Raw genomic sequence first — 144,179 nt, 5'->3', positions numbered from 1 at the left:
GGAATTGCAGAGGGACATGCATCTCGTGCCGGATGGGATGTAAGTTATTTTCTTTGTCTTTTTGATAGTGTTTAATTAACAAATCTTGCTCAATAGTTTAATTATTTTTCTATTTCTTTTTAGGCTTTTCTTCGATTGGCAAGAATGAGTGCAGCAGCAAGTTGGATTGCTAAACAGGCACACATGGTCACGTACTGTGATTTAGTTTATGATTGCTGGATAGAAATCATTGAAAATCTAGAAGAGGAGAATAAGAAACCCCCAACAACTGTATTTAGATACCTTTGTGGCCTTGAGGAATCAGAGGTAAAGACTATTCAAGAAGAGATTAGAGATGAGAAGATTTTACTGTCAAAGAGTGCAAAGGATGGTGATGCAACTGACATGTATGATCGAATCAAGCAGTTGAAGCAAAACAAATTGATTCAAGATGCACTTCTTGAAGGCTTCAACAATTTGAATGAGTCTTCACCATGTAAAGACTGGGAGGAGGTGGTCAAAATGTATAACATCAATGATGTTGTTTATAAAACAATTTTAATGTTATGCGAGGAATGGATCAGATCTAGTTTGACGCGTGGAACAAAGAAAATGGCTTTTCCAGATGGAGCAATAAAATACATGCAATGGGCAATTCACCTTCAAAAGGAGAAAACTGAGCCTAGAGATTTGCCATGGTCAATCTATGTGGTGAGCCTACAAATGGAAGGCAATCTCTACTTGATGCGCCACTTCAATAATAAAGTGCCTATTGGCTTATGTGTTTTAGATATGACAAAAAACGTTGGAGGCAATTTGAAGTGGAGTGAGGAGACATTTAACAATGCTTTGGATGGGATCTTGGCTATTGCTGGAGGGTCAACAGATCCTGGATTTGTCTTTCTTGCATTTGTGGATTTCACTAACTTCACAAAATTGCAATGTGCCTTTCACGCCATGGGAGATAATCTGAGCTACCATTGTTGTGGTGCATTGCATCACTTTCCATCAGCTCCTTGCAAAGGAGCAATTCAATTCCTAACAGTTATTGCCTTCTTGGGACAAGGCAATGCATTTGAAGACCTGAGAAGAAGATCAGAGGAACATCCCATGCCAATTGATTGTTCTCTTCTTCAAGTAGCAGATAACGATATGTCAGATTTGCAATATTTGGAGGCCAAAAAAAGAGCTTTGGTCAAGCACTACATTCGTACATATTGTTTTGAAGACCGCAAGCTTGTTGATGTTTTTGGTGATGGCTCCTTGGTTGCACAAGAAGGAATACAACAGAAAAAAGAAGTTATCTGCTTAATTGATAGTGTGGAGGAGGCAAAAAGCATGGAGACCATGCTGCTAGACTTTGTTAAGTCTCATGAAGATATAGAAAAATGGGCTGGACTTCAACAATCCACTTCGCAATCAGGCGACATTGTGCCTGTTACAGAGGAGTGCTCTCCACAAAGAGAAGAAGAACAACAACAACACCATCCTCTGTCAATGGAGGACTTTTTGGAAATGGAGACACGTATGTTTTGAGTTTCTTGTGCATGTTAGTGTTTCTTGTTACTGATTTGATACTCTTAATGTTAGATTTTGCTTTATATAGTATTGATTGAGCTTGTATTTTTTATCTCAAGCATTCAAGGTTTGAATGTAAATAGTAAATTACTTGAGTTTTTGAATGGTGGATCTGTAGACTAAAACTATAACATTTAATACTCACAAAGACTTAATTACTTAAGAGCTTGAACTCAATAAGTTTTGGACCTTTTATCAATACCCCCTTGATATGATACATTAGATCGTAGCATGGTTAAATGGTGATGCTTCATAAATTGAACCTAGCTTAGACAGGTGCTGGAGCCTAAATTTAAACTAACCTTGCTAGAAGGGAGCTTATGTTTGGACTTTGAGAACTAGCATAAGTAATCAATTAGAGCATAGATTAGACATGTGGTGGTGGCCGGCCTTAGAGACCAAAATCTTAATGAGCTTGGAAAGGTATTTAAGTACTGCAATTTACTTAGTTTTAGTACTCATTAAATGCATAGCTTGACAAAAGGTGGACCTTACATGGATCCTAATTTCAAGAGGTGTGGTAGACCTTCAAAACAAGCTCATATAGCTTGGACATGTGGTAGACCTTGCATGAAGACTAGTTTAGACAAGTGTGGTACACCTTGTAACCAACACCCATTTGTTATATTAGCTTGGACAAGTGGTGGACCTTGCTTTTATGTTTCAATGGAGCATATTTTGGACAGGTGGTAGACCTTGTTTCTCTCCATGCTTCAATGGAGAGAAACTTTAGCTTGGACAAGTGGTGGACCTTGTTTTTATGTTTTAAAGGAGCATATTTCGGACAAGTGGTAGACATAGTTTCTCTCCATGGTTCAATGGAACCCACCTTAGACAAGTGAAGTACCTTGAAACCAAACCCCCATAATACAACCTACTAAATAGGTTGGAAAATTGGTGGGATATGAAACCATCCATGATAGAGCATAGTATAGGTGAAAACGTAGTGGTCCTTATATCAATTACCCATGCATAGCTTGGACAAGTGGTGGACCTTGATTCTCTCTATGTTTCAATGGATCCTATCTTGGACTAGAGATATATCTTACTTAGTTCCATGCTTCAATGGATTGTAGCTTGGATAAGGAGTGGAACTTCAAACAAAACTCCACAGCATAGCATATATTAACAATTCATGGGTTTTATAGAGATTGTCTTGCCTATTTTGGAGAGTTGGTACACCTTTATTCTCCATTCTTCAATGGATCTGAGGTTGGACAAGCGGAGCTGGAGAAGTGGTCAACCTTAAAATGAAACCTCCCATGCTACAACCCATCATAGATCGTATATGTAGTGGACCTTGAAACTCTTTTATGTCCCTAGCTTAGAGAAGCATTGCACTCTTGATTATCTCCATACATGAAGGCAAGGTTGGACAAGTGGTGGACCTTCAAACCAGAATCTCTATGCAATAATAGGCAAGTGGTGGAGCTTGTTTTCTCCATGTTCCAATGGAGCCTAGCTTAGACAAACAATGGAGCTTGCTTCTCTCCATGTTTCAATGGATCCTAGCTTAGAAAAGTGGTGGAGCTTTGCTTCTCTCCATGTTCCAATGGACCATAGCTTAGACAAGTGGTAGACCTTGAAAAACACCCCCCGTATACAACATATTATGGGGTTTTCATGTTTCAATGGCTCCTAGCTTGGACAAATGGTAGAGCTTGCTTCTCTTTATGTTTCAATGGATCCAATCTTAGCCAAGGGGTGGACCTTGAAACAAGAATCCCCCCCCCCCCCCATGTACAACGTATTATGGGTTTTGAAAGCACTGGGAGAAAATAATAGCTTTGATAAGTGGTGGACCTTGCTTCTCTCCATGCTTCAATGGAGCCGAGGTTGGACACATGTTGGAGAGAAGATGGTTGCCCATGAAATAAGACCATGCATGCTATAATCAATCATATGTTGTACACATGGTGGACCTTGCAATTGTTTTATATGCCTAACTTGGACAAGTGGAGGACCCTTGATTACCTCCAGATATCAACAACAAGCCAAGTTTGGACAAGTGTAGTACCACCAAACCAGAATCTATATGCTACAATAGAGTATAGGTAGGACACGCGATGAACCTTGATATCAAACCATCCATGCTACTAGAGATGATAGGTTTCACATGTGGTGGAACCTTGTATCAATGTTCTATGTGTAGTTTTTGACTAGTGATAGACCTTGAAACTAATCCCTCTAGGCTACAAGAAAAAAGAGATGGATGAGGAGGCTAGACTACTTTTGTTGCATCAATGCATCCCATGTTACCACATATACTATAGGGTTCTTGGATAAGTGTTGGATCTTGTGTCAATGCTCCATGTCTAGCTTGGACAAGTGGTGGACCTTGGTTCTCTCTATGCTTCAAATGGGCAATAGATTGGAGACACAGTGGCCTTTTTTTTCCAATGATTTTATTTTTTGGAAACCTTGGAGGCACCATGTAAGAGGCACTCTAAGTCTTCCATACAATGGACCTATTGGACTATAAAATAATGATATCTTTCTTTGATATTGTCATTATTTTATGCATAATATTTTCTTCTTTTTGCAGACACAAAGGAGTTAAGTGATATAAAAACTAGATGTATTTCACACTATGATTGGCATGAAGATCCTTTTGGGACACCAACTTTTCCTATTCCCAAAGATGTAATTTTCCATATTAACGGTGTGGATTTTGAAGTGCGACTTTCATGTATTGAAGGAGCTGGTTATGGGCTATTTGTGCATACTACCCTGGAAAGTGGTTTGACTATTCTAAACTATGGAGGGCATAAGTATAGATTTCAAGACTGGAAAAAGATATGCAAAATATTTCCAAGAGCTTATAAATATTCTCTTCTAGAGGATCCAAACATAGAAGAAGAGGAAGATCAATCATACATTATTGGTTGTGTAGAAGAAGGAAACGTGTCGGGCTATATAAATAGTTCTCACAGTACAAATGTCTGTCCCAACGTACGCTATACATTTGATCCAAATTTGCCACCTTGGCATAAATGCACCTCTTCACACATCAAGTCAGAAGAATATGGCCATGTATGCATTGAGACTATTTGTCAAGTTGAAGCAGGAGAAGAGTTGTTTGCTGACTATAACTTTACTTGACATTGTAAAGTATTGTACATGGATGGAAATCTCAAGTACATGCATCATTTTCATTTTTCATGGATGAAATCTCAAGTGAATATAACATTTGATTATTGTTTAGTTTATGCTCAACGAGAATCTAGAGTGCTCTTATGCTTTGTGTGTTGTCTAACATATTTGACTACCTTGGCCATAGAATCTTGATTCTACTCTAGATTTGTGATAAATCTTACCAAAATTTAATCAATGTCTAGGTTGGACAAGTGGTGGGGCTTCAAACATTACTGTCTTAAACAAGTGGAGTTATCTTACTTGAATAAGTGGTGGCCTTTGAATCCAAATCTAAGCCAAATCTCTAATTATTTTCTTGTAGTCTAGGTTGGACATTTGGTGGACCTTGTATCCATGTTTCCTCAACAAGGGTGGCTTTTAGTTTTCACTTTAAGTACTCATCTTTAATAAAGTGTAGGATGGAAAATGTTGAGTTAGTAGATTGTATTTTAGACAAGTGGTGTTTGGTGTACGAATGCTGAAAATGGTTGCAAGGATTCTAACAACGACTTTACCTTAAATAAATTTCTTACTAGGAGTTCTACATATAAATATGGTGAATAAAATTCTAGTGGTTTTGAGATACCATTTGTGTGTGTGTTTTCTTAGATTCACAAACTGGGATGGATAATGCTCCTATGGTTCAGTCAACAACTATAGAATCCATAGATTCTATGGTTTCTAAAGTGCCCAAGATGGATGATATTTCTATACTAGAGTCTAGTGTTGTGCAACTTGAGCAAGCTTCCAATAATGAGAACCAAGAAATCGATGCTTCAAAAATGCAACATACATCAAAAGAGACTGAAAAGTCCACTCACGAGCTATTGCCAATTGGTACTACGTCATGTAGCGTAGATGTTGAGAAATCCATGCTTACAATTATATTGGATTTAAATGGTCTATTGTTGAAACGTTCCCCTCAACCATCCTCACACCACAACTCAGTGCAAATGGATTCAAAAAGATATATTATACTCAGGCCAGGTTGCATCCAATTCTTGAAGACTATTTTACAAAGGTTTAATGTTGCAATTTGGTCGACAGCTACTAGGAATAATGTGTATCAAATCCTTGCAGCACTAAACAACTTAGCTGAGGATACATTGCCTTTCTTTGCAATTTGGTCGCAAGATGTTTGCTACACCGCTCAAACTCAAAAATTGTTTAGACCCGACAATCCAAACGTTGAGGCAATGTTCAAGCCTCTAGCCAAAATTGCCATGGGGTTTGAATGTGATCCACAAAGAACAGTGCTTATTGATGACTCTCCTTACAAGGGATGTATTTCACCAGCAAACAATTGCATTTTTCCACCACAATTTGATGCTGAGAAGATGGTTGACAATATGCTCTTGGAGGAGCTACTGCCATACTTGATTCAGCTTGATGAGAGAAGGGATGTGCGTGATTTAATTGCTTCTAATCGTTATGGACAACCTATAGTGACAAATGATAGTGAATACAAACAAATCATGGAGTATTGGAAGCAGAAAAATGATGTTTGGTCAGCTAAGGTGTTCTTTACAAGAAGAATACCACCTGCAAAAGGTGACAGAGATGAAACTATCATTGAAGATGCAAGTGACACAAGCCACCGCAATGAAATGAGAAGAGCCCAAATACAAGAGATCTTGGCAAAGGAGCGTACACCCATTGAAAGCATGAAGGCGTCACAATTGACCACTTTAGCTAGGCAATTGGGTTGTAACACAAAAGGAGTTTTGAAGGCAACCACAGCAAAGGCTTATATAAATAAGGTGAAAGCTGAGAACAATCTTCTAAGGCTGGATAGAAAGCAACCCTAAGGTACTAGTGACATGTCATATATTCTTGATACACATGCTTGAACACTCATGTGCATGGTATCTAACAAATCTTTCTTTTTATTCCTTCTTGCAGGATCTTACAAAGGATACTACTAGATGGAGCTCAATCAATAGAGATTTTGATATTTTTGCTCAAAATAATGAAGCAGTCACCTACATTTTTTGTTTATCAATTTCTTGAGAGACTTTATTTTAGTTTGTAATCATCAAATGAAATGAAAAGTATCCTTCTTATTAAGATTGTTGATCTTTTTCTTGTTCAAACCTTTCAATTGTGATTTATAGTTTTGTTAGCATGAGATTGTGCTTTTTTAGTTTGAAAAAAACTGTCAAAGATCCAAGTCTTTTTGGCTTTACTTAAGTTATTAATTGTGAAAGATCCAAGTCTTTTTGCTTTACTTAAGTTATTGATTGCCTATGTAATAGTCCTTAAAACAATATCGGATGGCTTTCTTGCTCCCATGTCTCACATTGGTCTTTAGGTAAGACAAGTGGTGACCTTGAAAGTATGGTCTCATATCTCGATCAAGTGAAGAGACATGAAGCTTAAATATCACTACTATGTATCTAGTGTTAAACTCCATCGAGACAAAGACTAGATAGCCAAATTGCAGTCGAGTTTAAGTGAAAAATCCATTTGAGCTAAGGTAAAACTTATAGTGCCTCATTTTTCTAGGATTCTACCCCATCAAGGAAGTTATAATCTAGCACAAACCAATTAAGACTCTTTTGGAGCCTAGATAGGACAATTCGTGGAACTTATGAAACTTATTATTGAGTTAGAGTCTAGTTTAGATAAGCAAAAGATCTTCAAACCAGCACTTGACTTTCTTACTATTCAATATTCAAAGTCCCTTGAGGCTAACAAATTACATACCCACTTGTAACCTAACTAATGAGTAATTATATAGATCTAAGCAAGTATATATAATGAGTCTTCAAACTAATAATCCAAGGGAAGAGAGTAGCAAGGTCCACTACTTGTCCAAGCTCAGCTCTAGACAACATAGAAAGATGCTAGTTCTACTAATTGTCTAATTATAGGCATGGAGAAATGATAGAAGGTTGACCACTTGTCCAACCTATCATCTCTAGTAAGATGGGAGGTTTGGCCTTAAGATTCACCATGTAACCAACCTATACATCATTGTATTATGAAGAGTAAAAAAGCAAAGCTCCACCACTTGTCCAAGCTAGTTCTAAAATCCACATGGAGATAAGCAAGCTCCACCATTTGTCGAATCTCTCTTCCATTAAAACATGAAAAAACTCATCTATGTTGTACAGGGGGACTTTTTTCCAAGGTCCACCACTTGTCCAAGCTAGGATCCCTAGTAGCACGAGTGGTTTGGTCTCAAGATACACCACTTGTACACTCTATGTCATTATATTAAGAAGAACTATGTATTAAGGTCCACCACTTGTCCAACCTATAAGGTTATATCTTAAATGGTATCCTTTCTCACCACTTGAAATGCCCATGATATGTTTTACACGGGGGTTTCATTCCAAGGTCCACCACTTGTCCAAGCTAACTCTATTCAAACATAGAGAGAAGCAAAGGTCCACCACTTGTCCAAGCTAACTCTATTCAAACATAGAGAGAAGCAAAGGTTCACCACTTGTCAAAGCTAGGCTCCGTTGAAGTATGGAGAGAAGTAACCTCCATCATTTTTCCAAGATAGGTGCCATTCAAACATGGAAAGAATCAAGATCTACCATGTCTCCGAGATTCTAGGCTCCATTGAAACACCCTAAAACCATGATATTTTGTACATGGGGTGTTTACATTCAAGGTCTACCACTTCTCTAACGTATTATACCTAGTAGCATGAGTGATTTGGTCTTAAGATTCACCACTTATCCACTCTATGTCATTATATTAAGAATAACTGGGTGTTAAGGTCCACCACTTGTCCAACCTATAAGGGTATATCTTAAATGGTATCCTTCACCACTTGTCAAGGTCCATCACCACTTTTCAACCTATAAGGTTATATCTTGAATGATATTTTTCCTCATCACTTGTAATGTCCATGCTATGTTTTACAAAGGGGTTTTGTTCCAAGACCCACCACTTGTCCAAGCTAACTCCATTAAAACATAGAGAGAAGCAAGGTCCACCACTTGTCCAAGATAGGCTCCATTGAAACATGGAGAGAAGGATGATCCACCATTTCTCCAAGATAGGTTCCATTGAAACATTGAGAGAAGCAATCTCCACCATGTCTCCAAGCTAGGCTCCATTGAAATACCCTAAACCCATAATTTTGTACATGAGGGGTTTACATTCAAGGTCCACCACTTGTCCAACCTATTATCCCTAGTAGCAAGAGTGGTTTGGTCTCAAGATTCACCACTTGTACACTCTATGTCATTATATTAAGAAGAAATATGTGTTAAAGTCCACCACTTGTCCAGCCTATAAGGTTATATTTTAAATAGTATCCTTTCTCACCACTTGAAATGCCCATGATATGTTTTACATGGGGGTTTCATTCCAAGGTCCACCACTTGTCCAAGCTAACTCTATTAAAACATATAGAGAAAGAAAGGTCCACCACTTGTCCAAGCTAGGCTCATTGAAACATGGAGAGAAGGAACCTCCACTGTTTCTCCTAGATAGGCTCCATTGAAACATGGAGAGAAATAAGCTCCACCATGTCTCCAAGTTGCTAGGCTCCATTGAAATACCCAATACCCATAATTTTTTGTACATGGGGGGTTTACATTCAAGGTTCACCACTTGTCCAACCTATTATCCCTAGTAGGTTTGGTCTCATGATTCACCACTTGTCCACTCTATGTCATTATATTAAGAGGAATTAGGTGTTAAGGTCCACCACTTGTCCAACCTATAATGTTATAGCTTGAATGGTATTTTTTCTCACCACTTGTAATGCCCATGACATGATTTACATGGGGGTTTTGTTCCAAGGTACACCACTTGTCCAAGATAAATCTATTGAAACATAGAGAGAAACAAAGGTCCACCACTTTTCCAAGCTAGGCTGCATTGAAACATGGACCTTAATACCAAATTATTTCTAGTAGCATGAGTGATATTTTGTACATGGGGCGTTTACATTCAAGGTCCACCACTTGTCCAACCTATTTCCCTAGTAGGTTTGGTCCCAATTTCACCACTTATCCACTCTATGTCATTATATTAAGAATAATTGGGTGTTAAGGTCCACCACTTGTCCAACCTATAAGGTTATATATTGAATGGTATTTTTTCTCACCACTTGTAATGCCCATGATATGTTTTACATGGGGTTTTTGTTCCAAGGTCCACCACTTTTCCAAGATAACTCTATTTAAACATAGAGAGAAACAAAGGTCCACCACTTGTCCAAGCTAGGCTCCATTGAAACATGGAGAGAATGATGCTGCACCATTTATCCAAGATAGGCTGCATTGAAACATGGAGAGAAGCAAGCTTTACCATGTTTCCAAGCTAGGCTCCATTGAAACACTCTAGGGGGTTTTATTTCAAGGCCCACCACTTGTTTAACCTATTATCCCTAGTAGCATGAGTGGTTTGGTTTCAAGATTCACCACTTGTACACTCTATGTCATTATATTGTGTTAAGGTCCACCACTTGTCCAACCTATAAGGTTATATCTTAAATGGTATCCTTTCTCGCCACTTGAAATGCCCATGATATGTTTTACATGGGAGTTTCATTCCAAGATCCACCACTTGTCCAAGCTAACCATATTCAAACATAGAGAGAAACAAAGGTCCACGACTTGTCCAAGCTAGGCTCCATTGAAACATGGAGAGAAGGAACCTCCACCATTTCTCCTAGATAGGCTCCATTAAAACATGGAGAGAAGTAAGTTCCACCATGTCTCCAAGATGCTAGGCTCCATTGAAATACGCAAAACCCATGATATTTTGTACATGGGTGATTTACATTCAAGGTCAACCATTTCTCCAACCTATTATCCCTAGTAGGTTTGGTCTCACAATTCACCACTTTTCCACTATATGTCATTATAATAAGAGGAATTGGGTGCTAAGGTCCACCACTTGTCCAGCCTATAAGGTTATACCTTGAATGGTATTTTTTCTCACCACTTGTAATGCCCATGACATGCTTTACATGGGGGTTTTGTTCCAAGGTTCACCACTTGTCCAAGCAAATTCTATTGAAACATAGAGAGAAACAAAGGTCCACCACTTTTCCAAGCTAGGCTCCATTGAAACATGGACCTTAATACCAAATTATTCCTAGTAGCATGAGTAATATTTTGTACATGGGGGGTTTGCATTCAAGGTCCACCACTTGTCCAACGTACTTTTCCTAGTAGGTTTGGTCGCAAGATTCACCACTTGTCCACTCTATGTCATTATATTAATAATAATTGGGTGTTAAGGTCCACCACTTTTCCAACCTATAAGGTTATATATTGAATGGTATTTTTTCTCACCACTTGTAATGTCCATGATATGTTTTACATGGGGATTTTGTTCCAAGGTCCACCACTTGTCCAAGCTAAATCTGTTCAAACATAGAGAGAAACAAACGTGCACCACTTGTCCAAGGTAGGCTCCATTGAAACATGGAGAGAATGATGCTCCACCATTTATCCAAGATAGACTCCATTGAAACATGGAGAGAAGTAAGCTCCACCATGTTTCCAAGATGCTAGAGTCCATTGAAATACCCAAAACCCCTGATACTTTGTACATGGGGGGTTTACATTCAAGGTCCACCACTTGTCCAACCTATTATCCCTAGTAGCATGAGTGGCTTGGTCTCAGGATTCACCACTTGTCCACTCTATATCATTATATTAAGAAAAATTGGGTTTCCATATCTAAATGGATCTTTGCTTGGATAAGTGGTAGACCTTGAGACCTAAATACCCATTCTACACTAGAGCATTGGTTAAGCCTTATACACTTCAAGCATACCTTTAACAACAAGTAGTAGTTATTAGTTGACTTAAGTTAGTTGAACTCCATGGTATTGAGACTAAGAGAGAGTGTAGCATAAAAAAGAGTCAGATTTTAATTTGACTTTCTTTCTATTAATGAGTAGATCATAGATGGATTTTGGTATCTAATAAAACCTTAGGGTAGACAATGTAAAACTCATGTCTATTGTTGTGTTTGCATTAAGTGTTCTTGTTCTTTAATTTCAGAACCATTACAGAAAAATGGATTGGCTATATGCTGGCATAAATTGAAGAAAACTATTGAATTACCCATCCAACCTCCTCCAAGACCTTGTCCAAGGAATGAATCACCTCCTTATCACCTACCACTTGCTTTCAAGGACATCAAAAGAGTAATTATCTTGGACCTATAGGGGTTACTTCTCAAGACAGTTGAAATGAAACATGGAGATTCTATGCCATCTTGGGCTCAACACATGCGACTTGTGGAGGACAAAGATGAAGTTTATCATGTGGTGCGACCAGACGCACAAAGTATTTTGGATTTTTGTGCTGAATACTTTGAGCTATGGATATGGAGTTGCTATAACTTAACAAGGGTGCAACGCATCACACAAAAGTGTTTTCCTGAGCAGTATACCAAGTTCAAGGTGTTTATGAGTAACAAAAATTGCCAAAATCCAAATATCATGTTAGGATTTACAAGGGTTTATCACAAAAATCTGAGTGATATTTGGAAGATATTTGAGGATTTGGATGCAAACAATACCTTAATTTTTTATGACACTCCATATAGGGTGATGTGGAACATGCCAGGGACATATCTTATATTTCCAAAGATGTGGAGGCAAACTTCCGAGCAACTTCAAAACTTCTTGCAGAGAACCATAATTCCATGGTTGGTAGGATGGTTGTATGCAAGAGATAAGAGAGTCTATACATACAACACAATTGTAAATCAGTATAGTGATTCTGAGACAAATTATGTCATTGGTGTGTACTTGTCAACACGAAAGCATTGAATAAATATGGCTATAAGATGCTTTTTTAATTCTAGTGTATCTTTCAACATTTGTATAATTTGATATAGTCTTTTTTTTTTTTTTAAAGGTGTGTCAATTTTATGAACACTTGAATGGAGTGCACCCTACTCTAAGGGGACTTCAATGTACTATTGGAGTGCATCCTATTGTAAGGGGACTTTGATGTATTGCTAGAGTGCACCCAAAATTTTGGGGACTCATTTTTTATTTGATTGGGGTCTATGTTGGGTCATATAGTAAAAGAAATTCATTTTTTGTCAATTCATATCGAGGTTGCATTTATTTGGAACTATGAAAGAATTGATGTTTGATGTCAAAATAAAACTTGTAAGTGTGGATTAGAGAATTCATGGACTTTAAATATGTGAGAGGGATCTTTTTCTTGGGCACAAATGTTTGCTTCAAGAATTTTGTCATTACATACTTTATGTGAAAGAGTTTTAGAACTTAAAAGACTTTGAAAACAAAACTATGGAATCTAAGTGCATGTATTCTTGAATGGCTTGAAAGTTGATGTATACATGCATGTCGCCTTGATGAAGATTTAGATCTGACAAGATGGAAAGATATAATTCTTGGACGTTACCTTTGTCAATTTGGTAATAACATATTTAACTTTCTTTTAATATGGGTGGAAAATATATTATTATGTGCATTTGGAACCTGATTGCTTGACCTTCAAACCAAGATTCCTATGTTATTTTTTCATATACTTTTTTGTACTGAATTAAGATTGTGGATGCAAGGTCCACCACTTGTTCAAGCTAGATCTAAGAAAGTATATATATTGAGTCTTCAAACTAGTAAACCAAGGGAAGAGAGAAGCAGGGTCCATCACTTGTCCAAGCTCATCTCTAGACAACATAGAGAGATGTTATGTCTACTAATTGTCCAATATAGTCATGGAGAAATGATAGAAGGTTGATCCACTTGTCCAACCTATCATCTCTAGTAAAATGGGAGGTTTGGCCTTAAGATTCACCATGTAAACAACATATACTTCATTGTATTATGAAGAGTAGAAAAGAAAAGCTCCACCACTTGTCTAAGGTAGTTCCAAAATCAACATGGAGAGAAGAAAGCTTCACCATTTGTCCAAGATAGGTTCCATTAAAACATGGAAAACCTCATATATGTTGTACATGGAAGCTTTTTTCCAAGGTCCACCACTTGTCCAAGCTAGGATCCATTAAAACATGGATAGAAACAAGGCTCCACAACTCGTCCAACCTTTATAGCTGCGAAGTGTACCGGTTGTCTAAACTAGGCATGGGAAAATAATAGAAGGTCCACCACTTATCCAATATATTATCTCTAATAGCATGGGAGGTTTGGTCTCAAGATTTAGGAATTGGCTGACCTGTATTTCATTGTATTATGATGAATTTGGTTTTAAAGTCAACTACTTATCCAAGCTATAAGTTTATATCTTGAATGGTATTCCTTCCCATCACTTAGAAAACCAATGATATGTTGTACATGGGAGGGTTTGTTACAAGGTCCACCACTTGTCCAAGCTAGTTTCATTGAAACATGGATGAAGACAAGCTCCACCATTTGTTAAAGCTAGACTCCATTGAAATCTAGAAAATCCATTCTATGTTGTACATGGGGTTTTTGTTTTAAGGTCCAACACTTGTCCAAGCTAAGATCCATTGAAACATGGAGTAGAGAAACACTCCACCACTTGTCCAAGCTAGGCAACATTGATAGTAGTTGGTTTATTTTGAAGATCCACCACGTGTCTAAGCTAACTCTATTGAAACATAGAGAGAAGCAAAGGTCCACCAACTGTTCAAGCTAGGCTCCATTGAAACATGGACAGAAGCAAGCTCCACCATTTCTCCAAGATAGACTCCATTGAAACATGGAGAGAATCAAAGGTCCACCATTTCTCCAAGCCAAGATCTAGTTGTCCAACCTATAAGGTTATATCTTAAATGGTAATCTTTCTAATCACTTGGAATACCCATGATATGTTTTACATGGGGGTTTTGTTCCAAGATCACCACTTGTCCAAGCTAACTCTATTGAAACATAGAGAGAAGCAAAGGTCCACCACTTGTCCAAGCTAGTCTCCATTGAAACAAGGAGAGAAGCAAGCTCCATCATTTCTCCAAGATAGGCTAGCATGGATAAGTGCACCTTGAAACCAACCTTCCTATGAGGCAATAGAGCATATGCTATATATTTTATGTATGTCCCATGCCTCAAATTAAGAAGTTATAGATTAGAAGTGGACCTTGCTTAAATGTCACATGCAATAAATTAAGGAAAAATAGCCAAGTGGATTGTATTCCTCAATGGATCCTTGCTTTCACAAGTTGTGAACCTTGAGTCACTTTTACATTAACTTGGACAAGTGGTGGACCTAGAAACCAAGCTCTCCATGTTGAGATAAGTTGTAGGTAGGACAGTAGAACATAGACAACGATAATGGATGCAATATACTCCTCTCCTAATAATCCAATTGATTGAAACCATGATATTTTAGTTGTTTTCATTGTGTATTGTATGTGCATAAAGTGGAATGAGACCTTAAGAAAACTCAAATTTTTGACAAAATCTCTATATTTTATACATGATATATTGAAAGTTGTCCAACATGGGAATTGGGATTTTCCCACTTTACCTAATATGGTCTTCTTTAGAGAATCCAAAAATTCACTACGAAGTTTCGTGAACAAGAGAGAATTGATCTCTAGCATACGACTAAGAGCGTCAGCCACCACATTGTATCGTTATTTACGATATCGGAGAAGCTTGGCGTCATATTTTTGAAGAATCTCAGCCCACCTAGCTTTCCGACCCTTCAAATCGGTTTGTTGTCTAAACCATTTAATGCTTTCATGGTCAAACACAATCTCAAACTGAGCACCATACAAATAATGTCTCCATGTTTTCAAGGCAGACACTATTGCACAGAGTTCGCATTCATAAGCAGAGTAGTTTTGTTGTGCTGCATCAAGCTTCTTGCTTTCAAATGCAATTGGCCACCCGTCTTGTAGCAGGACTGCTCCAATAGCACAGTCACTGGCATCCGTTTCCAAAACAAATGGTTTCAAAGGATCTACAATAGCTAGAATTGGAGTAGTAGCTAATGCATCCTTGAGTGTATCCAAACTATGCTGTTGAGGGGGTCCCCACTGAAAAGCTTTGCCTTTGCCTTTCAGTTGGTTCGTCATGGGAACATCAATATTAGCATAGTTTTTAACGAACCTTCGATAAAAACCTACAAATCCTTAAAAAATCTGTAACTCTTCCAGATTTTTAGGAGAAGGCCACTGCCGAATTGTATCCACTTTGGATCGATCCATATGTAGCCCAATAGCTGAAATAACATGCCCAAGATAGTGAATTTCTTCCATCAGAAAATCACACTTAGATTCCTTGGCATATAATTGATTTGTTTGTAACAATTCAAACACCTGCCTCAGATGTTGTAAGTGTTCTTCTTCAGAAGCACTGTATACCAGAATGTCATCGAGAAAAACGATGATAAATTTGCCCAAGTACGGCCTCAAGACACTATCCATAAGTGTCATGAAGGTTGCGGACGCATTGGTTAACCCAAATGGCATAACCAAAAGCTCGTAGTGTCCAAACCTTGTTCGGAATGTAGTCTTGGGTATATCAACAAGTTGAATACGTACTTGGTGATAACCTTACCGCAAGTCTATTTTCGTAAAAATACGAGCATGAGTGAGTTTGTCGAACAACTCATCCACGCATGGCAATGGGTACTTGTTCTTAACAATAACCGCGATTAAGCCATGGTAGTCTATGCACATGCTTGGTTGTCCAAGTTGTAATCAATCTGCAAACCCACCCGTGCAGGTACCCTGCGTGGACACGTCGTAGGTGAATTGGTTGCAATTGTTATTGCTTTAGTGTAATTGACTCTATGAACACGGTCGCCAATGAATCCATTTGAAAGTTTTATCGACTACGTAAGGGATCATCGACTTGCTGATTTGTTGCACGCAGCATGCAGGGTAGTATCGATTCTAATTGCCGGCCCCTTCGTCGATCGTAGCCGAGTATGTGGTCACAATTTGCGACTACCTTGGGTTCGAAACTGCGATGTGACCTCTGTGGGTACTCGCCCTTAGATGATTTTAAGTCGCAAGACCAAGGGCCTTAGGCGTTTTTAAATGTGAACTCGCAGCTCATAGAGGCTACGCTCGTCGAGCAGGTAGCACGCAAGGCAAGAAGGGGTGAGGCCGAGCGAGATGATGAAAACGGGGCGCCGCCCCAGTGTCACGAAATGTCCAGCGCGCCATGGCGCTCCTGTTGAGCCCCTCCGCGGCCAATTTTTTGCACCTTCACCCGGCGGCTTCTCCTTCCCATGCCCCCCTGCACACACTTGTCCACTTCACCTTCTTCCCTTAGCAAGAGAGACTCTCCACGGCATGCAACATGCAATAGCTTTTTTTGGCTTAGAATCACGACGCCCTCTTTTCAAAAAAAGCAACTTGGATCTTGATATTAGTGTAAAGCCCAGGGGTGACTAGAGCCTGGAATCCACCTCCCAACCTCCCACTATATAGGTAATGATCATAGTCCTTTGCCCTAGCTGGATTCCCTTTCGACATTGCCTAATCCGGCCCTTGGCCCAGTCCATGACTTCCTGGCCTTGCCCTTGTCCTAACACGGGTATACACCACATTTTAGTCACTGACAGTGGAGAGCCAACTTGCTACAAAGAAGTTAGACAAATGGACAATAACGTTAAGTGGGAGCAGGCTATGCAATCATAATACAATATGATTGTGGCTAATGAGACATAGAATTTGGTTGAATTACCAAAAGACAAAAATGTTTTACCTTGCAAGTGGGTATACAAGAAGAAGTATACATCGGAAGATCCTGAGCCTAGGTACATGGCTTGTCTAGTTGCCAAGGGTTTCAAGCAAGAAAAAGGTGTGTGGATTTCGATGAGATTTTCTCTCCAGTAGTCAAGATGAATACACTTCACACTTGCTTGGCTTGGTTGCTATCTAGGACATGGAACTTGTCCAAATGGACGTGAACATAACATTTCTTCACGGGGATCTAGATGAATTAAGATGTCCACATGAAACAACCAGAGGGTTTTGTATGTGAAACCCAAAAGCTAACGAGGGAAAAATTGGTTTGTAGACTTAAAAAGGCACTTTATGGCCTCAAGCAAGGTTCAAGGCAATGGTATAAAAAAATCCACAAATTCATGCGATCTTAGGGTTACATTAGAAGTCAAGAAGATCACTGCTTATACACAAAGAGGTTGAACAATGGTTCTTTAATCATCTTGATCTTGTATGTAGATGATATGCTTATTGCAGGCAAATCAATTGATGAGATCAATCAGTTGAAAAAGATGCTAAGCACTCAATTTTCCATGAAAGATTTGGGAAATGACAATCACTTTCTTGGTATGCAAATCAAGAGAGACAAGCAACATGGAATTCTTGAATTATCTCAAGAAAAATACATCCACAAAGTCTTGCAACGTTTTAGTATACAGGGGGGGAAGTCACTGAGTACCCAATGCAAGCATACTCCAAACTTAGCAAGGAAGATTCTCCCAAGATAGTTGCTGAGAAAGAGGAAATGGAAAAAGTTCCATATTCTTCAACAGTTGGCAGTTTGATGTACGCTATGATAGCCACAAGACCAGACACTGCACATGCAGTGGGAGTGGCTTGTAGGTACATGGCAAACCATGGCAAGAAGCATTGGAAAGTAGTGAAGAAAATCCTCAAATACTTGAAGGGTACAGCTAGCATTTGTTTACGCTTCGAAAACAATGATGCATCTATTGTAGGTTACACGGATGTGGATTATGCGGGTTGCATGGATCGTAGAAGATACACATCTGGCTATGTGTTCATGTTAGCTAGAGTAGCTATCTCTTAGAGATCGTGTCTCCAAGACTGCACATCTTCATCTACCAGTGAGGCAGAATATGTTGCTACGTCTGACGTAAGCAAGGAAGCCATATGGTTAGCTCATCTAGTGGGAGATTTGGGCATTCATGAGGTTCCAGTACTACATTGTGATAGTCAGAGTGCCATTATTTTGGCAAAGAATTCGGTGTTTCACTCAAAGTCAAAACACATAGAGGTCAATTACCATGTCATACGAGATGCATTGGCTGGCAAGCACATCGAACTTGTCAAAGTTCACACTGACGACAACCACGCAGATGCTCTCATAAAGAACCTAGCTTCGAAGCAATTTACACATTGCATAGAACTTATGGGTGTAGGTTGAAGCCTCGGTGATGCTTCATCAACTTTGTATAGACTACTATACCGATGCCACTATTGGCCACCATGACCTTCAAGTGGGAGGTTTTTGGGGTCTAAGCCAGGTGGCCGTGGGAAACCACCCTTCCTTACTTTTTTCCCCAATCAATATAGGGAGAGAAAGTGAGAGAGTTGACTACTCTCTCACTTTCCTCTCCACTAACCCAACTCCTTGTGTAACATCTCCTTCTTCCCCCAATTCTCTTCCCCCTTCTCTTGCATGCTTCCCTCTCTTCCACACTCCACACAAGCACTACACTTGAGGCACTTACGCGAGTGCTTATGTAGACCTTGAGTCCTAATCTGAGCCTTACCTGTTGTTGAAGTAAGGTATGCTACAGAAGTTACTGTTTGGACTTATTGAGCGCCGACCTCCATCCCATTTTGACCAAATAGATAAAGCCTGTCTGATTTCTCTATTGGCATAGAAGCCAAGGTTTTCCTGAGATTGTCGAGGTGCATGTGAAAAAGTCTTGTTGACCCCTTGACGCCCTATCATAATTTTGGGACTCGTTTTAACCTGACTTTTTGAATTTGAGTCCTGCATGCTTGAGAGCAAGACTTGAAGTAGGTAACTTGAATAAAGGGAGATGGCTGGTGTTCCTCGTTCTTACTGCCTGCATTAAGACCTGTCTTGAACTGAGCCTGAGTGCTTGGATCTGGATCTTTAGTTCTTGAAGAACTTTGACTTATTTTCCACAAATCCACTTTCATTGGCCACCAAAGGTGAAGTTGAGAATCACTCATCTTAGGTCTTCATGGTTGTCCCTTACTTGGTTTCTGTGCGGTTGAAAGAAAAGGATGTAGGTGTGGCTCATCCTCTTGAGCTATATGCGGTTTCACCACATGCCTTTGTACCTAAAATGGCTCATGTCTGAGCCGAGTGTAGGCCTTTGCTTCATGTGTGTACCTGTCGAGGCACCTGACTGAGCCGAATGTAGGTGTCTGCACTTGCTTGTGCCATTCTTCTTGTTGAAGATGTGCACACTCTGCTTGGGTCAGTTTTGGCTATGGAACATGAGCAGTGCTATCCTCCGGGACTGTCACTATCTAAAGGCATCACGCAACCTTGGGACTTCTCTTGAGGGGGCCTTTCTCATGTGGCCCATGTGGTTGAGCCATATTGATGGGGGCTATCCCCAAGTGCTTTGTACTGAAAGAGATGCATGTCCGCACGCCTCCAGCTTCAATGTGGTGCACGGTCCCTTCCTTTGAAGTACCCGACTTAGCTTCATGCACGGCCCGCTCGCTCGCAGGCCTCCCGCTTTGTTGGGTCTTCAGTCCACCCCTATGGGTCGTCCAACTTTGATGGTTTACATGGTCCACCCGCTCGTAGGTACCCGGCTTCGATGTTTTGCACAGTCCACCCAAGTCATTTTGGGTCCTCAACTCCTCTTTTGTGCACGGTCCACCCCAATCGTGTTTGGATCCTCTGCTTCGCTATTGTCTGCTGCACAATCCACCCGAGTCGTTTTGCGTCCCCGGAATTTCCAATGATAAACCTGACTCTTAGGTAGCATGATGGTCCACAGGCATGCTGACCTGCTTATGAAGTTCCTGTAACTGTCTTGAGGGGCTCTGTATGTAGCATGATATCTCGTAGGCAATTGATCCTACTATTGAAGTTCTGGGGCTTTGGTTTATGCTTGCACCTTGATTGAGTTGGGGAATGTTGCCCTACTTGGCTCACCCGCTTAGCATTGGGGCTAGGATCCAAACTCTCTGCCTTCACGTGCAAATTGAATTCTCCTCAAGAGGTACTCTTGACCTCATGCTGATTTAGCACGACACTTTCCCTCACCGGCTTTGCTTACCGAAATGCGGAGGAGGGCCACTCTTTGACACCTGCGTTGTTGATGATACTGCTGTTGAGAGGAGGCACTCTTGGCCCAAGGGGATTCACTATGTTTTTCGTATGGTACCACGTGAGTGTACAATAGGGAGGTTGTTAAATTTTGTACATAAGTGTGAACAATAGGGGTAGCCCCTCATTATTTCATACTCATACCGTACACATAAGGGACGGGGGGGGGACGAGGGTGGTTACATTGGGGCTACATTCAACCTTAAATACATTAGTAAGCCCCGCCCCCCCCCCCCTTCTGTGTGTGTGTGTGTGTGCATCGATGAATACTTTCATGGCGTGGTGAAAGTAAGGGCAAACTTGAAATTCTCTCGTTTTTTGGTCAAAATTAGAAGCTTTTGTCAGTAATTACACTAAAACTTATGTAAATTTCCTTGTTTTCTTAAAGCCAAACTCAAACCCCTCTAATTTGTCAAAATTCCCAAAATACCCTTCAAATTCCCAAAGTACCCATGTATCTATTTTGATGGATTGATCAAGCTTTTCTAATTTTTATTCCTTTTTGACAATTGAGATGCATTTTTTTGAGTGGTTAACATGTAATTTGTCACATATTACCTCACAAAAACAGGTGATTATGTCCACAAAGATAACACATAAGTGTAGTCATCAACAAAATCTCAATCATTGAAGAACAAGAATACATCCTAATTCCTCTCTGTCCTGCAACACATTGGCTAGAGAGAGAGAGAGAGAGAGAAGAAGAAGAAGAAGAAGAAGAAGAAGAAGAGAGTTTTAACGTTGTAGGAAACTATCCCAAGATACCTTAAAGATCTAGTCGACAAGGAGAGTTGAACTCAAGACCTGTTATTCAAAAGAGAGAGAGAGAGAGAGAGAGAGAGAGAGAGAGAGAGGGATGGAGAATGTTAAAGTTGGTATTTATTATGCTAGTTCAAATGTAGAGATGACACATCATGAGAACATAGATTTTCACTCGATATTTGTTTCACCACCTTTCATGGCAACATGATGGTGTTCAAGCATCGTCTACCTGCACTATTTGACCATACGGGATGCACGAGATCGATTTTTTCTTTCACTGCCGTTTGAATATGGGGGCAACACAAGATTAATCCAAGCATCTCTCAAGTGCACGATGTGAACATAGAGAAGGTCGAAGTCACCTCTAGCCCTCTTCTTTCGTTGCATCGTGTGAATCCAGCCTACGTCTAGAAATCTTCATGCAAATTTGACTCAGCAACAAATTTTTTTCCCCCAACTTTTGAGCATTTCCAAATGTTGGTTCTTCATTGCAGACAATGAAGAGGCTTTGTACGAGTAGACAGCATTATTTACACACACACACACACACACAGTGTTACAGGATGCTATTGGGCGGTTAGCAAAGTGGGCACTAGAGAGAGCGCAACTTCACACATAGCTAGGAGGGAGCCCGGACAAGCACTTGCATAGAGACATGCTTGCAAGCACTTGCAACAAGTTAGAGAGAGAGAGAGAGAGAGAGAGAGAGAGAGAGAGAGAGAGTGGGTTCATGGGCACTGGGGGGTTTTTTCGGGACCGCGTCCTTGTGTGTGACGCTCTTGGCAAGTGATTGCAATGGTGTTCGGGAAAAAACATTTATCCAAACCTACTAAATTCCTTTTCTTGAATTTGCCAAGAGGAAATTTTAGAAAATTATATTATTTTTCAGGTTGTTACACTATTTTTCTCTATTTTGGGATGGAATTTCTCCTTTTCCCCTTGCTGTCAACCTGCATTTTTGAAATTAAAAACGACACAATATTAGGTCGAGACACATTTTTCCCGATGGATGATTGCATCTGGGCGGACATAAGTGGCAAAAGGAGAGCCCAATTAATCCTCGCTTGCAGAATCCTAGCATTGTGTCGTGCTCTTCTTTGAATTTGGGCATCAGCGAGACAGACATAGCTAAAGGTTTAGGGTTTCGTCCTCGCTCTCTCCCCCGCGAGTTGCATACAAGGTGCTAGGCCTCTCCCGCCTCCTGGTTGAGCTCTCTACAAGCTCCCCGCTATAGCCACACCTGCATCCTCTGCTTGGTGTCTTGCACACTGCGTACGGTGGGGTCCTTGGATTGCTGCACCCTCTCAGCACTTGCGTCACGAGCCTTTGGTTGGCTGTACCGGAAACAACACCCTGCAAGGCATCTCTCCCCTCCTCAGACGCCTCCAATCTAAAGGTATTTATGGATTTTTATCAGAGTCAATAGGTACCCCAATTTCAAAATAATATAGAAGCATTAGATAAAATGTGATTCTTGATGAAAGATGTGACCTCATAACACAATTGTGGAGAAAAGCCTTTCTTTAGCTTGATGTTTGAAAATAAAGAATGTTCCTTGTATTTATAGCTCATGCAAAGTGAAGTTGATTCTCTCCCCTTGAAGGCATGCTCGTGGGTGGGAAAATTGATGATGAGACTACCCGCTGCATTGTGCTTCTGAGCGGGCAAGGTGTGGAGAACAAGGGCGGTTGTGGCACTGAATACTATGCCCTAAACATGTAGTAAGCAACAATGTGGACCAAGCACAAGCAGGTAGGGTGCGAATGTGGTTGGAGGGAAAGGCAGGCTATGTGTGAAGTGTAGGTGGAAGGCTTTTAATAGGTCAAGTAGAGGAAAATTGCACCATTTGATAGTGTAGAGGTCCTCTCTCTCTCTCTCACTCTCTCTCTCTCTCTCTCTCTATATATATATATATATATATATATATGAGGTCTCATGGGAATGTTCTTTGCATTTCATGTGTAGCCTCTCCACCTTCGTCTAGCTTTGGTATGAAAAATGCTTGAGAGATATGTCTTGTTTGTGATAGAATTGAGCTTCTCATAGTTTCAACTACTTGGCATGCTTCTCATCTGTTGTCCACCACATCAAGCTATTGAGGGTGAATCTTGTTGCTGCTACATCCATGCCTCACATCTATTCCTTGCAACATCAAAGGGTTGAGGGCTATAGGGTAGGGAGAACTGAGTGGGCAAGAAGGTACTACACATAATGGGGTTGAGGGATGAGAGGACATGAACAACTTCAAGCCTTGACAAAGGTGCAAAGTTGTAAACAAAGGGAAGTATGTATCAATGATTCCGGAAGATAGGGCTAATGGTACGAGGACATCTTTAGGAATCTTAAAATTATTGGAGTATTTTTGGCTTTTTAAAACAAGTAAAGGAGAAGAACTACGCATGACTTTCAAAATTTTATTATTTCTTGCTATGAGTATGTCCTACGCATTCGTGGAAACAATTTGAAATCTTATTTATTTACGAGAGCACCTGTCAAAAGAGGAGTAGCGTAGGCAACACGTCTTTGCAGGCAACTGTGGTTCCCCTTTTTTTATAAGTAAAGAGTCGCTGCATGAACAGTAACATCGCTCATGCGGGTTGGCCTAGCTCTGAAGGGATTGAAAGCGCACGCGGCTGCCAAAGCTCGAATCTTATAATGGTTTTGTATGCTATAGTGTGTGTTGTTGTGATAAGCTGCAAGGGAAGAATCTCCGGGAGATTTGAGCAAATAAAATAAAAGTTGAGCCAGTATGACCTACGCATTCTTATCAGAGTCAATACTTTCTATCTACACAAAAATAATAATGTTCAGTCTATGGGGATTAATTTTACATGCCTTGACAATACATTGAAAAAACATCAAAACTATACTAGAGTTCCACCTTGGAGACTTTCCCAGTCTACCAGCAACCCTAAACCGGCTTTTAGATCATAGTTTGAAGCAGGTAGTTACACTAAATCTTGTCAAATTTTTTCAAGGCAAGCTCGAAATCTAGCCTAGATTTTGCAAGTTAGTGATACCCTATGAAAATTAGAATGCATTATTTCAGTTTTCAATGTCCATTAAAGAGTTTAACTCTCCACTAAACAATGCGGACTATGTATATATAATGTATATTGTTTTTTTGTTAAATAACGATTCCATCTACCATAGTGAAAGGTGTTCAATAAAAAAATACTTGGAAACTTGGAAAATGCCTTGTGTCAAGGCTTACAAACCTTGTGTTTTATATGGTTAAAGTATTTTATATGCTTCAGTCTTAAAGAGTTTAATACGCCGCAATCTTTATTGTTTTGGCCATACTCACAATTTTGGGTGGTAGTGTTGTATTAACTCAATAAAGAATGTACTTAATCTCAAACTACATGTGTGCCATCATACTGTTAAAGATTTCAAGATCGTTAGTTTCTTTTACATGTAGTTACAAATTCTATAGTCTCAATTTCCCACATGGTCATATGGCTTGACCGGGTGTGTTATCTTGAGCTATAGTTTCTTGCCAAGACACGTTGATGGAGCAAAAGACGCCGTGCGCACACTCACACACCCAGACAACTCAACACCACACAAGAAATTTTCTTGAATTCCAAACCACACCCACCACCACTCAAGAGCTCACTAAAAATACTACCCACAATTTCAATTCAAACTCCAAACGCCTCGACCTACAAGCCCTTGCCTGCCCGCAGACACTACAAGGTGAGGCAAGTTGATCAAGACTTGAAATCACACTTGATGGTGACAAAAATATACAAGAAAAACCATTAAAAACTCAGAAATTCCAGCCACAAAAGGCCTCTCTCAAAGCATTGCAAAAGCTTCACCAAACTCCACTCTGTTGGACTCTTTAGAGTAGCGCCAACCCTAATGGCACCGACACAGGGTCACATAGTCTTGCAGAAAGTCGCACCTTCTTCCCTCAATTCCTTGCACACACACACACATCTTGGAAACCTCAAAACTTCCATAGACTCTCCCAAGTGAAAAATTGAAGAGAGAAAGCTCTCATTCACTCCTCCACACACTCGAAAACAGGACGCGAACACAATAGGACTGCTCTAGACCACTTGTAGGAACCTTGCTTCCTCCCACACATAAAGAGGTGAAAGTGCCAAGAATTGGCTTCAAAAATACTCCCTCAGTTGGAACACTCACGGCACCGTGAGTGATGTGGCAAATTGAAGCCTTTTCACACCATTTTTGGTCATTTTTTGACCCAATTTTGGCTAGTTTTGACCCCCGATGGGCATTTTTCACGGGAAAAACCTCGAACGGACTTCAAAATTCACCAAATTTTGTACACTTGATCCTCGATACCCAAAGCAGTTTTCCACATCTCCACATTCTATTTTTGACTACTTTTACGGCGGTGCACGCATCACCATAGATTAGGCACCGTAAATAGATAGTTACTGCATGTCCCAAACTTCTCGAGCGGGATTAGAGTACCCACACTTTTTTCTTGCATTATTTACATTCTAGAAAGCTCAAACACATTCTCTAGAGCCAAAATAAGCCACCTAGAACCATATCTAAGGCCCCAATACCTATCCGGGCATGTACATGTGTCTGACTGGTATCACGCAAACCCGTCTATTCACAATGTGTACACGTGGCATCTTTTTTAGAACTTGAAACCACTTTGCAAAGCTCCCAAATGCATGTATTTACATATTTTTGTACATATGACCATGCATATAAACGCTACTTTGTACACGCCAAAAGCGGTCTATTATCATTGTCCACCCTCTAAGTAGAGCATTTATGCTCAACCAAGAGACTATTTGCATCTGGAACCACATCCTTCGCAAAATATTTCTTCAATCTATAACCATTTATTATGTAGCACAAACGTTCACCAGACAATTTTTCCAACTCATATGTGCCATTAGAAAATACATGCTTCACTCTGTATGGACCCAACCATTTGTCCCTCAACTTCTTTTGAAAAGTAAAATCCAAGCGAGAATCATACTTCATCACCAAATCTCCCTCTTTAATCTCTTTCTTTGGCAGTGTCTTATTCATTTTCTCCATTCTTCTCTCTGCTTGTTGAAGATAATAATCACTGGCTTTTGCTCTATTCATTCTCAACAACTCTAGAGAAAGAATTTTTTCCTGCAGCTTGTCATTATGCTCACCTTGCATTCTGCACAACAACTTCAAGGCATCCAACTACATCTATATGGGCATAAGAGCTTCCTTTCCATAAACAAGCTCATATGGTGTAAATTGTGTTCGACACTCTATACGCGGTTCTACAAACCCACAAACACTTTCCAAGTCCAAGTCCCACTCTTTAGGATGCTCTCTAGCATACTTTGATAGCATCTTCACAATTTGACCATTGCAGTTCTCAACCAACCCATTGCATTGTGGGTAGTAAGGAGAAGAATGCCTATGCTGAATTTTCAATTTCTCCATGAGAGCAGCAACAAGTTTTCCCCTAAACCCTAGTCCACGATCAGAAATGATAACCATAGGAGCTCCAAACCTGCAACACACCTGTTCATATAAAAAAGAGGCCACTCTTCCTGCTGTTACATCTTTTACTACTCTTGCCTCAACCCATTTTGTCAAATAGTCCACGGCCACAAGGATATACCTTTTGCCATTGTTGGTCCTCGGCATTGGACCTATAACATCTACTCTCCATTTTGCAAATGCATCAAAAGACATTGAGGCTCAGCCAAAAGCTTCCAATTTGCAAACACTTGGCATTCATGGCATGACTTGCACAAAAAATAAGCATCTCTCATCATAGAGGGACAACAGTAACCAGCTCTCAAAATACAAAAGACAACCTGATCCTTGCCTTGATGGCATGTTTCTTCATGGCAGTGCTCCAAAATCAAGCCTATCTCTTCTTTGTATGGCACTTTTCTCAAAATGCTATCCTTGCCATAAAGGATGAGATCCTCATCTACCAATGTGTAGTTTCTTGCTTTTGCAACTATTCTCTTACGCCAAACCTTTGACATGCCCTCTGGACATTACCCTTTACCAAGAAATACTTCTACATCTTGCAATGATTCCCTTCCTGCATACAAGGCTTCCTTGACCTTTAAAGGAGCTACCAAGGCATCCAACTTGTCCCTAGCCAACTCATCAGCTTCTTTATTCTTCTCACGAGGAACATGCTTAAACTATATCTTCTCAAACTCATGCAAAAGCTTCTTGATGCCATAGAACCACTTCTTCAAATTGTATTTCGTAACAAGCAACTGATTCATGACTAGCAACGCATCCCCTTTTGCAATGACCCTCTTTAATCCAAACTCAACACACTGCTTCAACCCAAGGAAAAGCGTGAGATACTCGGCCTCATTGTTACTTTCAGCTTCATCAAGATTGTAAGCTCTAGAAAAGATTACATCGCTTTTGGGTTCTTGATGACTACCCCACCACTTGCCTTTTGAAGAACTTTCTTGTATGCACCATCAAACATCATTGTATATGCATCCATAATATCTACTTCCTCTTCATGACCATCCTTGTCAACCCTTGGGTAAGATAGAAGCTCCCCTCCCTTATGTACCACTATATCTGCCAAGTGAGCTTTAATAGAATGATCCACTTTAAACTCAAAGTTATACTCTTGAAGCTCCAAAGTCCACTTTAAGATGCACTTGCTAGGCTTCAAATGTTGTACTACATCCGGCAAAAGATTCGATGTGGTGAGCACATAGAACTTTTTGGGCAACAGATAGGTTTTGAACCTGCCACAAGCAAGAACCAAGGCGAATACCCACTGTTCCATTTCTGTGTAGGAGAACTTGCTTACATTCTTCATCTTGCTCTCAAAACAAACTGGCTTGAAGTTCCTTCCTTGCTTTTGTAAGAGAACCGACCCAAAAGCTACTGACCGCACACTAATAGATACATAGAAAATTGATTGCAAGTCGAGAGGACTCACTGTTGGTAAAGCACACGATACCTCCTTGATACCATCAAAAGCCTGTTGCATGTCTTCATTCCACTCAAACCCTTGAACTCTTTGACTCAATTTCTGGAGAGGATACACATATTGACATAACATCCAAAAAAAAAGTGACAAGTACCTGAGCTTATGCACAAATGATGCCAAATCCTTTGTGTTGTTGGACGGATCCGTAAGCAATAAAGCCTTAACTTTTTCTGGGTCAGCTTCTATTTGGGTAAATGGATGAACGCTGATGAGTGGAACAAGGCAAGTGACGAAGCTATAGCTAGTTCTCTTGCAGAAGGGAGTGGGTCCTCTCTCTATCAAGGGGGGTGGCACCCAATCAACCGATGTAGCTATGATCTATTAAAGATGTCATGGCTCGCCACGAGCATGATAGAAAAATTGTATTTTTTTGGCTTTGATAATATAATCCACTCACCGTTGTGAGTTTTGAAAAAGAAAAAAAAGAAAAGGATAAGCAATTTATTGGCATGGATATAAGGAAGCTTAGTGGATAAACATTAAAAGGCTAACAAAGGTAAGTCACTAAAACTTAACTCCTTGAGCAAACGTTTTATCATCTTTGGAGATCTCAAGGTGTTAGTATACGTTCTTTAGCACTAAAGTGCTAAGTAATTGCACGCCATTGAACCTAGAAGGTTAAAGGTTGCAATCAAGATTTAGAATGGAGACTGTTGACCTTTGCCCATCTAATCAGGTATACTTAAGCTCATTCCCAAGCAATTAGCTTGTTCTCAACTCAAGCACTGGAGACCTATCACAATGATGACAGTGGTGTACAAGGTGTTGGCTAAACTAATTGCTGAAAGAATGACCACGATATTAGCACATATTATCTCTCCCTACCAACATGGATTTATTAAGATTGATTTATGACAACATCCTGGCGGCCATGATTGGTATGGAATATGCCAAGTTCAAGAATTAGGAATGTATCTTACTGCAACTGGATAAGACGTATGATAGGATTACTTGGTCATTTGTGCAAGAAATGCTATAGACCTTGGGGTTTGGCCCACAGATGTGTTAAGCGGTAAGTACTCTTGAGGAAGGGAGCTCCTCAGAATTGCTCTTTGATTCAAGAATAGTTGGCTGCTTTTATGTCAAGAGATCCATTCGACAAGGGTGCCCCTTGGCACCGCTTTCGTTCGCTACCTGCACCCACCCCTTGATTGCTGTGATGGAGCAAGTAGCGACAAAAGGTGAGGTCAAAGGGATTCAAATCCAGAATGGTAAAAAATTACTTATTAAGATGTTCATTGATGACTCATTACTCTTCCAAGCAGAAGGGAATAATGTTAGAAAAGCCTTGGAGATTGTTCACGTTTTTACCACCGCATCAGGGTCCCAATATGTAACATAGAAAAATCAAGACTTATTTCTTTGTCGAAAGAAGATAATTTTTTATGCTGCATGTTGGACATGGGATATTTTCAAAAGAGGGAACATCTTCTGGCACTTAGGGGTGCCTGTTGGTGAAGGAATTACTCAGAAGAATTGAAAAGAAAATGAAGCGTTGGGAATTCATCTCGATTCCTTTCCACTGCAGAGCTACGATAATTAATACCTTCTTCATAACCTTCACATCACCCTTCTTGCAACTATCCTGAAAAAAAGGAAGTCCTTCTTGAAGCCAATCAAGGAGTTTTTATGGAGAAATAAACTATCTACAGGAAGACCATGGCAATGGGGTAAATGGGCAGCCATTGCTAAACCAAAAGTGCAAGGTGGATCTTGGACCTTGTCACCCATGATCTAGCTTTAAGCGCTAATATTTTTGCACCCTTGCCATCTTAGAAGAGAGTTGGGCTTGTATGGCAAGGAAAATGGCACAGGTCTAAAGGTAGTTCATGGTCCAACATCAGCATACAAAATAGACTTCTCCCCCCCATCGGGGTGAAGACTCAGCTTGGTGGATTTATTGGGAAATTTATTGATAAATGTGGTAAAGCCGCTGATGTGCTCATGTGGAAGGAAGAGACCAGGTACTAGAAGGGTATGGCTAGACATTGGTCTCCTTGGGATCCTATTGTGGAAGGCGGACCTTAATGATCATTGGATTGAAATAGCCAGGAATCTTAACAACAAGGGATTTGACACATTGGATTTGCTTTGGAATCATAAAAAGGGGACTCGATTTCTTTGGAGCATCTAAAGCAGTGCAACAATCTCTCACTCCAGGAGGATCCTCATCAAAAGACTACTCAAAAAAATTTCAAGCCTAACCCTTGCTCCTTGCTCCACATCGCTTGATTGGAAAACTTGGAAGTGGCCTAGTGAAAGAATATTCTGCTTGCCCAAGACCAAATTAATTTATGAAATGCTTTGCTCTTTAGAGGGCTGGGTAGAACACCTCAACAAGACCTGGTCCAAAAAGTGGGCAGTTAGTAAGTGGAGTCAAGTAGTTGGAAACATCCTTTGGAAAGTAATCTTTGGATTCTTGCCAACCGGAGTTAAAACTAAAGCAAGAGGCATGGCTGAAGGTTCTTGTGTGAGATGCAAGCACCCAGACGAAACCCTCACTCACCTATTCAGGGGATGCCCTCAAATCAGAGTCTTCACGGGCAGAATCTGCAGGTTGGGTGTACACACATTTGGAAACTCCCTTCTTTAGACGAGACCTGACCTTGGGCTCTAGACGCATTGACAATGAGGATCTTCTGATAGACATCTGCATAGTAAGAGCTACAATATTGAGAGCATCTTGGTAATCAAGGAACGAGCTACTCTTTCAAAAGAAATACGAGCCTCTTGACAAAAATGATGTTCTGGATTCATGCCAGTGGAAAATCCAATGTAGAAGGAATAGGAATTGCAAACCTCTCAAGAAGGACTAGTCGTGGAAATAACGCCCCTCAATGTATTTTTTATGGAGTTCTCTGTGCAAAGGATATGCTAGGGCTGCTTGTAACTTTCGTCGATTGATACAATTCAAGCTCAACTGAGCACTTAAAAAGAAAAAAGATTTAGAATGGAGATTATAGAAATAAAGTCACAAAGATTTAGAATGGAGATTAGAGAAATGAGAGAGAGAAGAGAGAGAGGCTGGGCCTTTTGGATGAATGGATACACCCATTTCATTATGTTCCACTTCAGGTGGCACATAAAAGAAAACTGAGTATAAATCAAAGTAATCTCTCAATGATATGGGTTGCGTTTACACATGTGTTACAATCCTCAAAATTATAAACTAGTGTGCCATGATTGATGTAATCTCTCAATGATATGGGTTGTATTTACTGTTGGAATTAGGGTTGCAGAGAAACGCACACAGCTTGGAGAAGACGAAGGAAGCTCAAGGCACACAAAAAAGAGTGTATAACTTAGTGTGCAATGCAAAGATGGATAGCCCTAGAGTGATGGCCGTATATATAATGCTCGGGGGAAAAAACCTCCTAAAGAGGGAAAAAATGCCCCGGCGTTCCTAATGTGTTCACACACATCACTACCACATGTATATGGTAACAAATCCCCCCTGGAGTGACGCGGTGAACGAGAGCTGGCACATGAGTAAAGGGGAGTGCCATGCCCTGAGGACATGATCAGTCCACAAAGGGAAGTAAGCCCAATGCCTTTGCGGAAACCATCTGCGAGGTTGTCCTGTGTTGGCACATAAGCCAAGCTGATCTCTTCTGCTGAGAGCCTCTCCCTGATATAGTGGTAATGCACCTCAATGTGCTTTGTGCGAGCATGAAAAACTGGGTTCCTCGCAACTGCCAATGCGCTCTGACTGTCACTGTAGATAGTGTTGGCAGTGTCTTGTCCAACACCCAAATCAGCCATAAGGCGTCTGAGCCATACACACTCAACCGTAGCTGTGAAGACTGCCCTATACTCAGCCTCACAACTCGAAGTGGCCACAGTAGGTTGCTTCTTGCTCAACCATGATATACATGAACTGCCAAGCATGAAACAAAAACCACTTGTGGACACTCGCGTGTCAAAACAACCAGCCCAATCTGAGTCCAAAAGAGCATGTAAGTTTGGCGGAAATGATCCCCCCTTGGGATAAAACAAGCCAAGATGTAAAGTGCCACTAAGCTAGCAGAAAATCCTCTTGACAGCCAGCCAATACTTAGACCCTGGGCTATGCATGAAGCTGCTGACCTATGAGACTGCAAACTGAATATCTGGCCTCGTGTTGCATACATAAATGAGGCAGCCAACAACAGTTTCGTAAAGAGTGACTTCAGCAGGATCGCCAACATCATGTAGACTCAACTTCAAACCTATTTCCATGGGAGTGGAAATAGGTTTGCAATCCTCAAGTCCAAACTTACATAGCAATGTCTCTATGTAACTTTTCTGACACAAGGCAATACCACCATCACACTACTTAAACTGTATACCCAAGTAATGATGCAACAGCCCCAAATCTTTCATCTTGAAAGTAGCATTCAAATCAGCCTTAAATTCAGCAATATGTCTCTCATTTGGTCCAGTGATTAGCAAATCATCAACATAAAGAACCACAATGAGAAATACATCACCCTCACGCTTTACATACAATGTGCTTTCTGTTGGACTGTTACGAAAGCCTCGTTTAACCAAATGAGTGTCAGCTTTCTCATACCAAGCACGAGGAGATTGCTTCAACCCATACAAAGCCTTCTTACACTTGCACACTTTGTCCTCTTGTCCTTTTATGACAAAACTGCGAGGCTGTGTTACATAAACTTCCTCAAATATGTCACCATTCAAGAAAGCAGTAACAATGTCTGATTGATGTACATCCCAACCAAAATGAGCTGCCAATGCACATAGAAAACGCACAGTAGTCATACGACAAGTGGGAGCAAAAGTCTCTTCATAATCAATGCCTTTTTGTTGTGCATAACCCTTTGCAATAAGGCGAGCCTTATGGCGATCGGTCTCACCATCCGGCTTGCGTTTCAACTTGTAAACCCACTTCGTACCAATGGCCTTTTTGCCAGGAGGCAAATCACATAAAGTCCATGTGTCATTTTCTATAAGTGCATCATATTCTGATTGCATGGCAACCATCCAATTTTCTGAATTATGTGCTTCATCAAAAGACAGAGGCTCCTCAACATAATGTAAGCTAGACACAACCAAAGCATAACAATCTGATGCATAAGATGCATGGCGAGAGCCTGAACGAGTACGACTAGACAAAGGTGCATCCAATTTACTGTCACGCAAAGTGTGCACCAGCCATTTTGGCATACCTCTAGCTTGCTCATTTTCAGCCCTTTCCTCATCAAGTACATCATGTACATCTACATGAGTAATAGGCTGATCTACAACATTTTCAGAAACCCCCATAGGCTGTACATTTGCCTCATTGGAACTCACATTCGTATTTCCACCACTGAAAAGAGGCAACAAAGTGTCATAAATATCCTGTGAGCTTACATTACTGTCTCTAGTACATGACAGCAAGGGCTGACCAGAATCTTTCACAAACACTACATCCCGTGAAACTAGAATACGCTTTGTTTGCGGATGATATAACCTGTAACCTTTGCTTTCAGCACTATAACCAACAAAAATACATTTGACAACCTTATCATCCAATTTTCTACGCTGCACTTGTGGCACCAAAGCATATGCCAAACATCCAGAAACACGCATGTGTTAAATAGAAGGCTTTCTATCATGCCATGCTTCATATGGAGTAATAGACTACAAAGCTTTTGTAGGACACCTGTTAAGTACATAAGTGGCACACATGATGGCCTCAAGCCAAAAAGAATGCGACAAAGCTTGACTTTTGACCATACATCGTGCCATTTCTGTCAGTGACCTGTTTTTCCTCTCAGCAACCCCATTTTGCTGATGTGTATAAGGCACTGTACATTGGTGTTTTATCCCATGACTAGCCAGAAATGCATTCAATTCATGAGACATATACTCCCCCCTCGATCGGAACGGAGGGTGCCCATAGTACATTTCAAGACATTTTCAGCCATAGCCAGAAATTGTTTGAAGCACATAAAAACTTCGGACTTCGCTTTAAGCGGAAATACCCATGCATGCCTGGAGTAATCATCAATGAAATTCACGAAGTACAGGTAATTTCCCAAGGACGGAGATTGCATGGGCCCACAAACGTCACTATGCATAAGCTATAACCTGCATCTGGCCCGAACTGAACCATCCTTTGGAAATTTAGAATGCTGCATCTTACCCAAAATATAGCCTTCACAAACATGTTTGACAGGTGCTTCAAGAGGCGGCAAAGAAGCAACCATATCAGATTTCTGCAAACGTAGCAAACTGGCAAAATTGAGATGACCAAAACGTTCATGCCAAAGTTTTGCATCTGAAATAGCCCTTGAATCTGGAACAGCATTTGCAAAATTTTTTCCACACTTGTCATACAAAGTGAGCTTATATAGCCCACGGCACAAAAGCCCAGATGCAACAATTTCATCACCAAAACTGAGATCATGAACCGTACATCTGTCATCCACAAATTTGACTACAAGTCCAAGTCTAGCAAGTGCGGATACAGACAAGAGATTCTTCTTGATCCTAGGTACATAAAGTGCATCAACAAGTGTGAAGGGACTGCCATTTGCAGCAGTAAGCACAATCTTTCCAACTCCCTGAACCGGATAAGAGGCATTGTTGGCACAAGTGACAGAATTCCCATGAGGGACAGACTCGAGAGAGGTAAACAATTCACGATGTGAGGTAATGTGCTTTGTAGCACCACTATCGAAATACCACACATGTGAATCTGCAGCTACTGACAAGCATGCATCATGGACAGCAGGATTGTAAGTGCACTCTGTGCTAAAAGCCCATTCTGCATCAACATCAGCATCACATTCTCCTTTCACAGAAGACTCAACTATGGCTGCATTTGTAGCGGAACTAGCATTTGCAGTGGAACCACCCTTTTTCTTCTTAGCCTCTTTGGCCTTCAACTTAGGACACGACTTGATCAAGCGATCATTAGCTTTACAATAATGGCAATGCATCTTCTTTTTGCCCTTATCACCAAAATTTCTAGACGAAGTGTTGCCAGCAGAAGCATTAGGAACATAATTTTTGCCACTCGCAGCAAAACCATAAGAAGTGGCTGCATTGCTATTACCACCCTTTCTTTGAGAAGCAATAAAAGCCTGTTCAAATTCACGCTGCCTAGTCCTGTTTTTTTTGGAAAGTGACTCTTGCAACAGTAATGTGCATAATGCATCAAACATGACAACTTCTGGATTTCCTTGGGTCATAAGTCTCCAAGTACTAGCAAAAGTCTGGTATAAATCTGGTAAGGCATCAAGAACAGTCTGCACAAGGGAACTGTCTGAAATGACTTCACCTGCAGAAATAAGTTTCTCATTGATATCCTTGACACTAGCAAGGAAAGTGTCCATATCATCTTCCTCACAGCAAAGCAATTTTAGCCTCATTGCGGCTTGCATAAAGACCTGCTAGAATATCCCAAGCCTGTTTTGCATATTTCGCTGAACGAATGTGAGGAACAATGGTGAGCTTCACAGACAACGCAATCAATGCATGAGCATGCGCATCCTTAACATCCCAACGAGCTTGTTCTACCGTAGGCAAAACAACTCTAACAGCAGCAATTCTTGCAGCAAGACCTGCAACATCCTCAACATCGCCTACATCCTCAGAACCAGGACGTACATAAATGCCCTGCACAATGTTCCAGACGCCCTTTGACAGAAGAACGTGTTGCATCATATAAGCCCACATAGGGTAGTTGTCCCCATCCAACTTGTCCTCATCAGCAAACATCTTGAACACATCTGTGTTGTTGTTGTCAGCCATGGTAAATGCTGCACCTGATGTGAAAACTGCCCGAAAATAGGAGAAACGGAGCGGGAACAACACGTGCTATATAGCACAAATCGTAGAAGACTGTAAGGCACCTGTTATGCAAAAAACGGCACTGACAAAAATTCTGCACAAAATGACAAAATAGCCTGTGCAGTACTGTCTGTAGTGGAAACGGAGGCCGAAATGAGCAACGAGATGTAGCAAGATGTAGCAATCTTCTCCGTAAATGTGCTCCGAATCAAGGAAAGCCAAACTAAGTAGTCTGCATTGTAGAAGCTAATATAAGCTGCAGCACTCAAAGAGGCAAGAGCAGAAGGAGCGGAGAGGGCTTGGAGATCTTGCGGCTTGGGATTTGTGTGGCCACCTTCGGAGTGCGAGAAGGTACTTGTAGTGGAAACGGAGGCCTATAAAACTTAGTGTGCAATGGAAATATGGATAGCCCTAGCGTGATGGGCGTATATATAATGCTCAGGGGAAAAAACCTCCTAAAGTGGGAAAAAATGCCCCGGTGGTCCTAATGTGTTCACACACATCACTACCACATGTATATGGTAACATTTACACCTGTGTTACAATCCTCAAAATTATAAACTAGTGTGCCATGATTGATTTGTAGAGAATGGTGTCACATTCTTGATGTATAGAATATGTTCCAATGGGAGAGAAGTAATGTACTTGTATTTTGTGTTAAAAATTGATCCCAAAGCACGAGTATACAAGTTGCCAACCGCCAAACCTTGCAAAAAATGAATAGCATATGTCAATAGTAATAAAAAAGTTTACCAACATTGGTTCAAAAGATCATGAACAATGCATTACGTCATAATCTCCATTCTAAATCTTTATAGAAATGGCACCTATAGTAGTGGGACTACATAACACTCGTGGCATGTACTGATAGAATGTGTAGAGCACACTATAAGTGTGTATAGCTAGGAGGTGAAGTCCAATGGATGGGCTAGATGGCCATAGGGATACTAGAAGGCTCTAGATAGCCACACAGGTTTGTATCTTGGAGCATTGAATTGCTTGACATTATGTGTTTGGAATGGTTCTTTGTTGCTGCATTTGTTTTCGGTGTTCCATCCATTGGTTTATTCAAGGTACTATTGCATCTTTTTTTTTTAGGTTAAGTTTACATGTGGTTCATTATCCTTGGAGCATTCTCTCTAGTACCTTGCCATGATTACTTACTAAGTCTAGGTTTAGATGGGGGGGGGGGGGGGGGGGGGGGGGGGGGTTGCAAGGAAGAGGCTTTTGCAACCCCCCCACCAACCACCACCACCACACACACACACTTACACTTTATCACAATAGCTGACCATAGTATACCTACTCATAGCCTAAAGGATTCCAAAAGAACTTGGAATGGGTATTGCTAACCTACTTTGTGCATGGTTTGATAAAATGCTACTTTATGGGTATCAGCTCCTACCCTAGCTCCAACCAATTTCACTTAATACCCTTTTAAGGCCCTTACCTGGGCGTGTGGTGATTTTATTCGATGCATTTCTATCATTATATTGCGGCGCGTATAACATCTCCTCTGCTAACCGAGTTGGATATTAGGGTTACCTAGCTCTAGGTCTCTACCTACCTCACCTGGAGGGACGTGTAGCTGTTAAGGATGAATGATTCTCGGCTGATGCAGCACCCCCGCATATGAGTACATCCTCCCTGCCTCCTCTACCATATAAGGTGAGGGGCTCTTCCCCTCACTTAGACGAGGTTCTGTTCTTTTCATTTGTAGTTGCTGGGTTGCATCGGCTGGTTTGGAAGGAATGGTGCTTGTTCTATTGGTTCATCTCTTGAATACATGGTGTTGGACGCCCGGTGCCTCACAGGTTGGGACCATTTTTCTGATGGCTTTTTTACTAGAAGATGACGTCAAATCTTTTCATACATATGGTTATTATTTTGGTGTTTTGAAAGTGATGGTGAATATAAAGACTGAATGCCTGGTGGGGGTGTTGGTTATACATGCTTTTTCTATTTAATGGAAGGAGAGATACTGGTCATACTACCATTTTCTAATGGTTGTAGTGGGCTATGTTACATTCACAATTTAAAAAAAGGGGGGGAGCTTATACTTGGCCTGATCTAGCTGGTTATACATAGACTCTACATCTTCAGGCTTAATTTTAGGTGTGATTGAATAGTAGATGGTTCTGGTTCTTCCATCAAATAGAGCTGGGATGATATACATGATTTTCACAAATGGGGCCTTCTTTTTGCATGGTACTGATTACATACATTCACTCTAGTTGTTTTGTTGCTACTGTGCTAGAATATGACATCAAATTTATCATATATATACTATTTAGATTTGTTTTCAATCAGATCGCGAATATAAAGGCTAAAAGCCTGGTGGTGGTGCTGGTTATGCATGGATTTTATGGCTACTGGAATGCTGCCATATTCTGATAGTTATAGTTATAGCTGTCATTGGATTTTTACCTATCTTGGCTCCTAGGAGACTCTTGTGAGTTTACTGCTGCTCACTAGTTCCACATTCGTTCAAAATTTCAGGAGGTCTAGAAATATCTTGCTCTATTGAGAATGATGACAGGTTTTTTACTTCGGCATAGTGAAAGAATATGATTATTTTTTCTAGCTTCCAGTCTTGCTCACTGAATGTAGAAATGTGTTAAAATTTTGCCCACTGTCTGGTAAACTATACTGCCTGGTTACTGGCCACCAGCTAGTTTTTGGGTCTTGGATTTTTGGTATGATCCTGGATTTTTAAAAAAAAACAAGATCCTACTCTCTTGGGTATGGTTGGGGATAGTCGGATCTGGCTCTGATGATGACTTACAATCTTATTACCTGGCTTCTACTTATTACCTGGTTGCCTGGCTTAATTCTGGTCTTTCTTACACCATCTTATTCTTGTTGATGTTACTGCCTTTAAAACATCACTTAAATGTGGGCATAAAAAATGATTCTAACCGGTATGAGTATAATGAGGCTCTGGCTGATACTTCTCGAGTTACTTCTCTGGACTAATGATTCAACTCTTACTAAAGTTTCAAAAGAAACTCATTATAGGAATATAATAAAAAAATGCATTACCTCCTGCACAGTATTGATTAACTTATTGACATCAGGTTTAAGTTTTGGATGAATGATAACCCTAGTTAATTTTATGTTGAAAGCTTGGTGGCACTGCTGTTGATAGCCGTTTTTCGGCTTTCCATAATTGCTATAGTAAGTTACCTCACCCTATCAAATCACTCAAACATTTTGGTTATCCCTACCATTTCACTGTACATAGGCGTGTGTGAGTTAGGGGACTTTTCCCATATCTTCTTAAAAATCCTCAATTAGCTAGTCACTGGGCTGGTTGAGCCAAAAAAATAAAAAAATATAAGTATATTATGGCCCATTTGTGTGTAAATATTTCATTGTATATAGGGCCTAAATAAAAATATTTTTCATAATTATTTTGATATTTATTTAAATATTTTTACCTATGGTGTGTTATTTATGCTATGTACATTGACTCATCATTACCATACTTTTTCTTACCATTTTGCATACTCTTTATTCCATATAAAAATAATTTCATACAAACTTCTCTTATTTTTGGTGTAACTCCATCTCAACAAAAATCCAAAAAAACTAGTTTTATTTATGTGTATATTTTTCACTATTGTGATTTTGTCCTTCCTATATCTATTCTCTATTACTCTCATAAATTAGACCACCAAAAATATTCATCTTTTTATGGTAGACTTATAATGAGAGAGATTTATTTTGACCCCTTTATATTTTTTCCACCTATATTATTTATATTTGACATGTACATATTTTTTTAGACCCCTCAATATTTGATTTTCTTAGTTGTACTATTCACTTATATCATGATCTCAACAATATCTTCAATTATAGACTTACCAAATAAGGTCAAGGGTAAGTGGAATACATGCATGCACCATGGGGAGCTCACTCTTGGAGGTATTCAAAAGAATCATCCAAAGAAGGACCTCACAAGGACCTTGTGCAGTGGAAAAAACAGTCGGTTTTGCTGAATTTTTAAAGATCACATGCTCCCCGAATTTGAAAAGGTGATACAAACAAAAGTTGTAGCTCGTGAGCTGAACTTTCACCTCAAATTTTTTCATATTTTTTTGAGCTACGAGCTGTGAGCTATGATTTTATTGATGGACCCCAGTTTGCCCATGCTATGCAGCCACACTCCCTCTTCCACTTTACCATTTTCCTCTTTCACACACACCTCTCCACTCATCATCCCCACCTCTCTCACCACTCCTCTTTGCACCCTACTCACCTTCTTCTCAACCGTGAAGAATAAGAGAATCCATGGTGAACTCATGTCTCCTACACACACTTCCATTTCAAAATTGACCACCTAGTCTCATTTATTCTCTTCCATATTACCCATATGTATCAAAAAAACCACAAATTCAGCCTCTTCTCTTGAAAGACAGCATCATGGTGATTGATTACTCATGTTCACTTACCTTGACTCCCAAGGAAGGTCAAGAGTGGAGAAAAAATGTACCGTCAAAGCTAGTGGACCGTCAACAAGCGTCAAAATTGACCCTACTCAAGACACTTGGAGCATCGACATTGTAAGAAATCCATGTTTTCTTACCTATTAAGAGTTTTTTCTTCCTTATTTGTATCCTACATGGATACTTCCATTGTAAATATCCAATTCCATTTGTAAATCAATAAAAATACTAACTCTACTAATTTACTAACACTAACCTACTATGAAAAATCCTATCACCTCCACTTCTCTCCTCTCTCTCTTCTTCATCTATCCCACCAACTTCTTGATAATTCCAAAGCAAAAGAAATTAGATAAGTGCTGAAAATCTAACCCAACCATGGTTAGAGGAGTAACCCTAGCCCTCAAAATTGCTATAAAAAGAGGGTGTAGCTAGCACAAAAAGGGGGAGCCATAAGCAAGAGCACTATGCTATAGCTTGAAAAGCCAAGCTCAACCTCTCTAGAGGGAGCTCTTGAGTGAAAGCTCATTGTCTTATGCATATGCATGTGTTGTAATAGGGGTGATTAGCAAGGAAACTCTATGCCATTGTAAGAGAGAGACTGATCATTCAATTGAGAGTAGGAAATCTATCATTTCTCCTATTAGTGTAAGCCAACATTTGCTGAATCAAGGAGGGTGGATTTGGACTAAGCTTGGATACCTTGTCTCTCTTCCAATGTGAAGTAATGGACAACAATGATGTGTAAGTGTCTTGGTGTTTTTTATTTAAGTTCTTGATAGCTTGTCTCTGGGTGTTGTCATCAATTTAGCCATAAATCCCACATACTGTAAGAGGGCGACAGGGTGGAGAGGACTCCCCTGGCCTTAAGACAGTGATTGGGGTGGCTTTTCTTGTGATGTGTTGTGGTGTAATTTACTCAAGCTATGTTGAACAAATACTAATCTCACTTTCATTGGTCATGACAGATTTGTAAGAAGGTATTAGTGCAACAAGCACCCCTCCCCCTTCCCTCTCTTTCTTACATATATAATTGTGTTTGCTTGATCATTGCCGATATATTTCAAAGCAGCCCGAGCACTATCTCTCTCTCTCTCTCTACGTGTCATAGTTCGCATCCAAAACTAGGTGGTGCCCCAAATTTGTGTAGGGTTAGGTTGCGGATTTGTGTGTGTGTTTGTTGTTTTTTCCAACCCCAACCCAATTGAGTAGCACGGGAGCCTAGAAGGGTGCTTAGAGGCCACTCTTCTTGTTGCCCGCCCCGGACCGCCTCACTGTTATGCTACCAAAATGTTATGGGTCACATTCTGGTGGATTCTTTTCTTAGAACCGACACCGAGTTAACTAAGCTACTTTGGGAAATGACTCAAGATAACGGTTATATAGTTGCTCTCAACTGATAATGATAGTTGTTTGGTCCTAGCATGTTTTGCTTTGATAGCATATGATAGTACTGGGAATACTTGGAAAACTAACCCAACTGCTACTGATGATTTGTTAGTTTTTGGATAATCATACGTATTACGGATTCTGCCAAGATCTGGCAGGATAAGTGATCTACAATACACTCCTCTGGTTTTTACCTAGTCTCTGGATATGGCTTGCTTGGTCAAAAGATAATCATGGTTATTTTTTGCTTTGAAGGGCTCGACATCGGAACACATTTTTAGGATAAAATTACTTAGCTAAGCTTTGCTTGCAAAAGCTTTTTACTTACAATGATATGGAATAGTTGACATTTTTTACATTAACAGATATTATATGACAAGAAGCTAAATTTATTTGTAATATGATGGAGATTTTTAATATGCAGGACAATAGCTAGTCACTTTTTTTTAAGTTTGACATGGATAACAACTGATAGATTCTTTGAAGCCTGCCATATGTAGCCAAGTCTAACATATTTGTTGTCTTGACTATATGGATGCAGGTGAGAATTCTATCTTGGCTTAAAGAGGTTTAGCTTGCTGTAGTCTGACTTCAGAAGCATTGAATGATTCATTTGTGACAGTTTTGATACCTTTGTACAAATTCATTTGGAATGATACTTCATTCTTATTATGTTGTACAATTATGATTCAAAGACCGAGTTGTTTCTGTACTTATCTTTACATTAACATCTTTAGCCAGTCATCTTTTTGAACTTCTTGTTCATTGGTGTGTTAATTATCTAAGTAAAACAGCTATACACACACACACACACACACACACACACACACACACACACACACACACCCACCCCTTGACGGTACTATCGGTGTGGCAGCAAGAGACAACAAAAAGTGCCAACGGATCTGCTCTTGAGCTCAACATGCTTGTCGGTTGTATGCATAGAGATGCACATATCTTTGCACATAGAGTTCCTCATCTTTTGGGTGCCGCAGATACTTGCCTTTTTGAAGCCAATCAAACTCCCCACCCTTAGAAGTGTTTTATCAAATGCTGCAAAAAGCAATTTTTTCGAGTGACCCTTAGAAGTGTTTTATCAAACGCCATACACATTGTCCTTCCTTTACATCGCGACAGCTCCTAGAATTTGCAGCTGCCCCGCGAAATGTCTACGAGATCAAAGGGCCCTCCGAAGCACCAAAACAGGAAAGCTTGGAAAGCCAATGCAGGCGTCAAGAAGAACGATAAGGTATGGTCCTACTAAATATTGTATTGCATCTTTTGTGTGTGTGTGTGTGTGAGAGAGAGAGAGAGAGAGAGAGAGAGAGAGAGAGAGAGGGGGGCTGGGCCTTTTGGACGAATGGATACACCCATTTCATTATGTTCCACTTCAGGTGGCACATACAAGAAAACTGAGTATAAATCAAAGTAATCTCTCAATGATATGGGCTGTGTTTACACGTGTTTCAATCCTCAAAATTATAAACTAGCGTGCCATGATTGATTTGTAAGTAATCCCTCAATGATATGGGTTGTGTTTACACATGTGTTACAATCCTCAAAATTATAAACTAGTGTGCCATGATTGATTTGTAGAGAATGGTGTCACATTCGTGATGTATAGAATATGCTCCAATGGGAGGGAAGTAATGTACTTGTATTTTGTGTTGAAAATTCATCCCAAAGCGCGGGTATACAAGTTGCCAACCGCCAAACCTTGCAAAAAATCAATAGCAGATGTCAATAGTAATAAAAATTTTTACAAACATTGGTTCAAAAGATCATTAACAATGTATTACGTGCTTGCATGCCGTGCCCACTAAAGAAAAAGAAAAACCACACGTATGTATGGCGGAGAGGTGATACCATCCTCACCTAGTTATTATATATCGTGAGGAACGTGTCCTCTCCCCATATACTTGGTTCCTCCTCTAGTGTTGAAGGCTTACAACATGCTTCTCCTCCGGTGTTGAAGGGTCACATTTGTTGTCCTCCAATATAGGAGGGTCACTATTCTTTTTGAATCTACGATGCATAAAAAGAAATTCATTACCTTCAAGACGATCTGCTGGGGGTAGAAATTTTTGTTCTTCTACTGGATACCTCAAATGGTTTTATGGCTTCAACTTGCACCAACTCACATTACACCTGCGTCTCCCTCTGTCCGCACTCAATCCATCCTCCTAGTAAATGCTTCCGACCGCTATTTCCAATACTTATACAATCAATGTTTTATGTGTGCTCCTATATGCCAATAGCTACATAAATGTTATTATTATAGATGTCGTAGCATCCCATATATCTAGTTCTAATGCACACTTAAAGGAAATGGTCTGAGCTGAACTTTGCCCCATTCTTGATAAGTGTCTAGAAGAGCATGCCAAACCAAACAACAATCAAATAATGGCATCTTTTTTCATTACTCCCATAGCTTTGTGTTGCACGCCCAAAAAGATCAACCATGAAATTGTGGTGCTTCTCATATGGTATAATGCCATACGCTTTACTTTTAACTTATGTGATACATGATACTTCTCCCTTATACTTCTCCCTTATACTTTATCCTCACTTCGCATTTGGTTCAAACATCCAAGAGCTTCCTTTCAGCAGCCCATTGAGCCTCTCTCAGCCATTCCTTCGTCGACATTGAGTGCTCCCATTGTTGTTTACCCTCGGCATCATTGAGATCTGCGTTTTCAACCCTTCATTCCTCTCACATCGGGAGCACAATTCAACAATTGATCTACCCCTTGGTGGCCATCCGCAATCATCGAGACGGATCCAAAGGTGTATTAAATCAGATTCAGAGGTGATTCACCTTGAAGAGTTACCGCGGTGACATTCACCATTTGAGTCAGTATAGTTTGCACTTGAGGTATGCCATGTGTTTATATTCTATTTATGCAATCTAAAGCAAATACCACATCGGTAACAATATGGGGGGCCCTTGAGAGATTTGGTTGGGACCCATCGGGTGTCATTCTGCTCTTCTCTCTCTCTCTCTCTCTATACATCTCTACCACTCTCTCGACGATGCGGAAGCGGAGAGAGAGAGAGAGAGAGAGTCTGAGTCTCTTGAACCAATCAACCTTGGCAATGAATAACTGAATGTGTATTCAATGGAGGCAAGGGGTTGCTTATGTAGCAACCTCAGTAAATTGCCCTACCCAAACTTTGACAAATAAGCACACTAAATACCTAAAATCCAAAAGAAATAATGGGATCACAATTCACTTGAGATGCCAAAACTCAACACCCTCTCTACAGCTCATAGTGGACATCAATAGTGAGACCAAGTCGATGAAGAAGCTACCATGGCACCCCAGTTGTGGCCACCAAGTGGATGCATGTTAGGTGGTGCAGCGGAATGAATGTTGTATTTTCTCAAGATTAGTGATCTTTACTGCTCAAGGTTCCTTTTAGTTCTTAGGGAAAGAGAGCTTTCCGTCTTATAGAGAGTGCTGTGATCACGAACAAAGTGAGTGGATGTTGTGCGTGCAAGTGAATGAGACTGAGAGAAGGAGACAAAAGAGATATGACACCCGAGAGGTTGTAAAACCCTCCTCCGAAGGCCCCACTCTCGTCGGCGAGAGTGGTCTATTCTTTGATTGCACAAAGGTGTACAATGCGTATGCAATGGACTGGTGCAAGTTGGACTATGCCGATGACGACGACGACGATGACGACGACGACTTGATGGCTGAAATCTAGGATCTTCTAATCGTTGAATTCGAGGACTGTTTTGGTGGCTGAAATTCTCTGTTTTGGCTGCGTTTTTATGGCTGAAAATGGGGGAACATCTGCAACCGTCTTGGGGGGGAATCTGCTACTGTGTCATGGCTGAAAACTGCGAGGATCTGCTGTAGGTTAGTGCTGAAAACTAAACGCTGGCTGAATCTGTAACTCTTGCCAAAAACGCTGGTTGTTGAGACCAAAAACGCTAGTGGGTTGCTGTGAGAAAACGCTAGCAAAGCTGAGTTATCCTGCGATGGTGGAGATTTGCTAACGCTAGGATAATGAGGCTGATCTTGCGAGGCTGATGCTGTGGGGAAAACGCCAAGGTGAGGATCTGGTAAAAACGCCAAGGATGGAAGCGGGATTTGCTGGCGATGGTGCTGTGGGGGGGTACTGCTGAGAAGTTGCCTGTCGAGCGGGAAGCTCCTGCTGCCTCTTCTGCCAGAAAGTGCCAACTTGGGTTTGCTTATATATTAACTTAGCAAAATTGTCCTACCTACTTTTGTTGGAAAGTCACTGTTGCTAAATTGGCTTTATCTGACAGAAAAATAATTCTAAATGAATTATTGGATTTATAAGTGAGAGGGTTTTCTCGCTTGGAACATCAAGGAAAAAAAAGTCTAAATGAATTATTGGAATTTTAAGTGAGAGGGTTTTCTCACTGGAGTCATCCGAGTACAGAGTATTCCTAGTGCGTCATTCAAAGTAATGACGATAGCACTGTGAACGAAAATATCTGTAAGGCCACCAGGAACGGGTACTTCTGATGCGTCACATCGGATGGGTGACAGGGAGCATCGGGAAGAAGTATCCGACCATCCGGGAACGGACATCTCTGATGTGTCATAGGATGGGTGACATAGAGCATCGTGAAGGGGATTGTACCGTAAGTTCGGTAGGAAAGGACTAGGTGATGGGTATTCCTGATGCGTCACAAGGTGGGTGACGAGTGCATCGGAAAGGGGATATCCATAGTCGAGAGGAAATCCGAACTAGAAAGAGGAATACGAGTAAAGACGCAAGCACAAGAATAAAGATGGGTTCTGAGAAGCTTTTCTTAAAAAGCAGAAAATTTGAACGAGTTTTCCGGGAAGAGCAAACGCTTTCCCGCGAGGAATCTATGTTTGCATTGCATTCGTGCATGTGGTTGCATCCAGGGACGCCTGGGAAGTGCTGTGAAAGCATTGATTTTAACTTATAAGGTTTTATTGAGTTTTTGGGCAAGTTCAGACCAATTTTAAAAATATGCCGGCCGTCCACTTAATAAGTGGGCAGCCACTTAGAAAATAAAGCAACAAAACCAGCCAGCGAATTCTCTCTCCCTATTTCGGGTAGAAGAAGAAGAAAAAAAAAAAAACGATTTTTTTTTTTGAAAAAAAAGAAGACCGCGATCTCTCCGCGAGCAGCTATTCGTGCCGTGGTGAAGGAGCTATAAAAGCACCACATGCCCTCACCGAAGGGAGGTTGCCAGCGCCAGCAAGAGAAGACTCTGCCGCCGGAAGACGCGAGAGATCGCGAGACTACGAAGCACCATCTTCTGGTCCCCAGTACTGTGTCGATCTTCTCACTCTCTCTCTCTCTCTCTATCTATTTCTCTCTATATCCTTTGGCTTCAATAATAAGAGATAAATTCTATTTATTTGAGTATATTTTATATTGTTATGCGCTCCCGTTTGTGACAGTGGTATCAGAGCATGGTCTCCTCTCTTTCTCTGTAAAGGAGGACGACTCTGGGAAGATACGGGAAGAAGCCATGACAAGCCAAGAGAGAAGTAAGTAGGCGGAAACCTAAGTCCTGTAGGAAAAACCTCGCAGAGTTGGAATTTTTTTTCTCTCTGCAAGAAGTCGACACAAGACTTGGGATTCTCTGAGAAGGCAACAAGAGCATGATGCTCAAGAACCTAGAGAATCCAAGGAGCGGAATGCTCGAGATCCTTCAGAATTCAGAAGATATCCATGAACATCAATCCAAAACCATAGCCAAGAAATCCCGTCATCTTGGGAAGGATATGAAGAAGGTCTTTAGACCTCAGAACCCTCCGATCAAGTTTGATACTTTTGACGAAAGAGAATATGCCCCGAAAGCTACCGCTTTCATTTGACAGTATGAAGTTGCCTTTGCAAACGGCAATTTCTGAGAAGCATCGAAGGTGAGGCATGTGACCAAACACCTCAAGGGGATTGTAACCTCTACGCTTTGAGGAAGGCATCCAAGAAGATTGGGATCGGTTTGCCCAATAGAAATACGAGCAAGTCCAAGCAAGTAGTGGTTCACTCTTGCCAAGGTAGCTCCACTCTTGACCCTCTCTGAGGAAGGAAAGATGAAGAAATTCAACGAAGGACTTTTGCCCGAATTTTGTAAACCCATCTGCAAGATACTTTGCAGCCGATGGTGGAGTCAACAATAAATGCTGAAAGTGTACACCTTGATGTACATAGAATACAATCCCCGCAGTGGGACGAGAACCATTGAACACAGAAACAACGAATTTTTGTTACCTCTCCTCGAAGGATACATTGCTATCCGGAGAAAGTTTGGAGTAAGGGAATTCAATCTAACTCCCGAGTTTTTGACCCTCAAACTTTAAGTGAGAGGGTAGGTCTTGGATCAAAGTTAAATCTTTGAGGAACTCATAAAATGCGTATTGCTTTTATGCACGAGATATGCATGTGTCTGACCAGGACAATCACTCTCGCGTATTTATGAGAGTAGGATCAATTTGAAACATTGTTTTCTGAGATGAATTGGTTTGCTCAACCATCCGGAAGGTCAACTATTGATCTCGTATCTGGTAGTTCACAGGTGGTATACCAAAGCTTTGCAAGGAACTTACAACAAGACTTGGATTCAATTCAAGGCTGAATTTTTTTCCTCTACGCTTTGAGGAAGGCATCCAAGAAGATTGGGATCGGTTTGCCCAATAGAAATACGAGCAAGTCCAAGCAAGTAGTGGTTCACTCTTGCCAAGGTAGCTCCACTCTTGACCCTCTCTGAGGAAGGAAAGATGAAGAAATTCAACGAAGGACTTTTGCCCGAATTTTGTAAACCCATCTGCAAGATACTTTGCAGCCGATGGTGGAGTCAACAATAAAAGCTGAAAGTGTACACCTTGATGTACATAGAATACAATCCCCGCAGTGGGACGAGAACCATTGAACACAGAAACAACGAATTTTTGTTACCTCTCCTCGAAGGATACATTGCTATCAGGAGAAAGTTTGGAGTAAGGGAATTCAATCTAACTCCCGAGTTTTTGACCCTCAAACTTTAAGTGAGAGGGTAGGTCTTGGATCAAAGTTAAATCTTTGAGGAACTCATAAAATGCGTATTGCTTTTATGCACGAGATATGCATGTGTCTGACCAGGACAATCACTCTCGCGTATTTATGAGAGTAGGATCAATTTGAAACATTGTTTTCTGAGATGAATTGGTTTGCTCAACCATCCGGAAGGTCAACTATTGATCTCGTATCCGGTAGTTCACAGGTGGTATACCAAAGCTTTGCAAGGAACTTACAACAAGACTTGGATTCAATTCAAGGCTGAATTTTTTTTCCTCTACGCTTTGAGGAAGGCATCCAAGAAGATTGGGATCGGTTTGCCCAATAGAAATACGAGCAAGTCCAAGCAAGTAGTGGTTCACTCTTGCCAAGGTAGCTCCACTCTTGACCCTCTCTGAGGAAGGAAAGATGAAGAAATTCAACGAAGGACTTTTGCCCGAATTTTGTAAACCCATCTGCAAGATACTTTGCAGCCGATGGTGGAGTCAACAATAAAAGCTGAAAGTGTACACCTTGATGTACATAGAATACAATCCCCGCAGTGGGACGAGAACCATTGAACACAGAAACAACGAATTTTTGTTACCTCTCCTCGAAGGATACATTGCTATCCGGAGAAAGTTTGGAGTAAGGGAATTCAATCTAACTCCCGAGTTTTTGACCCTCAAACTTTAAGTGAGAGGGCAGGTCTTGGATCAAAGTTAAATCTTTGAGGAACTCATAAAATGCGTATTGCTTTTATGCACGAGATATGCATGTGTCTGACCAGGACAATCACTCTCGTGTATTTATGAGAGTAGGATCAATTTGAAACATTGTTTTCTGAGATGAATTTGTTTGCTCAACCATCCGGAAGGTCAACTATTGATATCGTATCCGGTAGTTCACAAACAAATTACCTGCTATTGCGGGTAGGACGCCCGAAAGAAAGGAACCATTCAGATCTTTCAACCAAGAAAAGCTTTCACTAAGCTTGAATACTCTCTAAGCCCACACCCCCTACCCTGTAAGGGAAGATATGGTAGTGCTTTTTGCACAAGTGAATGAACACTCTTTACGAGGGAAGGAACAAGCGACGACTACGGCCTGTGCTCGAGGAATCCAAGGATTGAAATCCTAGATTATTTGATGAGCGGGTTTTGCTCTAAGATCGAGCCAAGGGATCGTCAAGTTGAGCGTCTTTGCTCTAAGGATCTTACGAAGGGAAGGTAATTTCCCAGGTTCATTGAAACTCTAACACAGCTTAAGAATTATGTACACTTTTGAGTACATGGATAACACACGAAGATGTAGACCTATGCCAAGGAACTGGACGAGAGTTTGTTATACTCTCTTGAGCGCCTTTTTGCGGGCAAGAATATTCCGACACGAGAATCTCTATTTAAGATGTGTTTGGTAGAAGGAATCTACGGAGAAGAGGTTTTCCGATGGTCGTCGATCATTGAGTACTCTATGTGCTTTTACCATTACAGTAGCAACTTTTGGTTGCGGTATATGTTTCTCCATGAGCAGGTCAAGTAGCATTTACACGCTGCTGGAATAAATTCGAACTATTATGTTCGTAAGAATATAGTTCGCCAACCGTTTCAAAATGGTAAGAATTACATATGGGAGAATATCCCTGAGAATCAAAGAGGGTTCGCTCTATTGTGAACCGGGTTTGAACGTACGTTCAGAAAATGCTATGGCTAGAATCCTATCTGCCTGAGATTTTGCAAGTCGTCATTGATGCTCGCAAGGTGAATCATTTTTTATGATTTTGTAAGGAAGAGACGCTAATGGGTGTCGGGAAATCACTGCTGGTGGTAATAACTTGCAGGAGGAAACGATTGGAAGGAAGTGCTGTCGTGCACAAGGAATCTTCGGCCTGGAACCGTCCGCCTACGTTGAGCGACGGCCTGGAACAAGAACCTTCTTTAAGGTGATCGCAAATTGTGGAAGAAAGAGATCGAGCTTAATGCTCTATGACTTGAGCATTCCCTATGTGGGAGGACACAAGACGTTTAATACCCTCTAGACTAACAGCGCAGGATTATGCGCAAAGACAGATACCTAGATTGATTTCTAGGAGGATTATTCTTCTTGGGATTGAGAAGGTGGAATTGAGTTAACAGATTCTCGGATGAGGAAACTTCCAATCTGTTGGAAAGACGCGAATGACGAGTTCTTACATGGCTCGTAAGTTTGATGAATGGTGAAGGATATCCTCGAGGTACTAGAGGAAGGACATGAAGCGGTAAGGTAAGTATTGAATTCTTGAATTTTTGTTTAATTTAATTTTTAAGTTCTCTTTTGAGAAAGGACTAGCTCAACTCACCATTGAGCAAGATTTGGAATCTTTCCGGTTTCTCCCCGGCAGTTCAGTTGGACCTCTACAATTGAGGACAACTGTTTATAAGTGAGAGGGATGTTGCTAAATTGGCTTTATCTGACAAAAAAATAATTCTAAATGAATTATTGGATTTATAAGTGAGAGGGTTTTCTCGCTTGGAACATCAAGGAAAAATAATTCTAAATGAATTATTGGAATTTCAAGTGAGAGGGTTTTCTCACTGGAGACATCCGAGTACAGAGTATTCCTAGTGCGTCATTCAAAGTAATGACGATAGCATTGTGAACGAGAATATCTGTAAGGCCACCAGGAACGGGTACTTTTGATGCGTCACATCGGATGGGTGAGAGGGAGCATCGGGAAGAAGTATCTGACCATCCGGGAACGGACATCTCTGATGCGTCATAGGATGGGTGACATAGAGCATCGTGAAGGGGATTGTACCGTAAGTTCGGTAGGAAAGGACTAGGTGATGCGTATTCCTGATGCGTCACAAGGTGGGTGACGGGTGCATCGGAAAAGGGATATCCATAGTCGAGAGGAAATCCGAACTAGAAAGAGGAATACGCGTAAAGACGCAAGCACAAGAATAAAGATGGGTTCTGAGAAGCTTTTCTTAAAAAGCAGAAAATTTGAACGAGTTTTCCGGGAAGAGCAAACGCTTTCCCGCGAGGAATCTATGTTTGCATTGCATTCGTGCATGTGGTTGCATCCAGGGACGCCTGGGAAGTGTTGTGAAAGCATTGATTTTAACTTATAAGGTTTTATTGAGTTTTTGGGCAAGTTCAGACCAATTTTAAAAATATGCCGGCCGTCCACTTAATAAGTGGGTAGCCACTTAGAAAATAAAGCAACAAAACTAGCCAGCGAATTCTCTCTCCCTATTTCGGGTAGAACAAGAGAAAAAAAAAAAAAAAGAACGATTTTTTTTTTGAAAAAAAAAGGCCGTGATCTCTCCGCGAGCAGCTATTCGTGCCGTGGTGAAGGAGCTATAAAAGCACCACATGCCCTCACCGAAGGGAGGTTGCCAGCGCCAACAAGAGAAGACTCTGCTGCCAGAAGACGCGAGAGATCGCGAGACTACGAAGCACGGAAGTCGCTTTTCTCGTGCAAGAGCGACAAGTACTTATTGTGGATTCGCCATACGAATTGTTGTCGTGTGTTTGCGTGTGTGTTTGCAAGTACTTCATCGCGAAGGAGAAGCGAGAAGGCTTCGGCCTACGCTTGGGAATTCCGGAAACGGAATTCGGAAATTGTCTGCGGAGTCTCAACTCCGAGTACAGACAGAAAAAGGATTGAGAGCTTGTCCCTCGGATTTCCCTTACGGGAAGGAACGACCATCGAATCAGAGATTTAGAACGGAGGGGTTTTCTCCGGTTCTTGTGCTTGTAAAAAGATTCTCCCTAATAAAGAATTCTCTTTAAGGGGGGGACCAGCCCATCTTCTGGTCCCCAGTATTGTGTCGATCTTCTCACTCTCTCTCTCTCTCTCTCTCTATCTATTTCTCTCTATATCCTTTGGCTTCGATAATAAGAGATAAATTCTATTTATCTGAGTATATTTTATATTGTTATGCGCTCCCGTTTGTGACAGTCACTTAAAAATAATAAGTGAAAATACCAATAAATAGGAAAATAGGCTAAACGCAATGGAAAATTCCCCTAACTGATGCTAATGGATTCTGATGGGAATTCCGATGATCATGCTGTGTGCAACGGGAGGATATGCATCTATGCTAAGTGACTGGGCATGCACGGTCTACGAATAGACTCACAAAAGTGCCAGATTACTGCTAATCTAACTTGATCGGACTGACTAAACCCTGCTGTGGTGTAGCTTGTCCACGGACACATAGGGTTGGGATGTGTCACGTGACATCCCCTCCTTTTCAAAGTGAGGTACTGGTACCGAACTGTATGGCGTCGAGGGAGATCGCCAACAGCATCTGGAATCCTAGAAGGGACTCTTCGCCGGCCCACTCTGCTGTGTGGGTCGAGCGGTACTTGAACTTCATAAAGGTCTGCAAAGTCTTCTTCTCTGGGCCGCGCCGAAAGCGACACAAAGTCTTCTGTGGATCCTTCCATGCTTCAACTTTGTCGAGAGTCATGCTTCTTTCTTCTTCAAGAATCTCCATGGCTGAAAATTCCTGAAACCATTTCCAACACAAAACCATGAACATACTATTCCATGTAAAGTGAGTGGGAAAAAGCTTGTCTTCGCTAAAGACTATGTATGCAATGTAGATGAACATAGAGACGGAGTGACAACCCGTTCATCAAACACATGCAAACAATGAGATCGAATCTTTTCTGTTTGATCAAAATCAATCAACTGTGGCAAATCACAATGAAAATGCCCATGCTTGGTGCTCATACAATCATGTGCTCTTTCGGAAACTATTTCATGCCAAGAAAGAGACATGCAATGTGACTTCCTTACATACAAACTTTTCGGCTTTTCATGAACAATCCGCATACATTCGGGCTCATCCATGAGAGAAACGTGCTCAACATGCAATATGTCATGCCTAGGAAAAGGGATCACATAACGATGCTGACTAAAATACAGGAAACCTTCACGAATGAAACACTCGAACAATGCGTGCGTATCAATCATGCGAACACACAATACTTCCTGTGAGGGTGCTTTTGACCAAGGCTCGAGAGCCAAGATCGCTTCTTCTTGAATGATCGAATCGTCTTGTGGGGGTTCTTTGGACCTCGACTCGAAAGCCAAGATCGGATCTTCGTGATTGATCGAATCTACAACGAGGTTAGCTTCGCTAGGAAAAGCATCAACTAACACATCATCCTTGTGAACAATCACATCATCTTCGTGTAATTCATCATGCTTGTGAGAAATCACATCTTGATCATGCAAATCATCATGCTCATGCAAATCATCATGCTTGTCATTGTCATATAAATCATTATGCAAATCATTGGCATCCAACTCATCATGCTTATCATTGTCATTCAAATCATCATGCAAATTATTATCAATCAAATCATCATCATGCTTCACACAAACGTGCAAATCTTGTGTATCATGCTTTGGAGAAGAAGAGACGAGAGAGTCTTCTTTTCCCGAATCTTTTGCATCGGCGGCGACACTTGAGAAAAGAGTCGCAACATCTCTTGCATTCGTGCTTTGTTCTTGTGATAAAATTCTGCTTGTCTTGCTTTGTTCGCTCGATCAAATTCTGCTTCTCTTGCTTTGGATTCCAAGCGTGCTTGCTCGTGCTCATGCGCTATGGCTGCCATTCTTTCTTGGTACTTACGCTCAATGGCTGCGATTCTTTCTTTGCTTTCTAACTTCCTGTCCATGATCCTCTTGTCGAAAGCCTCCATAGGAGTTAGTGCAATCCTTGTCGTAGATGGGGAAGGGTCAGAAAAACCTCCTGGTGGGGAAAATTCTTCTTCGCCTCTCTCATGCTCATCACCTCCAAGCGAAGTATCCATTCCGCTTCGAGTGATGATCATTCTGAAGTCGTGGGTTCTTGTGGTCTGGGTTCTTAAGTTCACGAGGAACTTGGGTTCTTGGGGGTCTTGAGGTTCTTGAGGTCCTTGATTCGTGAGAATCTAGGGTTTCTTGAGGTGTTCTTTCGCTTGCAAATCCCGTTGGAGAAGGATCTTCTCTTCACCCGAGTTCTATTCTTTTCTGCGGGCGCACCCCCTGGCGGCCTTGCGCTCACACCAAGGTTGCTTTTTCCCACCTCACGTCGATTGGCCGGCCGCTAAGTGCACGGTCCGCTCTCAATGAGTGAAAAGAGACACAAGAGGAGGCTGGACAAGCCCTTCTTTCTTGGGATTCCTGTCACTCTTCAACAAAACACGATTAGGAATCGCCACGCCCAAGTAAACTTGGGTTCGTGCGATCGCAACAAGCAAAAAAAATTCTTGCGGTTCTTTCCTTGAGTAATGCAGAACACTTCCAAAGCTCTGATACCAATGTTAGGTGCAGCGGAATGAATGTTGTATTTTCTCAAGATTAGTGATCTTTACTGCTCAAGGTTCCTTTTAGTTCTTAGGGAAAGAGAGAGCTTTCCGTCTTATAGAGAGTGCTGTGATCACGAACAAAGTGAGTGGATATTGTGCGTGCAAGTGAATGAGACTGAAAGAAGGAGAGAGAAGAGATACGACACCCGAGAGGTTGTAAAACCGTCCTCCGAAGGCCCCACTCTCGTCGGCGAGAGTGGTCTATTCTTTGATTGCACAAAGGTGTACAATGCATATGAAATGGACTGGTGCAAGTTGGACTATGCCGATGACGACGACGACGATGACGACGACGACGACTTGATGGTTGAAATCTGGGATCTTCTAATCGCTGAATTCGGGGACTGTTTTGGTGGCTGAAATTCTCTGTTTTGGCTGCGTTTTTATGGCTGAAAATGGGGGAACATCTGCAACCGTCTTGGGGGGGAATCTGCTACTGTGTCATGGCTGAAAACTGCGAGGATCTGCTGTAGGTTAGTGCTGAAAACTAAACGCTGGCTGAATCTGTACCTCTTGCCAAAAACGCTGGCTGTTGAGACCAAAAACGCTAGTGGGTTGTTGTGAGAAAACGCTAGCAAAGCTGAGTTATCGTGCGATGGTGGAGATCTGCTAACGCTAGGATAATGAGGCTGATCTGGCGAGGCTGATGCTGTGGGGAAAACGCCAAGGTGAGGATCTGGTAAAAACGCCAAGGATGGAAGCAGGATTTGTTGGCGATGGTGCTGTGGGGGGGTACTGCTGAGAAGTTGCCTGTTGAGCGAGAAGCTCCTGCTGCCTCTTTTGCCAGAAAGTGCTAACTTGGGTTTGCTTATATATTAACTTAGCAAAATTGCCCTACCTACTTTTGTTGGAAAGTCACTTAAAAATAATAAGTGAAAATACCAATAAATAGGAAAATAGGCTAAATGCACTGGAAAATTCCCCTAACTGATGCTAATGGATTCTGATGGGAATTCCGATGATCATGCTGTGTGCAACCGGAGGATATGCATCTATGCTAAGTGACTGGGCATGCACGGTCTACGAATAGACTCACAAAAGTGCCAGATCACTACTAATCTAACTTGATCGGACTGACTAAACCCTGCTGTGGTGTAGGTTGTCCACGGACACATAGGGTTGGGATGTGTCACGTGACAATGCACCTCGGTGTTGCTCTCCTCAACTTTGTACCTGAAAGTAATGCCATCTTGAGCATCGGTTGCCTTTGTAGAAAATTTGAACTGTAGACCGCACTACATCCAATAATCCCTATTATTGAATTGTGAACACGTCACCTCCAAAATATAAAACTCCAAGATAATGAACTGTGGAACACATCCCGATGAGACCAACAACAATGAATTGATGCCCCTATCCATAGTGTTCTAGCCGTCTGATTGATTCCCTACCAGATGCATGTGCATTGAACTCCGACCTACGTGTCCAAACACCGATAACTTGAACTCTTAACACAAGGGTCCAAATTAATTATAGGGAGCACTCCTTGCCCCTCTCTGCCCCTCTCAAGCCTCTCTCTAGCTGAAGCTAGTGGTGACACCTGTCATTTGACTAGAAATTTGACGTCGAGGCCACTGTGGCCACCACCACGTGTGCCATACCGATCTCCTCTATCAAATCTTTATTGTCGTAGTCTTTGTCCAGCTTGCCTTTGTCGTTGTCTATCTGTGAGTTCTTGCTTTTGCCTTTGGCTTCAAACTCCCGAGCCAAACAAAGCGTTGAGTCACATTCATGAGAACTGTGGTCGTCTTTCGTGGGTACCGAGGCAACTAACTCTGTACTGGTACTGCCATCCTTGTCCAGCTTGCCTTTGTCGTTGTCCTCTAGCAAACTCGTCCATTTGCTTTTGACTTCACAATCTCGAGCCAAACAATTTGTCGGGTTCCTTGAGAACTGTGCCGATGGATAGGCCGCTAACTGGATGGTGGATCCGCTATCCATAGCCACTTGTTGGTTTTGGTCATTGTCGTCGCGAGCGCTCGAGCAAGGGGGGGCCATGTTTAAGTTGCAAAATACTGGTAATATGGTACCTTCTCACACTCCAAAGGTGGCCGCACAAATCCCAAGCCGCAAGATCTCCAAGCCCTCTCCGCTCCTTCTGCTCAAGGCTCTATCCAAAGGTAGCAGCTACATTACACCTCTTTGAGTGCTGCAGCTTATGGTAGCTTCTACAATGTAGACTGCTTAGTTTGGCTTTCCTTGATTCGGAGCACGTTTACGGAGCAGATTGCTATATTTGGCCTTCCTGGATTTTTACACAGCTTCGCCACCTGGCCACACTAGGTTACAAGGTCATGCATTGACAGGCTTCTGGTCATTCTCATGATGGTTCGTGAGCTTCCTAATTTTCTCCAGACAGTTTGACTACAGACATCACAGATCCTATCGGGCAGGACAGTTGCATGTCTATTGGCACTCCTCTTACGCCAAGGAGTTGTTTTCACACTCAGTTTGGGACCTTCACGCAGTATCTTTACCCTGTATCAGGAGAGTACAGCAATTTGCTACGCTGATCGTGACGACACACTGTACTATGGAGATCTCTTGGAGGTTGGGACACCCTAGCAGACTGCTGGCGACATCGCAGTAGACATCTTCATCATTTGCCTCACATCTTCGGCTTCATGTAGTTTGCTCAGCATCAGGTGTTGAGAAGGGGTGTTAGATTTACAACACTCTGGTGCTTCACACAGGTCTAGGGCACTTCCTTGCACGGCTAGTGTTTCCAGGCTGGCCACCCATAGTCTAGGTTGTACCTTGTCCGGCTGCCTGAGTTTGGGGCTGGCCGCCCACTTGAGTTGGGCGCCCACCTTGGGCACTCATATATATGGGTCCGGGGGGGTACATATTTCATATATAATGTATTGGGTCTTTTGTCCATGGTAGTCATGGAGGGCTGATGGCCCCCTCTTCACCATATCTTGCGTTTGTGGTGTACTCTCTCTCTCTCTCTCTCTCTCTCTCTTTCTCTCTCTCTCTCTCTCTCTCTCTCTCTCTCTCTTTACGCACACATGTACTCTCACACTAAGAAGGGGAAAGGTAAAGACTCACCTGCCACTACTACTCCGACCCTTATCAACATGACGTTGGAGGAAGAGCAAAGGCGATGAATGCGGGCATCACATGTGAGGGTTGTCGGCCTCAAAGATCGGGATAATGTTGAGAGAGAAGAGTGAAAGAGCTCATGGGATTGATACACCGACACACATAAAAGCATGGAGAGTAGGTATAAAGAGTGGAGGCAACGGGGAAACATCAAAGGAAAGAGCTATCATATTGCACTTCCCCTCTATTGAGGTGAAGAAAGAGTTTTTGAAAGGAAGGCCCACCCCAAAGAAGATCGGCATTTTCCTTGGTGATTGACCTTACTGTTTCACAGCTTGCTCACATGAAGGAAGTCATGACGGAAATTAGGGCAGCAAGAGAGAAGGGGAAGATGGCCTTCTATAGAGATTGGAGGGTGGTGATAGTAGAGCGACACTCTACATGACGGGGCAAGACCTATGGGACCAAACTTAAGATAGCAGCTTGGAATTGTAATGGGTCTTTTAGACTTGATGTGGGTGCCTTTGAGAACGGCTTCAGAGACAAAGACATAGTTTTCTATTAAGAGACTCACCAGGCCCCTGGTGAATTGATGCCACATGTGATTGGATACAGATGGGAGACAACTTGTCGTACAAAGACGAGATTTGAGCACATGGGTAGAGGATCGGGAGGAGTAGCGGTTCTATTCAGGGAGGAGTTACAACCACTCTTGCACATTGTTCGAAAAGATGACCATGCTAGATACATGTGGGTGAGGCTAAGGGCTGAGACGGGTAGATTCCTTTACATTGCTATATGCTATTTTGCTCCCAACACATCGGTTTACGCTTCACCCAGAGGGCAGTCCCCATTCTCTGTGTCGGATGATAATATATGGGATTTTTTTATAGGGATGGTGACATTATCCTTTTGGGGGATTTCAATGCCCGGACGGGTAATAACCAGACAGTTTTCTATGATACCTCAGAGGAGATGCTGAGAGAGTTGGATGTCAGTGACATGGGACTTAAGAGAGGTTCACACGATGAGGAGTATACAAAGTATGGAAAGTACCTGACAAAGATGGGGAGTGCACATGGATTGGCTATCCTTAACGGCTTACGGAGATTTCCTGCAGCAACTGGGTTCACTTGCTTTTTGCACAGACATGGGGCCAGCATAGTGGTTTATAACTTTATGTAAAGGATCAACCGAGCTTTATCTCTAGTATTCAGGACTTCACAGTTGGACCCAGGCCTGTTGGTGTAGCAGTCGATCGTGCCTTTTTGAGGCTAACCATCTTCTTCTTGTTTAGTACAGCACACATGCCATGGATAGCAGCTACTACTGGATACTCTCTTACCTTGGAGTGTGACTCTGTCTACATAGAGGGGATCTACAATCGCCTATGCACAAAGGAGCTAAGGCGACCTTTGGAGGAGCTCACTCATATACTGACAGAGACATTGCAAAGTGCAGCAAGAGAGGCATACCCACACACTCAACCTGAGTAGAGGCGACGTTGCGTGAGGATGCCCAAGAACAACTGATATGACGAAGAGTGCACAGAGATGAGAGCTCAGCTTCAGCGATAGACCGCATGGACCACCATCGGATGGTGTCCTGTCAGTAGGTAATCCAAGATGAGAGGAAAGCCAGACTCAACAGTCTGTGCTATGAACAGGTGTGGTCAAACCAAGCTGTTTGCACCGTGATCAGCCTGTATGAAGAAGGGAAGCGAAACTGAGAAGTCTGCGTTGTGAAGATCCTCTGAGAAGAGGAGTGGCTGTCCAAGCCGTCTTGCCTGTATCTCCTGCCTCCAACCCTCCGGTGTCAACCAAAACAGAATCCGCGCCAACAACTCCACCAAACCGCATCTTGGTGTGGCTCTCAATGTGAATATGCTGGGAGTGGCCTACTGCCCAGGTCGGGGGATGAGTCTGCTGGAAGGTTACTCAGGGTGAGTGTAAGTAACTCTGAAGGTGGAATGAGCTGGATGTGTTCAGACAGCTATTCCAGGTTGGTACTTAGAACTAAAAAATGCCAGATTCAGAGATTTGACAATTACTGGAAAACAAGATTAAAAGTGAACTGGAAAACACCAGAACCGAAAGGTGAAATATTGGAACTGAAAGACAAGACACTATAAAGGAAACTGAAATTGGAATTGTATGCAAAGTACATTGGAGCATTTGATATTCCAGAAGCTAGCTTTGTCATAAAAGAAGAGAGAGAGCGCACCAAAATGATTACAAGAGCACAAGTAGCTCTGGACATAGACTAGTGTAGATTCTGAAGAGTCAAAAGCTATGCAAAATGAGTAATGGGTCTTATTTATAGGATGTTGGACTGGTGTCTGACTGACTGTGCACTGTCAATTACTGTGGTAACTCACTGGTTACTGCTTCTAGGAACTTCCTTCGTCCGCTAGTCCAACTTGGAGTTGGTTCCCGCCTGCTACAGAAGGTAGCAATCCAAATGATCAGGAGTGTAGAAGAGCAACTGCACTACCATCCAAGCCAAGCTCCGTGTGACTCCGGATGTAGTCGCAGAATGCTTGATCTCCCGCATCTTGCGGGTAACTCTCCAAGAGAGTCCAAAGCAGTGAAGTCCCACTCCAGTCTGTAGATCCAAGCAATGAACGTGTCCAAGAAGAGATCCAAGATTCTCTCCCGAAGTCCATGTAGATGCTCCTGTTTAAGCAAGCAATCTGACGTGTCGAGGTCAAGTGGTAAGTGTCTGTCCACCAAAGATGGTGGTGTCTTCTTTGGGAATGTCGTGATCCCATATGCCATGAGCATGGCCATATCTCGTGTGAACTCCTCTGATGAGTGCATAGGTGTGTCCATAGCAAACCACAAGTCACCACACCCTCCGTAGTGCGCAACCGCTGAATGATGGCTGGAATGAATGGATCTCCCAAGGATCGTACGCCGGTAGATGATCAAGCCGATGTCGAAGATACCGTGTACTGCAGCATTCACTGAGAGACCGCACGGACCACCCTTGGATGGTGTCCTTGCAAGAGGTAACTTCATCCTATGTGAAAAACACAAGCCAAGAGGCTGCTGTCCACCCAAAAACGCACCTGTGAGGTGATGAAAATGCTGCTGTCCAGCGATTTTCAGCGTGCTCTACGCTCCCGGCATGGTCCGGAGCGGTGCAGAGGGTTTGGGAGGGTTTATCTCTGTGTGCACAACCGTTGGGAGGGCTGAAAACATAGAAAACAGCAGGGGTATATGGCTGAAATCTGACGGAAATGGAGAGGATATGGGACTGCAAGGCACCAGATGCCAAGCCGGTGTGTTGAAAGGCAAGTTCGGGGGTAGGAAGCCCAATGCTCCCCCTCTATGCAGCAAACGCTGGCTTGCTGTCCAAAAACGCAGCAGACCCCAAAAACACAGATCTGGCTGAAAACGTAGATGGAGCAGAGGGGTTTTCCGGCGACGAAAAGTCCCAAAACGGGTAGCGCTGGCAGCCATAAGCAAAAACGCCAGGTGTGGAGACAAAAACGCAATTGGAGGTGGGGTCCTCTGCGATGAAAACTCTCCAAGTTCCATCGCGTGCTTGGCTGTTGCAAAACATTGACAGATCTGCATAAAAACGCTGGCTGATTTGATCTTCTTCTCGGGAGGAGAACCTCTGCAGGTGATGAAGCGCCCAAAGCATGAAGAGCCTGAAGTTGTTGATACCATGTGAGAGTGTGCGTGTGCGGAAGCGTGAGAGAGGAGGGAGAGAGAGAGAGAGAGAGAGAGAGTAGACCACAAACTCAAGATATAGTGAAGTGGGGGCTGATGAATACCATGAGCAGAAGACCCAATACACAATAACTAAATGATATAGGAAATGTGTACCCCCCCTAGCCCCATATATGTTAGTGCCCAAGGTGGGCGCCCAACTCAAGTGGGTGGCCGGCCCCAAACACGAGCGGTCGGACAAGGTACAACCTAGACTATGGGTGGCCAGCCCGAAGGAACTAGCCGTACAAGGAAGTGCCCTAGACCTGTGTGAAGCAGCAGAGTGGTGTAAATCTAACACTTAGCTACTTCGATCCATTTCTCAGCATCTTCCGCCTTCTTCTGTGTCTTTGTAATGACCTCCACCCATGACGCTGTGTTGTTCTTCCTCTTCTTGAATGGCTTGTACTTGTGCTTTAATGGCGGTCAACTCTTCCATGATTTGAGTGCTGAAATTCTCCTTCTTCAAGCTGGCGTCCCATCTTGTGTCACGATTGTGACTATGTTGCAGTATTACATCTTCTCCTAGTTGCAAATACGCGAAGTGCCCTGCCAAGGAGGACCTTTACGCTTGGATGGTCACACCCCTTCGCTCAAGAGACGTGCCTCTTCGCCAAACGCCACATCCTTTGACGATTGGTCACACCCCTTCGCTCTACGGGTGCGACTCTTCGCCCAATGGTTGCAGCTCTTCGTCGAAAGGATGTGTCTTACGTCTAAAGTCACATCTCTTCACTAAGAGACATGCCTTTTCATTTGTCTCTTCGTCTCCTATATAAGGAGCCTTTGTATCACACATTCAATCAATCAAACACAAAGTCTTCGAAGTGTTGTTTCTGAGTTCAGTTCAAGTTTCTTAAGTCTTAATCATGAATTTAAGTACTTAATTAAGGATTAGTACTTAGAATCCTTATAGTGGTATCAAAGCAAAATTTTTTCCCGGGACCCGAAGGTTGTGAGCCTCTAACCCTCGCCGCTACCCTCTCCCCCACCTTTCCCCGAGTTGCATAGTAGCAGAAGAAAGATGGTACATACGACCATATGAGGTAACTCTTACCTAATTCTATGAACATCAAAGAAAGTACCCGGAGCATGTGTGTGGCGTACCCGGAGAGTTGTGCATTGCGTGTACCCGAAGGCCGCCCCAAATTTGGGGTGAATGGCCAAAAGAGGTGACTTATAAAAAAATAACAACATACCATAAGCATGGCTGAATGTTACTTGCTGGCTTGGCTGAATTCTTACGCTGCCTCTCCCTTGCTCTGCTCTGTGTGCAGCTTCTCTGCGCAAGACATTTCGCACACATGGCCGACGCAAACCAGTACACGGGATTCCTTGATGACAGCGGGTGAATTTTCCCTACACATGAAGTGTTCGTGATTCTAGATTCTCTAGAGCAAAGATCATAATTATTCCAAATTATTACCCTACCCTAGAGCCAGAACCCGTTCTAAACATAATTTCCGCTCCCGGAGTATCGTTTTCACAACTTGTTCCCAAAACCTGTTCCCAGAACTTGCTCCTGCACCTGTTCGAGCTCCCTTTGAGGCGTAACCATGCCGAATTCTCAGGACGGAGGTGGTCAATCTGACGATGCCCTTACTCTTATCAAGGAGCAGATGGCCACACTTTCCACAAGCCTTGCATCACTATACACTCGTTTGGATCAGATGCAGACGCAAAACAATTTCCAGACTCGTCCTACAACTTTTCGGACTACGCATGCTGATTCAACACCTTCTTTCTTCCGAAGCTTCAATGGACGAACAAAACGAACCAGATCCAACTGAAGAGGTAGACAATCGCGAACTTCAATTACTTTATAAAATTTTTAATGTTGCACAAAAGAAGAAGCTGGATGTTAAATTGCCTGAGCCGTATAATGGCAGCCGCGACAAGTGCGTGCTAGACCAATGGCTGTTCAAAATGGAGGTTTACTTATCAAACACAGATTTGGTCGAGAGTAAAAAAGTTGCACTTGCTAGTTCTTTGCTCAAAGACACAACATTTCTTTGGTGGCAACGACGGGTTGCTGATGGTAAACACACACCTTCTTGGGATAAATTCCGGCGTGCTATTCGCAAGGCGTTCGAGCCTGCCAATGTAGATTTTCATGTCCGGTCCTCTCTTCGCCGATGAGCCAGACAGCTTCCTTGGCCGTGTACATCACAGAGTTCCAAAGGCTAACTCTGGAGATAGAGACCCTTAGTCCCTCTGATAAACTTCACAGCTTTATAGACGGACTCAAACCCAACCTGAAGGAAGATGTGCACGAATACAACCCTACCACCTTGGATGCTGCAATTGCCTATGTGGAGCGTCTTGGACATAAACGGCGCCCTACACGGAATTTTTGCTTTATCGACGGACTCGAACCTAACCTGAAGGAAGATGTGCAAAAATACAACCCTACCACCTTGGATGTTGCAATTGCGTCTTGGCGATAATCGGCGCCCTATACGGAATTTTCTCCTTGGTGACAGATCTTCAAATAGCGCTCACTTTTCAGAGCGCGATCGTAGAGACAACTATAGCCAAAGTCAACAACATCAGTCTTAGTTCCGACAGCAAGCAACACAACCTTATTCAACTTCAAGGTTCTATTCTCAAGATCGCCAATCTCAAAGCAGATCTTCTTCAAATATTCCTCCACTTGATCGTGGTAAAGGACGTGATTTTTCGCAAGATTGGCATTCCAATACTCAGCAAGGCTCGGCGTCAAACGCATCTTCAATTTCAAAGAAGGATGGTTTATGTAAAATTTGCGGTGGTGACCATAGATGGTATCATTGTCCAAAAAAACCAAATTCGTCTAATTTGAAAAGAAATTCCAACGCGAAAACATCATTGAATGTTGAACAACCAGATTTTGCTAAGGATAAAGGAAAATCAATGGTCAATACAATTCTTGTCTTAGAGGATACGTCTATTCTTATGAAGCATGCTGAGTGTAATTCATCAGTTTTGGAGCCTCTTTCAAAGCAAGTTTTGAGTCTTCTTGGAACTCTCAACGGTCGTTCCATCAATGTTTTGGTGGACAGCGGATGTTCGAATAATTTTGTCAGCACTTAGATAGTGCAACAGCTTGGCTTACCAACTCAGAAGACATTTCACTTATATGATGTGGAATTAGTAGATGGATCAATTTTGACTTGTGATCAGACAGTTTGACAGTTGCAGTTCGAGATTCAAACTTACGCAGATCAATTGGATTTCGAAGTCATGCCTTCATCTTATTACGCCATGATTCTTGGTCAGCATTGGTTATTCCAGTATGATCCCACAATTAGCTTTCGAGGACATACTATCAATTTGTTCAAAGATGGACGTGAACTGATTTTACACGGGCTTTATCATGCGGAACAAGTGATTGAAGCCTCAGGTGTACAAGTCAAACAACATGATACAGTGGATTATGAAGAGAATATGATTTCCGATGCAGATGCAGATATTATTATTGATGAATTTTTGAATTCATTAACTTCTCTTGAATCAATTGTTGAAGACAAAGATGATTTCAAGCAAGGAGTTTTTCCAAGTGATACTTCGTTACCAGACAAAGATAAGGACATATTTGCAGATTCTGACTCTGAACACGACTATGCTTTCTTTGATTCTTTACTGGATGATGATATGCCAATTGCAAGTCATGAAATGACAGTTTCTGAAGATGACTCTGAAGAATTTTGGGATTCATTATTGGAAGATAATTACAATCTCAAGCCAAAATCCTCTCCAGTGATTACTAAAGTTGAAGTTACCCCATCTGAAGAGTACCTTGAGAAGATTTCCTCTTCCCCAAATATTTTGCAGTTATTGGAAGATTTTGAACAAGAAATCTTACATCGCATGAAGAATTTTGAAGATCAATCTCTTGTTGCAGTCAACCTGATTATGCCAGATTCCTCTAAAAAGTTTTTGAATAATGCAATGACATGGGATTTAGTAATCAAAGCAAAAAGGTTTCGCAAGAAGCAAAGGTTCAAGACAAAGGTTTCCGATAACTGAAAGATTGAAGATTTCCGAAGATTCAATGCTTGAGTTCTATTAACATCAGAAGTCATTTCTTTGACACGGGCTCTCATTTTAAATGGGAGGGAATGTTACGATTGTGACTATGTTGCAGTATTACATCTACTCCTAGTTGCAGATATGCGACCCTCCCAAGGAGGACCCCTATGCTTGGATGGTCACACCCTTTCGCCCAAGAGACGTGCCTCTTCGCCAACAGCCACACTCCTTCGACGATTGGTCACACCCCTTTGCTCTACGGGTGCGACTCTTCGCCCAATGGTTGCAGCTCTTCGCCGAAAGGATGTGTCTTTACGTCTAAAGTCATGTCTCCTCACCAAGAGACATGCCTTTTCATCTGTCTCTTCGTCTCCTATATAAGGAGCCCTTGTATCACACATTCAATCAATCAAACACAGAGTCTTCTGAGTCTTGTTTCTGAGTTCAATTCAAGTTTCTTAAGTCTTAATCATGAGTTTAAGTACTTAATTAAGGATTAGTACTTAGAATCGTTACATCTTGACTTTGAGGAGTTCATTCTAGAAAGAAGTGAGTATTTTCAAGGAGAGTAATCTTTTTGTAAAGATGCTCCTTCTCTTCTTGACATTGTTGAAGAAAAGCCGCTTTCCATCCTTGCATCTCCGTCCTCCATTCCTTCATCTCTTTCTCGACGGTGGAGAGCCGCTTGTTCGTGATCATGAAGGTTGCTTTTTTGATCACAGGTGAAGCCATCTTCTTCCTCTAGTGATGGTCTTCTCCTTCAAAGGCCTTCCATTGCTCTCTCTTTGTGTGAGTGAGATTGTGTTTGGCAAAACGGTCGGCTAGATTCATGGTTGCTCAGTCACTTCTAGTTTGCTCTTTGCTTGGAAAGCCGTTGGAGAGGGGGAATGGGGGAACACGCTTGGCACGACAACAAAGGCCTCTCTATAGCTCAGGGTATCCATAACACCCCTATTCTCTCAGAAAACACCTTCAAGAACACACTTCTTACTAGCAGACCACCACCTGCTCAATTTCCACTGCTCGCACACTCCACAAATCCACCACACAAAGCACACTTACTACCACGGTCTGTCTCCTCTCTTACACGCGCACATCCGTTCAATCTCTCACAAAAAACACCGTCGGTCCGTTGGGGCACACACTTCCATAGTGCCGGCACCGAGGGGAAACACCACAGCAGGAGAAAGAGAAGGGGAAACGAGAGCAAGACGGGGCAACAGTGGTTTGATTGCACTTCAAAAGGCATGTACAGAGGCTTGCACTGCCATCACCATGGCCATTTTCAAGGAAAAAGTACAAAGGGATTAGCTTGATCAGAGAGCTCCACTTTGCAGTCTTCAAACGGCACAAAAAAAGCCCCTAATTTGATTCAAATTTGACTTTTATAGGGGGGGGCTCTTTAACTTTGGAAACTACCCTCTCATTGGTCCATCTGGCATTCATATTTGGTAAGTTTGGGAGGAGGTATCCGCCTTGCTTTGCTCTGCTTTCTCTTGCTCTCTTTGCACTTTGGGGGGGGGGCATGAGCGATGTCGCTATTGCTCCTGTGCAATTTTAATATTTTTGTTTTTAATTTTTTCCTTCATTCTTTACCCCTTTGGACTACCCAAACCCTGCACTGCCCCTTTGACCTACTTTTGACCATCTTTGTGTGGCTCCCTCCTACCTCTTCTCCCTTTTACTGCTCCCATGCCCGATAGCCAAGCCATAAAGCTGTATCGAATCCTCACCATGTTGGCCCCAGACCGTAAAAATCTCACCGCCTGCAGATTCTTTTGAGTTGGCTATCCGAGGTCACAAAAATCGAAAAAATTATTTGTATGCCCCCCTCAAAAAGCAATCCTAGACTTTGATCTATGGTACCTCGTTGACCGGGCATCCAATTGACGAGTTGTCGATTTGTGCTAACTCCACATGATGCACACTATCACCGAGAACCTTGGCGAGGCCAAAAAGATGCTAGGTGGCGTATCCCCCGATGCGGTTGACTTGGCCCATAATTGGCCCCCGGAAAAACTTCTGATGGCCATAACTTGCTAACCAGAGCTCCGATCCGCAATCCGAGAAGACATGCATGCTCCATAATTCGAGCTCTATGCATCTATCTGCTGACATTTGCCTGGGCCACTTGTCCCCAGCTGCCCTGCCCGTCGGAGATCTGCAACACCTTCTAACTTTGCACTGCAATATCTTGTACACCGGGGCTCCGTTTGACGAGTCGTTTGGACCGGCTTCTAGAGCACATTGAACACTACATTCTAGAGCACTGACTCGGCACTTCGGACACCTTCGCTTGCTATCCCATGTGGTCCCATCTTGAAGCTTTTTTGGCCTAAAAAACCGCATTGAGCATACACTTCTGCTACCCTTTGGCTGCCTAGGACCTTGGTACCTGCCCTAGCCTTCTGCACTGCACCTGCCTGCAGCCTTTGCTTGTCATAGACCCCTTTCTAGCTTGGACCATCTTTGGCTGCACCTTCATTGCCCACCCCCTTGTCGAACATTTATGTTCAACCACACATAGGCTTATTGCACTAAAAAAACTGCACACCAAAACAAACTCTCTGCACACCACAAAAACACCTAGCATATGTACAAAACTGGCACCTGTGACCCGCCGCTATTGCTCGAGCAGGTTGCCCAACCCCCTGCTTTACCTGTCATCAACCGCCAGGGTCAAACACCTTGCATTGGTCTCTTCTGTCCACCTGTAATAGCTTTGCATAGTGCCACACCAAGGCACCTAACCAGCTACCTAACCAAACTGCCAGCAGCATACTTCTACCACTCCAAGCACTCATTGGCAAACTGCCCACTCGCAACAAAGCACCTCCAAGAACACCAAATAGAGTAACATCGTGCTCACCAGTTAAAGACATATCCGCACCATTGGTCGCATCAAACAGTCTTGACATACCTGACATACCCTCCCGTCCATGTAAGATCCTCATCTAGCAGATCTTGCACCTGATCAACGGCCCACTGCACAGCTGCCTTTATCACCATTCCTTTCAACCACCACTTACAAAGCTCCTTGGAAAGCTTGGACACCGCCTTGGAATCCGCATCACCTGTCATAGAGTGCACTGACTGCGTAGGAAGCATCTCTATCTTTGACTCCGCACTGTCCTTCTCACCTACCATGCACTCAATTCCAGCATCGTCGAACTCTTCCTCTTCATCTGGCCCTTCAAGGTCGATAAGCACCACTTGCCTGTCGACTGCAACCACTTGCTCTTCCACCGCTGCATCAAGCTCCACCAAGGAAGAGAGAAACGCGTTCTCTACCGCATCACCCTCGTCTTCTTCCATAGGTACGGTTGCCCTATCCCTCTTGGCAAAACTTTGCACCTGTTGCACCACCATGGCACATTCCACAGCTACCTTCACCAACATGGTCAGTAGCACGGCACTGCACCCAGCTTTACCTGCACATCATCACTTGTAGGCCTAGGTTGCTCCACTTGGTTTCCACTAGGCACCTCGGCTTGCACTTCATGCTGCTCCTCGCCCACATTCTCTACTTCTCCAATCACATGTAAGAGGTCAAACTCATCATACCTGGATTGAGACGACTCGGTCTCCCAACTCGTATCTGTATCCATAGAAATACTGTCATTCGACTCAATCTCCTCTTTTGTTTCAAGCTCGGGAATCTCCTCTAGCTTTACCGCTTCGACCTTGTTTGTAAACCGCACTCTTTGACCTTCACCACACTTTAATGGAGCTTCTATAGCCGCACTCGAACTTGGCAGCACTGCCTTCGTCCACTCTAGAATCACCCGCACTTCCTCCACAACTGGAACCACTCTAGCCGGCATCTTCGGCATAGGAACCACCCTATCTCTCTGTAGCCAAAGAACCCTTGGTTCTTCTCGCACTTGCACTTCTCTTTGTACCACCTGTGGCTCGGCTACCGCCGCATTGTACTGCTTTGGCATCACCGCACCTTGCAAACACCGCCTAGCCTCGCGCTTCTTCAAAATCTCTTTGGTCCACCCTCTCGCTAGAGCTACTGCCTCTTCATACGACACCGGGCCATCTATCTCCACCTTATCTCGCACTTCCTCGTGCAGGCAATCCATGAATTTACTCAACTTTAAAAAATTGGCATTTTCTGCAGCAGTTATCTTAATCAATTTCCCCCATAGGGCTTCGAACTCCCATTCAAACGCTTGAAAATCACCCTCCAAGCTTTGCTTCAAACCGTCCAGCTTCCGCTTTATTTCATCCAGCTACGCATCCGCTACAAATCTTCTTCGAAAAGCCGCCTCTGGGGCTTCGCAATCTGCCTTTTCTTTTTCACCAAGGCTATCGAACCATAGCCTCGCTTTACCCACGAACTAGGAGTGGGAACACTTGTACCGCACCATCTTCTCTCGATAGACCGCTTTACAACAAGAACAATCCATAGTCTTGAAGCCAGGTTTCCGCATCTTCAACCCCAGTGAAAATGGGAAATCCCGTCCAAGCCATCACTAGCAGCACCTTCTCTTCAAAGGCCGCACCTTTGGCATCACCAAAATCACCACTTCGACTTCAACTAGGAGCATCAGCACACTCCTCAGTGGGGGCACCAGAAGATGAAGAGGGGGAATGGGGAAACACACCCGGCACAACAACAAAGGCCTCTCTATAGCTCAGGGTATCCACAACACCCCTATCCTCTCAGAACACACCTTCAAGAACACACTTCTCACCATAGTTTTTCCATACGTCAATCACACGTCGAACGCACATGGGTACAGAAGTACGGAATAAGTACGGATCAGACCACCCAAAATTCCACACGTCAGTCTTAGGATGCTACATAGTAATTGTAGAAATACTTACTGCACCACCATGTTTAAAACTTTATAAGTTTATAGACAGACTAAAGTTAAAACTTAAAACCATAGAAACTTTAGAAATTAAAAGTGGACTGAGGACTCTGGAGAGTCGAGACTGGAGAGAATCAAGATGGTGCCTCAGACCTCTAAGTAATGATTGATAAAGTAACCTCCAAACAGAAAGGAGTCAAGAGTCAGGAGTCAGGACAATAGAAGCAAGCCAAAAACATTCAGGAATCAGGAGTGTAGTCTCCTGAAGGCTGAATCCAAAACATAAGTAGGGAGGCAAGACTAGAGGCTAGAATCTAAACTGTAGACTCTAGAGTCAACAATGAACAAAACACCATACGGGTAACGGCATGCCGCATAAGTAAATGTCAAAAACCATGGTCCAAACTCCATAAGCAGGCGGCTAGGCACAGTGAGCTCTAACTCTCACCATAGCTCACATCCTCATCGTCATAAGCAGCATCATCCTCCTCCTTGTCCTTGTCCTCGTCCTCATCCTCATCCTCATCCTCATCACCACCAACTGAGCATGATGCTCCAATATGACTGGTCTCAGCAATGGGAATAGGCTCTATCGCATCTGTTGTACTCTCTGCAATGGCCTCCTGAATCTCTTGCAAGGCAAGCAAGCGGTCCTCATCTTTTTCCTTATTGAGCATTTCCAATGTGACCTCCATTCTCTCATAGCCGCGCTCTTTGATTTTGGATATGAGCCTCAAGTTCGTGTGTATGTACACAAGCTTCTCTGTATGAGATGGGAGTAGCCTATTTCTTCTCTTGGTATGAATGAGAGAGAAGGTGCTCCAATTTCTCTCACATGGAGAGGCACACGTCCCTTGCGAAAGCACTCTCAAAGCAAGAGCTTGCAAAGCAGGTGTGCAAGCCCCAAAAGTTTCCCACCATTTCACTCCCTCTTGCATCCTCAATGCATCTTTTGCAATTGGATGAGCAAATGACTTGCTTTCAGCTTTATAAATGTCAAACTCATCAATTAGGGTGCCTTGCAAGGTCAAATCACCCTTGGTGTACTTGTCCGAGAATGTCATCCATCCTTCATGCACCTCGCCATCACTTTCTTGCCCTCTTCCTTGCCATATGGGATGCAACATGTATCCAACAGCATGTAACGGTGTGTGCAACATATTCCATCTTTGAATGCATAGATCCCTAATCTCTCTCATCCTTGCAGCATCAATGCCTTGCATGTTTTCAATTTGCTCTACCATGCGATCCGTAAGCTCGTACATAAGCCCCATGGTGGCTCCTTCCCTATTAGCCAAACGGAGAATTTTCAAAATCGGAGCACACATTTTCAAAATCAGCCTTGCCTCTTGCCAAAAGGATGCATTAAACACAATGTTCGAGACCTCAGTAGCCTTTTGAGTCTTGGATCTCTTCATCTTAACAAATTTGTCATCAATCATAAGCTTGCGCATACCTTGCATGCATCTCTCATCCACAAGATTGGCCAACATAATAAAGTAGTACGCAAATCGAGTGGCTGACGGCTTGACCAAGTCCTTCTTGCTAAGTTGCCGAAACAATGCCAACACAGTAGATTTTATTGTCACAAATGTGACAATCTTTGTTGCATCCTCAAGCACTTTTCCAACCCAACCAATCTGTCCAATGTCCTCAAACAAAAGGTCCAAGCAATGGCAAGCACATCTGGTAAAAAAAATGTGTTTCCACTCCCTTTCAATCATCTCCCGAGCACCAACACAATTGGTTGCATTGTCCATGCATACCTGCACAACATTTGCTGGGCCAATCTCTCTGATAACCTGTTTGAGATGCTTAAAAATAAATTCCGATGTCTTTGTTTCCCCAGATGTGTCTACAGCTTTCAAAAACACTGACCCATGAATAGAGCATGCAAGAAAGTTAATGATAGGCCTGCGCCTAGTGTCAGACCATCCATCACACACTATAGAGCATCCATATCTTTTCCATTTCTCGCGTACACCCATGATTTCAGTCTTTACGCATTTAACCTCCTCATTCAATTCTGTGGTGCGCAAAGCATGATAAGAGGGGGGAACATACGAAGGACCTGCTTGCCCAATAGCTTTCACCATTTGCAAAAAGTAAGGGCTCCTTACTTTCCATGTAGGAACATCCTCAGCATAAAAAAATCTGCCCAAGGCTTGGTCTGCTTGCTTCCGTGTTTGCAAGCCAAATGCACTCGCCAAACCCCCTTGAGAAACCTTCCTCTTTTTGCTTGAGGACCCCACATTGGACTTGGAAGAGCCACTTACATTAGTTGTTCGCTTAGCATGCGTACTCATTGAAGCACTTCCTTGAGCTTGAGAGGCATCTCCTTCCAAATCATTGACCAATGCATCTACAAAAGCAGCTCTGTCTTCTCCCTCTGGCCTTGCATCTGCATGCAATCTTGTGACAATCTCTACATCTGCTGGGGCCTCATCACATGGGCCTCCCACACCATGGCCAGCAATGCCCAAAATATGTGCACGGATACGCAAAGGACCACCGTCCCATGAATGCCCACAAAAATTACATTTACAAGTCCATTTTCCTTTTGGAAGACTCTTCACTTGTTGCACATACTGCCACTCGGGACGCTTGGTTCGGCCCATCTGCAAACTTGCAAAGAATTCGGCTTGGAAGTTGGAACTTGGAAGATGGTGCAACGAGCTTGAGCCTTGGAGTACTGAGCTGGCTGCTGCGCTATGTGTTGGGGGAGAGGTTGGAGGCAAGAGAGAGTGCGACCCGAGGGCGGAGACTCGAGAGAATGGGCGGGCCGCGGGTTGATGTCCAAGCCTCACAAGTTCATACACGCTCTGTGACAGTGTGAGTGTCTCTGCAATCTCTATATATTCTATGCAGAGACACTCGCCTGCAGACTATACGAGCGCGCGGCCAAAATAATGCAGCCGAAACTTTTTTGCCTAAATTTTTTGCCACGCTGGCTGCACGTACGAAATCCTCTTCCGTACTTCATCCGTACCCGCACCCGTACGACAGTACGGCAGGCCTTCCGTACGCGAATGAAAAAAACTATGCTTCTCACTAATAGACCACCACCTGCTCAATTTCCACTGCTCACACACCCACAAATCCACCACACAAAGCACACATACTGCCACCGTCTGTCTCCTCCCTTACACACGCACACATCCGCTCTATCTCACTCTCACAAAAAACACCGTCGGTCCGGGGGGGCACACACTTCTATACTGTCGGCACCGAGGGGAAACACCAAAGTAGGAGAAAAAGAAGGGGGGAAGGGGAAACGAGAGCAAGACGGGGCAACAGTGGTTTGATTGCACTTCAAAAGGCATGTACATAGGCTTGCACTGCCATCACCATGGCCATTTTCAAGGAAAAAGTACAAAGGGATTAGCTTGATTAGAGAGCTCCACTTTGCAGGCTTCAAACGGCACAAAAAAAGTCCCTAATTTGATTCAAATTTGACTTTTTTAGGGGGGGGGCCCTTTAACTTTGGAAACTACCCTCTCATTGGTCCATCTGGCATTCATATTTGGTAAGTTTGGGAGGAGGTAGCCGCCTTGCTTTCCTCTGCTTCCTCTTGCTCTCTTTGCACTTTGGGGGGGGGGGCATGAGCGATGTCGCTATTGTCCCTATGCACTTTTTATATTTTTGTTTTTAATTTTTTCCTTCGTTCTTTACCCCATTGGACTACCCTGCACTGCCCCTTTGACCTACTTTTGACCATCTTTGTCCGGCTCCCTCTTGCCTCTTCTCCCTTTTACTGCTCCCATGCTCGATAGCCGAGCCATAAAGCCGTATCGGATCCCCACTGTGTCGGCCTCGGACCGTAAAAATCTCACCGCTTGCAGACTCTTTTGAGCTGGCTATCCGAGGTCACAAAAATTGAAAAAATTATTTGTATGCACCCCTCAAAAAGCAATCCCAGACTTTGATCTATGATACCTCGCTGACCGGGATCCAATTGACGAGGTGTCGATTTATGCTAACTCCACATGATGCACACTATCACGGAGAACCTTGGCGAGGCCAAAAAGATGCCAGGTGGCGTATCCCCCGATGCGGTCGACTTGGCCCATAAGTGGCCCCCGGAAAAACTTCTGATGGCCATAACTTGCTAACCAGAGCTCCGATCCGCAATCCGAGAAGACAGGCATGCTCCATAATTCGAGTTCTATGCATCTATCTGCTGACATCTGCCTGGGCCACCTGTCCCCAGTTGCCCTGCCCGTCGGGGATCTGCAATACCTTCCAACTTTGCGTTGCAATATCTTGCACACTGGGGCTCCGTTTGACGAGTCGTTTGGACCGGCTTCTAGAGCACATTGAACACTACATTCTAGAGCACTGACTCGGCACTTCGGACAACTTCGCATGATATCCCATGTGGGCCCATCTTGAAGCTTTTTTGGCCTAAAAAACCGCATTGAGCATACACTTCCGCTACCCTTTGGATGCCCAGGACCTTGGTACCTGCCCTAACCTTCTGCACTGCACTTGCCTGTAGGCTTTGCTTGTCATGGACCCCTTTCTAGCTCGGACCAACTTTGGCTGCACCACCGTTATGGATCATCTTTGTTGGCATGGTCGGAAGCAAACAGATGGAAATTCGCTGCGCTTGGAAAACATTCATCGGAGTAGGGCATTCTCTCTTACTCTTGCTTACCGATCGCCTTGCCAGGCATAGTTCCTCTCTTGTCAGGGAATAGGCACAGTGGATGATGTGGTGGATTCATATGGAAGATGCTTCCTTTTCCTCACACAACTGCACACTTTGGGTTGGGCGTGCATTATCATTAGATTTGGAGTGTGCTTGAGCATATCCCGGCTGTTTTCCTCCCCATTCTGCCACTGGCCAGTGGATGTTGTTTGCCGGATTGGACTTTATGGGACACTCGTCCCAATGCCATTTCTGCCCGCAATATTTATGCTTCTCTTTTGCAGGAGTCTTGGTTGGTTGATCATTGTAATACGCTTTGGTCTTTGCATAATTTGATCAATGGTGGAGAAAGGCTCTTACTACAATTTGGAAGTGCCACTTGCCTCTTAAGGAGTGTGTGTTTCTCCTTGCGGCGCGCTGCATCAGCTCTTCTCATTGTGTCAGATTTTCCGCCGGTGATGAGACTGTGAGACATCTGCTTTGGGATTGTCGCTTCACCATGGCTTTCCCTGACCGCTAATTTACCTGTATGCGCCTCCAATTTCCCTTGACGGTTTTCCACAAACGATTTTGGGTTTTTGGCAATGGGCACCACTGGCAAGCAAAAAGAGGGGGGGAGGCAACAGTGGCAGGCAAAAAGAGAGAGTGAGTGCGTAGTGTGTAGTGTGGGCAGCAAAACATTAGGCTAAAACTAACAGCATGCAAAAAATGTCACAAGACGGGCACCACGTGCCAATAGAAAAGAACAAACTGAACAGACTTTTAGCACTTCAATAACAACTGAACTGAAAGAGAGGGACGACACGTGACACGGAGTGGCAGAATTCCACCCTAGAGAGTATTGGCCCCAAACCTTGGCGTCCCTTTCAGTATTTCTTTATATTGCATCAAACACAGTACAAGCCGGTACTCCAGACTCTGCACCTTCTCTAGGAAGCATGCTAGACAATGAGCCCTAGCCTCATATTTAAAGGCCCTAGGCCCCAAAAGTAGTTCACATGAAAAGCCTTCAAACTCAAAAAGCATTTGGTTCAAAAGCAAAGCCCAAAAGCTGCCAGCGTAATTTACGGAAATCCGTACAGCCTGCCACGTCATCATGTCAGCACAAAACGCGGAAATTTGTACGGCTTGCCACATCATCAACCAACAAAAAATCTGGAGCGTCCGTACGGCTGCCACGTCATCAGTTTTCCTGCTTTATTTTTATTCCTTTATGTCACTGGGGCCCCATCGATGGGGTCCCCATAAGTTGGTAGGACTTCTTCTTCTGTTACTTGTTCTTCTTAGGGTTTAGGCCCCTTGGCCAGGATCTGCAAGTTGGCTCCATTCTTCAGGGCTTTGACACGTCAGCAGTTTGTGACAAAAAACCCTAAAACAGCAAGCAAAACCATAAAAAGGCAGGCTGAAACCCTAAAACAGCAAAAAGAAAAGAAATTCGAAACCCTAAAACAGCAGGTCAAAACCCCTAAACAACAAAAAAAACAGAAATTCGAAACCGTAAAGCAGCATGCAAAAACCCTAAATCAGCATGAGAGAGAGAGAGAGAGAGAGAGAGAGAGAGAGAGAGAGAGAGAGAGAGAGAGAGAGAGATTTTGATTTGGTTGCATGCTCTTGGTTAGGAATTGGGAGGAAAGTTGTGCCCTTACCCAGAGATTACTGGGGTTTGCCCTCGTTGCAAAGCCCAGATTGAATGGCGCAGAAAGTGGGTACATATTGTTAAATTATAAGATAGATTTACGTTAATTTACCTATGTTGATAAGGTGAATTCACTGCAGATATGGTAAATACAAAGCATTAACTGAGCCAGCAAAATGGTAAGTTAAGCTTTTCTTTGTATCTATCACGTGTACACTGTTATCTTTTTAGCTCATCTGGGAAAATTGATTGTTGTGGGTAGCGAATCTTAAGACTATTTGTTACTAGGCCATTTAACACTTCAAGCAAAATATAGTTACAATAGACCATTGATTAAGCTTTTCTTTGTATCTATCATGTGTACACTGTTATCTTCTTAGCTCATCTGGGAAAATTAAGTTGTTTTGGGTAGCGAGTCTTAAGAGTATTTGTTACTAGGCCATTTAAGACTTCAAGCAAAATATAGTTACAATAGACTATTGATTAAATTTCTGGTGTAAGAAGCCAGAAATTGCCATTAGCATCATAAACTTATAGATCTTCTAGAGTGATGCTGCCTGATTAACGACACCTGTATCCAATGAAGTTAAAGATAGCACACTACACAAAGAGCTGTTACTCTTAGGTGACGTAAACACTATTTTATGTTCTTAGTCAAACAGTTTTCATAATCTATGATGTCCTTATGTTTTAGAAATACATGGTAATTCCCATGGCATATGAGTTTAAAAAAGGTTGTCATTTTAAGCTAGGTGATTCTCATCATTACAGCTTTGTTGCAGTAATCATTGCAGCAAGCGAGCTGTCCGCCAAGCATACCATGCCTTATGTGCAGGTTTAGTGTTTATTACATGTTACCTTTGTTGAGTCTGGACTTGTTTCCAAAAACTTTGTGCACTTAAATTGGCTTTATTTACAGCGTGTGCAAAAGAAAGAAATGTTTGTGCAAAATGCTGTCAGCCTTCAGAGACGATTGTTGGCAAGTAAGTGTTTCGAAACTTTGCATCCTGCTAATAGTTCGTGTGCCAAGAGTGCACATAGGGCCTCATAATGCATGATAGTTTACAGAGGTAGTAGGTCAAGTACATTCAGATGTAAAGAATGTTAATTCAAATGTCTGCAAACTGCCAAATTGACCAAAAGTTGCAAATAAGCTATGTCTAGGTTTACCAAATAAAAAACGTACAATGGATAAGTCCTAAAGGCTCAACATAGAATCTCTATCTTTAATTGATGTGTGATAAAATATATTGTGCGTTGGTACAGTTCGTATCTGCAGATGTTGTGTGAAAAAATATAGTTTGCACATGCATCCTCTGAAAAATAGTGGGTAGCTTGTGCTAGGATAGCTTTCAAAGCACCCATTGCACACATGTTAATGCTGCTAAGAAAAACTGGCTCTAAACCTCCCAATCGATCAAGATCAGAATCGTGCTCACTTGGAGGTTTATGAGGTCTGCTCAATTCTGTCGGTTGCTCCAGGACAATAGTTCTCAAAATCAATGTTCTCACAGAGTATTGCTTGGGACTGATTATTGCGGTCAAGATGTGTGAGTATTGATTGTGTAGGTGTTTCTTGTACTCTCTCTTCCTGAAAGGAGTGTCCTTGTGGCAGTGGAGCTCTTTGTGAAAGAGTCCCTAGCACCTCTCATCGCTATAATTCATCACCCTAGTGAGAAATTCAAAGCCTTCATCCTGAAGGGGCAAGGAAATCGCTCCCTAGATCACAGTAGTAGGTGAAATATGGTGGGCATTTGCAAACATAATATTTCCTTCGTCTCTGCGACGCACGTTCTTGTGTCAATAGGTCTCTTCCTGCCTGTGCCATGACTGGCAGGTGCCTTCTAGGTGCCTAGGTTTTCAGTGAAGATTGCTTTTCGAAGCGTAGCACCAAGAGTTTAGAGTGGCTCAAGTGCTTGAGTAGTTTGGATGTATTTTTGGCACCCTGGTTCAATAAACCAATCATCTACCCCCTATAGAGGTGGTGGCCATTCCCTCCATGGAGTTTCTAGAGAGTATTTGTTTCATAAGTATTATATGCAAACACCTGAGCGCCCCCCCCCCCCCCCCCCCCCCCCCCCCCCCCCCCCCCCCCCCCCCCCCCCCCCCCCCCCCCCCCCCTTTTGCGCGTGTGGTTCCTGCCTTCTTGAAACCTCTGAATGGTGTTTCGGCTCATTCCAGTCTTGGTTTTGTACTAATCAAAATATACTGTTCGTTTGAGGTTTGGCTAGTACTGTGTGCATAACCTTTGTTCAATTGGGCTACAATTTTGACACTTGACCTCCTAGTGTTTCATTTTGTGTAAGCTTTTAGGCTCTAAAGATTCGAACTAGGGAATAGAGACTACCTCAAATAAAGCGAAGTCTTCCAAGGCGGGTGATATTGTTACATCCCTAGACATTAGGAGTGTTCGGCCACATGACCTGACACAAGCCAAATACACACACAGAACAACATACTAGAATAGACATCCGACTCATCTCTCAGCCATAGAACCAAATTGGCTCACCCCCGAGCCTAAGAGCCTGTAAGTACTCCGGCCTAGTGCCTCACCTATGACCTCAAGGACTGGCGTTCCATACCCCTGGCCCATACCCTAGCTTGGTCTCCGGGCAAGCACGGCTAAGGGTCTATAGTCCAAGTGTGGTGATCACACAAGATAGCTCATGATTGATCCAAGGGTCCTAACTATAGGATTTCCTAACTGCCCTTCCTAACCTCCCTTCAACTAAGGGTGCATTCACACGTAGGGCCAATTCATGCTGGTCGGAGGGTGCTTGTCACGGGGACGGGCATCACGTGCCAACGGAAAAGAACAGACTGAACAACTTTAAGCACTTCAAATAACAACTGAGCTGATAGAGATGCACGACACGAGACGGGGAGTGGTGGAGTTCCACCCCAAGAGAGCACTGGCCCCAAACCTTGGTGCCCCTTTCAGTATTTCTTTATATTGCTTGAACTCAGTACAACGCCGGTACTCCAATCCCTGCACCTTGACTCGGAAGCATGTAAGAGAATGAGCCCTTCACTCATATTTCAAGACCCTTGGCCATGAAAAGTTACTGGTCCAAAAGCTGCCAGCGCAATTTTAGGGAATTCCGCAGCGTGAAAATTGGAATTCCGTAGCATGAAAATTGGAATTCCGCCACGTCATCACCAGCAGCGTGAAAATTGGAATTCCGTAGAGTCTGCAATGTGGCACTGCAACGCAAAATGCGGGCGTCCGTACAACTACCACGTCAGCAGGTTCCACGCGATTTGTGTGTGTGTGTAAATGGGTCTTGCTTTATTTAATCTCTTTAGATCACTTTGGGCCCATCAGAGGGGGTTCCAGAAGTTGGTGGGAACTCCTATTAAAAATAGGCCACTTGTCAAGACTTTGCTTGTTGGTGAAACTTCTTGTGATGCTTCTGCTTCCTCTAGGGTTTTGGCCCCTCGATCGTTGATCTGCAGGTTGGCTCCGTTCTTCAGTGGCTTGACACGTCAACAGTTTGTGACATCGTCCGCGATTACAACATATCTGCAAAACAACTGAAGTTAGCCCAAAAACTTCTGAGGGTCATTCCGAGGGACAATCAATTTTCTCATTCTAGATTGGAGCTCTTGATATCCTTGGTCGTTGGCTTCCCAGAAAAATCGCATCCAATAAGGAACATTCAATGGTTGGCACATCACAATGCAACACAAATGCTCACATATGCATGTTACAAGACACAACGAACAGCACCGCTGAGCACTCTCCTGAGGTAGACAGTCTGCGGTATGAAGCTACTCAACGACTACCTCGTCACTCCCCCTGCAAATAACCTAAAAAGGTCCAGGGAATGAGTTCAGAGGATTGGTACAACCAAATGCTCCCCAGACCGCAACCTGTGTTGCTTGGAGGTGCATACAACCAAACGCTCCCCAGACATCCCGTTTGTGTCGCTTGGAGGTTTTCCAGTATACAATGAAACTCTCCCCAGACACCCGCCTGCGTTGTTTTGAGGTTCAAACAATACCAAAACAGCATTTCTCACTACTCCACCCAGGAGTAAAATCACCAATCATTGAAACTAGTATCAAAACCAGAGTCAAACAATTCAAATCAGCACCTAGATAGGTTCAAAATAGATACTATCCATTTCAAACAAATTCTAAACAAGATCACCAAACAAGTTCTCAAACAAAATTGAGAAGACTGAAAGCAATCTCGACATCAGTCGAGCTCAAAAGTCGACAGGGCTTCCGTCCTGAAACCTGCACCAAAACTAGGATTAGTTTTCTTCCATAAAGTTGTAGCCGAGTACAGCGTGGTCCATATTCTCTTGACTAGTCGAAACATGCCTCGACAGACAATGTTCCTGTGGCAGTGATCGTAGTCCCAAGGCATAGCAATCCCACTAGATCTCCAAGGTTTTTGATTCGAGAAGAGACAGCTGCTGAGAGATGTCGAGAAATTTCAAGTTAATATCTGCTAGGGTTTTCGTGGCAAGCATTTCACGATACCCCACTTTGCAAGAAGCTGTACTCCGAAGAAAGATGTCTGAAGGCATATAACTTCGGGCAAATTTTTTTCTTGAAAGCTTGCCAAGTCCTTGGAGTGTGTGGCTTGGTAGCTGTAGACATCCATCATTGCATGGCACTGCCTCTGAAAAAACAACGGCTTGAAAAAAAATCCTTGATTCTTCTCTGCAAGTGATCTTTATGGCTTATGCCCTGTAAGATAGAGCGATGAAGACGGGAGCGTGCGTGATGGGCGAAGAAGTAAGGGTGAGAGTGGCTAATAAACTCGGGGTGGGATAAGTCCGAGGTCGGGACACGAAGATTCTTTAATAAAATTTCATGTAAAGCTTGGAAGCTCCATCTTACTTTGTCTCCTCTTTGGTGGGACCGTTATGCTTTCAGAAAAGCTGTAACAGACTTGGACACTGGAAGTCAAGAATCTACCAGGACAGCACCAAATAACCACTTCAAAAACAGTTCACAGTTCACAATTTATTTGACACTAGCCCGGCAGAATTCCGTGTCCAAAGAAATTGGCCCCAAAGACTGGCGCCCCTTTCGGTATTTCTTTTCGTATTAATCTGAGTTCAAAGTACAAGAGTGCGGGCAGGCGCTCAGACTCAGACTCCGCGTCGAGATGCTCTTTCTTTCTCTCTCTTAAGCCTTTATAAAATAAAGCAAAAAGGCTTCTCTCTCTAACTAATGCTTTAATAAAATAAAGCAAGTTTAAGCTCTCTCTCTTAAGCTGCCTTGCGTGGAATAAAGCATCGCCCAAAAGCTGCCAAAAAACTGCCGTACAACATTGCCACGTCAGCAGTACGGAATTCTGCAATCTGCGTTGCGTTTTTCGCTGACATCCGTACAGCCTGCCACGTGTCAGCATTCGGGTTCTCTGCAGCCAGCCAGCCACGTCACCATTTAGGGTTTTCTGCAGGGTATGTGTATGGATGTGTCCTGGCACGCCACATCACCAATTTGTGACATACCCCCCTCTTGAAAGCATTGTAATCACCCTCGATTACGCCTGCAAAACAGACAGACGCCATAAACTGTCTTAGCAGACACTGACTGTTAGTACCTACGTACTAGGAACACACATCTAGCACATGTACCGATCGACAATCACATCACATGACATCACAAGACATCACTTGACATCACAGGACATCACATGACATTCAACATTCATTCGGATCTTAGACCATGATTTATTGGCCATGCAGTTAGCAATCGCATCTAGATCCAGTCGGGACCTCATAGATGCCCGATTGACTAACCCCCTATTGCAACCATGTCTATTCGAGATCATTTAGACCAAAATGCTGCAGTCATTTCGTCTATCAGTTCCTGCACTTAAAAACAAGTCAAGAACAAATTAGTTTCATATTTTGGAATTCCATTTTATAAAGTCATACAACAGAATACTGTCAGCTCTCAGTATCCCTGAAGCTCAAAGAGACATCAGTGACTGTAGTATTCAAAAATTCGAGGCATCTGTTGACAAAGGGACGGAGTAACTCCCCTCTTGTGCATCCCACTGCAGCAGATCTGCGGCCAAGCTGAATTTTGGGTTCCATTTGGAATAGACTATGCTAACCAAAAGCTTCAGTAAAGTTTCACAATCTGAGGAGTATCTGCTCGGTCCTCCTCCTCCATCCGCTTCGCATCCAATGTAGATAGTTCTTGAATTTAACCAAGAACCGCCTTCGTACTTTACCCTTATTCTTTGTGTCCGTATGTGCCAAAATCTGTTCAGGAACAAGGATCTCCTCGTTTTCCTCCATTTCAGGTTGCTCATCGGGCTCCCCATCTTCGGGCACATCACCTTTAAAAGGTTTCAAGAGACTCACATGAAATGCATTGTGAATCCTCCAAGTGTTAGGCAGTTTCAGTCGGAAGGAGACATCATTGATCTTTTCGGAGATTTGGAAAGGTCCGTAGTATCTCATACTAAGCTTTGGAAAAAGCCTCTCCTTTCCCTTTTTCTTTCTCAGGCGTGCCTTCTCAAAACGTAAGAGCACCCAATCATCCTCCTTCAATTTCAAATCGCGACGATGGCGATCTGCTGCCTTTTTAGTCTTTCCTGAGATTTTTGCAAAGCTTCCCGGACCTTGGCAAAAGCCGTGTCTAAGTCATGCGTATACTCATCAGCTTCAAAAATCTTATCTTTTGTGCTTAGGAAGGGTGGAACCTTCGCAGCACCTTCAACAATCTCAAATGGCGCCTTCCCCGTCGAAGAGTGTATCGTGTTATTGTAGGAAAATTCCACCAAAGGTAGATCCTTTTCCCATTGAGTCTTCTGATCTGAGATATAAGACTTCAATAAATCTAAAACCACTGTATTGGCAATCTTAGATTGCCCGTCAGTCTGCGGATGGAAAGATGACGAGAACTGCAACCGCGTGCCAATGTTCTCCCAAATTGCCTTCCAAAACAAACTCGTAAATCTGGAGTCCCTGTCGGAGACAATCGTCTCATGCATGCCATGTAATATGAAAATCTAGGCCACAAACAGTCTCGCTAAGTGATTCGGCTTGACTGTTTTCTTTACTGGAATGAAATGAGCCTGCTTGCTAAATCTGTCAATAACAATCCAGATACCATCGTGACCACTCTGTGTTCTCGGGAGATCAAAAATGAAATCCATTGCAATACTTTCCAAGGGGCGGGTGGGTATGGGCAAAGGCTGTAACAATCCCTGTTCTTTATGCCTGCCAAACTTGACCTTCTGGCATACCAAGCACTTGCGCACAAACTCGTCCACATCCTTCCCGAGTCTCGGCCAAAAGAAATATCTCTCTACCCCTTTCATGGTGGTAGCAATGCCGCGATGACCCGTAAAAGGCGGACAGTGGCATTCAATCATAACCTTTTCCCTCAACGGCTGTGTGATGCACAACATGGTTTTCCTCATCAAGTAGCCATCCCGAATGGAATATCCCGCTACTGTCTCCCCATCCCGTATCCGTATGAAAAGGTCTGCAAAATCCGGATCTGTGGCATACTGTCAACCATATCCTCGAAGCTCCTATGATGTATCGCGGAAATAGCCAGAACCAACGGCTTCCGAGACAAAGCATCTGCCACCAAATTCTTCTGTCCCTAAACATGGACAATCTGGAATTGAAACTGTGACAAGATGTTCGCCCACCGCATCTGCTTTTCCGATAGCTGCTTCTGTGACAAGAAGTAGCATAAACTGTGATGGTCTGTAAAGACAATAAAATCCGCTTCGAGTAGGTAATGCCGCCACTGAGTAAGAGCATGGATAACCGCCAAAAGCTTTCTCTCATAAAATCTGTGCTATCAATTCCGGCCTTGAGAACAATCGGTCCTCGTAAGCAATGACATGGCCTTCTTGCATTAAGACCGCTCCCAGACTACGACCACAAGCATCACAATATACTTCAAATGACTTCTACAAGTCTGGCAAAGTCAAAACTGGTCCCGTAGTCAATTTCTCTTTCAATGTCTGAAAGGCAGTCACCTCTGTGGGTCCCCACGAGAAAGGGACTCCTTTCTGTGTCAAGATATGCAAAGGGGAAGCAACCTCTGCAAACTTTCGAATGAACCGCTTGTAGTACGAATACAATCCCAAGAAGCTTCTAACTTCATGGACATTCTTCAAATCGGTCCAATCACGGATAGTCTCTATCTTGGCTGAATCCATTTGCACTCGTGCTGCTGACACAATGTGTCCCAAAAAGTGTTATCTTTGTAGGAAAAATTCACTTTTCTTTGCATTAATCACGAACTTGTGATCTCGTAATGCCTGAAAGACTTGAAGCAGACGATCTCTATGTTCTGCCTCATTCTTGGAGAAAACTATGATATCGTCAAAGAAAGTGCCAATAAATAGCCTGTACTCTCAAAAAATCCTGTCCATCATCCGGTTAAATGTCGCAGGAGCATTGGTTAAGCCAAAAGGTATCACCAAAAACTCAAATAACCCAAAAGTCGTCCGAAAGGCCGCCTGGTAGACATCTCCCGGCGCGATTATGATCTGATGATATCCACTCTTCAAATCAATCTTGCTAAAACATGAGGATCCCTGTAATCTGTTGAGTATATCATCGATCCTAGGAATCGGAAATCTGTTCTTGATGGTGATTTTGTTGAGAGCTCTATAATTGATGCACATTCTTCAAGATCCGTCTTTCTTCAAAACCAACAACACTGGAGAGCAATACGGTGAAGTACTAGGCTGGACAAGACCCTTTTCCAAGAGGTCTTTCACTTGGTTCATAATCTCTTCGTTCTGTGCTCGGCTCACAGGGTAAGGTGGCCGGTTTGGTGGTGTGCTTCCAGGTATCAGATCAATGGTATGATCTTCAGGATGAGCAGGTGGTAACTCGCCTGATAGGCCCTCTGAGAAGCAATCGGCATGAGAGTGGAGAAAATCTTGGCGTTCTTTATCAAGTTCAGACATATTTGTCCTATCCTCATCACTCAACTCTTTCATAAAGATCGAGTAAACAAACAAACTGGATTTCATTAACTTTGAAATGGCCGAAGCCGATACAATAGGGACAGAATCGCCCTTAAGTTTAATGTCAAGTACAATGGTTCTGCCCTTCTCTGTGGTCAATGTCGCTTTCCTCGCCCGATAGTCGAGCACGGCGTTGTTCTTGTGGTACCAGGGGTTTCCCAAGAGGACATCACAACCTTCCAAAGGCATTATGTAAAAGTCCTCATGCCCCAAATACCCTTGACAATGCAACCGAAGTTTGCCAATGACAGGTGTAATGGCTATGTCCCTGTCAGGTGTCGCTAGAACTGCCTCCGCAAGTGGTCCCATCCGATCGGGAGTGATCTCGAGCCACGCCGTCAATTCCGATGAAATGAAGTTGGCCTTGGCTCCTCCATCAAAGAAGATCAGGGCTTCTTGGTCTTTCACTTTGCCCCAAGCTCGGAAAAGTTCTGTACTCTCGTCCACCGTGCTGGGATCGGTACCCACGCAATCTGGAACTAGTCCTGTTTTCATCTTGCCTTTTCTTCCACGCTCCTCAGTTGCTCTCAAACTCCAGGCCTTTTGTCCTCCTTGTCGTTTTGTTCTTTCTGTGCCTTTTTTAGGGCACTTCGCGGAGATATGTCGAGTTTCCCCGCATCCGAAGCACTTCCCTTCCCTGATGAAGCGAGCTTGCTCTTGAGGAGTAAAAGCTTGGGTCGTGCATCTTTCTTTTCTGGATTGCTCTTTCTCTTTCTACTTTCATTTGTCGAAGTCTTTTTGGTTCTTTGTGTCATGATCTCATCGGTGGGGTAGGTCAAACTGCTAGAGTGAATGGCAAAACCCCGTTTCGCATGACTCATCAACTCCTGAATGGAAGCTGACTTCTGTTCCAAGCAGTGATCTCGGATCTCTGTAGGTAGACCCAAGGTAAACCGCTCAATCTGTTCCTTGAACGAGATCTTCTTAAATGAAGAGGCGGGTAGAAAAGAGCTCCAGAATCTCTCGCAATAAGCGTCCACTGTATCCTTCTTGGTCATCCGAAGATGGTTCCAAGCAGTTCGTATATCACGTTCATACTCTCGAATCAGCCAAGAAGAAATAAAAAGCCTCTTGAATTTCAGCCATTTAACTGGTGCAGTCTTGCTTAATAGAAGCGTGGACCACCAAGTTCGAGCATTCCCCTTAAAGTAAGAGGCAGCTCTCCGAATCTTAGAGTGCTCTGAGTAACGTCCTCCCGCGAAAGCGATGTCAAACTGCTGTACAAAAGACAAAGCCTTCGAAGCATCTCTATATCCCGAAAACGTGTCAAATTTAGTTGACTGTCCACCGTCCTTAAACTCTCGGACTTTCTTGCTTTTGTCTTCCTGAAAGTCATACTGGTTGGCTTTATATATATTCTTCTTCTTTGCATAAAAGTTGCTGTCGTCATAGTTTGAACTGTCTGTAGACGAGTCCTCTGTAGAACTGTCACTCATGGGGCGAGATTTAGACTTCTTTGCCTTTTTCTTGCCCTTTCCAAAGCGTTGCTTTTTGCTTCGCTTTTTGCCTTTTCGGTCTTCTTCGCTCGAGTCAGATGAGCTAGAAGAACTATAAGACAAGAAGAAGAAGAAGAAGAAGAAGAACTGGGTACTCCTTCAAATCGAACACGCTTCTTCTGTTTCTTTGCCTTTTCAAATGTCGACTGATGACCCAAATAGCCCGGGAAGTTAGTGCCTTTCTTCTGCTTTTTGCCGCGCTTTTCAGCTTTGTTTTGCGCGTCAAAAAGCTGAGCAATTCGTGCATCAACCACCTCTTCTAATTCCTTCTCTATATACTTCTTGGGAGCAGGAGGTTTCTTGAGAGCGGGTTTTGGGGGTGGTGGTGTGGTTTTCTGCCACTGCGCGTGCACCTCCTCCAAAGAGGTCTTGCTCATATATTTTGCCATTTTCGGGTCCCTGGCAAAATTAAGCATCATCTTTGTTGTGTCGCCGATCAATCGTTGACCCTCCATCTCTCGACGCTCCGCTTGAGTAGGCTGAGGCAAGCCATACTCCTTGCCGGAATCTTCGTTGTGATCCCTTCCTGCATCTCCGGATGCAAAGGGAGTCGACTGATCTTTACCTGAAGCCATAGGTTCTGCGGAAAAAAAAAATTGGGATTAGATTTCCTGTAGAAGAGAAATCGGCCGTGCTCTAATACCAATGTAACAGACTTGGACATTCCAAGTCAAGAATCTACCGCGACAACATCAAATAACCACTTCAAAAACAGTTCACAGTTCACAATTTATTCGACACTGGCCTGCGGAGTTCCATGCTTAAAGATATTGGCCCCAAAGACTGGCGCCCTTTTGGTATTTCTTTTTGTATTAATCTGAGTCAAAGTACAAGAGTGCGGGTAGGCGCTCACACTTAGATTCTGCTTCCAGATGCTCTTTCTTTCTCTCTCTTAAGCCTTTATAAACTAAAGCAAAAAGGCTTCTCTCTCTAACTTATGCTTTAATAAAATAAAGCTCTCTCTCTTAAGCTGCCTTGCATGGAATAAAGCATCACCCAAAAGCTGCCAAAAAACTGCCGTACAGCGTTGCCACGTCAGTAGTACGGAATTCCGCAATCTGCGTCGCGTTTTGCGCTGACATCCGTACAGCCTGCCACGTGTCAGCATTCGGGTTCTCTGCAGCCAGCCAGCCACGTCACCATTTAGGGTTTCTTGCAGGGTGTGTGTGTGTGGATGTGTACTGGCACGCCATTTCACCAGTTTGTGACAAAAGCACATGCCTGAAGCTGTGATACCACTGTCACGGGGACGGGCACCACGTGCCAATGGAAAAGAACAGACTGAACAACTTTATGCACTTCAAATAACAACTGAATTGAAAGAGATGCACAACACGAGATGGGGAGTGGCGGAGTTCCACCGCGAGAGAGCACTTGCCCCAAACCTTGGTGCCCCTTTCGGTATTTCTTTATATTGCTTGAACTTAGTACAACTTTCATGGCTCTGCTCTGCATCTCCCGCGGGAAGATTGCCAGAGTGAGAGCCCATGGGCCATATTTAAAGGCCCTTGGCCTTTAATAGCAGTTTACATGAAAAGCAGGTAAACTCAAAAGCCTCTGGCCCAAAAGCTAAAAAGTGAAATTTCAGGAAATTCTGTACAGCCTGCCATCACCCACCAGCGTGAAACGCGGAATTCCGTACAGTGTGCCACGTGGGATTGCAACACAAAACGTGGGCGTTCATACAGCTGCCACGTCGGCAGGTTCCACACGATTTGTGTGTGTGTGTGTGTGTAAGTGGGTCCTGCTTTATTTGATCTCTTTAGGTCACTTGGGCCCCATCGGACGGGGTCCCATAAGTTGGTGGGAACTCCTTTTTTAGTAATAGGCCACTTGTCAAGACTTTGCCAATTGGTGAAACTTCTTCTTCTGCTTCTGCTTCCTCTAGGGTTTAGGCCCCTCGGTCGGGCATCTGCAGGTTGGCTTCGTTCTTGAGTGGCTTGATACATCAGCAGTTTGTGACAGTGCTAAGGCGCCTATCCTGATGTCTAGCGATGTAAAATTGTCTTGTAGATCTGAGAATTGTACATCTCAAGTCTCAGGTTAGGAAATAGAGATTCTCTTAAAAAGGGCTTTGTTCCCTGATTTGAGAGGAAGGGGCTCAAGATTCTTGGACATGAGAGTATCATCTTTCAATTCTCCTACAAAGTAACCGAGGTTGCTTTAGAGAGGGTCTTACCTTTCGGTTTACGTTCTTGTAAAATTCATCCATAGTAATAAAAAATACTCTTTAAGAAGGAGATAAGCCCATGTTGTGGTCTCTAGTCTGGTGTCTACTCATTTGTTGTCTTTCTTTCTCTCAAGTATGGCAGTTGTGAGGAAAAAATTTGCAAAGATGGAACAGCTTTCTCTCTACCCGTAGTATAGAAGACTCTGAATTGTCTTAGAAGGCTTGTGGAGCAAGGTGCTCAAGGACCTCGTCGTTAGTCGCATGGGTTTGCGCACTATGTATGGAGAGATGTGGATGTACTACTTGTGCAAGAGCATAAGCTGTGCTTTGACACCTATCGCTGATGCGGCAAGCTCTTGGCTGGTGCCTCTCATATGTCCTGGGAGATTGCAGTTGGCGATGATTAGTCCAGTGGTGGCGTATGTATATTTGTGGGATTGCATTCGTGACATTGTTTGAGTGGCCATGGCACTTTGGTTCCGGGCAAAGCGAAGTGGATTTCTTTGTAGGTTGAGGATGCTTTAGTGCAAATTATGTGTGCGCGCGCTCCTACGGCCACTCGTGCTAGGGCTTGGTTTTGGCAGCAGATTGTGGATGTATTACCTACTATGGACTCTTGGATTGTTGGGGGTGATTTCAACAATGTAGAGACTGTACAGGATTGGTGGACGATTGTGTCCCAAGCGCTACCTTCTATTGCCCCCCTCTGAGAGAGATGCTTGGGATAGATTCTCTCCATGGTTTATGGTGTGGATGCATGGCATGTACTTTCCTTGTCTCGTACTTCGCAATCACTGCAGTCTGCCTGGGGTTTTAAGAGATAGTAGGACGGTTATTAGAGAGATTAGACAAATTTCATCTTGGCCCTTCGGCAACCTCTCATGGGGGAATGATCTGACCTGCGACAGTTTGTTTGACCATGCATTGGTTTCTTTGCAATTGAGGTTCCATGTATCTTGTGGGCCTAGATGAGGACCACACATTCTTGATTCGGTGTTGCAGGATGTCTCATTGTGCCAGATTTTGCAAGAGATTTGGTCCCATATGAGTGCCTCTTCTGTGGATTTTGCTCTTCGCCTCGCCTCGTGTATTGCAGCATCATCTGAGGCATACAAACATGCATCCGGGATGAGACAATGTCATCTTATTTGCAGAGAGAGGGAGTTACAGGAGAAGTTGGGATGTATCTGCAGACATTTAGAGGATTTGCGAGTTGAATTTTTCTCGGGTGATCGTGAGGCTGACACTAGGGAGACTCTTTAGTCATACACAGATGGAGAAGTCTAAAGTCTCATGTAAATTGCTCACGTGTCAAAGCCCTGAAGAATTGAGTCAACTTGCAGATGCCGGCCGAGGGGCCTAAACCCTAAGAGAACAAGTAACAGAAGAAGAAGTTCTACCAACTTATGGGGACCCCGTCCGATGGGGCCCCAGTGACATAAAGCGATTAAAATAAAGTAGGACTCACACACACACTCACGCAAAGTTGTTGATGTGGCAGCTGTACGATAGATTTCCGAAAATTGCACTGGCATGATGACGTGGCAGACTGTACGGATTTCCGTAAATTACGCTGGCAGCTTTTGGCATTGCTTTTGGGACCAGAGGCTTTTGAGTTCTGAAGGCCTTCACTGTAACTGCTTTTCAGGCCAAGGGCCTTTAAATATGAGGTTAGGGCTCATTCTCTGGCATGCTTCCTGGAGAAGGTGCAGAGTTTGGAGTATCGGCTTGTACTGTGTTGATGCAATATAAAGAAATACCGAAAGGGGCGCCAAGGTTTGGGGCCAATACTCTCTGGGGTGGAATTCCACCACTCTGTGTCGCGTGTCGTCTCTCTCTTTCAGTTCAGTTGTTATTGGAGTCTGTTCAGTCTGTTCTTTTCTATTGGCACGTGGTGCCCGTCTTGTGACAATGATATCAGAGCATCAGGCGTGTGCTTTTCTGAAAGCATACCGGTCCCACAAAAGAGCAGACAGAGCAATTTATTCAAGGTATCTTCACCCACTATTGGGCACTGACGACGTTAGTGGGGATGTCGTGGTATTTAGTCAATACTATGCATGATGGAGTTGATGGTTATATTGTCTTGTGGGGGACTACTATGGGTCTATACCTTGCACTTTCCTTTATGGGTGAATCTGGGCTTATCTTGGATTCATCTAGGTATATGTTTTAGTCGTATAGCGGACATGCAGACTTCACATTGTGAAGTTTTCGTCCGAGTTACGACCAGTTGATACTGTGCTAATTCTTTCGATCTTTTGTGGTGCGTATGCCCTATCAACTACGTCATTTTTGTGCTAATTTTTTCGATTTAATGCTTCTTTTAGTGCTAGGCTTCATTATGGCTGAGTCTGCCCTTGATCTCCGGAGTCATGACAGAAACTCAGTACGTTGAACTTTGTGTTGATGTATGCTCGCTCGTGTGTGGTGTTGTGTTTGGGAGCATATGTTAGTACCTAGTTCTACACCCACTATTGGGCACTGACGACGTGAGTGGGGATGTCGTGGTATTTAGTCAATACTATGCATGATGGAGCTGATGGTTATATTGTTATGTGGGTGACTACCATGGGTCTATACCTTGCACTTTCCTTTATGGGTGAATCTGGTCTTATCCTGGATTCATCTAGGTATATATATGTATCTTTGCCCCCAAATCCCGGACTTATTAGCCACTCCCACCCTTACTACATCGCGCATCGGGCGCGCTCCCGTCTTCACCGCTCATGTCTTACAGGGCATAAGCCATTAAGATCACTTGCAAGTGAAGGATCCAAGATTTGTTTTGAGGCAATGCCTTTCTCAGAGGCAGTCCTATGCAGATGTTGATAGCTACCATTGCCCTAAGTTATATGGTTTCTAACATCTTCCTTCGGAGTGCAACTTCCGGCAGAGTGGGGTATCTTGAAATGCTTGCCATGGAAACCCTAGCAGATTATAACTTGAAGTTTCTCGACATCTCCCAGTAGATGTCTCTTCACGATCAGATGACCTTGGAGGTCCAGTGCGATTGCTATCTTGGGACTACCATCGCCGCCAAAGAAACATTATCTGTCCAAGAGCTAATGGACCATGCTGTGCTCGGCTATGACCTTACGGAATGAACCTAACCCTAATTTTTGGTGCAGGTTCCAGATTGCTTTTTAAGTTTGAAATCTGTTTGAGAACTTGTTTGGTGATCCTGTTTGAAATTTGTTTGAAATGGATAGTATTCTTTTTTGAACCTGTTTTGGTGTCGATTTGAAATGTTTGACTCTGGTTTTAATACTGGTTTCATTGATTGGTGATTTTACTCCCGGGTGGAGAAGTGAGAAATACTATTTTGGTATTGTTTGAACCTCCGAACGACACAGACCGATGCCTGGGGAACGTTTCGTTGTATGTTTGAAAACCTCCAAACGACGCAGGCCGATGCTTGGGGAGCGTTTGGTTGTATGCTTGAACCTCCAAGCGACGCAGACTGCGGTTTGGGGAACGTTTGGTTGTACAGTCCTCTGAGCTCATGGCCCGGACCTTTTTAGGTTATTTGTAGGGGGAGTGACGAGGTAGTCGTTGAGTAGCTTCATACCGCAGACCGTTTGTCTCAGGGGAGTGCTCATCGGTGCTGTTTGTTGTGTCTTGTAACATGCATATATAAGCATTTGTGTTGCATTGTGATGTGCCAATTACTGAATATTCCTAATTGGATGAGATTGTGTGGGTATGTAATTTTAGTGTATCAAGACACCCGTGGAAGATCAGTACGGTCTGGGTGTGATGGCTAATTTTACTACGCCGGAATATCAAGAGTTCTGATCTGGACGAAAGGAGAAGCTAACTCCTTAACAAAAAGAGCAAATTGATTGTCCCTTGGAAATGTCCCTCGGAACGATCCTTGGAAATTTTTGAACTAACTTGAGTTGTTTTGCAGATATGCTGTAATCGCGGACGATTACTCTCTTTCAAGAAGGGGAGATGTAACAAACTGCTGACGTGTCAAAGCCTTGAAGAATGGAGCCAACTTGCAGATGCTGGCCGAGGGGCCTAAACCCTAAGAGAACAAGTAACAGAAGAAGAAGTTCTACCAATTTATGGGGACCGCGTCCGATGGGGCTCTAGTGACATAAAGGGATTAAAATAAAGTAGGACTCACACACACACTCATGCAAAGCTGATGACGTGGCAGCTGTACGACAGATTTTCAAAAATTGCGTTGGCATGATGATGTGGCAGGCTGTACGGATTTTCGTAAATTACGTTGGCAGCTTTTGGCATTGCTTTTGGGACCAGAAACTTTTGAGTTTTGAAGGCTTTTCACTGTAACTGCTTTTCAGGCCAAGGGCCTTTAAATATGAGGTTAGGGCTCATTCTCTGGCATGCTTCTTGGAGAAGGTGTAGAGTCTGGAGTACTGGCTTGTACTGTGTTGATGCAATATAAAGAAATACCGAAAGGGGCGCCAAGGTTTGGGACCAATACTCTCTGGGGTGGAATTCCGCCACTGTGTCGCGTGTCGTCTTTCTCTTTCAGTTCAGTTGTTATTGGAGTCTGTTTAGTCTGTTCTTTTCTATTGGCATGTGGTGCCCGTCTTGTGATATCTCCTATCACTCTTCTGTATCGACGTGGATATTCAAGGCTGATAGGATGATAAAGATTGCTTTGCTCATTTTTGGGAGTGGCCCATTGGGAGCTTGGTTCAAGCTTTATGTGACTTGGTAGACAGTTTGCACAAGGATCCAGATAAGGTTCTTGATATTGCTTAAACTGTTTGGCCTGCAGTTACTAAGGATATGTGTCGGCGGATGTTGATGGTTCCATTCTCTAGGCAGAAGATACGTGATGCAGTACTTGGTATTGATGTTGCCTCTTGTCCTGGTGAGGATGGATTGACACGCCAGGTCTTCTTGTAGCGTTGGGATATGCTTTGCTATGTTTTGCTCCACAATTTGCAACCTATGTTTGCTAGAGGAGCGATGCCTCCCACACTGTCTTCTTGGTTGATTTTTCTTGTACCGAAACGCAGAGATTCCTCTTATTTGTGACAGTGGAAGCGGATTACTCTCTGGTCCTCTGTGTATAATAAGATTTTGGCTCGGATGATTAGTGCATGCTTGAGATCTTTCTTGCCTAACCTTATTCATGCTTCTTAGACTGGCTTTGTTCATGATAGATGCAGCTTGGACAATATTTTCACCTTTTTTGAGGTAGTTGAGTGGGCTCGATAGTGAGGACACCCAATTGCTATAATACCTCTCGGCTTTGAGAAGGCATATGATCAGGTGGATTGGGACTTTTTAGAGGACATTCGGTAGAGGATGGGCATTTTGTTGCAGTAAATTGCAGGAGTTGTGCCTCTCTATTGTTCTGCCTCTGTTACTATCAAAGGTCACATTCGACAACGCCATAGTTGTTTCTGTTCTTTGTTGAGGCTGTGCCGCTTCTCTTAATAGGTGAGACTCCGTAGTTGTGCGGTCTTACTATGCCTTTGGCTGGGTCCCTTGATTTGCTGGACCAAGAGTATGTGACCTTGTTATTTGCTTAATATGATCTACATATCTTGGACAGCGTACGAGTAACTCTCACTACCTTTTGCTTGGCCATTGGTGCTCTTATCATTTACCATAGTGGGAGTTGATGAGGGCTGTTAGTGGGGGGGTGCATGGCCACTTCACTTGGCTGGTGCGAGGTCAGACTTGTAGACATTTGGGTTTTCATGTTGGCATTGATGTATCGCTTGAGCATAGTATGAGTTGGTCTTGCAGTCTATAAGGAGGAACCTTTGCCATTGGTCCTCTTTGCATTTATCTTTAGCTAGTGAGCTTTGATTGTGAACCAGGTTCTTCTTGTGGCAGCCTAGTTTACGACCTCTTGCTTGACTCTACACCCTAGAGTTACGACCCGATTGTGGTGCTTAGTGCGCAATTTTTTGTGGGATGGCTTGGATGGCTCCAAAGAGACGTGACCTAGAGCTCACTGGTCCACTGTTATTATGCCTCGGTAGGAGGGAGGGTTGGGTATTATTGATCAAAGATGCAGAGTGGCGCATTGCTTGCCAAGCTCATAATCCGAGGTTTGTTTCCTAGGGCCAAGCCTTGGAAGCAATTTCTTTATCATGCCTTATCCCATGCCGTCCTTGTTTTGCTCTATGGAGAGTGATAGCTCTGGGCGCACGATGATCTGTTTCATATTCATGGATGCCCTCCTTGCATATGTTACCTTTCATGCGTTGCTTGTTGAGGATGTGATTGACTATGCGTCTTGCTTTGATTTGACAGAGACCTCGATGCATGGAGCAGCTGTAGAGGCTGCCCTTGATTTGGTAAGCTCATGGTACCACCATCCGACCAAGAGGGTCAACAGCTTGGCAAGAGGACTCACATTCATTGGGCTAGATGGGAGCGTGGTCCAGCAACATCTCTACATAGTTGGTTTAAGGCCTCCTTGCTAGCTGCGGATTTCATCGGCGCTACATATGGAATCTGGCGTGGGTTTGCTACACACATGATAGAGATTTGACCACTATTCCAGCTGACTGGCACACCATGATTAGAGAACAAACTACCTTGCCTTCTCATGAGGGGTGGTAGACATTTTTTACTTCTTCCGGCATTGTTTCGACATTGCTGAGACTGTCATTATGGTCATCATTGATGGCTGGTCTTTCAAGGTGTGGTACCACTTGATCAGCGTCTGGATGTTCACTGGCAGCCTATTTGAGTAGTGTGCTCCCTTGGCAAGCACTCTTGTGTTGATCCGGTTGTCCCCACAGAGAAGGAAACTTTCTGGAGATTATGGATTTGTGATGAAGGCCCCTTGGCGGTGTTGGTATGGGATCTTGGTGAGTGGCAGTGGCTTGAGTAGACTGATGGGGAGCTAGTGTCTGTACACTGTTTGCATTTGGTGGCAGATCTTTGTAAGGGAGAAACACCCCCCTCACCGTCCATGCCAATTGAGGCACTGGTCTCAGCAGCGCATCTCTCTTGGCTTTCAGTCACAGTTTTGTCCATGCATTTAGAGCCTCAAAGTTGGCTGCTGGATATCTTATTTCATCTGGATGATTGCACATGCAGGACTCCTTGTTGGCACCTGGGCTACATGTACTGGCCATGCCGCGACATGTCAGCGATGTACTACACAGCAGGAGTTGTTATTATGCCGTTGCTTTTGGATATGTCCGTAGCCGAGCCGATTTGGAGGGCATTCATGATGGGTTTGTGATGTGGGGACAGTTGCATGGCTATTGCGATTTCTGGGATCACACACTCTGTTTGAGGGTTCTCCTACAGATCCGGTCTTCATGCTCACATTTTGGGACTTTGGGCGAGGCACTCTTGATATGTTTCCACCCACTATGCATTAGTTTGATCTACATCTGCCGGATACAGTTTTTGCCAGGATTTTTTGCATTTTGCCATGGATTATGTGGAAGGCTCCCTGCACTCACATCTTGGGCTCATAGCCTTCCCTGACTACTACCACCTTGACAGCTATCTGGGCAGAGTTGTTGCATACGCTTCGCAGCCAGTGGGATGCAATGGTAGGCTCCTCTGGGGCAGCGGAGCGGTGTAGATACTCTTTTGTTTGGCTATGGGTGTGGTCTTTAGTATTTTTCAGTCTGGATCATGGACCCCTCACTTGGCATTATGCACCTCCTTGGTGGTTCATACTGCAGTCTTCCTACATGCCACCGTGATGTATAGCTAGCGCTCATACTGTACTCCTCCAGTTTGTACTTCTTCTGAGAGAGAGGTCCAATGAGCATCCTCAGAGGTCTTTTGTACACAGTACATAGCTCCCATTTCCCCCCCCAAAAAAAAAAAAACTGCTGCTTCTGTGTCTTTATGTGGCTGGATTATCGAATTTGTGTATGAAAGCTTATTTTTGTTACAGGGATGCTGAAAAGCACAGAGAGGAGCAACAAATGCTTGAACAGGTGAGATTGCTTATATCTTACATCTATTTTGAAAGTAGTTGGCACAATTTTCTGACTCCACTTGTGCTTACTGAAGAGTTTTCTCTTGTAGGCATTAAGAAACTTAAGAGAAAGAGATCGAAGAACTTTACTGCGCGCTGTAAGTTACATGAAACACTTATAGTTCTAGGTATTCTTTTCATTTGCTGAATCAGCCCATAGTTAGAAGGTAGAGATTCTTGTTGGATGTGTGAATGCATGCATGGAAGAAATGGAAAGGGACAAGTAGTCACACCTGGAGCTGCTGATGGAATTCATTGTGCTGTCCATTATATTTGCAGCTTACTTAAAAGGGAAAAAAGCTGAGGTTGAAGCTGCTGCACAAATCTGCCCAAAGCTTGTTTGCCACCCAACGAATTGGGCAGCCTCCATTTTGAATAGAAAATGCCCCACCTACTTCTGCTAAATACCACACTATCGAGTTTATGTACTCCTTACATCAAATTGCAGAAAGACTTAATCGTCTATTGCATACAAAACGTAAGCTCTTCTTATGTCCAACACTGAAATAGGATACAGTCTCCTAAACAAGCGATGTCAAAGAGTAGGAGGCTTTCCGCTCATCTTGTAGGAGGTACCAAAGAGATAATACGTCTATCTAGACCACCCCCCTGTTGAAGCTCAAACTTCCGAGAAAGTGACATGTAGGCTTGAGATCCAATGTCTTCCTCAGCTAAGCTTGGTGGAACAGAGACAGAGTCGACAGATCTTCATCCATGTATAGTGATTTGTTGACTAAACACGAAGTGCATTGCGGGAGTAGCCCCCACTCTCTAGAAAAATCGACCTCCCTCTTGCTGAAAGGAAAAACTCGGTCTATTTCTGAGAGTCCATCTCTTTGCAGTGTGTCATGAAGCCAAGAGTAAAGAAAATTCACCCGGATGCTTGGCTGATGGAACATTCGAAGAGTGCAAAGTCTTGTGTTGGAACTCTGGAGTTTCCATCTCTTTAAAATGTGATATCTCACCAGCTGAAAACTCCACCATGGAAAGGAGGTTTGAGGGGGCAGCTTCTGGCTCCAACACAGACCCTCTCTCTTGGCTGTCTTTCCTCTAGCTCCTGCATAGTTGGCTCTCCCTTTGAAATCTGTGAGGGTGCTGCTCCCTTGTCGCATGTACAGGTGGCGCTGTGTCACATGTGCCACTTGGGACATGCTGAACTAACTTCAAGAGCCAAACAATGTCTATAGTGGTTAGGGTATATTGTACCAGCAATTTTTTGATCTTGTTCAAAGGACCTTCACATCTCGACAAGTCCATCCGATTAGTCGTTGCCCTCTTTGCACAAATGGCTTGTAAAAGGTGTCTGGCGGGTGTTACTACACTCAGTGGTCTGACAACCCTAGCATGTAGATTAGGATAGGGTCAAGTCATTCCCCAGGTCTCATGTCAAACGGGCAAACCACTTGGAAGATAGCATCTTTTCAGTACCTCAATACTATGTGTGTACATCGCACCTTTTATCTTGCTTAAGGGATACGTAACTCGAATCATATGAGGGTCAATTACAAGTATAAAAGGGGGCCAATTTGGAAGTGTTGGTGTTTTTCGTAATTAAACTTGAACAGGCCGGAGATACATTGTAGCAACACCAAAGTGAGCAGAAAACAGCAAAATAGAACTTGATTGAACACCTTACCCAAGACACAGAAGCAGGGAGCCCCATCTTAAAAGCACTGGTGCCCCTTATGGTATTTCTTTATTAAATTGGTGAACCGGGCGTGTACAATTGTTCTGTGAGCCTATACACATAATGTGTGTTGCTAAGGCTATTTTCTTATTTTCTGCGTAATTTAATGAAATTAGGACTTTACATTTGTGCACATTAGAACTGTTAAGCTAGTAACTATAGCTCTACAAGATTGAGTAAGCAATCGGGAACGGACATCTTTTTTTTCCGAGAAAAAGATCCTTCTATTAGTTAATGAAAACTGCCCATAGGGCTACATCCACCTCTGCAGGAGAGGGCTACAACAAGCATGATGGGGAGACTCTCCCAATGAAAAAAACAGCATATATACAATGGGGCTAAATCAAGAGATGGGAGGAGGGAAGAGCCACACAGGTGGACAGTAGTGCCATCTGAGCACCCCCTGGACCATGGTGTAGAAAGGCCCAGGTCGCTAGAGTCGAAGGAAAGCCTCTCGGCACTCCCGCATGCGGTTGGAGCTGCCCTGTAGTCCCTCAAGCTGTCCTCTGAGAGTATGGATCAGCTCTAGCCAAAAGTCACGAACAGTCTGCTGGTGGCACAAGGCGAGCCTCAAAGATGCGGAAACAGCGGGCCCGCCAGATGAACCAGAGAGCTAAGCCGCTGATGAGCTCCCAACACTCCTCTCTCTCACTGCTCCACTCCTGTGGAGTAACATCTGTAACAGGCTGGAGTGTAGGTCGCCCCCCCTGTAACACTATCATCCTGCTGGTGGAAGATAGCTCAAACTGAAGTGCCGGGCCCGTGAGGGTGGACCAAGCCGCTGCCCCCCAAGTGTACTGTCGAGCTGAGGAGAGGGCAGGCATCAGCCGAAGAACTCGTAGCCACACCTGCTGGGCCGAGGGACAGTCCCAAAGACAGTGACGCTGACTCTCCACCAACTGGTCACAGGCTGTACATGCGGCCGAGAGACCACTATGCACAAGCCAGCTCCCAACTGCTGTGGCTCTGTGTGCAACCAACCACTGGAACAAAGTGATGCGCCTCGGCTGTCTGGAGTCCCACAGCCTTTGCCAAAAAGCTGCCAAGAACTCAACTGTGAGGCCCTCCTCCTGCCAATGACGTGCTGCAGCGGGGCGGGCCTCTCTCTGCGCTGCAAGTATATGACGTCCAAGCCGAACAGTGTACTGAAAGAAAGGGACTCCTGGGCGGTCTGCAGAAGAGAAGGGGTCCCTCCATAGCCACTCACCAAGATCCCACTGTACTTGTGCCAGTGGACAGCACTCCCAAGCCCATAGCCTCCAGTGTCCTGTCTCAAGAGCTGCTGGGTCAGGGTCTATGATGCATGTCCTCCCACAGATGCCCACAACTCGGATCCTCTGGAAACAGCACTCTGCTACCTGCGGGGCCTCTATTGCAACTCGTTGTAATCGTCCCCCACCCTGAAGCTCGAAGAACAGGGTTGGGACAGTCTCTGAACAAGCCTTGACTGAGATGAGAACCTCCAGTCGTGTGAAGGCTTCCATCCATCGGGGTGCTACTGGCTCGAGAGGCGTGAGCCACTCAGCTGGAACTGACTCTGAGATGTCCTGACACATGCTGTGAACCCCTCTGATGCCCTGTAGCTGGACAGCCTGCACCTCCTCTAACAAACCAGTGAACTCTAGCCAGTCACCTAGAGAGCGCGCTGGACCTGCTGCCATGGGACCCCAAGAAACATGAGGCCTACTCCCAACCAAGTGGCCTCTCTGAGTGCTAACCATGGGGTTCCAGACGAGGGGCTGTCGTAGGCGCTCCTCCGTGCATGTCGGCTGTCTCTGCTCTAGGCCATGCCGTAAGAGCTCCCAAGAACGAAGCAAACTCACAGCGAATCGGTCCTCCAGTCTCCTGCTCAAACCAACTCGGCGCAACTCTGTAAAGATCCATCTGGTCGAAGGTTGCCAAGGGCCTCCTGATTGAGGCACCCTGGCACGAAGCCTCTGCAGCAAAAACTCTTTCCAGGGCTCCTCGCCTGGAAGAAGTCCTCTGATGACGAACTTCCCAAGAAGGGCTTTGCTCTGCTGTGCTGGATCAATGATCCCAAGCCCTCCCTGAGAACAAGGAACTGTGATGACCGACCAAGCCACCTTGGCTCGAGCAATCTGAGTGTCGCGACCTGACCAAAGGAAGTTCCTGATCAGCCTCTCTACTTGGCTGATACAAGAACTCGAGAAGATCCAGCAAGAAGTGATGCACCACATAGTTGCCAACAACACCTGGTTGGCAACTACTACTCTACCAGCCAGCGAAAGTCGTTCTGAGCTCCAATGTAACAGCTTTCTCCTGATGGACAGGAGAAGAGGAGCAATCTGCTGCTCGCGGGACAAATCCAAACCAACGTGACAACCCAAGTATCGAACCGCAGTCCCTGGAGGAATCCACCTGAAACCCTCTCCTGGCATCCTCTCTGGCACAGGAGCACTGCCAACCGAGAAAGCCACTGTCTTTCTCCAGTTGATCAGTGCGCCCGATGCACAGTAGAAGGTCTCCAGAGCCTGCCCACACCTGTGTAAATTGGCCTCCTGGCCCTCTAAGTACAAGGCTGAGTCGTCGGCAAACTCAGCGTCCAGAAGCTCATCTCCCCGTATAGGGAGTGCTATGCCCCTCAAACCAACCTGCTGTGACACCAAAAATCTTCTCATCGCCTCCGCATAGAACAGAAAGAGAAAGGGGGCAAGAGGACAACCCTGTCTGACCGATCGTGTGAGCATGAAGTGCTCACCTCTACCTCCTGCCAAAAGCACCTGACTGTGAGCCTGTCTGTACAAAGCTGACACCCCTCTGAGCCAAGCATCTGAAAAGCCCATCCTGCGAAGCGTGCCCTCTAGAAAGTCCCAGTCAACTCTGTCGTATGCCTTCTCAAAATCGAGAAGAAGAATCACAAGGTCCTCCCCACGGAGACGTGCCAGGGCAGAAGCCTCCCAGAAAGTGAAGATGTTGTCAAGGATACTGCGTTCCTTGACAAAACCTGTCTGAGTCCCATGTATAAGGCTCTCCAAAAGTGGCTGAATCCTCAAACTCAGAGCCTTGGCAAGAATTTTGTAGCAGTATCCTTGACAAAACCTGTCTGAGTCCCATGTATAAGGCTCTCCAAAAGTGGCTGAATCCTCAAACTCAGAGCCTTGGCAAGAATTTTGTAGGCTGAGTTGAGGATGGTGATGGGGCGCCACTGTCGAATCTCATCCAAGGAGCCACCCTCCTTTGGAATGAGGTAAATCAGGCCCTCACTCATGCTATCCGGCATCACTCCTGTGTGCAGAATGTACTGAAAGGCACTACAAAGATCTGGGCCAAGCAAGTCCTAGTACTCCAAGAAGAAGCTGGGAGTCAGCCCATCCTCACCTGGACAGCTACCACGAGGAAGGGCCCTAAGAGCCGTGTGCAGCTCCTCAAGCTGAAGAGGTATCTCTAGCCTCTGGCGCATCTCCTCAGTCACAAGACAAGGCATCTGCGCCCAAACCTGCTCCCTGCATGCATCCTGTCTCTCTGACTGGGGCTCAGCCGACAGTAGCTCACGGTAAAGGTCAGTAGCAACTGCACGCATATCCTCAGGCTCACAAACAACTGACCCATCGGGTCTCCTCCACTGACTGACCTTGGCATGCGAGTGCCGAGGTCCCACTGTCTCAAAAAAAGCACCTGTCACTCTGTCACCTACCTGAGTCCACTGAGATGCCTGTTGGTGAAAGGCAAACTCATGGCGCCTCTCCTCTGTGCAAGCAAGCTCTTGTCGAGCCTGCTGTAACTGCTCCTCCAACCATGGACTGTCTGGATGCTGCTCCTGCATCCTCTGTAGTGAAGCAATGCCTCGTCTGAGACGCTGCTCCTCCTCTCTCGCTGCAGCCCGTCGAGCCAAAGACTCCTGGAGAAAAAAGTGGCTAAGCTGAGCTAGGCCTAAGGCCACTCTGTCTGCCGGTAGAGCCTGGCTGTCCATGCCCTCTGTCCAAAGAGCCTCTACCCTCTCTCTGAGTGCTGAGTCCAACAAGACCCGCTCTGGGATGCGAAGCATCGTGCTCCCACTTCTCTGCCTGTCTGCCACTGTGAGGATCACTGGTGCATGGTCCGAGAAGGATGTCCCTGCCAGGATGCCCACTGATCCCCCCAAGTCACTGAAGTGGTCACTAGTGTAGAAGCGATCTATCCGCGATAGATTCACTCCTCCCACTCTGCGGTCCGATCTAGAGAAGGCAAGACTCTCTGGAGGCCTCACAAAGCCAGAATGCTGCCATGTATCCGAGACCCTCAAAGTCATACACAACCTCTCCCAAGCTGCTAACTCGACTCTATGCACAGTAGCATGGCTGCCTCCGATCCTGTCAGAGGGGTCCTCCAACATGTTGAAGCCCCCTCCTACACACCAATGGTCAACCTGTGGCAAAGACTCAACAATCTGTGACCAAAACTCTGCACGAGCACTCGCCACATTGGGTGCATAGATGTTCAGGAAGCCCACAAGGCCACCCTGAACGTGCAAAGTGATCCACTGAGCCCTACCTGGCACAATAATCCCTCTGCCCACAATGGCCTGCTGCAATGAGTCCGCAATAGTCATACATACCCCACCCTGGATGCCTCCAGGTCCAAAAGCAGCTGACCAAAAGGTATCATAATGTCCACGCAAAATCTGACCACATCGCCGAATGCGGCTCTTAGACAAATGGTGCTCCTGAAGCATAAGGAGATCAATCTCTCCTCCCACAAGGCAACGCTGAAGCTCTTGACGCAATTGGCCCTGTTGTCGCTGAAACTGGGGCCCACCTAATCCCTGCACGTTCCACGAGACGATCCTCATGGGGAGTGAGAGAGAACAGATGCTGCCGCAGCAGCAAGACGGGCTATCTTCGAGGCAGGCTTGGATGGGGAGTAATCCGCATCCGAGCGTCCTCTAGATAGGCGAGCCTGTAGTGAGTGCCTGGCCCAAGCCCAAGCAGAGCGAGCCGTGCGTAGAGCAACCTCCTCTGTCCAGGAGTCCTCATGGATGTATACATAGCAAGGCAAACATTGCGTATCAGCAAAAAAGTACACCACAATGTGCCTACATCCTGCTGAGTCTGGGGGTGTCACCGCAAACTTGGCCAGTGGCCACAGAGTCTGCAACAAATCTGTAACTCCAAGTTCTCCCATGTGGTGAGAGAACTCGAGAACCTATGTATGCAACTATCCCACCACTGAGTCGAGGGACCACTCTGTCTCGGTCCTACCACAGAGGGGAAAGGAGAAACCAACTGCTGAGTCCAGGGCCTCTGTCCCCCTAGCGGCGAGGAACAGAGCGTGGACCCTGAAGCAGGCTGCCTCGTGGTCTGCTGCGGAATCGCTGAGAAAGCGAGTGAATCCGTAATCGAAGAAGTCCCAGCGATGCGGAGGTCAATGCTCGTCAGACCACGAGGGATAGCTGCAAGGGAAGATGTCTGAATCTGCGGAGGGGGCCTCAAGAAGGGTTGACCCTCTCTCGCTAGGCGACTCGTGGCAAAAGCGCTGCCAAGAGATCTCCTAGCCGCCGGCGAGGGACCAGTCTCCTGAGTCGACTGTGGTACTGAAGCAGGAGGGGGAGAAGGAGCAGGGGCGGGCGGAGGAGAAGAGAAGCGGGGTGGGGCGACAGAGACAGGGGGGCGAGGTGGGGAGTGGGCGGGAGCAGAGGGCGAGGGAGGGGATGAGGAGGAAGAGGGGAAATCTGAAGGTGGGGGGGCTGGCGAGGGTGAAGCGGAAGTGGAGGCTGGCATAGGGGGCTCCTCCTGCTCAAGAGGACCAAAGTGGTTCCCCGTGGGAACCCACTGCTGCTGAGTAGGCACTTGAGGGCCACTGTCAGTGTCAGGTTGTCGTTGTGGCCCCTGGCGTCGACGGCCACGGGCCTGCTGCCACCCCTCCTCCGTTGGAGCCCCAGGCTTGGAGGGTGGCTCAGAATCTGTGCGCTGTCGCTGGCTGAGGCTGCGGCCCAGCCTTGGCAGGCTAGGGCTGAGGCTGAGGTGGAGGTCGTGGCCTCCTCCGTGGACAGGCCTTCGCTAGGTGGCCCATCTGTCTGCAAATGAAGCACTGGTTCGGGAGACCCGAGTACTCCACGCTCTGTCTAAACCAACCCCCACTCACCCGAGGCAGAAGGATGACCTTCGGGAGCGTGTGGGTATCTCTGACCAAAACTCGAACTGAAGGGATGCCGGCCGCCTTGGCAGCTACTGATGCTGCTGTACGAACATTCCTGATGACGGAGCCAATCCTGGAGAGAAGTGGAAGGTACTCCCTCCGTAAACCCGGAAAGCAGACTGAGATGGGGATGTCTGCCTCCTCTACTAGCACATCCGAAGTCGGGTCAAAACCATGACGCCACTGTCGAAAGTGGGCGTGTGATGCTCGGATAGCCAGTGGACTCATAGCTATGACCTTGGAGGCCATCTCGGAAGTCTCGAACTCGATCTGGTAGTACCCCCGTCCGAGGATCTGGACATCCAAAATCTTGCCCACCTCTGCGAGAAGGCGGGCCTGGAGAAGGTCTCGCAGCTCTCCTCTGCTAGGACGGGTGCCGAGAACCTTGCAGATGACAGAAGTCGCCTGCAAGCGCTCTACCTCTGCGGCAAGGCTCGCTTTCTCTGTCGGCGAAAGAGCAAGTCGAATGGTGGGCTCAGCGGGGTTGGGCGAGGGGGCTTCAGGCGAGTCCCTCTGTGGCGGAGCTGGAGCCTCCATCTGTGTCTACTGCTGAGTCGAAGAAGCGGACGGAGAAGAACAATCTGCAACCGAGTACGCCGAACACTTGTCCGAAGAAAAAGTGTTGCAGAGCCAGGCGCAAAAAACCCTTCGGGGATAATGCGGACGGGGGGGGGGGGGATGGAGTGAAGGAAAAAGAGGCGAGCACGGGTACAGAAGGCTGCGAGGGGGGGGGCGGCGGGAGAAAACAGCCAAGGAATGGGGGGGGCAGCCGGCGGGCTAGGGGGCAGCTAGGGGGGAGGGCGGCGGGCAGCAGGGGGCAGTAGGTGGCGGGCTGGGCTGGGTGGGGGAAACAGCGCGAAGGCGAGAGGGGGCAGGGGATGCAGCGCGAGGGCGAGGGGGGGGGGCAGCGCGCGGGGGGCTGGGGGCAGCGCGAGGGCGAGAGAGAGAAGGGGGTGAGGGGTAGCGATGGTGCAAGGGGGGGAGCGTGCAGCAGCAGCAAGCGATACCTTGCTTCGGTTCTTAATCTTGGGACTTGGCAGGTATGAGACCGGGAACGGACATCTTTGATGTGTTATTGACGTAAAGCATCACTAAGGGGTTCTTTCGTAAGTTCGGTGGATGAGAGGCTGAGCAGTAATTATTTCCTGATCACATGATGGGTGATCGGAACCTCAGTTAGGGAAATACTCCATGGTCTGAGCGAGGAAATCCGGAGTGAGGATGAGTTATGCGTAAGATGCAAGCGCTTGAACAAAGATGGGTTCTAAGTAGCTTGAGGAAATGCAGATGCTTTCTAAAAAATCGAGCTGCTTTTTAAGTGCTTTCGGGGAAAGCAGATGCTTTTTATAAAGGAGTCTATGTCTGCATCACACTGTGTATGCGACTGCATTGAGGGATGCCTGGGCTATGTTTGTGCCAGCATAATTTTCAGCTCATAAGTTTTATTGAGTTTTAACAGGTTCATACCATTTTTAATTTTGCCTGGCCGCCCCAATTCTACATCAGATGCATAGCAGGCGCGTGGGAGAAGAGGATGAGGAGATTTCGCTGTGTGATGGTCCAGCAAGTTCGCGCGATGAGTTCGTGATCGGAGGTTGCTTCCATGGTGGGAGCAATAGGTGATGATCTGTGTATGAGTTCTCGCAAAGTTTGCTACTGTGTTTGTGTTTTGGAGGTACACTACCTCTGAGTTCTGAGCAAGGAGGCTTTGACGTACAGTCGAGGGCTTCCGGAAAACGGAATCCTTTTCTGGAATGCGAGACGGTTTGCAGGGCCATCGTGTTCTAAGAGTAAATCGGAGGATCACTAATTAGAGAGCTCCATCTCTCGAGCTCCCGAACGGGAAGGAAAGTACGATAGAGTTTGAGATCTAAAACGGAGGGTTTCTCTGGTTCTTGTGCTTGTCAAAGATTCTCCCAAGTAATAAAGATACTCTTTGTGGTGGTGGGGGGGAGGGGGGTTGCCGGGGGGACCAGCCCATCTTATGGTCTCCAACAGTGTGTCGATCTTCTCCCTTTTCTCTGCCAAATTCTATGAAGGAAAGTACATAAGAGTTTGAGATCTGAAACGGAGGGTTTCTTTGGTTCTTGTGCTTGTCAAAGATTCTCCCAAGTAATAAAGATACTCTTTGGGGGGGGGTGGGGGACCAGCCCATCTCCTGGTCCCCAATAGTGTGTCTATCTTCTCCCTTTTCTTGCCAAATTTTATTCATTCAAATCTATTAATCGTTTGTGTGCACTCTTGTTTGTGCTGGTGGTATCAAAGCAAGCTTGCCTCTCTTACTTTAAAAAGGACAATTATGAGGAGGTACCATGACGAGTCAAGGAGACTACTGAAGAAGAGCTTCAACAGGTACAAGTTCAATTTGCAGAGTTACTACAACTCCTTACTCTGCCAGAGGTATCATGTCCAAAAGGTTTTGAACGGTCTCAAGAAGCCCCAAGAGAAGGATGTTGATGGGCATCAAGAAAACATTGTCGGAGGTGACAACCGGCAAGAGGAAACGAGAATCGAGGTGCCAAAGTGCACAAGGGATCTCTATATTAGGACAATCCGGTTGCCAAGAGCAAAGGCTAGGAAAAAGATTGTGCTCTCTCTCTTCTCAATGGTAGCAAGACATATATATCTCTTCTCCATCATACTCACCTGACTATACCACTTCTACTTCTCATCAGTATCTAAACCCTCTCTAAGAGGAAAGCACCTACTACTTTACGTGATTCTAAAGAAAAACTCAAGTTCAAAAAGGCCAGTCGCAAGCATCACTGAAAGATGCGAGTTTTCAAATCTTGTGATAAAGATGTCAAGTTTGACAGCTACACTAGACAAAAGGATGTCTCTAAGGCTCTCTCGTTGATCAGATAGATAGAAGTTGCTTTTGCAAATGGAAACTTCACTGAGAAATCCAAGCTGCATGACATTGGGATGCATCTCAAGGACTAGCAAAGAGTCTGGAAGAAACTCAAGCAAGAAGTTGGACTCCATTTAAATCTAAAGTTTATGAACAATTTCTTCCTCTTGACTTCAAGAAGGACATTCGGAAGGAATGGGACTAGCTTGCTTAGAAGGAACATGAGAAGGTCACAAATTATGTTGACAAGTTTGGGTCGGTTCTCTTAAAAGGTTACACCTTTTATGAAAATTTTTGACTAGGAAAAGATCAGAAAATTTGAAGCAGGCCTTCAAGCGTAGCTTTGGAAGAGCATGAAGGTGTATCCTCATGATACCCTTCAAAAGATGATGGAGTCAACAGTCATTGTTGAAGTCCACTGGGACTCCCAAAAAGATGGAAGAGAGCACTTACTTTGCAAGGCAAAGAGCAGTATACGAAGAAACTTGAAGCCAAAACAGAAAGCACCCTTGTGGGGACTTTGATCAGTCTAAGAAGCAAGAGGGCACCAGCAAGAGAATCAATTATCTCTCACCTACATAGCTTTAGACCTTCAAGGAAGAAGCAAGATGTTTCTATTGTGGAGAGAACGGACACATGAAGCTCGACTACCCTACCTAGCAGTAGGGCCAAGAGCAAGCATCGTTGAAGAAGGAACCCGCTCCATGAAGCTCTAACTCTATTCCTGGTGTTCAAGGGAATACTGAAATGGAGAAACGGAAGCGACATCTTAGCTTCTAGAGAAGGTCTGTAGGGCCGGCTACTTCTCCCTACCACTCTCCAGTTCTACTTGTGTAGTTCTTATGCGCATAGATTACCAATCTCTAAACAAGATCATGATTAAGAATTGATTGCCCATTCCTCGAATCGATGATATTCTCGATAAGCTACAAGGTGCAAGTATCTTTAGTCGCATAGACTTAAGTAGTGGGTATCATTAGATACATATAGCACCTGAGGATGCCAACAAGATTCTTGCTACACGACCTTCGGACCATATGAATTTTCGTCATGCCTTTCGGCTCCTGCCACATGCAATTGAACGATGGATTGTATCTTTAGTCCATACTGAGCCTTGATAGGAGGATTCTTTGATGACACACTAGTATTCTCCTGGAACATCGGAAGCACTATAGTGTTTCAAGAATTGCGTATGTCATAAGTGAGGTGATGTGTGAAGGCAAGATAGGGGATTAGGGTTTTCAAAACCCTAACCATACGCATGTCTCAGAAGTTTCCACACGCAATGGGACAGTTCCCCTGTAATTCGGATAAGTTTTCAAGCAAGAAAACTCTCCATTTTCTCATTCCTTCGCGATGGAATTGTGTGTACTTGAAGGGGATTAGCAATTAGCTAATCTGGCTCTTGTACAAAAGGCTCTTGCCTTGGCAAATGCACATAAAACCCCCAAAACTGTATATGGTCATCTAAGAAACCCAACTAGAAGGGTATTTCCATATGTGCAAAGGGAAAGAGAGAGATGCGCGAGAGCAAATCATCGCGGTACATAGAGCAAGGGAGAAGGCAAGCTTTCCATCAAAGCTGTGATCACCTACATCCACTACTCACACACAGTGTAGCACATTTATGAAGTCCAGAGATCAGCCCCCTCTCAAAAATGGGCGCCCCCTCTTGGATGAGGCTTCTGGAAAGTGTGTGTTGGCCTGCATGTAGCTCCCCTACTGCCATGTGTCCATTTGACTCACCTACCAACTTAAAGTCCTGCCAAGGGGCCTAAATGACTTTGAACTGAGCATAGCCAACCTTTTACTGCTCGGGTTTCAGTGCCGACTGGCCCGACTATCTCGTGGCGACCTGCCCTTCCTGACTGTGGGTGAAACTCTCGGCCAATGTCCGTTTCACACTGGCTAAACAATGTCCGGGCATTTGTGATTTTAAGAAGAGGGTCCCAAAAATTTAATAAAAATCAAGGGAAAGAAACCAGCAAATATATATATTGGTTGTCATAATCTCGTGATGCAGCGTACGGCAAAACCCGAAAAACGCGGAAGCGTGCCGACATGTTAATTGTACAAATTGTTGCGTTTCACGAAAATCAGCCTTGGGCATGTGCTTTTGAAATTGAAGCTTTTGGAGCAGATGATTTTCATGGCATACGCTTTAGGCCAGGGGCCTTCAAATATGTATTGAGGGCTCTCTCTCTCTGTGGCATTCCCAGGTTCAGAGGAAACAAAGCAAAGGCCCGACTATTGTACCTTTGTGAAGCAATAAAGAAAGAAGTTCGAAAAGGGGCACCAAAGTTTGGGGCTAGTGCATGTGGAAGTGGAAATCCGCTGCTTCGTGTCAACTCTCTCTCTCTCTCTCTCTCTCTCTCTCTCTCTCTCTCTCTTTATTTTAAGTTTTGTTGTTGCAGTTTTCTCATGTGTGTTGTAATTGATTTCTCGCTTGTAGTGTCCAAGCCTGTTACAATGGTATCAGAGCCCAAATGATCCTTCTCCTTCGGTGATCCGATCCTTTTTCCTGCACAACAAACATGGGTTCTAGCAGTGAATATGAGAGAGAGGAAAGCATTCCCCCATGATCGGACTTCAAGAAGATGGAGATCACTCCAATCCCAGCGAGGGAATGGAGGGCATCAACGGAGATTCCAATGGTAGGTTGAGATATGCGCCAAACAAATGATCAAGTACTCCAAGGACCCAAAATACGTAAAGTATTTGAAGAACCAGCCACTTGACGAGGTTCGCTCTCGATGGTGAGATGCCGTTCACTCGCCTCTCCCAAAAATCGCAGAAGCATGTTGACATGGCAGCGTGCAGCATAGTAGCCAACAACACCTGGTTGGCCACTACAACTTTGCCTATCAAAGAGAGCCGTGCCGAATTCCAGTGTAGCAACTTCCTCTTGATGGACAAGAGGAGGGGAGCAGTCTGCTGCTCAGGAGACAAGTCCAAGCCAACAAGATAGCCCAAGTAGCGAACTGCAATCCTTGGGGGAATCCATCTAAAGCCCTCACCTGGCAACCAACCAGGCGTAGGAGCACTGCCAACCCAGAAAGCCACTGTCTTCCTCCAGTTGATCAGTGCGTTGATGCACATCAAAACGTCTCTAGAGCCTGCTCACACCTGAGCAGGTTGGCCTCCTGGCCCTCCAAGTACAGAGCTGAGTCGTCGGCAAAGTCAGCATCCAATAGCTCATCGCCCCGAATAGGGAGCGCTAAGCCATGCAGACCAACCTGTTGTGAAACCAAGAATCTGCTCATTGCCTCGGCATAGAACAGAAAGAGGAAGGGGGCTAGAGGGCAACACGGTCTGATTGAGCGTGTAAGCCGGTCGCCTCTACCGCCTGCCAAAAGCACCTGACTTTGTGCACGTCTATAGAGAGCTGACACACCTCTGATCCAAGCGTCTGAGAAACCCATCCTACGTAGAGTGCCCTCCAAGAAGTCTCAGTCAACTTTGTCATAAGCCTTCTCAAAATCGAGAAGTATCACCAGATCCTCACCTCGGGGCACGCGAGGGCAGACGCCTCCCAAAAAGTGAAGATGTTGTCAAGGATACTGCGCTCCTTGACAAAACCTGTCTGGGTCCCATGTATAATGCTCTCTAGAAGTGGCTGAATCCTCAAGCTCAGAGCCTTGGCTAGAATTTTGTAGGCTGAGTTGAGGATGGTGATAGGCCGCCATTGTCGACGAATCTCGTCCAAGGAGCCTCCCTCCTTGGGAATGAGGTAGATCAAGCCCTCACTCATGCTGTCAAGCATCTCTCATGCGTGCAAGATGTACTGAAATGCGTTGCAAAGATCTGAGCCAAGCAAGTCCCAGTACTCCAAGAAAAATTGGGAGTCAAACCATCCTGACCTGGACAGCTACCTTGGGGAAGTGCTTTGAGGGCCTCATGGAGCTCCTCTAGCTGTAGAGGCAGCTCAAGCCTCTGGCGCATCTCTTCAGTCACAAGACAAGGCATCTGTGCCCAAACCTACTCTCTGTATGCATCCTGACGCTCTGTTGATAACAGGTCACGGTAAAGGTCAGTAGCAACTGCACACTTATCCTCTGGCTGTGAAGCAACTGACCCGTCGGGTCTCCTCAAATGGCTGACACTCGTGTGCACATGGCGGGGTCCCACTGTCTCAAAGAACGCCCTATCACTTGGGTACCCACCTGGGTCCACTGAGATGCCTGTCGATGGAAAGCAAACTCATGGCGCTGCTCCTCAATGCTGGCCAACTCTTGATGAGCCTGCTGCAATTGCTCTTCCAACCAAGGACTGTCTGGGTGCGGCTCTTGCATCCTGTGGAAGGAAGTAACGCCCAATCGGAGACGCTTCTCCTCCTCCCTAGGTGTAGCCAGACGAGCCATAGACTCCTGGAGGAAGAAACGACTAAGCTCATCAAGTCCAGAGGCCACTCTGTTAGCAGGGGAGTCCTGCGTGTCTAAGCCCTCTGTCCAAAGAGCCACCACTCGCTCTCTGAGCTCTGAGTCCAACAAGATCCTCTCAGGGATGCGTAGCATCATACTCCCCCTCCTCTGAGCTCTGAGTCCAACAAGATCCTCTCAGGGATGCGTAGCATCATGTCTGTCAGAGTGAGGATCACTGGTGCATGGTCCGAAAAAGATGTCCCAGACAAAATGCAAACAGATCCACCCATGTCACAGATGTGGTCACTGGCATAGAAGTGATCTATCCGAGATAGATTCACTCCTCCTACTCTGCGGTCCGAGCGAGAGAAGGCCAGGTTGTCTGGGGGCCTCACAAAGCCTAAATGCTACCAAACATCCGAAACCCTCAAGGTCATACATAGACTCTCCCAAGCCGCCAACTCAGCCTCGTGTACAGTAGCATGGCAACCTCCAATTCTGTCAGAGGGGTCCTCCAGCATGTTGAAGTCACCCCTAGTGCACCATTGCTCTGCATGCGGCAGAGACTCTACAATGTGAGACCAAAACTGTGCACGTCCACTTGCCACATTACATAGATGTTCAGGAAGCCCATGAGGCAACCTTGAACCTGCATAGTAATCCACTGAGCTTTGCCAAGCACAATAATACCTCTCTCATAATGGCTTGTTGCCATGACTTTGCAATAGTCATAGATACATACCCCTTCCTAGATACCACCAGGTCCAAATGCAGCTGACCAAAATGTCTCATATCGACCACGCAAAATCTGACCACATCGTCTAATGTGGCTCTCACAAAGATGATGCTCCTGCAACATAAGAAGATCTCTCCGCCCACAAGGCATTGTTGAAGCTCCTGGCGCAATCGACCCTGCTGGTGCTGAAACTGGGGCCCACCTAATCCTTGCACGCTCCATGAGACAATCCTCATGGGGTACGAGAAAGAACCGATGCTGCAACAACAGTTAATTGTGCTATCTTCGAAGCTGGCTTGGATGGGGAATAATCCGCATCCGAGCGTCCCCAAGATAGGCGTGACTGCAAAGATTGTCTAGCCCAGGCCCAAGAAGAGCGTCCGTATGCGAGGAAACCTCCTCTATCTAGGCGTCCTCATGTACGTATACATAGCATGGTGGGCTCTGCGTGGCAGCAAAAAAGTGTACCACAATGTGTCTACATCCTACCGTGTTTGGAGCATAGTTACCAGGAACGGGGAATGCGGGACGACAACTACATTGTAGGTCTTGCTGCTATTAGAGTTGTTTTGCCTACGGCAGAACAAGCTCGTTGGGATGTAAAGGATGCGCAGGCTCATGCATTGATTGCATTGAGCGCAACATTGTTCCTCACATCCGTTCAACAAAATCTGCAAAACAGACTTGGGATATTTTGGTTGGTCTTTATGCAAGTCGCAATGAGGCTAAAATTGCTTTGCTGTGTAAAGAGTTGGAGTCGAAGATTATGCATGAGGAAGATGATATGAAGACTTTCCTTGCTGGTGTCAAGGATATCAATGAGCAACTTATTTCTGCTGGTGAAGTCATTTCAGACAGTTCCCTTGTGCAGACTGTTCTTGATGCCTTACCAGATTCCTATCAGACTTTTGCTAGTACTTGGAGACTGATGACCCAAGGAAATCCAGAAGTTGTCAAGTTTGATGCATTATGCACAGTGCTGGTGCAAGACTCCCTTTCCAGAAAAAACAGGACTAGACAACGTGTAGTTGAACATGCTTTTATTGCTTCTCAGAGAAAGGGTGGTAACAACAATGCGGCCACTTCTTATGGTTCGGTTGCGAGTGGCAAAACTTCTGTTCCCAATGCTTCTGCTGGCAGCACATCGTTTGGCAATTCTGGTGATAAGGGCAAAAAGAAAATGCGTTGCCATTATTGTAAAGCTAATGATCACTTGATCAAATCGTGTCCTAAGTTGAAGGCCAAAGAGGCTAAGAAGAAAGAGGGTGGTTCCACTGCAAATGCTGGTTCCACTACAAATGTAGCCATTGTTGAGTCTTCTGTGAAAGGAGACTGTGTTGCTGATGTTGATGCAGAATGGGCTTTTAGCGCAGAGTGCACTTACAATCCTGCTGTCCATGATGATTGCTTGTCAGTTGCTGCAGATTCACATGTGTGGTATTTCAACAGTGGTGCTACAAAGTACATTGCCTCACATCGTGAATTGTTTACCTCTCTTGAGTCTGTCCCTCATGGGAATTCAGTCACTTGTGCAAACAATGTCTCTTATCCGGTTCAGGGAGTTAGGAAGATTGTGCTTACTGCTACAAATGGCAGTTCCTTCATACTTGTTGATGCACTTTATGTACCTGGGATCAAGAAGAATCTCTTGTGTGTATCCGCACTTGCTAGACTTGGACTTGTAGTCAAATTTGTGGATGACAGATGCATAGTTCATGATCTCAGTTTTGGTGATGAAATTGTTGCATCTGGCCTTTTATGCCGTGGGCTGTATAAGCTCACTTTGTATGACAAGTGTGGACAAAATTTTGCAAATGCTGTTGCAGATTCAAGGGCTATTTCAGATGCAAAACTTTGGCATGCACGATTTGGTCATTTGAATTTTGCCAGTTTGCTGTGTTTGCAGAAATCTGACATGGTTGCTTCTTTGCCGCCTCTTGAAGCACTTGTCAAACATGTTTGTGAAGGCTATATTTTGGGTAAGATGCAGTGTTCTAAGTTTCCAAAGGATGGTTCAGTTCAGGCCACATGCAGGTTGCAGCTTGTGCATAGTGATGTTTGTGGGCCCATGCAAACTCCGTCCTTGGGCAATTACCTTTACTTCGTGACTTTCCTTGATGATTTCTCTAGGCATGCATGGGTATTTCCGCTTAAAGCGAAGTCCGAAGTTTTTATGTGCTTCAAACAATTTGTGGCTATGGCTGAAAATGTCTTAAAATGTACTATGGGCACCCTCCGTTCCGATCGAGGGGGGGAGTATATGTCTCATGAATTTAATGCATTTCTGGCTAGTCGTGGGATAAAACACCAATGTATAGTGCCTTATACACCTCAGCAAAATGGTGTTGCTGAGAGGAAAAACAGGTCACTTACGGAAATGGCACGATGTATGGTCAAAAGTCAAGCTTTGCCGCATTCTTTTAGCTTGAGGCCATCATGTGTGCCACTATGTACTAAACAGGTGTCCTACGAAAGCTTTGCAGTCTATTACTCCATATGAAGCATGGCATGATAGAAAGCCTTCTATTGAGCACATACGTGTTTTTGGCTGTTTGGCATATGCTTTGGTGCCACAAACATAGCGCAGAAAATTGGATGATAAAGCTATCAAATGTATTTTTGTTGGTTATAGTGCTGAAAGCAAAGGTTACAGGTTATATCATCCGCAAACAAAGCGTATTCTGGTTTCATGGGATGTAGTGTTTGTGAAAGATTCTGGTCAGCCCTTGCTGTCATGTACTAGAGACAGTAATGTAAGCTCACAGGACATTTATGACACTTTGTTACCTCTTTTCAATGGTGGAAATACGAATGTAAGTTCCAATGAGGCAAATGTACAGCCTATGGGGGTTTCTGAAAATGTTACAGATTAGCCTATTACTGATGTAGATGTACATGATGTACTCGATGACGAAAGGGCTGAAAATGAGCAGGCCAGAGGTATGCCAAAATGGATGGTGCACACTTTGTGCGACAGTAAATTGGATGCACCTTTGTCTAGTCGTACTCGTTCAGGCTCTCGCCATGCATCTTATGCATCAGATTGTTATGCTTTGGTTGTGTCTAGCTTACATGATGTTGAGGAGCCTCTGTCTTTTGATGAAGCACAGAATTCAGATAATTGGATGGCTACCATGCAATCAAAATACGATGCACTTATAGAAAATGACACATGGACTTTATGTGATTTGCCTCCTGGCAAAAAGGCCATTGGTACGAAGTGGGTTTACAAGTTGAAACGCAAGCCGGATGGTGAGATCGATCGCCATAAGGCTCGACTTGTTCCAAAGGGTTATGCACAGCAAAAAGGCATAGATTATGAAGAGACTTTTGCTCGTAGTTGTCGTATGACTACTATGCGTTTTCTATGTGCATTGGCAGCTCATTTTTGTTGGTATGTTCATCAATCAGACATTGTTACTGCTTTCTTGAATGGTGACATATTTGAGGAAGTTTATGTAACGTAGCCTCGCGGTTTTGTCATAAAAGGACAAGAGGACAAAGTGTGTAGATGTAAGAAGTCTTTGTATGGGTTGAAGCAATCTCCTCGTGCTTGGTATGAGAAAGCTGACACTCATTTGGTCAAACGAGGCTTTTGTAACAGTCCAATAGAAGGCACATTGTATGTAAAGCGTGAGGGTGATGTACTTCTCATTTTGGTTCTTTATGTCGATGATTTGCTGATCACTGGACCAAAGGAGAGACATATTGCTGAATTTAAGGCTGATTTGAATGCTACTTTCAAGATGAAAGATTTGGGGCTGTTGCATCATTACTTGGGTATACAGTTTAAGCAGTGTGATGGTGGTTTTGCCTTATGTCAGAAAAGTTACATAGAGACATTGCTATGTAAGTTTGGACTTGAGGATTGCAAACCTATTGCCACTCCCATGGAAACAGGTTTGAAGTTAAGTCTACATGATGCTGGCGATCCTGCTGATGTTACTCTTTACCAAACTGCTGTTGGCTGCCTCATTTATGTATGCAACACGAGGGCAGATATTCAGTTTGCAGTCTCACAGGTCAACAGATTTATGCATAGCCCAGGGTCTAAGCATTGGCAGGTTGTCAAAAGGATTTTCCGCTACCTTAGTGGCACTTTACATCTTGGCTTGTTTTATCCCAAGGGGGGATCATTGCCGCCAGACTTACATGCTTTTTCGGACTCAGATTGGGCTGGTTGTTTTGACACGCGAGTGTCCACAAGTGGTTTTTGTTTCATGCTTGACAGTTTATGTATATCATGGTTGAGCAAGAAGCAACCTACTGTGGCCACTTCGAGTTGTGAGGCTGAGTACAGGGCAGTCTTCATAGCTACGGTTGAGTGTGTATGGCTCAGACGCCTAATGGCTGATTTGGGTGTTGGAAAGGACACTGCCAACACTATCTACAGTGACAGTCAGAGCACATTGGTAGTTGCGAGGAACCCAGTTTTTCATGCTCGCTCAAAGCACATTGAGGTGCATTACCACTATGTCAAGGAGAGGGTCTCAGCAGGAGAGATCAGCTTGGCTTATGTGCCAACACAGGACAACCTTGCAGACTTTTTCACAAAGGCATTGTCTCGTGAGAAGCTTGAAGCTTTTTGCAAAGCTTTGGGCTTACTCCCCTTTGTGGATTGATCATGTCCTCAGGGCATGGCACTTCCCTTTACTCATGTGCCAGCTCTCGTTCACCGCATCACTCGAGGGGGGATTTGTTACCATATACATGTGGTAGTGATGTGTGTGAACACACTAGGACCGCCGGGGCATTTTTTCCCTCTTTAGGAGTTTTTTTCCCCCGAGCATCGTATATACTCCCATCACTCTAGGGCTATCCATCTTTCCATTGCGCACTAAGTAACACACTCTCTATTGTGTGCCTTGAGCTTCCTTCGTCTTCTCCAAGCTGTGTGTGTTTCTCTGCAACCCTAATTCCAACATAGCAGTTGATGACGTGGTAGTTTTCGAAAAAATACGCTGATAGTGCTGACGTGGCAAATTTCTGCAAAACGCGCTGACAATGCTCACTTGGCTGTTGTACGGAATTCTGTGATTTACGCTGGCAGCTTTTTGACATTGCTTTTGGACCAGAAGCTTTTGAGTTTAAAGGCTTTTCATGTAAAACTGCTTATGGAGCCTAGGGCCTTTAAATATGAGGCCATGGGCTCATTCTCTGGCATGCTTCCTGGAGAAGGTACAGAGTCTGGAGTATTGGCTTGTACTGAGTTGATGCCAAGGTTTGGGGCCAATACTCTCTGGGGTGGAATTCCGCCACTCCGTGTCGCGTGATGTCTCTCTCTCCCTTTCAGTTCAATTGTTATTTAAGTGCTAGAAGTCTGTTCAGTCTGTTCTTTTCTATTGGCACGTGCTGCTCGTCTTGTGACAGTGGTATCAGAGCATCATGCGTGTGCTTTTCTGAAAGCATACCGGTCCTACAAAAGAACAGACAGAGCTATTTGAAATTTTACTTGAAGTATCTTCGGGTCTCGACCCCACACTAATTAGCCACTCCCACCCTTACTTCATCGCGAATCGGACGTCTTCATTGCTCTGTCTTACAAGGCATAAGCCATAAAGAACCCAAGACATGGGATTCATGGATTCAACAGAATATTTGCAGTTTCTGCTCAACGAACTCCATGACATCCTTTTGCGGCATCCTCAGTAGAATCTTCCGATGCTGTAAAGTTTTCAACAATTTTTGAACTACATGTTACTCCCTCTGATGCCCCAGGGGATACCTCCTCCTCCGGCATTGGAAAGTACGAGAGCTTCCAACTGGCAACCTTCTCAACCGTCTGTTTTGATGGGGGAAGTTTTCAAGAATATGGTGCAACCATTTGACCCTGATCCAGTGCAACCGCCTTTGCCACCACAATTGCCCCCACCTCCACCACCACCACCGCCACGAGGCTATAATGGTTGGAGCCCATATGGATACCCTTATTATCCATACCCGGGATATGCGCCTAACCAACCCAAAGATTTCAAAGATGGCGGCACGACAATCAAATTTTTCACTTTTTCCGAGGTGAAAGAATGCAAGAAAGCATTGCAGTTCCTACAGCAATTCGACAACATCTATGCTTTGGGGAACTATACAGAAGAATCCAAGATTTCTCGAGCAGCGGGATTTCTTAAAGATAATGCTATGCAATGGTTGAGTTTAATCGCGACACAACCGCATGCTCCGACCCTGGCAAGCTTTTCAAGATAGTTTTTGCACGCAGTTACTTGACTTGTATGTTTGAAGTCCGGATTTTGGCAGAGTGGGGCAACTTGAAAATGCTTGCCACTGAAACCATAGACGACTATAACCAGAGGTTTCTCGACGTGTACCTTCCGGTGTCCTTCTTTAAGGGGAGATGTCACATACTGTTGACGTGTCAAAGCCTTGAAGAATGGAGCCAACTTGCAGATGTCGGCCAAGGGGCCTAAACCCTAAGAAGAACAAGTAATAGAAGAAGAAGTCCTACCAACTTATGGGGACCCCGTCCAATGGGGCCCCAAGCGACATAAAGGATTAAAATAAAGCAGTTCCACCTTTGCTGGATCCAAATATGCATGTGGATGCAATGACGTACTAAAACCCTCTTCGATAAGTTTGGGTGGCCTGCTGCACACATGCGTAGCTGTTGATGATGTGGCAGTTTCCAGAAATCACGTTGACAGTGCTAACGTGGCAGTTGTACGGAATTCTGTGATTTATGTTGGCAGCTTTTTGGCATTGCTTTTGGACCAGAAGCTTTTGAGTTTGAAGGCTTTTCATGTAAAACTGCTTTTGGGGCCTAGGGCCTTTAAATATGAGGCCATGGGCTCATTCTTTGGCATGCTTCCTGGAGAAGGTGCAGAGTGTGGAGTACCGGCTTGTACTGAGCTGATGCAATATAAAGAAATACCGAAAGAGACGCCAAGGTTTGGGACCAATACTCTCTGGGGTGGAATTCCGCCACTCCGTGTCGCGTGTCGTCTTCTCTCTTTCAGTTCAATTGTTATTGAAGTGCTAGAAGTCTGTTCAGTCTGTTCTTTTCTATCGGCAGGTGGTGCCCGTCTTGTGAGAGCAGCAATGGAGGGCAGGTCGCCACGAGATGGTCGGGCCAGTCGGCACTAAAATCCGAGCAGTAAAAGTATGTCTAGGCTCAATTCAAAGTCGTTTAGGCCCCTCGCGACACTTAATAAGTTGGTGGGTACTAGGAAATTAACTCAAAAGAGGCAAACTGGACACATGGCAGTAGGAGAGCAACCTGCAAGCCAACACACACTAGAACATTTTTATAATTGTCTGGCTGTCCACTTAATAAGTGGACAGCTATCTACAAATTAAGAGGCCAAAGGCTAGGCGCCCCCCTCTTGGCTTCTATTTCTACCACCATCGACCCCCCTCCGTCCTTTTACTTGCAAAAGCTGGTCACCCCTATTTCAGCCCCCACAGGAAAAGCAAGGTGCCCCCAAATCTGCCCCTATTTCTGCTGGCTCCTAGAGCCTACAAAAGCAAAACGTTGGTGCACCCAATCTATGTTGACCCATGGAAGTGCAAGTACTGAGTAGCAGTGGTGTGGAAATCAGTAGCCTGATGGGAAAATGCTTGAGCAGGTGCTAGATGCAAAGAACAAAAGATGTCATCAAGAATTGTATGCCGAATGTGTTTTTTTAGCAGATCAAGCATGGTTTTTCGACTCAGCTACTCGAAGTGCCCAAAGGACACCGCCTATCAATGTTTTGGCTCTTCATGCTTTTTGTAGCATGTTTTTTATAGCTCTACATTTGAAACGATTGGGGAAAGGTGACCATCAGATTGAAGTTGACTACCAATTATCAATCGAGATCAGTACAAAGACCTGTCATGTGTAAGATGACGAGATTACAAAGTACGTTGGTGGACATGTTTGAAGGTCACAAGGATTGTGTAGCCAATTTGTGCTTTACCAAGGACAGGACATAGGAGTTTGTCTTCTGCAATCGATGGTACTTTTAGAGGAAGCTATGATTGTCATGTCAAGGTGTGACTCGGGACGAAGGAGTTTTTTTAAGGCAAATGAAAGTCGACAGTCAGTGGCCTGGGAAACAGTGCCAAGCTGAGGAATACAAAAGGTTAAAAAAACGCTATTGTAAGGAGATGGCGGCGCTACTGCAAGTCGACTCCAGGGGCTACCTTCATGGGTGAGGGAAAAAACCGTCAGTTGCACGAGGCAAGTGCGCCATCTGTTGGCGGAGAAGGTGAGGCCAACGACAGCTCTTAAAAGAGCTGGAGCTGCATTGCATGGGGAGGAAAAGCCGTCAGTTGCAGGAGGCCTAGCAGTTGAGCTTGGCCGTGAGCAAGAGGAAGGCCAGAGAGGTGCCAGTGATTGGGGGGAGGCTCGTGGTACAGAGGACGACCAAGGAGCAGGTGTTGAAGGCACAGAAGTGGCCTGAGGAGGGACTCCTGCAAGTTGGCAAGTGCCGGGATCAGGAGGGTGCAGAGCCGAGGGCTGCGGCCAGTGAGGGGAGGTGGATTGAAGGCGGCCAGTGGCTCATGTAGAAAAGAGGGAAGTCCGTAAGCAGCTACAAGGAGAGGGGCTCGCCAGTTGCAAGGGCGACCTGTGCAGGAACTTGGAGGGCTGAAAACGAAGCTGCAGGCAAGCATGAGGGGATTGGAGGCCGCAAGGGTGCTGGCCATGAACAAGGCAAGAGGAGAATGGGTCTACTAGAGGAAAGAAGGGCTACCAGGAGTGTCATCTGTATGGAGCAAGGCCGACAAGGGCCAAGTGCCAGAGGGTGGAGAGCTGGTGTGTAGTAAGGCAGGGACCCGTTGCAGGTGAGTGAGAGAGGGTAGATTGGGAATGCATGAGCACATTGGGTTGAGGTATTGAGGATTCAAGGCCGTTGTAGGAGCTGAAAGTGATCGCTCCATTGTCGAGACGACCTGCAGAGGATGGATGACCAAGGGATGGTGAGAATAAGGAGGGCCGAGACCTCCACTTAAAGAAGTGCTGAGAGCAGCAAATGGCCGAAAGCAGACCAGGATGATCTTTGGTGGAGCAGTCCGATTGCAAATTGGACCTCCAAAGAGGAGGAGAACTTGGATCGAGCATGAAGCAAAAGAAGCTTCTTTTAATCAAATTTTGTCATTGTGGATCTGTGTTTAAAGGATTCTGCCATGATATAGGCTATGTCACCTTTTCTCTAAGTCCATGTCTATTTTCTCTCTTGCTCTCGTGTTTTACAGTGCATTGGGTGTGTGTGTAGGTCCAAAGTGGAGATAGTGTGTGCAAAATAGATGCCGGGCTTGTAGTAGAGAGGATGCACGCCAAAGGTTGTACAAGGTGGTGTGGGTTGTTGGATATGGATTCTGTATTTGTAGGTGAGGATGCTCTGAAGGGCCATAGACTGAAGTCATTATGGTATGCTTTGCGACTTGATGTATGCAGTTTAGGGTTGGTTGAACACGGGCTCGAACGCTGATTGTTTGCAGACCGGGAGTCTAGGTGTGTGATTGCTAGGGGATAGGGGTGCTGTGAAGTCACTGGGCTATAGAGAGGCATTCAGATTGTGTGCTGGTGGTTTTCTCGTTTCCCCCTTTCCATCTTGTGGTGCCTCCACTGAGGATCCACTGATTGCTTCCTAACAAAGTGTTCGTGAGTCAAGATGAAGCAGGAATTTGGTCCAGTGTTCAAAGGAGACGAAGATGCAGATGATTGGATTGCCGATTTTGAGCTATTTATGCTGACAGTACTGCGGATGCCAGGTGATGAAGCAAAACTCCGGACTCTACCTTTGGTGCTGCGAGGTAAAGCAAAAGTTTGGTTCGATGGCTTAGAAGCTGTGTACAAGCAGAACTGGATCGGATTTCGAGAGAAATTTCTACAAAGGTATCGAAAGGTGGTGTCGGCTTGGGAAGCAGATGCAAAGATCAAAGGTTTGGAGCAGGACGTAAGTGCAAATTTTGATGCTTTTGTTGATAAATTTGAAGCTTATTGGGGGGATTTTGCGGCTGTTACCCAAGCAACCCATGTGGGATACTTTAAGCTGGAAAGGTTTCTATCTTGCTTGCATCCCTATGTTCGTGAAAGAGTGGATTATGAAGATCCAAGGACCTTTGATGAAGTTGTCAAAGTTGCCAGAGCAAAGACTCGAAAGATGAAGAAGAAGATGGAGGCAGGATTGTTGCAGTCTATACTCGCAACAACCAGTGGACCTAGGCCCAAACAGATTGATGAGCATCAAGAGGTAAAAGCTCCTCCTTTTGTTGACATGCATGTGATCAAAGCATGTGAAGCTGTTTCCAGGCTAGAAGAGGTAGAACAAGTGCCAACCAGGCCTCAAAAGATACAGAGAGGCATATTCAGAGTGCCACCCAGTTTGCTTCCTCAAGAGGACGAGGTGATAAAAGGCCTTGAAGAAGAAGTGTCAGTTCCAGACCAGCAACGGGAAAGGTAGCAGTGGTGCAAGAATCAGCGAGTTCAAAAGAGGAGTCCGACAGCTTTCATAACTCTAGCACTGCTTTGGACACAGACAGCATGTGGGAGACAGAATCCATCTCTTTTAGGTATGAGACTTCTGATGTTTTTCATGTAGATGAAGTGGAGAAAGATGTATACGCGGTGCCTATCAGCCAGCTGGAGGTCGAGGAGAAGAATAGTGCAAGTGTGAAAATGCCTTGTGTGAATCTGCCAGTCGAGCAGCCCTATCAAATGTCTTGTGATGGTGATTCCCAATTGGAGGAAGAGGTATGGTTTGATTGTGCATCCGATTTGACTGAAGAGCAGGTTTTTGAGGATGACTTGCAGGAGGATGACTTGCAGAAGCTAGAAGCAGAAGCGGAGGTATGTCAAGTTGATTTGTCTATGCAGAGGGTGGGGCAACCTTGCCTTGATGGGCATGTCGAGGTGCACTTTGAAGTTTTGGAGTTGGTTTGTGGCCGTGTAGCTCCGGCAAATGACTCTATGGAAATTGATGCAGGTGCAACCTATAAGAGTGAGGCTCCATGCAACGAGGAAGGTGCCGCCAACCTTGCAGGAGATGAGGTATTTGATGAACAGGTTGAAGCTCGAGCAAGTCATACTCTTGGGTATGAAAAGTTGGTCTTGGAGCCATTTACATAGGGTTTGGATACAGGTTTGCAAGGCAAACATGTTTGCTTGGTTATGCAGCAAGTGGAGGCAAATGGCGGGGTCTTGCTATTTTATGTGATGCTATGGATACATGTGTTATTGGAGGTTGCTTTACTGGTATTTTTGTATCAGTGGCGAGGCTTTTTTGGAGTGGACTATGCTATGGAGGATTCTCTGGTAGATGACTTGATAGCTGCTTATGGTATAGTTCCTTCAAGTGAAGGAATGTATGCTTATAACGAACACGAAGGCTTGTGGATACAGGGTGACAAAGCTCCAAGCATAGTTGACACGTACGGTCACGTACGACGGGTACACGTACGAAGACGTGCAGTACTAATCGAACTAAAAAAAATTAGACGTACGGTGACGTAACGTACGATGCAAAAAAAAATCATGCATCTTACACATGATAGATCATATGAGTCATGACATTGACCTTAGTACTTAGAAGTTAGTACTAAATACTTGTAACTTAAGTCTTACAAGTTAGAACATGAAAGATTTGTCCATGGACATTGGAAACGGCAATGTCCGAAGAAAGAAGAATCATGATCTCCAAAGTGGTGGCGGCCATAGTAGATCCGCTACCCGAGCCTCGTCGCACATAGGTTATGGTTGTTTGAGCCAATGCAGCCATTGGGCTCTTGTTCAAATGCAGTCGAGATGCAAAACATTCCCACACCAAAAATCACCCACGCAAAAAAAAAAAAAAAAAAAAAAAAAGGACGACTCATGTATGGAACGTACGAGTCGTACGGTACGGTACGGAATGTCCCGTACGTCGAACGTGGACAACCCTGGCTCCAAGCTATGAAGAGCTGGAAGGGTGGCGTGTCTTGGCCTACAAGTGCAAAGAGGGGCTTCAATCTGCATGCTTTACAGCTGGATGGCCTCGGCCAATGTTTTGTTTTTGATCCAGGTCGACTCTATGCCATGCCTCGAGCTTTCCATTTGATCCTGGCGGATGATGCAACAAACACTTTTCTCTCTATCTCTATCCTATCTCTATAGCCACTATATCATCATTTTTCTTATGTAGTCTATGTAGCTATTTTATATAATTTTCTCTCTATACAGAATTATTCTACCTAAATAATACTGTGGTTGAGCATGAATGCTCAACGAGGGAGTGGTCAATGATGGTGCACCCAATCTGTGTCGACCCATGGAAGTGCCAATAGCAGCGGTGTGGAAATCAGTAGCTTGATGGGGAAATGCTTGAGCAGGTGCTAGATGCAAAGAACAAAAGATGTCATCAAGAATTGTATGCCGAATGTGTTTTTTTAGCAGATCAAGCATGGTTTTTCGACTCAGCTACTCGAAGTGCCCAAAGGACACCGCCTATCAATGTTTTTGCGGCTCTTCATGCTTTTTGTAGCATGTTTTTTATAGCTCTACATTTGAAACGATTGGGGAAAGGTGACCATCAGATTGAAGTTGACTACCAATTATCAATCGAGGTCAGTACAAAGACCTGTCATGTGTAAGATGACGAGATTACAAAGTACGTTGGTGGACATGTTTGAAGGTCACAAGGATTGTGTAGCCAATTTGTGCTTTACCAAGGACAGGACATAGGAGTTTGTCTTCTGCAATCGATGGTACTTTTAGAGGAAGCTATGATTGTCATGTCAAGGTGTGACTTAGGATGAAGGAGTTTTTTTAAGGCAAATGAAAGTCGACAGTCAGTGGCCTGGGAAACAGTGCCAAGCTGAAGAATACAAAAGGTTAAAAAAACGCTATTGTAAGGAGATGGCGGCGCTATTGCAAGTCGACTCCAGGGGTTACCTTCATGGGTGAGGGAAAAAACCGTCAGTTGCACGAGGCAAGTGCGCCATCTGTTGGCGGAGAAGGTGAGGCCAGCGGCAGCTCTTAAAAGAGCTGGAGTTGCATTGCATGGGGAGGAAAAACCGTCAGTTGCAGGAGGCCTAGCAGTTGAGCTTGGCCGTGAGCAAGAGGAAGGCCAGAGAGGCGCCAGTGATTGGGGGGAGGCTCGTGGTACAGAGGACGACCAAGGAGCAGGTGTTGAAGGCACAGAAGTGGCCTGAGGAGGGACTCCTGCAGGTTGGCAAGTGCCGGGATCAGGAGGGTGCAGAGCCGAGGGCTGCGGCCAGTGAGGGGAGGTGGATTGAAGGTGGCCAGTGGCTCATGTAGAAAAGAGGGAAGTCCGTAAGCAGCTACAAGGAGAGGGGCTCGCCAGTTGCAAGGGCGACCTGTGCAAGAACTTGGAGGGCTGAAAACGAAGCTGTAGGCATATGCAGTTTAGGGCTGGTTGAACACGGGCTCGGACATTGATTGTTTGCAGACCGGGAGTCTAGGTGTGTGATTGCTAGGGGATAGGGGTGCTGTGAAGTCACTGGGCTATAGAGAGGCATTCAAACTGTGTGCTGGTGGTTTTCTCGTTTCTCCCTTTCCAACATGGGGCCCCAGTTCTACATCAGATGCATCAGAAAGAAGGCGTCCCTCCTGTGAGAAGAGGCTGAGGAGATTCTATCGTGACGGTCCAGCACGTTCACGCAACTAGTTGACGATCAGAGGTTTCTTTTCCTGGTTGTAGCAATAGGTGATGATCTATGTATGAGTCCTAGCAGATTTTGCTACTGTGCTTGTGTTTGTAGGTACACTAGCTTTAAGATCTATGCAACGAGGCTTCGGCATACCCTCAAGGGATTCTGTTTCCAAGGGATTCTGTAAACGGAATCCTTTTGCGGAATCTGAGACGGTTTGCAGGGCCATCGTGCTCTGAGAGCAAACCGGAGGATCACCGAGTAGAGAGCTTTGTCTCTGGAGTTCTGAATGGGAAGGAAAGTACCATCGAGTCTTAGATCTAGAACGGAGGGTTTCTCCGGTTCTTGTGCTTCTAAAAGATTCTCCCCCAAATAAAGATACTCTTAAAAGGGGGGGGCGGGGGGCAGCCCATCTTTTGGTCCCCAATAGTGTGTTGATCTTCTTCCTTCTCTCTCTATCAGATTCTATTTATTAAGTCTATTAATTGTTTGCGTGTGCTCCTGTTTGTGACAATGTGTCTTACAGCTGGCACCTAGGCTTCTTAGTTATAGCTCCTGGCTGCCAAAATCAGCTCAAAAGTAACTGATATTTACAACTAAGGCTCACAAAAGCAACGTGACCTAAAATTAACCACACAGGGGTTTTCCAATAAAAGCAGGCTTGGCTGGTGCCACACCAGCAATCGTTGTGCTGGCACATCATCAATGTGGCGCTACGCCATTATTTTCCTCTCTCTCTCTCTCTCTCTCTCTCTCTCTCTCTCTCTCTCTCTCTCTCTCTCTCTCTCTCTGTGGGCATCCTCGGATACTGATGTTTATGCTAGCTTTTATTTTACTTTATTCTATTTTGTACCCAGACATTGTATTAGATCCACCAAGATTGTATCAGTTTGGTCTCATAGGTCATTTTGGCCTTTTAAAGACGTTTAAGATAGCTACACCACCCCAAAAAAAACGACGGCTACTTTCAAACGGAGAAACAGAGATACTGTACTATCACTAGTATCCTTACGAGTCGGGAAAACCTCGAGGATACATGATGAGCTACTGATGGAGAAGGTCCAAGTGATGCTCAGATCAGAGCTAAACTATATGAGGGATGACATCGGGAAAGAAATGCATGCGAACGTTGAGAGCTACAGGAACTCCATGTATGGAGACATGATGAGAGAACTAAGGAGAGAGATCCGGGGGATACAGAATGAGGAAATTCAGACCGTGAAAATGGAATTACGAAACCTAATCAAGGCCGAAGTAAATGTAACAGAATGCGTTATGCAAAAGAAACTCGATGAGGCAATAGCAAGTTTTGAAGCATGGAAAACAAATATGGAAAAGCACATGGGGGAAAAAGATGCAATAATCGAGGAGCTAAAAGGAGAACTTGCGGCTTGCAAATCTGCAACTAAGGAGAAGGGAGACGACCAACCTTCGGTGCTGAAGGAGCTCGAGAACATGAAGGATCAGATGAAAGCTCTACGGGAAGGAGATGAACAGAAATCAAAAACGGCATCTTCATGGGCGGAACGTCTTGTTAAGACACAAGAAAAGGTTGATGAAGCAGAGAAATGGATTGAGGATGCGAAGAAAGGGAAGGCCCAGATGCCTGAGACGACACCTACCTCCACCATTATTATTATGACCATTGAGGAAGAGCAGAAAAGGAAGAATCGGGCTCTGCATGTGCGGGTCACAGGAGTCAAAGACAAAGAGAATGTAGATGAAGAAGTGAGGGAACTGCTACAACGCATGGGCATCACAGAGCCTACTCACACAAGTGCATGGAGAGTGGGCAAGAAAGGAATCAACGAGAAGGGAAACGTAAAGGATAGGGCACTTATTCTCCGCTTCCCTAATATAGAAATAAGGAAAGAATTTCTAAAGAAGAGGCCAACTCTTAAGAAAACCAGTATTTTCCTGGGAGATGACCTTACTTTGGCACAAGTGGCACACATGCAAGAGTTGATGCCAGAGATCAGGGCAGCAAGAGAAAAGGGGAAAATCGCCTTTTATAGAGGAGGGAAAGTAGTGGTTCTGGAAAAGCGCTCATCATGACGGTGCGAGACCTATGGGGCGACGCTCCGGATAGCAGCGTGGAATTGTAATGGATCAATAAGCTAGATGTAGGTGCCTTTGAAGACAGCTTTAGGGACAGAGACATAGTTTTCTACTCAGAGACACACCAAATACCGGGACAGCTTATGCCACATGTGAAGGGGTATTTATGGGAAACAGCTGGTCGACCAGACAAGAGATCTCTACGAGGTAGCCGGGGTTCAGGAGGAGTAGCAGTCTTATTTAAAGAGGAGCTGAGACCACTACTACAGATTATCAAGAAAGATGAACAAGCAAGGTATATGTGGGTGAGAATGAGAGCCGAGACAAGTAGATTTCTATATATCGCTATATGCTACTTCCCTCCAAGTACATCAGTCTACTCCTCACCTAAAGGACAGTCCCCTTTCTCCATATTGAAGAATGACATATGGGAGCTCTCTAGAGATGGAGACATCGTTCTCTTAGGAGACTTTAATGCCAGAACGGCCAACTCTCAAGCAGTATTCTATGATACTTCTGAGGAAATGCTCAGAGAAGTGGATTTATCACAGGAGGGGCTTACTAGAAATTCATAGGATAAAGAACACACTGAATATGGGAGACATCTCATGGAGATGGCAACTACACATGGTTTGGCCATACTTAATGGTCTAGAGAATTTCCCTTTATCTGGGGGATTCACATGCTTCCCTCACAGGCATGGGGCTAGTACAGTGGATTATGTCATGACTTCACCAAGCTTTATTTCTAGTATCGAGGACTTTAAGGTGGGACCCAGACTGGTTGGGATTGCAGTGGATCATGCTCTCTTGACCTTATCAATCTCCTTCTAATACAATGCCTCTCAAGTCCAAAGGAAGAAGACACACACAAGATATACTTTCATGCCAGAGACTGACTCAGTCTATGTGGAACAGATCTATAATAGATGTGGGCAGCCGAGCCAGTATATACTGTAGAGGAGATTACTTCTCAGCTAACAGAGATACTACATGGAGCAGCACAAGAGGCATACCCACATACTCAGCCTGATCAGAAGAGAGGATCTGGGAACATGCCTCAAAACAGTTGGTACGACGAGGAATGCAGAGAGACGAGAACCCAGGTCCAGAAAGAGCTTACACTTGGGATCATCACATATAAGCAGTCTCGGATTGCTCTTCGACGTATAGTACGTCGGAAGAAAAGGGCATTTTTAGCCAAACTGGAGAAGGATTTATATCAGCTCTTCTTGAGTCAGGACTCACATGAGGCCTGGCGTTTATTTCACGAGCACTCATCACCTTCGACAATTACTTCTCCTGAGATTTGGGGTCAATATGTAACATCATTATATACGGTATCTGGACAGCCTCCATTACCAGATCCGCTAGAGCCACGCCCTGCTACTAGTACTTTCTTTATTGCCGAAATGGTGGAAAAAGCCATTGATAAGATGAAGACAAGAAGAGCATATGATCATGAGGGTTTAGTAGCAGAACATCTGATCCATGCAAGGGATCTACTTTCAGAAGTCCTTGCTCGTCTGTTTAATCGGGTCATGTGTGAAGGATTACCTGAATCTTGGAAATTATCTACTATCGTACCTATTTTCAAGTCAGGGGATCCTATGATACCCGGGAACTACCGTACCATTATGGTGGGTCACACATTGACCCGACTGTACGCATCCATTCTGGAACAAAAATTGAGTAGATGGGCAGAGAATGAGGGCATAAGGGCAACAGGACAAGCTGGATTCAGGAGGGGTTATTCCACTTTAGATCACATTCTTACGCTCAGAGCCATTATTGAGGAAGGAAGAGCAAGCGGGAGAAGGATGTATTGTTGCTTTGTGGATTTTCGGAAAGCTTTTGATATAGTACCAAGGGCCAGATTGCTGCGCAGAATGCAAGAGTTAGGGGTCCCCAAAGAGATTATATGGGGGATCATGGCCTTATACGGGTCAGTAACTGGTTATGTACGTACTCCAGAAGGGGATTCCGACATTGCTCATTCCACCGTTGGAGTAAAGTAGGGATGCCCACTGTCCCCTACTTTATTTGGTATGTATATAGATGAGGTATCAGATTACATTGATAGAGAGGGTGACAGAGGTGCTCAACTTGCAGGGTCATGGATCCCTTTGTTGTTGTATGCAGATGATATTGTATTGATAGCAGAATCACCAGATGGAATGCAGAGGCAGTTAGATGCATTACATAAATTCGCGGAGGACAGCGGACTGTCGGTAAATTTGGGTAAAACCAAAGTTATGGTGTTTAACACAACACCACAGTGGGTTAGGAGATCGGCACCTACATTTGCATATGGCCAGGATACAGTAGAGTACACAGATGCATACACATACCTTGGTGTGGTATTTACAGGACCGAAGTTTACTCTTAAGAAAGCAGCGGATGCTAGATTGTCCAGAGCCTCTGCGGCCTTGGGAGGGTTGGAGAGGATGTGTTCACAAGTGCAGTTTCAGGAACCACGAACAAAACTTTGGCTCTTTGATACTGTGGTGGCTTCGGCTATGCTTTATGGGGTCCAGATTTGGGGACCATCTGTGGATCAGGATAATTGGAAGTCAATGGAGAGACCTTTGGTATCTATGATTTCCTGAATGATTAGAGGCAAGGCCTCCGTACCACACGCGATTACCCGAGCGGAACTAGCTGCCCCTCCAATAGAAATTGAATCTCTTACCAGATCAGTGTCCTTTATACATGGTTTATGGGATACAAATAATTGCCGATATACTAGATTGGCCCTCGAATCCTCTCGACAATTAGCAATGAAAGGAGATACATCATGCTGGTATGCGCAACTGTCCTCGTGGTTTCACAGACACGGGTTCAGTATGGAAAGATTACCCCCCTTCCAATACTCTCTTGAGGCTCCATCACTGGCAATCACACGAACGGAGATTAATAAAATCATCCGCCAGGATCTTATACAGTTGGACACTAAGAGGACATGGGTAGACCCTACACAAGAATTGGGCACGAAGATGGCCGACTACAAAGAAAACTTCCTACAGTTATCTGAAGATGGCTTTGTGATTCGCCCGAGCTACATGGATACCCACCTGTCTCATGGTGTGAGATGTGCTATTGGTCAGATTCGTACATCCTCACACCAGTTGGAAATTGAATTTGGCAGATTTAGGGGAATCCCACCTGAGAGCAGAATTTGCAAGTTATGCGGAATGGAACCGGAGACAGAATTACACTACATATGCCACTACACCGTATCCTATGAGATACGTGGGCGTTTCCATTGCCTGTTTAAAGAAGGCTTTGGACCTCTGGATAGAGTCATGCAGTACCAAGATCAAAGGTGCTTAGGCCTGTACCTACTGGAACTACATCGGCACAGGGATAATCTAATGAGAAGACAAAGAGCACTACAGCCTCAGAGGCAGATCACAGATTTCTTCGGATCGAGAGAAGCAGGAATGGAAGGAGAAGCGAGAGGCCAGCAGCGAGCACAAAGGAGTACCCACATTCATACCAAAGGCACCCTCATTGACAGGGCGATTGAGCTTAGGAAATCGAGACGACCACGACCGAGATGCAGAAGCACACTTCACCGGAGGAGACTACAACAAAGGATTAGAAGCATTCTAGCCAGACACCCAGAATGCTCTTAAGAAGTTTATCTAATACTTTGTATTTAGTTTTTCACATTTATTTTCACATTTTCACACTTTTCAGACATTGTAACAGACTCACCACTTTTGTATCAGTTTGGTCTCATAGGTCACTCTGGCCTTTTGAAGACGTTAATATAACATTTCATTTCTCTCTCTCTCTCTCTCTCTCTCTCTCTCTCTCTCTCTCTCTCTCTCTCTCTCTGTGTGTGTGTGTGTGTGTGTGTGTGTGTGTGTGTGTGTGTGAATGTGTGCATTAATTTTTTTCGTGTACTCTATTCAGATGAACAATGGGACATCAACAGCTGAGCTCAGAAAGCCTGGAAAAGAGGGTAGTTTGGATGACAAAAGCAAATTGGATGAAGACAGTGAGATAGAGGATGAAGATGAATGTGATTCATTGGATGCAACTGAAGATGGCTCAGATGAGGATGACATTGAGCTAGGAGGGTCTGCAGCAAGCAAATTGCAAGTGCAACATCTTGAACTCAGCTAAATTAAGGCAGTATGAAGATCTTTGGCATAACGATGAAACACAGCTCGTCGGATTTTAGGCTTCAATAGCAAAAAGGCTTCCTTAAAAACAGTCTGCAGGAAAGGAGGATAGCAAGATAGAAGGTTCTTTCGGCCTCCGGTACATTTGGCGACGTCTTTGTCGAAGTGTATCAGAGTAGTTTAATTGTGCTCTTCTTGTTGATAGTTCAGCATCCATAACCTTGGGGCAACATACTTAGACATGCATATACATGCAGAAAAGAAACCTATTTTGGGAGAGCAGGAAGCGCTTCAACTCTCTGCATGGAAAAAATTCCTTTAATGAGATCGGTCTCAAATCTGTAATTTTAAATGTTTTAGATTACAAAGAACTTATTTCCTGTGGTTGTGGCCTTGCTGCCACAAATACTAGGAAATATAAAGGTTCGATTCGAATAAACCATCAAGTGGATGCTCTGTTGTACTTTTTGTTTTGCCTTTCAAGTGGCTTCTTCAGATGGCCATGAGGATAACAGTGTGTAATTTTCAAGTCTTGATTTTTAATAACAATGTCGGGAACGTGGTTTTGCAATTCTCAAAAGTGGTTGAACAAAATATTTGCTGAAGTGATAATGGATCGGATTTCTATGTGAAGGACAGTTTGAAGGCACACACCAACAAAATATCCGAGGTGGATTAAAATTACAAACCATTATTTAATTCACATTTTCATAATAGGGGTGGATGTGGCATGCGTGTGTGTGGTGTTGACCCCCGGCGCATGCTTGCATGCCATGCCTGGCTCAACTCCAAGCAGAGCAAATAGATAGAGAATCAAGAACTATAATATGCTTGGACCTTAAATGTCATGGGGTGGTGGAGAGGCAAAGTATGTTCCTAATTAGGCTTGCTAGAGGCCCTTTTGAAAGGTGCATGCCTTTACAAGAAGAGTAACAGTTTGATGAATTGGTAGATGTGTGGATGTTATATTAGGAGCTACACCCTAGACTTGTAGATACACTTTTGTGGGCCTAGACTTGTAGGTGTGGATGTTGTATTAAGGGCTACACCCTAGCTTTGAGGTACACTTTCGGGGGCCTTGTAAAATTGCAATCTAGGTCCGACGAGATTAATACGCATTCTCTCGTACAAGTGGGAGCAATGACTCACAATCATCAAACCAGTCTTTATAGTAAGAAAAGGATAGCATATCCCACCTTACTCTCCAAACTAGTCTTGCTTGGTTGGCCTTGTCATAGTAGGTAATGTGTGAGTTGGTGTAAACGTGTAAATAGTAGCTAGAGTAGTTAGAGACTAAATAGGATACTACATTGAATTGGTGTAGACGTCTAATTAGTAGTCATAATAGTTAATGGCTAAATAGGATACTATATTGAAGGTAACTAAATACCACTCCCTTGTGCGGGCATAAAAAAAATTGTGAGGAAGAAGAAAAACGATACCAATGCCTCTATCAATGTAACAAGAAAAGTTTTGTGCGTTAGAAAACCAATGCATTGATTGAATCTCACTCAATTCGTTGAATGTGAAGTTTCCTAGCGAAGTCCACGATTGACATGACCGTGTCCTGGGAAAAGATACGTTGACACTCCTTGAATTGTTGAGCTTATTATCTATAGACCCAATTGTGCTTTATGAACTGGCACGATGATCCCTAAACAAATCTTTTTTTCTTTTTTGGCTTGACATCTTTGACTTTTCTTCTCCTTTTCTTCCTAGATTTTGTTTGATCACTGCAAATGTCTTCAAATATTTACACTTTTACTTGTACACTATTGGACTCTAGCAAGAATTTCTCGTTGCGAGGGGTTTTGTTTTTTTTTTTGTTTAAAAAATGCCAAGATGAAACACGATTCGAAATGCATATATTTCTAGAGGTTATAGGAAATTTGATATTTAGGAGTCTAGCAACCTATAGATGCATCAAAAAAGGTCTCACAAGTTGTAAAAATATGTTGCACCTCACATCTTACATGGAAAATGATAATTTTTAAAAACTTAGATCAATCTTTTTTTTTTGAACTTGGGAAACACATTTCGTCCTTGTCTCGAGTTTCTTTCGAAATGTTTTGAGCGTTTTATTTTTCGTTTCATTTCGAGGAGACAAATAACGTTTTCATGTGACTATGGCCTCTATAGCTTTCCCTCTTGCGGTTTTGAACAACACCATCTCACAAATCTGCACCAAACATAGGAACTCAAACACCTTCCTACCGAAATGCTGTGCTTGCTTATCCCTATGGCCACGGTTCCATTTTGCATTGCATGTACTGACACCTCCTCCTCCATTCACCATCTCGGTGATTGCAGCCCCACAACAACTCAGTGCTTTTAAGTGTAACTCAACTAGGTTCTTTCGATGAGGGTTCTTGTTTGTAACATAATTTTGGAACTAGAATGCACATGCTATGTTGAAGCATGCCATGTTATTCTTTTGAAAAATAGTTTGATTTATAACTCAAATGGTTTCTAATAGGAAACTTACCAAAATACCCTTGCAATTTGTGGAAAATTCCCAATAACATCTCATATTTGGATTTTTTTTTTCCAAAATATCCTTCATTAACCTTGCAAACATCTTTTTATTTTTCTTTTTGCAATTCTTCATAGGTAAATTGGGTCTCCACAAGGAATTTGCATTGTGGGCCCTCAAGATGGAATCATTCATTATTTTTAAACACAATTGCATCTATTTGTGAGCTCAACGGTGAATAGTTTTGAATAACACACTTAAAAGATAGATTTCTATTGTGAAAAAGATTAGACTGCAAAAATTGGGGTGCTCCATCCACAAATGATACAAGGGTCTCCTGGCAATTTTGAAATTTGAGGGGTAATTTGAAAATTTCCTCAAATTTCAAGGATATTTGGTTATTTTTCCCATTTTAATATTAAAAAGGCTATGTTAAGGCACCAAACTAAGCCACCAAAGGGTCTATATGTTGTTAAGGGCATAGAGATAACTTGTGTATGCATGTGTATAGGTATGCATGCACACATTTCTCGAGTGTGTGTGTGTGTGTGTGTGTGTGTGTGTGAGAGAGAGAGAGAGAGAGAGAGAGAGTTGTGTGTTTCGGGGATGGGGGCAAGGGCTGGGAGGAGAACATCAGAGAGTGCATTTTTGCATTTGTGTGTGTAATGTGCAAGAGTGTGTATTTGCACGTGTTTGTATGCATGTGTGCATGTGTATTTCGGTATGCCTATGTGTGCATTAGCATGTTGTGAACATTTGTGAGTGCACTTATGTATGCATGTGTACACTTGTGAGTAGGCAGGCGTGCGCGCGCGCGCGTGTGTGTGTGTGTGTGTGTGTGTGTGTGTGTGTGTGTGTGTGTGTGAGAGAGAGAGAGAGAGAGAGAGAGAGAGAGAGAGAGATTTGCAAGAATATCACTGCACGTGTCTGCACGTGTTTGTGTAGGTGTAGTTGTGGACATTGTGAGTCAGTTTGTGCATGCGTGTATGAATTCATGCATTGAGTGTGTACATGCATGTAAATGTGAGTATGTTTGTAGGTGAGTGTGCCCATGTTCTTAGAAGTGATTGTCTACCTACTAGTTTATCACATCGTGATGCCTTTACGCTTTGTTGTCTCTTCAATAATTCTAACATTTTTGCTTGGAAAACAAGTGATGAAATCACGAGGGCTGCCATGGGAGGGAATGATTACAAGGCCCACAAGGTGATCTATGATGCTTATGCCTACTAATTTAAATTCCACAAACTTTAAATTTAATAGACAAATGAAAGAATTTAGAGAGAGATTAGAATAAGAGAGTGCTCCACACAAACCATTTCTTGACCTTGTTTTAAAGGGCGAAATAATGACATCTATGTATCAAGATTTACTCACTTCTTCTCTGGCTACCAGCTTTGTGCTTTCGATATTGTTAGAGGATTCCCCTAACAAAATACCAAAGAACAACATGCACTATCGCTCTTAAACTTAGCAAATTTCCCAGATTTATCAGCAATCCCGTTACCATTGGTTAGTGTGATGCATTGTGTCAGTCAGAAGACGGATCAACTCCATTAAACTCACCAAATGAGCCAAGAAGAGGGACTAATCCTCCTTACATCAATATTGAAAGTAAGCTGCAAAGCTATGAATACTTCTCTACGTAAAATCTCGATGATCCAGGGAAAGGAGGAAGGAGTAGGAGTCTTCAAACAGGGATACTACCTTATAATCATCGCTCAAAAAAAGACAAGAAAAGCAGGCATAGCGAGAACGAATCAACGCCTTCGTTTTCAAAGTCCGAGAGCAGAGTAGTCAATCCTTCCACTACTGTAGAAGGTCCAACTTCGGCTCTGATTCCCATTCTGCTCCCTAAACACTATTTGTTGTGTGGTAGAGGCTCCATCAAGGCTCTGACTCTGCCTTTGGTAGAGGGTCCACCGACTCCTGCTTTGATTGTCACTGTGCTCCCTCAATGCTAGTTGCTATGTGGTAGAGGACGCTCAGTCCAGTGGCAAGGAGCAAGTAGACGAGGCATGATTGGTGCAAGCTAGCGCAAGTAGGCTAGGTGCACTTTGGGGGATGTGTGTGTGTGTGTGTGTGTGTGTTTGTGTGTGTGTGTGTGTGTGTGAGAGAGAGAGAGAGAGAGAGAGAGAGAGAGAGATCCATCACCAAAAAAACCTGCTTGCTTGAGCACGGACGAGCAGGAGAGAAACCCATCAGAAATGTGCAGTAGAAGAAGAAGAAGAATTGCAGTAGATGGAGGCTTCTACTGCTTCCCTCTTAATAAGTGCAGAGGGGGAGTGAAGCCTTGGGACTAAGTGACACGGGCATGGAGAGGTGGGATCTACGATAAGGCGATTGTTGACCGCATATCTTGGCGACGACGTCGAAAATAATCTAGGGTACCCTAGATTACTTTCGGCGCCATTGCCTTGCACACGTGTTTAAGTAAATTAGGGTCCACGGGTTTCAGAAGTGGTTAGGACATACGCTTCACAAAGGTGAGGTCATGTGTTCAAATCCCATGGATGCAAAACGAGGTACCCTAGATTATGAAAAGTAATCTACGGTACACGTATTCCAGATCTACGACCCATAATCATCTCACTTAGTCCATGCTCAAGTCAAAACGTCATCACAGGCAACCAAAAATTGCTTGTAGCCAGTTCTAGAGACACTTTATATATGATTGTGGAGAGTGGCTCGACCAGTTGGGAGGATAAATTTTGCCCAACATATGCAATACGGATGGCTCTTAGAGATTTAGAGATGGCTATGGATCTAAATCTCTAAATACAACACTACATAAAAGTTTAAAACTATGCGCGCACACGTGTGTGTGTGTGTGAGAGAGAGAGAGAGAGAGAGAGAGAGAGAGAGAGAGAGAGGCGTGCACTCTGTGTGGAGAGCATTTCGGAGCTTGCTAGAGTGGTTGTGGTCATAGTGCCGTGTCCATGGGCATGCTGTCTTCCCATTTCTCTCCTCCAAATTGGTACCCTAATGCTCGCCCTCCTGCACTGCCACTGTATCTCCAGCCCTCGTTCTCTCCACCATGCAGTACACAACTATGCTAAGGTGTTTGAGTAGGAGGAGAGAAGCCTATAAGGTGGCAGATAAGTGCCCCAAACGACATGGCCGAGTACTGGTTTGGATGTTGAACATCCCGATATGGTGCTGCATGAGCCCTCACCATAGTGGCATGGAAAGGGGAAGCAACAACATGGCGTGCGTGCACTACTTTGTCGTCTTGAACTTGAGAAATAAGAATGAGTTGGGAATTGGCAGTATCGGAAGCGGCGGGGGGATGGTTCAAACCAGGGGCTTATTTGGGTTTCGCAGCAATTGAAGCGGGCCCAAGGCCACATTGTCATCTTCTGTTGCATTAAAGAGAGCTCGCTGCTTAAAGAAGATTAAGAAAGGAGGAAGAAGCATAACCTCTCTCTCTGCTATTATGGGACTTTTGGTAACACCCATGGTGAGCTCTTGGGGTCAACCAGCTTCTTTCAAAGATCGAGACTTTGCAGATTCTTCCAAGCTTTGACATGTCTCCATGTATCTCCACAAGTTAGCTTGCCAATGGTGGGCTAGTTTTTGGGCTAGTTTTTGGTCGGCGGGAGAAGCTCTAAACACCAAGAAAGGAATGCAAAAATTTCTACTATCATGTGATCTAGCTTTACAATAATGACAACACATCTTATTTTTGTCCTTTTGTTAGCGGGTTGTCGTCACAATGGATGTCTGTATCATAATGTCAATACTCAAAGAAGCGACTTGAATGGCGCACGCAGACTCTTTGATGGTGTCAATCTCAAGAAGCGAACCTATAGTATAAAACCATCTCTCACACTAGCACATCTATCACTCTCAAATCTAACAAATTGCCTATGTTCTATGTCATTGCTCTCGATCTTCATGCCATTTAGGCACTCAAACGAAGTCTAAATGCAATGAACTTTAGGAAGAGGTTTAAGATACCTAGGGGATAGGGTTAGTCCGTTGACAGGGCCGTGTTCTTCTTGGCCGAGTCTTTTCTTCCTGCATAGGAGCCACGTATGAGAATGCTTGTTGCGGTTACATGATCACCATTGGGGATTTCGAAATCCATTTGAATCGAATCAGAGGCTCCAACAGCAAGTGGAAGAGCTCCAAGATAGTCATACCAAGCTCAAAGAGGATTTGAAAGAAGAAAATAAGGAAACAATGAATCTCTACCTAATCTTGCAAGAGCACATTGAAGAAAATAGCCAAATGCAGGTAGAGATGTAGACCCGAAGAAAAGCTAGAATTGAGTATCAAAATGCAAAGCTCGGGAAAACTTACAATGTGATCAAAATCACACTAAGAGAACTTCTAGCAATCCAAAACACACCTACCCCATCTTCAACATCATCATCTCCGGTGGCAGTTTTAGAAGAGTTAAAAGCACTTAAAGAGGAGCTCGCACAAGAGAAATATGATAGAAAAATATTGACAGAAGGACATAGGAATGTCCAAGCCCAGAAAGAACAGGAGATAATGTAGCTCAAGGAGCAAGAGTTAGAACCTCAAGAGGAAGAACATGCATTGGAGCTACAAAAGAAATACGCAGAGTTAGCAACTCAAGAGGAAGAATATGCATTGGATGGCAATCGGTGCCATCCAAGCCCAAGCAGTTGTGCCAACTCCACCAATCCATACAACAAAGACAAAGTTCACACGGGTAGACCTTCCCCTAGTAGAGCTGCTAGGCACATCTACCGAGGGAGGTTTCATGACTTTGAAGCCACAGAAGAGACATCGGATGCCTGAGAGGAAATTAAGAAGTGGATCTCGGAAGTACAAGACTCCATTACCACTCATGAAACAAGAGCCCATCCCGTGGAAGAAGAAATTATTGTCCACTCTTGAGTCAAACCAAAATGGGGATTATAAAGATTTATCAGTGACAATGGATCAGGTGCTAGCAATTCTAGAGAATCAACCCCTATGGAAAAAGAGATGGTTTGACAACCGGTCACAAGATGAGACCATCTTCAAATGCATTGTAGCATCTTAGGATCGACCCTATGGTCTATCCCATCAGTAGAAGGCGATCCTAGGATAGTTATAACACTTGATGGTAAAGAAAAAGGCCGTCGGTACTCAATTACCCAATAATATGAATGCCCGCCATCAATTTCCTACCGTCAAAACACTACATGGTGTGAACACACTTAGGACTGCCGGGGCATTTTTCCCCTCTTTAGGAGGTATTTTTCCCTGTGCATTGTATATACGTTCATTCATTCTAGGGCTATCTATCTTTCAATTGCACACTAAATAATATACTCTTTGTTGTGTGCCTTGAGCTTCCTTCCTCTTCTCCAAGCTGTGTGTCTTTCCTTGCAATCCTAATTCCAACAATTGGTATCACAGCAGGTTGCGTCCTCTCGAGCTTAGTCACCAGCACTTCCAGCACACGCCTCCTCACTCTCTCTGATTGTAGTGAGCTTTGGTGAGCGTTCGCAAGCCGATAAAAATTTCCGATTAGCTAGTAGAGCTTAGTCTGCTCATATTTCTTATTTGAGCTCATTTTGGCCTCCTTTTTCAGTACAGGTAGTACTGCACAGGTAATTTTATCATTTTGTGCAGAATTTTTGTCAGTGCCGTTTTTTGCATAACAAGTTCCTTACAATCTTCTTCGGTTTGCTCTATATAGCACGTGTTGTTCCTGCTTTGTTTCTCCTCTTTTCGGGTAATTTTCACATCAGGTGCAACATTTACCATGGTTGACAACAACACAAATGTGTTCAAGATGTTTGCTGCTGAGGACAGATTGGATGGGGACAATTACCCTATGTGGGCTTACATAATGCAACATGTTCTTGTGTCAAAGGGTGTCTAGAATATTGTGCAAGGCATTGATGTACGTTCTGGTTCTGAGGATATCGGCGATATTGAGGATGTTGCAGGTCTTGCTGCAAGGATTCCTATTGTTAGAGTTGTTATGCCTACAGAAGAAAAAGCTCGTTGGGATATAAAGGATGCACAGGCTCGTGCGTTGATTCCGTTGTCTTTGAAGCGCACCATTACTCCTCACGTTGAAGGCCAAAGAGGCTAAGACGAGTGCAAATGTTGGTTCCACTACAAATGCAACCATTGTTGAGTCTTCTATGAAAGGGACTATGATGCTGATGTTGATGCACAATGGGATTTTAGTGCAAAGTGCACTTACAATCCTGCTGTCCATGATGCATGTATGTCAGTTGCTGCAGATTCACATGTGTGGTATTTTGACAGGAGTGATACAAAGCACATTACCTCACATCGTGAATTTTTCACCTCTCTCGAGTCTGTCCTCATGGGAATTCAGTCATTTGTGCCAACAATGCCTCTTATCCGGTTCAGGGAGTTGGAAAGATTGTGCTTACTGCTACAAATGGCAGTTCTTTCACACTGGTTGGTGCACTTTATGTACCTGGGATCAAGAAGAATCTTTAGTCTGTATCCACACTTACTAGACTTGGACTTGTAGTAAAATTTGTGGATGACAGATGTAGAGTTCATGATCTCAGTTTTGGTGATGAAATTGTTGCATCTGGCCTTTTGTGTCATGGGATGTATAAGCTCACTTTGTATGGCAAGTGTGGAATTTTTTTTGCAAATGTAGTTGCAGATGCAAGGGCTGTTTCAGATGCAAAACTGTGGCATGCACGTTTGGGCATCTGAATTTTGCCAGTTTGCTGTGTTTGTAGAAATCTAATATGGTTGCTTCTTTGCCGCCTCTTGAAGCACCTGTCAAACATGTTTGTGAAGGCTGTATTTTGGGTAAAATGCAGCGTGCTAAGTTCCCAAAGGATGGGTCAGTTCGCGCTACATGCATATTGCAACTTTTGCATAGTGACGTTTGTGGGCCTATGCAAACTCCGTCCTTAGGAAATTACTTGTACTTCGTGACTTTCATTGATGACTACTCCAGGCATGCATGGGTATATCCGTTGAAAGCTTAGTCTGAAGTGTTCATGTGCTTCAAGCAACTTCTAGCAATGGCTGAAAATGTCTCAAAGTGTACTATGGCACCCTCCATTCCGATCGAGGGGGGGAGTATATGTCTCATGAATTTAATGAATTTCTAGCTAGTCGTGAGATAAAACACCAATGTACAGTGCCTTATAAGCCTTAGCAAAATGGTGTTTCTGAGAGAAAAAATAGGTTACTTACGGAAATGGCACGATGTATGGTCAAAATTCAAGCTTTTCTACATTCGTTTTGACTTGAGGCCATCACGTGTGCCACTTATGTACTTAGCAGGTGTCCTAAAAAAGCTTTGTAGTCTATTACTCTGTATGAAGCATGGCATGATAGAAAGCCTTCTATTGAGCACATGCGTGTTTTTGGCTATTTGGCATATGCTTTGGTGCCACAAACACAACGTAGAAAATTGGATGATACGGCTGTCAAATGTATTTTTGTTGGTTATAGTGTTGAAAGAAAAGGTTACAAGTTGTATCATCCACAAACAAAGCGTATTCTGGTTTCACGGCATATTGTGTTTGTGGAAGATTCTGTTCAGCCCTTGATGTCATGTACTAGAGACAGTAATGTAAGCTCACAGGACATTTATGAAACTTTGTTGCCTCTTTTTAGTGGTGGAAATTCGAATGTAAATTCCAATGAGGCAAATGTACAGCCTATGGGGGCTTCTGAAAATGTTAGCGATCAACCTATTACTGATGCAGATGTACATGATGTACTTGATGAGAAAAGGGCTGAAAATGAGCAGGCTAGAGGTTTGTCAAAATGGCTGGTGCATACATTGCATGATAGTAAATTGGATGCACCTTTGTCTAGTCGTACTCATTCAGGCTCTTGCCATGCATCTTATGCATCAGATTGTTATGATTTGAGTGTGTCTAGCCTACATAATGTTGAGGAACCTCTTTCTTTTGATGAAGCACATAATTCAGAAAATTGGATGGCTACCATGCAATCAGAATATGATGCACTTATAGAAAATGACACATGGACTTTATGTGATTTGCCTCCTGGAAAAAAGGCCATTGGTACAAAGTGGGTTTACAAGTTGAAATGCAAACCGGATGGTGAGATTGATCGCTATAAGGCTCAGCTTGTTGCAAAGGGTTATGCACAACAAAAAGGCATAGATTACAAAAAAACTTTTGCTCCCACTTGTCGTGTGACTACTATTCGTGTTCTATGTGCATTGGCGGCTCATTTTGGTTGGGATGTACATCAATCAGACATTGTTACTGCTTTCTTGAATGGTGACATATTTGAGGAAGTTTATGTAACACAGCCTCACGATTTTGTCAAGAAAGGACAAGAGGAGAAGGTGTGCAAATGTAACAAATCTTTGTATGGGTTGAAGCAATCTCCTCGTGCTTGGTATGAG

At 44.1% G+C, this 144,179-nt stretch overlaps 3 protein-coding genes across 3 annotated transcripts; 2 read left to right on the top strand and 1 right to left on the bottom strand.

Annotated features, from left to right (window-relative positions):
• The first annotated feature begins 43,040 nt into the window (after positions 1–43,040).
• Positions 43,041–133,930, top strand: LOC147426338 (small acidic-like protein). Its single transcript, XM_086497891.1, has 8 exons — positions 43,041–43,226; positions 77,193–77,275; positions 77,350–77,388; positions 77,992–78,044; positions 78,129–78,192; positions 97,723–97,765; positions 97,857–97,904; positions 133,139–133,930. Exons 1-8 carry the CDS (start codon positions 43,143–43,145, stop codon positions 133,349–133,351), a joined length of 627 nt encoding a protein of 208 aa, XP_086354017.1. The 5' UTR covers positions 43,041–43,142; the 3' UTR covers positions 133,352–133,930.
• On the bottom strand, positions 71,360–73,540 carry LOC147426340 (uncharacterized). The gene has a single exon (XM_086499298.1). It carries the CDS (start codon positions 73,538–73,540, stop codon positions 71,360–71,362), a length of 2,181 nt encoding a protein of 726 aa, XP_086355424.1.
• On the top strand, positions 120,216–124,111 carry LOC147426339 (uncharacterized). The gene has a single exon (XM_086497890.1). It carries the CDS (start codon positions 123,185–123,187, stop codon positions 123,974–123,976), a length of 792 nt encoding a protein of 263 aa, XP_086354016.1. The 5' UTR covers positions 120,216–123,184; the 3' UTR covers positions 123,977–124,111.
• Positions 133,931–144,179: the final 10,249 nt, after the last annotated feature.

The sequence above is a fragment of the Adiantum capillus-veneris genome, chromosome 24 (genome assembly GCF_014529385.1).
Source record: "Adiantum capillus-veneris isolate H3 chromosome 24, ASM1452938v2, whole genome shotgun sequence".
Lineage (NCBI taxonomy): Eukaryota > Viridiplantae > Streptophyta > Polypodiopsida > Polypodiales > Pteridaceae > Adiantum > Adiantum capillus-veneris.
Note: the sequence above shows the minus strand (reverse complement) of the source record. Positions and strands in the feature narration are given on the sequence as shown.

Excerpts from the sequence above, each read along its gene's own strand:
- LOC147426338 (XM_086497891.1), top strand. The coding sequence starts at position 43,143 with ATGTCTACGAGATCAAAGGGCCCTCCGAAGCACCAAAACAGGAAAGCT. Across the intron at positions 78,045-78,128 it reads ATACCATGCCTTATGTGCAG|CGTGTGCAAAAGAAAGAAAT; the intron begins GTTTAGTGTTTA and ends CTTTATTTACAG. Across the intron at positions 78,193-97,722 it reads TCAGAGACGATTGTTGGCAA|GGATGCTGAAAAGCACAGAG; the intron begins GTAAGTGTTTCG and ends TTTTTGTTACAG.
- LOC147426340 (XM_086499298.1), bottom strand. The coding sequence starts at position 73,540 with ATGGGCCGAACCAAGCGTCCCGAGTGGCAGTATGTGCAACAAGTGAAG.
- LOC147426339 (XM_086497890.1), top strand. The coding sequence starts at position 123,185 with ATGAAGCAGGAATTTGGTCCAGTGTTCAAAGGAGACGAAGATGCAGAT.